Source organism: Heterocephalus glaber, unplaced genomic scaffold (assembly GCF_053883595.1).
Source record: "Heterocephalus glaber isolate CG9 unplaced genomic scaffold, H.glaber_assembly_v1.0 deba00001457, whole genome shotgun sequence".
In the NCBI taxonomy this organism is placed as follows: Eukaryota; Metazoa; Chordata; class Mammalia; order Rodentia; family Bathyergidae; genus Heterocephalus; species Heterocephalus glaber.
This window is the reverse complement of record NW_028258305.1, coordinates 21,523,473-21,665,604: the sequence shown is the minus strand read 5'-3', so window position 1 is coordinate 21,665,604 and position 142,132 is coordinate 21,523,473. Positions and strand designations below refer to the sequence as shown.

The 142,132-nt window shown below is 46.4% G+C and overlaps 2 protein-coding genes, 3 long non-coding RNA genes and 2 pseudogenes across 15 annotated transcripts in view; 4 read left to right on the top strand and 3 right to left on the bottom strand.

The window, feature by feature from the left end:
- Nucleotides 1-30,768, bottom strand: part of LOC110347972 (uncharacterized) — a 43,252-nt gene extending 12,484 nt beyond the window's left edge. Inside the window, exons 1-3 of the long non-coding RNA XR_002392926.2 lie at nt 30,511-30,768; nt 19,562-19,681; nt 11,859-11,966 (exon numbers count right to left, since the gene is read on the bottom strand). This is a non-coding gene — a long non-coding RNA (uncharacterized LOC110347972). The remainder of the gene's footprint in view (nt 1-11,858; nt 11,967-19,561; nt 19,682-30,510) is intronic.
- LOC110347973 (uncharacterized) lies at nt 19,671-29,573 on the top strand. Its single transcript, XR_002392929.2, has 4 exons — nt 19,671-19,806; nt 26,695-26,846; nt 27,836-27,867; nt 28,538-29,573. It is a non-coding gene; the product is annotated as an uncharacterized LOC110347973 (long non-coding RNA).
- Nucleotides 30,769-42,080: 11,312 nt separating the features above from the next.
- On the top strand, nt 42,081-43,696 carry LOC101716201 (nuclear receptor subfamily 5 group A member 2-like; annotated as a pseudogene).
- A 1,136-nt stretch (nt 43,697-44,832) lies between these two features.
- Nucleotides 44,833-45,774, top strand: LOC101716551 (small ribosomal subunit protein uS2 pseudogene; annotated as a pseudogene).
- Nucleotides 45,775-59,288: 13,514 nt separating this feature from the next.
- Nucleotides 59,289-82,536, bottom strand: LOC110347975 (glucokinase regulatory protein-like). Of its 4 annotated transcripts, none has more exons than XR_015453133.1 (13): nt 80,331-81,015; nt 79,601-79,669; nt 79,187-79,253; nt 78,760-78,826; nt 78,531-78,584; nt 75,847-75,997; nt 73,709-73,912; nt 68,401-68,558; nt 67,874-68,045; nt 60,934-61,095; nt 60,360-60,467; nt 60,180-60,212; nt 59,289-59,764 (listed from the first exon to the last, which is right to left on the bottom strand). XR_015453133.1 is itself a non-coding variant. In XM_087216421.1 (13 exons), exons 1-5 carry the CDS (start codon nt 81,093-81,095, stop codon nt 78,765-78,767), a joined length of 327 nt encoding a protein of 108 aa, XP_087072547.1. In that variant the 5' UTR covers nt 81,096-82,536; the 3' UTR covers nt 59,289-59,764; nt 60,180-60,212; nt 60,360-60,467; nt 60,934-61,095; nt 67,874-68,045; nt 68,401-73,912; nt 75,847-75,997; nt 78,531-78,584; nt 78,760-78,764. The 4 variants fall into 4 exon arrangements, 2 of the variants coding, with proteins under 2 accessions (XP_087072547.1, XP_087072548.1); XM_087216421.1 differs by adding an exon at nt 81,036-82,536 and having other exon boundaries at nt 68,401-73,912; nt 80,331-80,399; XR_015453134.1 differs by having other exon boundaries at nt 59,289-59,560; nt 68,401-73,912.
- Nucleotides 82,537-82,704: 168 nt separating this feature from the next.
- LOC101705088 (intraflagellar transport protein 172 homolog) lies at nt 82,705-106,040 on the top strand. Of its 8 annotated transcripts, none has more exons than XR_015453129.1 (10): nt 82,706-82,952; nt 83,194-83,453; nt 84,758-84,884; nt 85,269-85,364; nt 86,472-86,633; nt 86,980-87,033; nt 91,919-92,119; nt 92,400-104,007; nt 104,238-104,345; nt 105,841-105,928. XR_015453129.1 is itself a non-coding variant. In XM_087216420.1 (9 exons), exons 7-9 carry the CDS (start codon nt 103,916-103,918, stop codon nt 105,875-105,877), a joined length of 237 nt encoding a protein of 78 aa, XP_087072546.1. In that variant the 5' UTR covers nt 82,705-83,080; nt 83,194-83,453; nt 84,758-84,884; nt 85,269-85,364; nt 86,472-86,633; nt 86,980-87,033; nt 91,919-103,915; the 3' UTR covers nt 105,878-106,040. The 8 variants fall into 8 exon arrangements, 1 of the variants encoding a protein (XP_087072546.1); XR_015453131.1 differs by having other exon boundaries at nt 82,706-83,080; nt 92,007-92,119; XR_015453128.1 differs by having other exon boundaries at nt 82,706-83,080.
- Nucleotides 106,041-112,170: 6,130 nt separating this feature from the next.
- LOC101713284 (uncharacterized) lies at nt 112,171-126,625 on the bottom strand. The gene is made up of 6 exons (XR_015453132.1): nt 126,298-126,625; nt 119,300-119,342; nt 118,714-118,821; nt 118,502-118,556; nt 118,220-118,312; nt 112,171-117,190 (listed from the first exon to the last, which is right to left on the bottom strand). It is a non-coding gene; the product is annotated as an uncharacterized LOC101713284 (long non-coding RNA).
- Between the last annotated feature and the right edge of the window lie 15,507 nt (nt 126,626-142,132).

Genomic DNA, 142,132 nt, shown 5'->3' with positions numbered 1-142,132 from the left:
GAAAGTGGAGCTGAAACTAGGGAAGAGGCAGAAGGGCATTGCTGACTTGGGAGAGGGGAGTCACACAGTGCTCATAAAGCCTTGGAGGTAGGACAGCAAAAGGGGCCTAAGGGACAGCACAAGCAGGAAAGAGATGGAGGAGCCCCTCCCTTCCAGACACATTGCAGACGGAGCAGCTGAATATTTTATTGACGGAAAACTGGATGCAGCCATGGTGCTTGGGATGTGGGTTCTGATTTCATGGCTGGTGTACTCAGATGGCTGATGAGGCCACAGGAGAGGGGCTCCCCACCCCCATGCGTGGTTTCCTGGTCACAGGATGGCTGTGGATACCGACCTTGTTTTCCCCGCGAGGTCAACAGGTGTTCATGCTCTGGGTCTGGAAAACGAACAAACCCTCCCCAGCCAGACCCCACTGCCTCACATGTTCCAAGCCCATCTCAGTTCTGATTACTTAGTGGCCATGTTTCATCCCTATCATGTACCAACTATCATGCTCAGCACAAAAGAGACAGAGCAGTCTGCCTGGGGAGACAGCTTGGGGAAACAGACACCCAAACAGGGCTCTCATTTGGAGACCTCACAAAAGTACTATGGAGATCAGAGCCCAATTCGACTCCCTGGGCCCAAGCTCCTGGAGGAGGTGCCCTGTGCAGATGGGAGCCCTGTGCAGAGGAAGAGGAGGCTGCTCACGACATTGGGTGGGACTCCAGCCTCTTGTCCCCTGTTACAAAAGGGATAATGTGCCTCCTAATCACACAGACAAAGGCACTCCAATGGGAACATGTGCAAAAGAACTTATGTGAGAGAACTGGGGATTATGGTGGACATAGCAATTTGGAGAGGCAGGCCAGAGCCATGGAAGTACAGAAGGTGCTGCTGGGAAATGAACCTGGGGAAGTGGACCAAAGTTTTATGTGTTGAGTAGCAAATACAGACTTTACCCACTTAGCTTTGGAGAGTCTCTGAAGGATAGCGTGAAGGGCAGTGCTAAAAGTCCTCTGTTCTCCTTCTACTCTGATGGCCTTTCTGTTCCTGGCCTCCCCTCCAAATCCTAAATATCCCCCACCATCTCAGCAAGTACTGATGGTACACTCTCCCATGGGCTGGGCACTGTTCTGGGCTCTGGAGGACAAGACAGAGCCCACTCCTGTGTATCAACGAGGAGGGAATGGTTGTTACCAACAGCGGTAGGTGCTGTGCCAAAAGGAAACACAGCACTGGGGGTGGAGCTCAGCGGTAGAGCACAAATGAGTCCTTGAGTTCCATCCTCAGCATTGCAAGGCAAACAACAGAAATGGTAAAACAGCAATGGAGAAGGGGAGGCTGCTTTCCTCTGGACAACTAGGGAAGACATTGAACAGACAATGTTTGGTTTGATCGAGGACCTGCAGGCCGAGGGCAGACTGGAGAGGATGGAGAGAGAGCTGAGCAGATGGGAGACAGGGTGTTCCAGATAGAGGTATATACCTGCAAGGTCATGTAGCAGGACCTAGGTGAGTGGTTCTTGAAGCATGAAGCCCAGGTTGCCTGGAGCAGTGGCCCAGGAGGAATAGGAAGGAGAGGAAGACCTACAGGCCAAGTGGGCTTAAATTCTACTCTCCAACACTCAGCTCATGACCATCCCCACCCCCACCCCCACCCCCAAGTCCCCAGAGAAGCTTGGCCTTCGGGGAGAGTCTTGAGAAACCCTTTGGTCCACCCTTTGGTCACCACTGAGTGAAACCCACCTACTGTATCTCATCTGCCTCTCCCCCACTTCCTGTAAGCTCCTGGACCTAGGACTTCAGCCTACTCCCATTCTCTTCCTAATCTCCAAAAATGCAGTGCTACCCTGGGTCCCCAGGAAACAGAATGTATACTTGCTAACTTGAACTCAAGCCATGCAGCTGGCCTTACGGTACCACAGGGTCCAATGAGGAAAAGGAAGCAGCTATTTGTGCCCTTAGAGAATCAAAGGCACACTGGGCATGGTGGTGCAGGCCTGTAATCCCAGCACTCTGGAAAGCTGAGGCAGGAGGATTGCAAATTCAAGCCCAACCTGGGCAATTTAGCAAGAACTTGTCTCAAAATACATACATGCATTATATAAATAATTAAATAGGCTAAGGATGTAGCTCAGTGTGAAGACCCCAGAGAGACAGAGAGAGAATGGATGGCACCATCCAGGTGCCACAGTTCCCTTGCATGGGAAGACTGGGAAGCTGAGTCCTTCTTATGCTCCCTGGAATAAATGAAGCCTAGGAGGACAGTCATCATTGTTCTGAGACTTTCAACTGTTAGAGGGCTATGAAAGGACAAGAAAGCTAAGGAGAGGCAGAGAGCACAGCTTCTTTCCTGCATTCGGGAGAAAGCTTCAGGGAGCTTGGTGTCTGGACAATTTCCAGCAGAGTTCTTGCTGCACAAAGGGGTGGTTCTCTACCCTCCCATCCAGGCAGAAATGGAGATCACCCCGGGACAGAAGCACACCTCCTTTCTGGACTGGAGCTTTGGGACCTGACAACACACTTATCTATCTCCTTCTATGCCCTCTTGATCCTTTGCTTTGAATGAGGAAGCCCCTGAGCCCAGTGAAGCATATGTGCGCTTCTGAATATCATCACAGGGGCGAGAAGGACAGTCTCCCTAAGAGAGGACCCAGGGCAGCTGGAGGAAGCCTGATGTAGTTGTCAGAGCAAGACTTGCCCAGCAGATCTTGGGCATGAATATGTGGGTTATGATGAATAATTTCTTGAATTCTTGTTTCTTCTCTCTGTGGAGCTACAGCTGGTATAGGTATAGGGCATCAGGACAGGGAGTTGGGATATTTTATTTCTCCCATTTCAAACCCCTCCTTGTAAATAAGCTAGATTCTTAGAGAATCACATTCCTAGGCCTCCCCATGCTGCTCCTCTCCCACCCACCAAGGGCCCCAACTTCAGACAGCCTGTGCTGATTCTGCTGGGGACCAAGTCTGTGGGAGGCACAGGATGAGAGAACAGCCCCAGACTCCCAGAGATGGAAAGGAGAAAACCCAGAGGCCATGCCGAACAGATGATGGGTGTTTAAGAACATTGTCTGGAATGAGTTCTTTTCCATTCATGCCTGAGTCACTGCAGAGTCTCATACTCTCAGCAGCCAACAGGGTCCTGTTCCTCTGCACCAGGCCCAGTGGTGTTCCAGTGTCACCTCTTGGCCATCCTCTCACAGCAAGGAGGACACACAGGGCACCCCGGGCCTTGTGAGTTCTTGGAGAAACTAAACCAGCTTGAGTTCTCTTCCCCAGCTCACAGACACTTGAGCCCTTTCAGTATTTCTGTTTTCCCTCTCAGTGGCCAGATCAGCGCTTGTCCTGAGAGGGAGGGAGGAGTAGGAGGAGGCCAGCAGGTGGGTTTGTCACACCTGGACCATGGAGCTAGAGAAATAGCAAGGAGGGCAGAGGTAAGGACTAGAGAGAACAAGGAGTGGCCTCCTGGAGACTGAGTCAGAGCCACTGGGTTCTGGGGCAACATACCTAGAAGAGGGTGGCCAGTGGTATGTGTGGGGGCTCTGGAAGCCTACCAGATGCTGAGCTAGAGTTAGACCAGGAGCCCAGCCCCCTGACGACACCAACCCAGAGATAGAGGGAAGGCCAACTGGGGATGGGACCCAGAAGGGCTGCAGTCCAAAGTCTGCACTGGGGCCAGGGTAAAGGTCACCACAGGCTCCTAGCAGTCAGCAAGGGAGGCCATCATCTAGGGCTCATGATCAGTGCTTTCTCCTTCCAGCTGGGAGTTGTGGAAACAACTTAGGGGCCTGGAGAATAACATGGCAACCACCCACTCGCTCAGAGGATCCCTTCCACCTTTCCATCCTCCTTCGGCCATTTTCTAAAGCCCAGCCTGCTCAGAGGTGGCAAGAACGGACAGAGTTTCACCAATTTCACAGAGCAAAGCATTAATCTTAGCCAAAGCTCAAAGATCATGGAGAATCGGAGGCCATGCCTGTTAATGAGTGCAAATCCATCCTCACAGATTTTTCAGAGATTCCATCTCAGGCATCTTTGGGCTGAATAATGAGGAATTCAGTGCTCTTCCCCACCCTCCTCTCTGCCTCTCTCCACGCACACACCCTCCCCTGCACCCATTTCAGAATCTTCTCTTTTTGTGCTGCAGTCTCTGCTTCCTCCTCCTCTGCCACCTCCCTTCTCAGCAGGAGCACTCCAGGACAGGAAAATGTTACTACAGGAGCCTCCCAGCCATTGCAAACCCTGGCTCCTCAGAATGAGTAGTTAACAGTTAACACAGACCTGACCACGAAGTATTGCCACCTGGAGCCCATTTCTCAGTCTTGCTATGTCTGACACAACCCAAGAAATGATGCAGTTGCATCCAGTGGCCTCCACTCAAACTGTGCTTTGGGTCACTCTGGAGAGCTGGGGTCGCTGTTTTAGGAGAAGACTAACTCACTTTTTGTGGCTGGGGACTGCTGATAGGGTCATTTCCCAGGTTTCAGCTATCCAAAGGGGTTTGGGGAGGGTACCTGTAAAATGTGAATTCAATCTGGGAGTGGTGGTGCACATCTGTGATCCCAGCACTCAGGAAGCTGAGGCAGGAAGATTCCAAGTTCGAGCCCACCCTGAGTAATTTAGTGACTTAGTGAAATCCTATCTCAAAAAAGGGGTGGGGTCTGGAAAGACATTGAAATGGAATGCAAAGTTTATATATGCATTTTTCCTGAGGATGAGCGTTTGTTTCTTTTGTCTGGTTCTCAGAGGGGTGAGAGCCCTAAAAATGGTTATCAGTTTTGGGTGGTAGGTAAGACAAGAAATTGAAATGTTTCTCCTCTCATTTTCCTCCCCTGTGAGTTTGAGTTTTATGCAATTCTCATGTAAGGGGGAAGCCTAAGTCCATGGACATCTGGGTCAAGCATTCTGAATATGCAGTTGCTTGGATAAACACCGAGAAAAGACTGAAGCAGAAGATATGATGTCCCTTTTGAGTAGGAGACACTTCAGCTCTCTGGAGTGGAGAGGGGACAAAAGAGGAGGATCACTGGCCTTGCACCCCAAGGAGAGGCCAAAGCACCTTTCTGGGACCCAGTCCAGGCTCTGCCTTGAATGTGCATCTCCAAAAGAGGTGCTGTGCAGATTCCAAGCTGCCAAATCCTGGAGTACCTGAGGGAGAACCCAGCCCAGAGCAGTCCAAATGGTACCTGAGCATCCTGTGCCCTACCTAAGATCAGGAGCCCTAAGGCTAGAGCCACTGCAGAGCCAGAGCAAAGACAGCTCGGGGCCCCCAAGCCAGGCCTCCGCTGACTTCCTACACAGGGGAAGAGGAGAGGGGGGCCTCCACCCATCCACCCACCAGCCCCTGAGTCCCTTTAGCCCTTGGCATGGTAATTAATGGCCAGGAAGCGATGCATCAGCAGCAGCAAGCTAATGTGGCAGGAGCTCCCTCCTGACAGCAGAGCTAATAAGAAATTTGCTAATGCAATTTATCACTTTAAAAAGCCATATGTTGGTGGGGATGAGCACTTCTCTGCAGCAGCCAGTGTAATTGTCAGAGCAGAGCAGCCAGCAGCTCTCAGAAGGGGGTGAGGATGATGTCTTCACTAAATCAGTGGTGCAATGCAGCAGGCAGGTGGAGGGGTAATAGGAGGAGGGGCGGCCTGGGCCCACAGTCCCCAGCCCCCAGCCCTCCTGTTCCCAGGGAGCCACTCTGTGCTGGCCTGTTCTGAAGACCCAGATGGGCCCTGAGCTCCAGTCGCTGCTGCCTTTATGAGAACCTGCATTTAGGTTCCTGCTGCAGTATTAAAATAAACAGTGGCTCTGTCTGCAGCGACAGCCAATCTGTCTCCACCAACGGGTGTCAAAACACCAGACCCCACCTGGGCTCCTGCTGAATGTTTGCTTTTTCTCTCCTAGACCCTGCATTAACTGTGTTCAGGACAAGGTTCCTACCCCTGAGTCAGAGGCAGGGAAAGATTAGAAATCCACCAGCTCTCTTCTCCCACAGAAACAAAAGCTTCTGGCTTTGAATGTTCAGTGTTTGGCAAAAACAAAGAGTGGTTTCTGCAAAGGAAGAACACTGCTGTTGTGGATTTTTGTTTCAAACACTCCCTGCAAACCATTATCCCCCAAGGCAAATTCACAGAAGCAAATGGAGCAAGTGCCCTCTATGGGGATAGAGTCCGGGGCTGCTAGGGAGGCTGTGGGGGAGACACACATGCACAAGGCTGGATCCTCAGTTTTTTGGAATAGTCCCCACTCTCAGTTATCTGTGGGAGTAAGAAGGTCCAGGGAGAGGGATGAGGGAGAGCAAACCACACCAGTCTCCAAAGAAACATCACACCCAGTTCCACCAATTCAAGTTTCCTCTAAAGCAAATTTTGACCATAATTGTTCCCTGTTCTCTAAATTAATACTGTAGATTTTAGGAGAGACATCCAAGGAAGAAAAAGCCCAAGGACCCAGGTAATAACCAGTAGAAAGATGAAATACTGTTCTAGGCTCCTGGACATCCCAATGTGTGTACCACCCCTGGATAACCGAGAAAAGATAGTGCCATGCTACCTTCCAATATAAGATCAGCTTAGGGCCGGGGATTTAGCTCAGTGGTCTCGCTGCCTGCTGCGCAAGTTCAAGGACCTGAGTTCGATCCCCAGTACCAAAAAAAAAAAAAAAAAAGATCACATTGTGTTCATGAGGATGGACTGCCTAGGGAGGATCACAGCCTCAGGACCGACACCCCCTACCCTGTGGTGGGCAGAGCCGGGACTAGGAACATTATTTAGAACCAGATGTTTGCAGGAAGCCACACACACCCCATCCAGTAAATTCAAGCCACCTGTGTGCCACCCGAAAGATCCCAAGGACCTCCTTATATTCCTTTTACAATCACTTTACTATCTAAATTATTTATTTATTTGTTTATTAAAGTTCCTGTTTCTCCACCTATATTTATTTTTCCAAATCTATTTATTTACATTTATTTTGATGCAGTTCTGGGAAATGAGCCTCCTCAGCAGTCTGTTTTTTGAAGCTGGCTCTTATCAACTTGCCCAGACTGGTCTCAAACTTGTGATCCTTGGGGCCACTGTGCTTGTCTTCCAAATCAATCTTAATACCATTTCTGCCAAGTTCAAAGCAAAGATAATTCTGTCAATTATTTGACTGGAATTAGAGTAAAATTTTCACTTTGTAGGACAGGCAAAATTTTTACCTCTATCTTAGGGATTTCAGCTGGACCTAAGAATTTATTTTTCTTTTCTTTCTTTCTTTTTTTTTTTTTTTCCTTTTTTCTGGTACTGGGAATCAAATGTTTGGCAGGCAGGTGTGGTGCAACTGAGCTATATTCCCAGCCCTGGACCTAAGAATTTAAATTGACATAAGACAAATTAACCAGAGAAAAGCATACAGTTATTTAATACAAGTTATACGTGACACAGGAACCCTCCTAAGAAAAGATAGAGCCAAAGGACCAGTTAGCCCTGAACCCTTATACATGGAGCTGGACAAAGAATTTTACAAAGTGAAATTGTGAAAACATGACAAGGCAAGGAGCTAGGGCAGGGAAGGGATAAGTGACCACGTGAAAGTGACTAGGAATATCAGGGTTGGTTTACCAGGTTGGGGTGTGTAGACACCTTTCAGCCTTGACTCCCCATACCTGGTGATAAGGATGTTGCTTTCCTCCATCTTTAGGGAGGACATCTTTCATGTGGGTTGTTACTGCTTGCTTTCAGGAAGAAAGGGAGATATCAGAGCGCCCTTCTCATACCTGCTATTTTCCAAGTGCCTTAGCTCAAAATACAGTGGTACCTCGGTTCACAAACTTTCCATAATTCTGGTCACAAAGCGAATTGGACAAGAACCAAATCAAATTCAATGGTTAGGTTCAATGTTGACCTTATGGGAAAATTTGACTCAGTTCTTGTCCAATTCAGTTTGTGACCAGAATTGTTGAGAGAATTAAGTTTGTAAACTGAGGTGCCACTGTAATCCACACATTAAAGTGGCCTATTCTGAGTTAGCACATTCTGGCACCCTTCAACTATTACAAGTTGAAGTATACATACCATTTAAAGTTTTGTTGTCTATGTTTTTTTTTGTTTTTTGTTTTTGTTTGACACAGGGTCTCACTAAGTGGCTAATTTGCCCAGGCTGGGCTCCATTTCTTTTTTTTTTTGGTACTGGGGATCGAACTTGGATCCCTGCGCTTGCAAGGCAGGCGGCGGAACCACTGAGCTAAATCCCCGGCCCTCCATTTCTTTTTGTCCGGTACTGGGGATCGAACTCAGGACCTTGCCCTTGCAAGGCAGGCATGGTGCCATTGAGCTAAATCCCCACCCCTGGGCTCCATTTCTTGATCCTCTTCCTTCAGCCTCCCACAGTACTGGGGTTACAGATGTGCACCAGCACACCTGGCCCTGCACAAGTGCTTTTAAAAACTCCATTTTGGCTCTGAATTACTTCCCTTGAAGATTTATTGGCCAAAGAGCCTGTAGAATCTTACTTCTTCCTTAAATATCAAGTGAATTACATTTTGAGAGGGGACTATCTAGGTAACTTGAAGCAAAAGGCACTGGAACAGCCAGCTTGAGGTATGCAGGCCTTCACCTTAACCTGAACCTTAGATCCCAGGGTTTCCTTCATGTGGTTCCCACACCAGACACAGAAAGGAAGTAGAGATTCTAAGGGCAAAAAAATCCCTTCACCCTCACCTAGTCTTCCCTGAGAGCCTGTGGGCCCAGGGAGGAGAACCAGGATATCCAAAACAGGGAGCCTTGGCATAAGCAACAAGGTCACTTCTGACCTTCTGTCTTTTCTACCCTGAGGCCAAAAAAGTTCTCCCTCCCCTCCCCTAAAGGTCATCATGTGACAGGTGTCCTGCCCTAAACCCAAAGAAAGGAATGAAGACACAGAAATGCAGAAAGGAATCTGAACAAACAGGCCACACCAAGTTCTCCTCAGTTCCATACCACTACTTCAGAGCCTTTTTGTCCAATCATACCTCAGCACACTGCAACCTAAGCATAAAAACAGTTTTCTCTACATCTTTGGGTCTTCATTTCTGAAGGCTCCAATGTCACTAACACTAGTAAAATAAATTTGTTCCATCTTTCTCTTTTGAATCTGTTGTTTGTTATAGAGGTTTCAGCCATGAACTTTGTGTAGGGTGAAAAAAAAGTTGCTTTTTCTCTCCTACAAATGTTAAGTCTCTGCCTTTGAGGCACGTGGGTGGGAGTCAACTTGATGGGAGTTGCTAGTGCTGAGGAAAACCCTGTTCTGCCTCAGATTAGCCTAGGTGTAGCCACCCCCCTCCCTCACGTGACCCCTCTGCAGAGTCTGCTTTATGGGTGGGTAACTTGTGTGGTCACATAAGTCCTGGAACTCACATGGACCTTGTGCTTGGTTTAATGCTCCCCTGTCACCATCTTGGAATTCTTAATAATTTTAAACACCAGGACCCTACATTTTTATTTTATACTAGGCTCCTGAGCTATGTAGGTAGCCCTGCCCCTCTGCAGCACTTTGAGGCTCAGAGACAGTATGAAACAGCCCAAGTCACACTTGGGCCTGAGTAGAATCAGCATTCAAGCCTAAACAAGGTAGGGTGCAAAGGTAGGCCATTGGGAGCCTCTGCTGGAAGTCCCATCTCCTCTCTGCCTCCAGCAGCAAGCCAGACGCCATTCCTACCTGCAAATAGGCCTTGCTGATCAGTTTTTAAGGGAACACCTCACAGGAGACTCAGTACTCCCTCTGCCAGCTCCTCTTCCCTTCTCCTCCCTACCTGCCTTTCGGGGACTGGCCATCACTCAGCCCATGGAGTAAACCCTCAGCAACACTTCTGGCTGTGGTCTGGACTACCTCAGGTGCAGACCTGCTCAGTGTTTCCAGGGTTCAGGCCCCAGAAGTGAGTGAGTGGCCTGCATTATCTCTCCAGACTCCTGCCTCTCTCAAGGCCTCCTGAATGTCTGCACGGGCAGGAGAGAGCACTTCCAGACCATTAATTAGCACATTTGTCTCCTGGACCACAGGAAACCATCAAGCCTTGCAGTCAGGGAGGAGGGGCTGGTGGGCTCCAGCCTGAAAGCTCATTTTCTGTGAACCCTCCAATGCACCTTCCAACACCAGGTTCAGTCCCACAGGCCAGGAGGATGAAGGCAGCTTGAGCAAGAAAGGTGTCAGGATGCTGATGGGATGGGAGAAGCAAAGTGAATCCCTTGGATAGTCCTTTCTAGGATGACTTTCCTCCCAAGGTCTGCCTGCAAGGATTGCGACAGCAAGAGGACTCATCTGTAATTGCCCAATAAGAGCAGTAGAAGCAATGTGTTCAACTATTTTTTTTACACCATCCATGTACACATTCATCCCTTCACTGAGACTAGCTGAAAAATGTATGAGGTGGTCTGGCCTCCAAGAACATAGATCCTAGATGGGGTCTCCCCTGCATAAAGTCGCTGCAGCTAAGGCATAGGGATGGGGTCAGTTTGAGAGCAGTTGCTGGTTCTAAGGACAAAACCCTGCTTTGTCTGAGTCTCCTCATTATAGCCCAAGGCAGCACACACAAAACAGCAGGTAGAATAGAATATTCATATGGAATATTGTATGAGCAGTGACAGATTATGTGGGGTGGCAATTAGTGTTGAAATGCTGTCTAACAAATGGTTCCTGAGGGCACTCTTTCAATGGGTACAAAGATATATAAAACATAGTCCCTATACTGGAAATGTGCAGTTCTCTTTAGGAAGATATCCGTCAGCAGTCTTGACATGTCCAGGGCACAGTGGAAGAGGAGGGCCATTAACCAGTCAATGTGACCCCTGAGTCAGTGAGCCACACACAGACATCCTGGAAGGGTGTTGTAGGCACAGAAAACAGTATGAAAAGACCCTGGTGTGACTGGTAATTATAGCAAGGAGTTCTCAGAGATAGAGAGCAGAAAATGAAGTCAGAGAGATGACAGAGACTAGATCCTATGGAGCTCTGTTCAGGAAATAGATCTTGTCTTGGTCGATGGTGGAACCACCAAAAGTTTTCTAATAGATTATTCTCGTGGCTGGCAGGAGGATGAGCTGTTGGGAACAAGTCTGTGAGCGAGAAGACCAGTGGAAGACAACTGCTGGGTTACAGCAGTGATCCGCACCAAAAAGTGCTGAGGGCCTGGGTCAAAGCAGGGAGAGAGAGAAGAGAGGCCACACTGTTCTTGTCACCTGGAATGTATTTTTCTCCACTTTTTATCACCCAGTTCGTTCCCAGGGATCTGTTAGAGCTGTTTTTCTGACTCCCAAGTAGGCCAAGTGCTCCTGTTGTCCTATAGCATAGCTCTATTCATTCATAATTTCCCAAGGGGCAGGGATTTAGTTCAGAGGTTCCAGTGCCTGCCTCATAAGCGCAAGGTCCCGAGTTCAATCTCTGGTACCAAAAAAAAAACAAAAAAACAAAAAAACATGTTTGCATCATTCATAACTTCTCAGTTGTCATTCTAGACTTACTCCCCAGGTTATCTGATTAACATCCAAGTTCCTCATTGGGACCACATGCTCTGTGTTTGGGAACCTCACTGCACATAGTAGGCCTCCTCAGTATTTCTGGAATGAATAAATGAATGAATGAATGACAAGTTTGACAGGTATTTGGAAGCTCTGTGAGCATTCAGAGGACAACTATGAGAGCTGGTATAGACTTTGTAGTGAATATATAAACACTGGAAAAGCTAAATCACCACACAAGACAACAGTACAATAGAGATGACAAGGCACTGGGTAATAAGCGTCAAAGAAAACAGTACAGATACTGAGTGTTAAAGGAGGGAGTGTACAAGCTATGATGTTTTTGTCAGCAAGTAATGCAAACCTGAATTCACATGGGCATTAACTGGAAGGGAATTTATTACCTCTCATAGCAGAAGTTCAGTAGGATGGCAGGTTTGGGAGGTTGGATGCAGCAGCTCAAGGACTCCATTCCCTCTGCTCTGCTGTCCTTGAGTGAGTTTTGCCTCAAGCTGGAAGGCAAGACACAACAGTTCTGGATGCGAAATAGCCTACTGAAGAAGGAAAGACTCTCTTCCCATGTCTCTTTCCCAGGAGCTCCCCAGAACTAGGGGTCACATCTTACTGGCATCTTACTGGCTAGAGCTGGGTCACATGCTTGGCTTGGGTCAACCCCAGGCTGATTGCTGGCGAGGGGAGTAAGATTTCTGCAACTGGTTTAGACAAAATTATCCACTCCCAGAAGGGAGATACAGTCACTGCCTTCTGAGTTTCAAGGGAGAAGCAAATAACCCAGTAAGAAACAAGGATCTAGGGCCGGGGATTTAGTTCAGTGGTTCCACTGCCTGCCTCGCAAGCACAAGGACCCAAGTTTGATCCCTGGTACAAAAGAAAAAACAACCAGGATCTGTCAGACATGAATAAATGGGAAATGGGTGAAAATCAACAAGATCCACTACAGCCGCTCCCTTGTGTACCTAATAGCTACTCCTGCCTTAATCCACCCACGGAAAGCACTCTGTGCTGAAATTGTCTAGAAAAGGCTTGATGGCAGAAGCAGGGTATAAGTTAAGTCTTTAAAGAATGGTCAGACTCAGGCCAGGGATTTAGCTCAGTGGTGCCACCATCTGCCTTGCAAGCTCAAGGTCCTGAGTTCAATCCCTGGTACCGAGGGAAAAGAAAAGAGGGGCAGGGAATGGTGCTCAGTGGTGCAGTGTCTGCCTGGCAAGGTCTAGTCACTAAGTTCAATTCCTGGTACCAAAAAAAAAAAAAAGAATGGTCAAGAATGGTCAGATACGTTCAGTGGGGAGGACATGGTGAAGAGGATTAGCCAGGCTTGTTGCAGATCATTCCATTCCAAGAGCCACTGTTTGAACACAGACATTTCTGTGTAATTGAAAGAGCTGGACTTTGATGGCAAAAAGGCCTAGATCCATGATCTTACCCTCTTGGAATCTCAGTTTCCTCCTCAATGGAGCAGAACTGGAGGGTTTGCCTCCTTGGAATGAGATCAGGATCACACCGGGCTGTTTGGGACAGAAACATGCAGACAGAATTCTCCCAACACATGTTTGTCTCCTACTTCCTTCCTGGGAAAGGAAGGCTATTCTAGAGAACACATAGAATTGCCAACAGAAGCTCTGGTCCCACCATGAAGCAAAGGCAACAGCAGGGTGGACATGGATGCCAAGACTTGAAGCATGAGTTTTCATTTTTAGTCTTAGAGGAAAGTTGAGCCTTTTCTTATCATTTCTATTTCTAGGCCTGAAACTGCTTTTGACATAAATGTTGGCTACAAAATTCCAGGAGTAATCCCAGCACTTGGAAGGCGGAGACAGGAGGCCCACTGTGAGTTCAAGGCCACCCTGAATTACAAAGTGACACCCTGTCTTTAAAAAAAAGAACTCAAAGAGTGAGATATGAGGATGGATGGATGAGATGGATGCAAAGGTGGACAGAAGTGTCCATGCAGGTGCCCTGGCCATCTAAGGTTTCATTGAAGTGCTGGCTGCCCAAGATCAGAGCTGCCCTTTGGCATCCTTGGGCCTATCACAGAGCTCTTAAGAGACTGCAGAATGTTGTAAATCCTCCTAGAGAAGCACATGTATGATCAAAGATTATGGCCTATAAGCCTCTCCCTAGAGTGCAGAATGAGGTGAGGAGGCTGGTTTGGCATGTTCATGCCTGGTTTCTGCAGACAAATGGGAAGAGAACTGGCTTTACCTCAGCATAAAATCACTTGGTGACCTACAGCTTCAGGCAGGGATGCCTGCTGCTTGCCACTTTGTTCCTGTGCAGCAGATGTTTAAGGGAAGCTTTTGCTGAGAATGCTGGTGATGGTGACTTGAGAGAAACCAGATCTACATGTTGTGGATACAGGTTCTTTGTCCTGAAGAAAGCTTCAGAATCCAGGGACAGAGTGCAGGGAAACAGAAAGCCAGAGAGAGATGCGAATACAAAGAGATGGAATGGGACAGAGATTTGAAAAAACAACAGAAGCTGTCCCAGGACTTTCACCACTGGTAGACACGGAGGAGGAGCTGCTAATGTGACAGGGTCCAGGAAGGGGCAGTTGGAGAGACATAGGGCAGCAATCCAGAAACCTGCACAGCTCTTACATAAGAGCAAGAGAACATGGACTGTCCAGAGCAAAAAAACGGGAGGGGTGCTCGCTGCAGTTTCTGAGAAAGTGAACTCTTCCCAGCTCCCTGCCCCGGGTGCCACCTCAGCCCCAGGCTCCACAGCCCTGCATCTGCAGAGGCCCAAGGACACACACTGCCTTGCTGGGAGTGTGAGCACTGAAGACTGCAACAGCCCCCCTAATGGAGCTCCCCCGGAGCCCAGCGATCCCTGCCTGCATTATTAATACATGATGTCATCTTCCCTTGTACTTGCTCTCACTGCTGAAATTTTATAAAGCAGTATTATTAATTGAAGCAATTAGTGCTGGGGATATCAGCACAGCCACGACACAGGGCTGCAGCCGTGCAAGGCGAGGCACTCTCCTTGGCTTTCTTGGGACCCCTTTTTCCTCCCTTGCTCTGTCCCCTTCTGTGCCCTCCTCAACTCTCTGGTTTCTACCCTGCCCCCCACTTTCCCCTGTCTTTTCTTCTGGCTCTCTCTCAATATCCCCTGGTCTCTGAGAGACCCTGAGAACCCGATACCTTTGCCAGGCTGCAATCATTCACCATCTCTGACCACTCCCCAGCCTGGTGGACAGACAGACAGACAGACAGATGTAAAGACTGTGTTCCTGTGGCTGACTGCTGCCTGGAGTCATGGCCTGGCTGAATTAGGATGGAAGAGCATCGTTCATGGTTCTTAGGTTGGCTCAAAGCTCTTAGTGTGAGGGTGGAGGGTGGCAGGTAGGACAAATTGGGGCTCGCTGCCTGTCAGATCAGTTCACTCATTCATCCCTCTATGTGTGTTCACCCCTATTTTGGCACTGTGGGAGGTAAATGAGCTTCAGCCCCTTGGGACTGGCATGTTACCCTGAGAAACCAGACAGCCCTAAAATAATTAGAGCAAAATAGGGTGTAGCAAAGGACCCCAAAGGATTCTCTCCCTAGGGATTACCCAGCTTCTGGGAGGACCTCTTGTGGCACAAGTGGTGAGAAGAAAGGCCCAGGGAAGCAAAGAGGGTTGAAGGTGGCTGGGGATCCTAGCTACAGGAGGGTGGGAGGGAGCAGAGACAGCTGCAGGGGGAGGAAGGAAAGCTAAGCAGGGATGGACAGAAGAGCCAGGAGGGACTGGATGGCTCCCACTCCAAGAGCTAGAGGGTTTTAGCCCAGCCCAAGCCATCCCAGCCCCAACTGAGACCAATAATTGACGAGAATGAGGCATGGTGGCACATGCCTGTAGTCCCAGCTACTTGGGAGGCTGAGGCAGGATGATTGCCGTGAGTTTGAGGTCAGCCTGGGCTACACAGAGTTCAAGGCCAGTCTGAACTACATAGTGAGACCCTGTCTCAAAAAAAAAAAAAAAAAAAAAAAAAAAAAAAGGGCAGGGGATATAGCTCAGTGGTAAAGCATCCCTGGGTTCAATCTCCAGTACCAGAAAAAAAGAGAGAGGAAGGGAAGGAGGGAGGGAGGGAGGGATGAACTGGAACACCTGGCTAGGGGCCAGACACCTGGGCACCAGAGCCCAAGCTTCAGATCCCTTCATCAGGAATTAAAGTGACACCTGAGAGGCCACACACTCAAGTTCCCTGTACAATAAACAGATACCAGGGTGAAAACAGCCAGGATGAACAGTCACCGCTGCCCCTCCCCACACCTCACCCCCCCACCCCGTCATGAAGAAGAGGGGCACCTCCTCAGAAATCTGGGGGCCACTTAGGCACATTAGGCCCAAGTAGGAGTGTGTTTCCAATTTTTTAGCTTTATCTGTTATGAAATATTTAAATCATACACAGAGAAAAAAGAATAAAGAACCCTCATTTAACTCTAGCTGAGCCACAGAAATGATCCACTCTGTCAATCTTTTATCCATCTTCCTCCAACTGTTTAAGGGACAGGAGCATGTTCTTTCAAGGTAATATGCTTCTGTCAAGGGAAAGGTCTACTAAATTTTTTATGCTTTTTTTTATTATTAAAAACACTAACAAAGCGCAAGGACCTGAGTTCAATCCCCGGTACCAAAAAAAAAAAAAAAAACACACTTACACCCCTCTGACAGAGACACGTTTTTTTATATATGGTGCCATGTAAAGATGGAAAAGAAGTATATTTGTTAAATACTCCCAATATACTGGGGGAAGGGCAGGATATTCATCATTCACTCCTCCCACAACTGGAAAAGTAGGGATAATTTACTAGATGAGAGATAGATCACTGTTATGGTATGGAGCTACAATGTCCCCCCCCCCCGCCCCCAAACTTATGTTTTAAAGGCTTGGTGCCTAATGCAGCAATGTTCAGAGGCGGGGCCTACACAGGTGATTGGATCAAACCTAATCAGTGAGTTAATCCATTGATGAGCTCTTAGCTGAGTAAGCTATTAGGAGGCAGGGCAGTTGGCAGAAGCGGGTGGCTGAGAGGGTGTGATTCTCATGTAGCCACGATGAGGTGAGCAGATTTGCTCTCCACAGCTTCCTTGCCATGATGTTCTGCCTCACCAGCACCAATGGGCCCAAGTGACCATGGACTGGAACCTTCTTTAAGTTGCTTTGCTCAGGTATTTTGTCACAGCAATGGAAAACTGACTAATGCAGACACATGTAGTAAATTACAGAGGCCCACAGAGTCCAAGCCTCTGCTCTTACACTCTATGGCCTCCCACCTCCTTACCCTCCCACAGCACTCCTAGTGGGGCTAAGGCCAAAATGAGGAAAAGTGGTGGGTATGAATTGTGGGGAGGGTGTTGGTAGCTACCCTTGTAGTCCAACCTTGGTTTTCTAAGATGTTTGTTCCTTTCTTTTGCTCAGTGGAGCCCACTTCCTGCTCCTGCTCACTTATGCTCCCCATCCTTTCCTCATGGCCCCAGCTTCAAGGAAAGAGGCTTGAACTGGTGAGCTATAGATTTACCTACAGCTGGGCTGCCCAATAAGCTTTCTGCAGCCGTGGAAATGTGCTCTTGCTGTCCAGTATGGTAGCCATGAGCCATATATGGCTATTGAGCACTTGAAATGTGGCTTGATGCAGAAGGCCTTGAGTTGCAGGTAAAGAAAAATGCCTGTGGGTGGTAGGGAATTGTGTAAGGCGTCTGGGCAAAGGAGCATTCTGATGAGGACTGGGGAGGCTTGCAGGTTTTATTAGCCTATTGGTTTGATAGATGCTGTTAACAAAGCATGGCCTTCCAGTTGATGGACATTGACCTAAACTCATGCCCAATCTCATATTCAGTCCATGAGGTTGATGATTTACAGAGAAAGAAACTGAGGCCGTGTGATAGGAAGGGACACGGATCTAGGGAGCAGCAGAGGAATTTGAGCCCAAGTCTGTCTTACTCCAAAGCCTCTAAGTACTATGTCATGCTGGCTTTGAGAAAATTTAGTTGCTTATAAAAGGATTTGGACAGGTATGGTGGCACATGCCTATAATCCCAGCGCACAGGAGGCTGAAGCAGCTGGATCATGAGTTCAAGGCCAGCCAGAGCTACATATCAAGACTGTCTCAACAAAAAAAAAAAAGACTTGAGCGAAGAGTAGAGCGTTATGTTTCCTACGCTGATATCTAGAAACAGTGCTGGAGAGGCTAAATAAATACATCCTTGTTCATTTAAATTGAATTGAGTGAAGGTTCTAGAAAGTCCTTAATCCCAATGAGGTTGCCAAGAACAAAGTATGGCACAGGGCTCTGAGGAACCAATTTCCTGCAGATGGGCTGGGGGTCCAAAGCTCTCACGGACTCTCCACCCTTTACTGTTGACGAGAGCCGCCAACAAGCCCACCACTGGGCAGGCCCATTCCCAGGCTGTGGTGAGGCCGAGGGTCACCTGAGAGGGACATGTGTGAAGCCCTGCTGGATGGAGGTAGCATTTCTGCTGGCCCTGTCCAAGGGCTCTGCTTACCCTGGGCCCTTTCCAGTAGAATTTGGGCCAGAGGCTTTTAGGGCCCAAAACACAAAGACCCAGAGATAGAGACCTCACAGCAGTAAGATTGAGAGGCCCTGACCCCCAGAAGGTCACTTCACTGGAAATCTGTCTACTCAGCTCTTCCCCAACCCACCCTAACCAGAACTTTGGTTTGTTTCTTTTGTCCCTGCCTACAACCAGGTCCCCTTGTCAGGAAACCTGCTGACAAACTCATTCATACTGAGGTGCTGGGACACTAAGTCCAATTCATTTTGATATCCTATATCCTTTCTAGGAAATTTGCACTCCAGGCTGGAATTCTAGGCCCTCCAGGTTTGGGGGAATGGGGCTGAGCTAACATCCAACCTAAGGACAAGACCATCCCAGCTGATATCAAAGCAGTTTGGAAAGCATGTGAGAAAACTCCAGGTAGGCACATCAAATACGATGAAGGTAGTCCTTCAGCCTGCGCACATTTCCTGAACACTTCTTGAGCATCCTGATGCATGCCAGGGTGGAGGACAAAGTGCAGAGAAAGCTCCACCCTAAGAGTATGTGCCGCAGGCCAAAGAGCAGCGGGCCCAGTGACCGGCTTACACTGATGAGCTGTGTGACTTCCAGGGAAGAATTGGTTTCTCAGAACCTTTTCTCCTCTTTCTCCCTTTCTCTCCTCTCCTCCTCTCTTTCTCTCCTTCTCTTTCCTTCCTTCCTTCTTCTCCTCCTCCTCTTTCTTCTTCCTCTCTCTCTCCTTCCCCTCTCCCCTCCTTCTCTTTCTTTTTTTCATGCTAAAAAATGTAACCCAGGGCCTCACACGTGCTAAGGAAGCATTTTACCACTGAGCTACACCACCAGCTTCCACCTTTCTTCAATTTAATGGACATTCTCAGTTAAAAGCTTAAGCTTTGCCTATAATCCCAGGGCTCAGGAGGCTGAGGCAGGAGGGCTGCAAGTTTGAGGCCAACCTGTACTACATATCAGATGCTGCCTCAGAACAGACACACACGCACACACACATGCACACACAAACTCTTACTTAAGCTTTAGTAAAAACAGACCAAGGTTTGAATTCTGCTTTCATCATTCATTTGAGGGGGGTCTTGGGCAAACTCTTTGATCTCTCTGTGCCTCAGTGACTTCACCTGGAAAGTGGGAACAGCAGTCCTGCTTTTCGTGGTTGTTATGAGAATTAAATATAATAATATATGTGTAATACTTAGTATACTGCCTCAGACACTCTCAATATATCATTATTATAATAATTACATTAATCATTTGTTTCCCTAGGATTAGGTGTCAGGCGAGAAGGAAGAGAAAGTGATAGGAATGGGGATGAACTGGAGGGTGAAGGGGGACAAGGCCAAACAGGCAAAGCTGTGCAGGGTCACTGGAGCCATTGTGTCCAGGATGCTCGGCTTGGGGGCAGGCTCTGAAATTCCACCTGAACCCTACTCCCTCTGCCCAGGCATAAGGCTTCCATGGTTCTCTGGTTCCTATTGCGGCTATGCAATCTCTGTGGGTCACACATGACCTCTGCCTTGGGGATTCCTCTCTTCAGGAACCTCTGCAGATGCAGCCCCCTCGAAAGAGATCTCACCTTGGGTCCCCAACGCCACCAGGGGGGTGCTGCTCCTATAGTTGCCTTTCCAGTCCTAAGGTCCCTTTTCTGTCTTTTTCCAGATAGAACAAGGTCCATCCTGGGCCTCATTTTCTTCATCTGTAATGTGAGGAAGAAAGAAGAGAGAGGCTGAGGATGAACCTCTCTGACTTCATTGTTTCATCCTGGGAATGCTGAGTGACCAGTCCCCTTCAGCCACAAGCTATAGTCAAAGTTCCTGAGAGGTAAAGACATCACCGGGGCCAAAAGGGCCTCTTGGCTTTGCTCTGTGTGCCACAGGCTGGTCCCACCAGCTCTGGGCAGGGCCATGGCTTTTGCAGCTGTGAGCTGCCCTCTCCCTGCCCTCCCTCCGGGCCCAGCTCCTCTGACCTCTGTGGTGGTTTTTCTAGGGCCCATCTTTTTGTGAGGGTTTTATTAGCAAGTGATTGCTTCTCAAGACTCAATTATGAGTCTTTCAGGGCTGGTTTGCACCTTGAGCCTGGCAGACTCTGAAGAACCGATGCGTCCCTACAGCTTCCCACAACCAGATGAACACCAGGCCTTAGCCAGAGAGGGACTTGTGACCCCAGCCACCCAGCCAGGGGTCTAGACAAAGGGCCAGCGTCAAAATAGTATGTAAATCATAAGCAGCACAATCTAGCTGAGAGCCCTGAGGGGCAGAGGTGAAGGAGGTTGGCGAGGAGGCAGGCTCCACACCCAGGCCTCCGGCATTTGTTTTGTTAGGCTTCTCACTTAGGTCACTGACTGTCTCTCAGAGGAGCTCTCCTCAGCCCACCCAGACTCCATCCCCAGTCAGAGAGAGGGTTTTAGGCCAGGCTGTAAGCCCCGTGATAGGTTCTCTGTAGAATCCACGAGAAGGCTGGAACCCAGGCTTCAGTCTGCTGGTGAGATGCTCTGGAGCATCGGGGACCAGAGCCATGTCCATTGTTCCTTGTTCCCAACACACTCACTGCTGGGCTCCTGTAGAAGGGCCTGTACACAGCCCCAGGCAGCCTGTAACCCACCTGGGAACAAAAGACTTATGCCCTGCCCTGTTAGAGCGATATATCTTCTGGTCAGTTGAATCATTGATACCCTGAGGTTCTCAATCGCTGTCTCTTTCTAAGCAGCAGCATTTTAGGAGTCTAGTCCATTAATCCAGCCAAGGTGGGTTTTCTGGTCAGAGGGAATGGGGAAATCCCAAAGGCCCTATGCACTTGCCTGTCCTCCCTCCTCTGTCCCCATCCAGCCTAGTCTCAGGAAAAGTCACTGATCTGGTCCAACCCCTGCAAATCCCAAATTCAGAAACAGCCTCTGAGAGGTCTAATTACTCACCCAGGCTCACCCCGCCTGCACCTCTGAATTGCCAGCAGGCCTCTTTTCCCTGCTACTCTGCCATAAAGTAGTGCAGACCCTGAGTTGCTAAAAGGGGAAATTAGTGTGGGGAAGAAGGAACAGGAAGGGTTCAGTGGAGGCAGTGGAGGCAGGACACAGGGAACTTGAGCCAGGCCCTGATGGTGTGTGATGGGGCAGACATGGTCATTCAGGAAGGGGGCAGGGGTTATGTTGGTGTTAAATTCCAGAAACCCATAGATAAGCAGCATGATGCCAGTGGAAAACTGGGAATGAGCTCAGATCAGGTTTGATGTGGAGCCTAGGTGTGGGGTGCAGACAGGCTGGTGCTAGAGATGGAGGCTGCCGGGGTGTCTGTCACATGGCCGAGCAATAGGCTCACAAGCAAGGGGATGCGCTGTGGTAAGTAAGCCATGGAACAGCATCTGGGCTGCATTAAAAATAAATCAAGATAGGGCCAGGGATTTAACTCAGTGGTTCCACCCCCTGCCTCACAAGTGCAAGGTCCTGAGTTTGATCCCTGGTACCAAAAAAAAAAAAAAAAAAAATGAGGCCTTGTCTCTAACAGATGCCAGCCACAGCTGTAATGTGTTTTCACCTTTGCTCTGACTCTCTTGAGGGCCCAGCCCTGTCTGACTGCCTATAATAGTCCTACCTAACTCAGGTGTCTATAATAGTAGGGCTTAACCACTGTGGGCACTAATGGCTCAGCCATACTTGCACTTCCCGGCTCCCACCACCTCCCCATGTCCCTGAGATTTTCTATTAATTGTTTGTTCCTTTAGTTTTGTTTTTATTTTTGTTTTGGTTTCATTTTTTTGAGACAGGGTCTCACTATTTAGTTCAGACTGGACTTGAACTAGCTCTGTAGCCCAGGCTGGCTTCATATCCGAGACATATTCTTCCCTCGGCCTCCCAAGTGTTGGAAGTATAGGCGTGTGTTGCCATGCCTGGCTTTATTCTTTTAGTTTTAAGAGTCACCCCTGAGCTATGTCACTGAGAGCTTGCCCTCCCTCTGCCACCATAATGCTGCACTACTGAGCCTGCCCAGGACCCCAGGACCCCTGGGGGAAGCCACATAGGCTCCCCCTCGGGCAGAGTCTGAAGGTCCACCTCACCAAGACCAGCCACCAGACTCTGGCCCTGCTGGGGTTGGAGCCTGAGGGCAGTGACTAAATCGGATTTCCTCTCTCCAGAATTTGAATAAGCCAGCAGCTTGGCAGCCCTGGGGGATATAGTTGAAGGCAAGGAGACCCAGGAGCCAGTTTAAAGCAGTCCCATTGACCATTTGCTCCTGGTGCTCCTGCTGTTTCTGTCCTCACTGGAGTAGGGGAGGGACTTCGAGCAAGTCTCCATAGCATCCCGATGATGCACTACATCTTCCAGTGAAACAAAGCAGCCGTCATTAAAATAACTGACGTGTGGGTGGAAAATCTTGGTGCCAGGGCAGCGCAGTGTCCCCTCCTGCTCAGCTGCCCCTTCCTGACAGGCATCTGGTATCAAGGGCCAGGGATGATACACTGGGTTTTCTCTCCTCTCTCTCTCTCTCTCCTCTCTCTCCCTCCTTCCCTCCCTCCCTCTCTCCCTCTCTCCCTCTCCCTCCCCCCCCTCCCTCCACCATGTTCCTCTGTCAAAGAGAACTGGCTTCCCAGAGAAAGAGGCCATTCTTCAATTAAGGTCTGCCCATGGGTAGTGACGAACTCACACGAACTGGCCGAAACAGGAGCATGAACAAGAGAGAGAGCCTGTGAACTAGGTCATCTCCAGGACTCCTTGGTCTTTTCCTCTTGGTCACAGAGACCTGCAAGACACATCTCTTTTGGCCCATCAGACTAGATCATCCTCAAAAGCTCATATCCTATTAATTCATACAGGGAAGCCCTCCATCCTTAGCTGTTCTCTTCCTTTTGTCCCTACATAACAAGGGGTCTGAAGGGGAACCCTCAGTGGGAACAGGAGGTTGGTACAGCTCATGGGTAGACGGCTGGAGTGGGGCCCTCTCGGGACACACAGTGGGCTGGTGACACCTGCTTACACAGAAAGCTGGGTAAGGCAGCCTGGCATATGGAATTTCCCTCTGTGAAACAGAAAAAGGAAAATTTACCAAGAAAGTGACCACTTTCTAGTCCCCAGTGCCTCTGTTTGTGGTAAGGATCCTGGCCCTGTTGATGGATGGTTGGGTGGAGGAGGAAGTCAGGAGAGCATTAGGCCCTACCTGGGCCCTGGGGCACCGGAATACGGAGGCCTTTTTCCTCCAGCCTTCAGAAGTTTCCTTTTGTGGCACAGTGATGTTAAAAATATTCCTCCCTGAAGGGGCCACAGCAGCAGCAACAGAGCAGATGTCCCTGACTGAGCACTTGGGAAGGAGCTATTAAAAGGAACGTAATTAGGTTGTCATCCTGGGGCCTCCGAGCCAGATTTCCAAACGCCATCTTTCTTGAAAGTTTTCCAGACATAAAATATTTGCAGAACCAGATTTACCAAAAAGGATGTTAATACCCAGTAGGATTGGCCTGCTTGCAAACCAAAAAGGCAAAATAATACTGTAGGTCAAGGTTGGCCTCAGGCTTCATTGTCTTTACCCCATTGTGGATCCAAGCCTAGCCCCCAAGTTCCCAGTTCCCTCTTCCTCTGAGTTCTCCTCCCCTGCATCACAAGGTGTTCTTAAGAAAGCCAGCATCAATCATTTACTGCTGAGAGTGAATGAAGGCCACTGAGCACACCCCACCCCACCCAACCCCCTCTGTGGGATTCAGGCCTGAGCTCTGTGTGTACTTTAGGGAACTAAAGGCATTGTCTCCTTTTGTAAAAGCTGTCAAGCACTGGAGTGGAGGCAGGGGAGGGCCTTCCTAGTGACCCTGAAATTGCACCACAGGCAGCCACCTTCCGGGCTATGCGGAGAGAAAGGCTGCCCTGATTCCCTAGAGCTGCATTCTCCCTTGGAGGCACATCTGTGGTAATCATCCTCCTCCCTCCAGCTTGTGAAATCCTGCAGGCCCACCACCCATCCATGGGCACCAGTTGTGTGTCAGCATTTACTGAAAGTCTCCAGGAGGGCAGGAAGCTTGCTGAGTGGTAGAGACAGGGTGGGCAACATCAGCAGACCCGACTGCTGACATCATGGTAGGAGACAGCATAGATGGAAAAAGACATTCACCAGCTAATCACCAAAATCCCAGTCAAGTAACAACTGTGAGAACAAAGAGAAGGAAGTGCATGGTGCTGGGAGGATGTGTAAGACTGGAGACTAATCTGCCAGGGAAGTCAAGGAAAGTTCCCAGATACAAAGATGAGCTGGGGGAGAGAAAAAATGCGCCTGGTGCTTGGTTCCTTCCACAGCAATCATTTGTGCAAAGGCCATGGCTGAGCCTCAGAGGAACTACCAGGATTTCATGAGATCTTTCTCCTACTGGAATTTAGGAAATGTCAAGGATTATGGTTATAAAAAAAATAAAAATTCTTTTAAAAAGTAGGGGAAAAAAGAACCTGAAACCCTGAGGTAAATCTGCTGCAGATAAATCTCATATAGGAGTATTGTAGACAGCTAAACTAGTTAGAAAATATTATAAGGCAGTTAGGCAGGGCTGGGCCCTCAAGACTGAAGACAATTGTGGCCTGAGGCTCATTTACTGAAGGCCAGGGTTCAAAAAAGAATAGCTATACCCACATACTTCCCCTAGGGATGAACACCAGTGACTGATATTCTAAACAGGTATCAATCACCTTGGGTGGGGACCAAAACCTCCATAGCCCATTCCTTCTGGGAAACCCCTGTTCCGGTCCATGTATGCTTGGTATGAGACTTGCTTCCCCATTTAATCAATATTACCCAAGTGACTATACTTGTTATAATCTTATCGGTTGATCACAGTTTTGTCCCACTTCATGATTTCCCATGGGATCAATATTACCCAAGTGACTATACTTGTAATCTTATTAGCTGACTGTAGTTTTGTCCCACCCTATACACGCTTCACCTCATGCCTTTGTTCAGTAAAACACCTTTGAGAAAGGGGTGTAGGGACAACCCACTTTCCAATCCCCCTTGTCTCTCTTAGACAGAAGCTATCTTTCTCTCAATACATTCTTCCTTCTCTGGGATTTCTACAATTCGTTTTTTGATTTTTAGAGAACACGAACCCAGCATTTCAGATATGTAGCAGTTTGGGAGTTTTAATATTTTCTTTACATGCTTTAGATTATTTAGAGGTCCTATATCATACACCCTATATCAGGAGGTTGAGACTTGGCTCTAAAATAAGTCCAGGGCCTCAGATTTAGCTTAGTGGTTGTGCCGCCTGCCTTGCAAGTGCAAGGACCCAAGTTCGATCCCTGGTACCAAAAAAATAAAAAATAAAAATAAATAAAGCAAACAAGTCCAGGCCGCATTTGCTTGGGTGGCAAACCCAGAGAGAACCCAGCCTCCTCTTCTTAGCAACATAACAGTTATTTTCCCAGGAAATACTATTTCATGGAAATTGTTAATGGCTACCAGAGACTGCAGAGTAGAGAAAACCACAGTTTCACTCAATGAACCCCCTACTGTTGAACAATCAGCTTGTTTCCTTTGTTTTGCAATCTCCAGAAACTCTTCAGTAAATGCACGTTTATACATCATCTTTGTCTGTTCCTTGGACTTTTGCTTGGGGTAAATGCTGTTACACAGTCATAAATCTGAGGGCTGGCTTTATGAAACCCAAATTCTCTAATCTGTTGAACCTGCACACTCCGTCTCTAAGGCTCTGCCCACTTTGCTCGGGGATTCTGCTAGGGCAGTGGTGGTGAAACTTTGACACTTGCACTGCAGCAGACTGTCTCATTGAAAGCTCTAAAAGGTTCGCCATCACTGTGCCAGGTTCTCAGCCACCAACCAAGTCTAGAGGAAGGGATGGGAGGGGTCTGAGTGGATGAGAAGAAGCCTAAGTGGGCCATTGTTCTGGGCCGGATGGGGTTGGAAGTTGGTGGGAAGGTTGACAGAGAAGGCACAGTCACAACTGACCTGGTTTTGCATCAACACGGACTGGGTCTGTCTGCACTGGCGGAGGGCACTCAGCCTCACTTGGGTAGATGAGCTCCAAGGGTGTGAGAGACCAAGACCTCCAGCAGTGAGCTCTCCTCAGGAACTTTTTCTGGAAGACTCTCAGAGCTCCAGGGAGAAATGTGGGGCTGACCTGAATGGATGTCAAAAGAGAATCCCTGGCGGATGGAAGTCTGGACAACAGAAAACCAATCTGCAGTTACACAATACAGAGGTATTGTGTAAATCATCTAATCTCTGGGCCTCCATTTCTCCATCCACCATGTGGAATTAATCCTTCTTTATCCCTACTTTACCAAGATGGTACAAAAGAGTATATAAACATATCTGCTTAAAATGAGCTAATCAACCTGAAAGTGTATGGGAATACACAAGCAGAAAGGAAGAAACCCAGACTCAGTTAAGTCAGAGTTTAAATCCCATAAGGGCTTGGTGTTTCGTTCACTATTTTATCATCAGATGCTTAGCACTGGGCTTGGCACGCAACAGGTACTCAGTCCATGTTTGTAAAATGAATGAATAAACACATAAGCACATGTCTCAGACACCCTGCTAGGTGCTTCATAGGCATTATGTATCCCCTCAGTCCTCACAAGCAGCACTTTACCATAGGGTGGAAAATATTTCCATTTTGCAGTTATGGAAGCTCAGGTTCAGCCTGGTTATGTACCTTCCGAGCATCAGAGAGCTAATATTAGACAAGATGTAAATTTGATACCCTGCCCCCCTCCATATATTGCAGAAGCAAAGTTGCTGCGATGTGTGATGTTACCCTCCTGTAAATGACAGAATCCTGTTCAGAGGCAGCACCCCGCAGGAGTTAGCACCGCGCAGACGTGATGCAGCATTATAACGATGCCCTACTTACCAGTTCCTGTTTTTTATGACTGAATGGTAAGTACTTAAGGGCAGGGGTCATTCCTCTCCAAAGGCTGGGCACAGAGTAGTTTCCTGACACCGACTGTTTTACAGGGTTCATGAAAAGGAAGCAGAACCATTTCCTTTAAGGCAAGGCTTTGTGCTTTGTGGACAGAGCTGGTCTGACTGCGGGCATAATGGGAAGCCAGAGGAAGCCCTGACTCTCTGGTGACTGGAACCCTGGTGGTCAAGAAGGACCAGGGAGAAAACTGACACTAGGCAGAACAGCACTGCGCCAAGGGAACTCCTGGGGGACAGGGCTCTGCTAACTCCCCCGCCCCTGGGCCCTGACATCTGATAGGCTCAGTGTGTTTGGGGGGGGGGGTGTCGCGGGGCCTTGGAAAGAATTTGACCAATCCCCTGGCTCTAGAACTTGCCGACCGGCCCAGTTAGTGCTAGAAATGTCCAGTTCGGGAACAGATCTCAGAATTGGAAAACGTCCCTGTCCCACCCAGAGTCAGTACAGGAAGAGGAATCTAGGAGCCTGTCAGTCTCTGGTTTTGCCTAACTAGCGCTGAGCCTCAGTTTCTTCATCCACAGAATTGGATAATAGTTCCCTTTCCATAGGGTTATAGCAATTCAATAAAACATAACATGGAAAAGTTCTTAACAGAGGTACCTAACTCACTGCAAGTGTTATAAATAAACAGAGAGACAAATCAGTTGCCTTTAGATAAGGAATCTGCCTGACAGCAGAAATTGTATATCTCATTCCTCAAGCTTGCCTTGGAACCCAGTTAATCGTTGTCTCTTCTGACAAGCCTTGCAAGTTTGAGGCCTCTCTGAAAAACAACTAGAAGGGTTAACATATGCTCCCCCTTCCCCCTTGCAGAAGGGCCTAGAACAACATGAAGTCCTGGGCACCTGGGAAGGAAAGGGGTCTCTTTCAAAATGAGAAATTCATGATGTTACCAGGCCCTCCCTGCCTGCCTGCACATTTACTGTGGACCTTCTCTTTTCTCTAGGATGCTTGGACCTGCTTGGGGCTATATAAAGGGTAAGAAAGATAGTCGAGTCACCAGTGAGGATTTGGGAGGGGCCAAGTTGCCTTTAGGAGTGGAGAACAAATGATTAAGAGGGGCTAGAGTTGGGGCATTGAGATTAAAGTTGTTTTTTTTTTTTTTTAAGATTAGAGTTTGGAAATCAGTTGCACTTAGGATTCAGAAATAAGTTATGAATTTTTGAGGGACAGCTGGAGAGCTGATAGTGGCCAGATACAACAGAGGCTGTCAATTTGGTCTGAAATTTAGATAGCTGTGTTCCAGGTGCCTGCTTCCTTCATGCAAAGCCAGGTTCCTCTCTAACTGGCTCCTCAGCAGGCCTGGTGAACCTGCAGATGGGGCAGGTTAAGTATCTACTCAATACCCAGTGTAAAACCTAGCATACAGGGTCCCCAAAGAGTCTGGGATACAGTCCGTTATAATGCAGCTGGGGAGACCAGGTCTAGGCCCAGCCTGCCATGGCCCACTGACTGTGGGGAAACCATAAGTCGCCTAGCCTGTTTTCCCATCTGGCATATGGACCCTAAGTCTCATAGGCCTGTTTGGAAAACCTCAAATGATCACAGAAGGAAAGGACTTTATAGTGGACTTGCTGCTTGGCAGACAGAGTAAACTCTTACAAGGTGAACCACAGGCTGATGTCCTCCTTCCCTCCATGTATACCAGGTTTTCCTGCCCTTGCCACACTCAGCCTGTCTTTGCCAAGACAATTCCCAGGAGGGACTTATACCTGTGAACAGGAACTGACAAAGAAGCAACTCAGCCCAAAAGTTTCCCAGGCTCCTGGGCTGTAGTATGACCACCCTGTGACTCATTTGGATAAAGTAGGGCTCAACAGATATTTATCAAATGAACAAATGAATGAGAGGGTGGGTGAATGAGTGTTTCCATGAGTGGGCAGCCACTCCCTCCGGGAATGAGAGTGCTTCCTACTCCAGAATGTTGAGTGCTTTCGAAGGAAGTCCTCTGGGGCTTTCCTGATGAGTGCTCCATGAAGAAGCCACAGTTGTCTCCTCAATTCATTGTGGGGAGTCTTAGATTTCTTTGGAACCCTAAATGCTAAACTTCCTACTGGTATATAATAGCTGCTCAATAAATGTGTGTTGATGCATTGTTTCTCCGGTGTGAGAAACTGAAAGTGGAAATAAAGACTAAAATAAATAAATAAATACATACATACATACATAAATATGTGTTGAATTGAAGGGGGAGCTAGAAAGAGAAAGAAGACTTAGATTCTGCCTTCCAAATGTTTACAGTGTAGTAGGAGTGAAAGGCATATGTAAGTGCTGTATGACAAAGAAAAATGGGTAACCTGAACAGAAAAGGGTCGAGGGGTGTATGCTACAGGCAGTAGGGCTGGAAAAACTCACAATGGGCCAAAAAGTCAGGGGATGCTTCCCGAAAAAGTCAGATGGAATTGGGGATGGCCATGAAGGATGAGAGGATTTGGAGGCACAGAGGCATGGGAAAAGGGAAATGAGTGGCTCCCAGAAGGAAGGTCAGGTCAAGTTATATTGACTCAAGTAGATTACACATAGCCAGAGCAGAGTCAAGTAAAAGTGTGCCATGCGCTGTAAGGCAGCACAGGGAGGAAAAATAATTTTCCCTTTCCAAGTTCTTGGCCAGCACTCCCGTAAAAAGAGAGATTTTCTCCTGTAACAGGAAAAAAAAACCAGAAGTAGTTTTTTTGTTTGTAACACTGCGCATTGAACCCAAGGCCTTGCACACACTAGGCAAACACTCTACCACTGAGCTATCTCTCCGGCCCTAGAAGTTAACATTGTGCGCAGGAGACAGCAGCAACTGAGTAAATCTCAGAGGTGGCTAAGAACTCCCGCTTAGCATCTTCAATAAAGAACTGTACAATTTTAGAGAAGCAACAAGACAAAGGCTAAGGACACAGTTTCCAGGGGAAGGCAAATCAATGGGAAACTAGTGAAAGCTAAAAGCTCGGTAAAGTTCGCCATCTCCAGGCTGGTTAGGGTCTACAGTTGTCTTCTGTGATCCACGTTTGTCTTTTCTGGTAGAAGGGAGAGGGGACACCCTTTTAAATTTATGTCCTGCTTTCAGGCAAAGGGCAGAAGGTTTTTCTTGTGTTTTTCTTGTTTCTATTGCCTTCAGCTAAAAAAAAAAAAATCCTTCCAAGTGGCGTATTTGGGATGCCGTGTTCTCTCACCTCTCAGTGGGATGGGGCAAAACTGCACAGGTTTGAATTCTAGGATAAGAGATTTGGAGCAAGCCTTTGAGAGGCAGGAAGTGAAAAGGTGTGCTGTGAGGTTGGAGAGGTGGGGGAGGGAGGCAGGTAGTAAGGTGAGCAAAGCAAAGTGAGGTCGCTGGTCTGATGCAAGCCAATCACTTGCCATTTCATTCATTCATTCAAATATTCAAATACTGACGGGCCCTGTCACGTGCCGGGCCCTGCAGCAGCGCTCAGGGCAGGTGCCTGCTCTCCTTCCCTGGAGGCCCTGAGCTCTGCTCTTAGCCCTCGCCAACCTCTCAGCCCCTTGGCCCTGGGCTGAGGGTGAAATCGGCTCTGGCCTCTCACCTTCCGAGGTGAGACCATCCTCACAGCCTGGATTCCGAGCCAAGGCCTGGAGACCATACCCCACCCTGACCACCTCCTCCACCCTGCACACCTGGAGCGGAAGGAGGGAGGGAGGCCCAGGAAGGGGTGGCGCGTCCGGGGCGGGCAGAGGGCGTGGGCCTAGGGTGATCTTCGACCGACACTCCGGGGCGGCGGTTGCGGCGGGGCGGGGCCGAGGGTGGCCTTGGCCTTGGAGAGGCTTCGGCCAGGCGGCGGCAGGGCGGGCGTCGCGGACCGCGCCGTGGGATCCGGGAGGGCGGCGGTAGCTCCTCTACGCCCTCTGCCGTGCGCCGCCGGCACTGCACGTGGCACCGCCCCCAGCCCCGGAAGCCTCCGCCCGCGCCTGGGGTCGGTCAGCCCGCGCGGTCTCCAGGTTCCTCCCCGGGAGCCCGGAGGCGGGGAGGAGGAGCTGTCTGTTCAGGGATCGAGGCGTTCCTGAAAGTCGCCTTCCTGACAGGGACTTCCCCAGTGCCCGAAACTGCACTGTGATAGATTTCCTCTCTGGACGGGTGGAGAGGTGAGGTCTTCGGCGTAGTGGGTTACTGATGCTGAGGGTTTACCAGTTGTCCTGGGGGAAAGGGCCCGGAAGGAGCCTTCCTCAGCCGGGCTTTTATTAGTGCCAGGGGCATCTTGAAGGGCACTCAGAGCCAGCAGCATGGTGTCCGAGGCCAGGAGTCGCCAAACACTGGTTCTCCCGCACCGAGGTTTGCCTTTCCCGAATCCCTGGGGGGTTGAGCGTCTCTTCCAAGAGGTTACCCTGGACTTTGGATGAACATCTGCGGCTGGCGAAGCCAGTATCTCTCGGGGTGGCAGGCCAGGGTTTTGTGCTTATCTCCGTGAGTTTACGGGATCTACCCCTCTCCGAGCTGGGGATGGAACCCAGGGCCTAGCATATGCCAGGCAAGCGCTCTTAACACCGAGCTGAGCTGCGTCCCCAGCCATTTGTTTAACACGGGTTCGAATTTGCAATCCTCCTTCCTCAGCCTCCGGAGTAGCTGGGATTACAGCCTTGTACCCCAACCGGCAGCAGGGATAAGAAGAGAAGGAAACAGATTAAAGTAGACCCTCCCATTTCCTCTGCGCAGTCCTCAAGGGCCCCTGGCGTCTGGTCCCACGTTGCTGTTGACCTTTGTGAGCGCCCACGAAATCTGACCCAGGGACAGTGTGTTCTGCAGAGTATTCAGGAGGTCATCTGAGAATGCGAATGCTCTGGAATTTAAATTAGCTGGTCCCCCTCTCCTCAGACCCCTGCAGTGCCTCCCATCTCCCTTACAGTAAAAGCTGAAGTTCCTCTCAGCTCGGAAAGACCCGAAGCGCAAAGCTAGAAAGCAACCAGCCGCTGCCACCCACTTGCCATTCCCTCTACCCTTTCTTCTGTAAACACCACCTTACCGGAGGCTGGTCCTGAGCATCCCGTGTAAAACACGCCCTCCAGTCCATGTGCTGTTGGCCCCCTCATCCTTCTAGCCCAGATCACGGCCTGGCCTATTATTCACTTCTAGTTACTTGTACGCAGTTTGCCTCCCCAACAAAAAAGAGTTTTGTTTCTCCAGTGCTGTAGACTTTACCTGGGACTTTGCACGTGCTAGGCAAGCACGCTACTGAGGTGCACCTCCAGCTCTTTTTATTTATTTATTTTTATTTTGAGATAGGATCTTCTGTGTGATCCTCCTATTATAGATAGGTAAGTTAATTAGACATCTTGTTGACTGGTAGACAGGGCCTCCCTTAAGCGCCAGCCCTCCAGGAGCCAAGACAGCAAGGAACCAACAAGGAGGACAATCGAGACACATTCACTGAAGGCCAGAATTGTAAAAGGAGAGAAACTACACACCCTTGTGCTTCCCCTGGGGATAAATAGCAGCGATTGATATTCTAAATAGGTATCATTCACCTGGGTGGGGGGTCAAGGTTTTAACCCAGCCTCTCCAGGAAATATCCCTGACTCCCACCCTTACTGAAAATCCTTGTATGCTTGCTATGTGACTTGCTCCCCCATTTGACCCCCGTTTAATCAATATTCTCTGGGTGACTGTACTTGTAATCTTATTGGTTGTCATGGTTTTGTCCCACCTCATGCCTACCTTGTAAATTTCCATTCAGTCTTACAGTTTTGTCCCACTTTGTACCCGCTTCACCACGTGGCTTTGCTGTATAAAACATCTTTGAAATGTGGGGTAGGCGGGCAACCTACTTTCTGGTCCCCCTTCTGTCTCTCTTAGGCAGAAGCTTTCTCCCAATAAATTTTTCCTACTCTTAACTTCCATTGTTCCTAGAATTCATTCTTCTATTTTAGAGAACATGAACTCCCGTTTCAGATATCTAGTAGGTTTGGGAGTTGCATCTCTTCCCCCTATATCACTCCTGCCTCGGCCTCCCAAGCAGCTGAGATTATAGGAATATGCCACCACCCTTAGCAGTTTTTGTGTCCACTGCCCAGCATCTAGAAAGCAGTCTGGCACATAATATTCACAGAATTTGGGAGATGACTGAATGAATGTGCTGGACACCAAGTGAAGTACTGGGACAGGCATTGATTGAGGCTGGGGCCTTGCTCTTGAGGAACAGACTAGCAGATGGGCAAATAATTAACCAGAGTGATGAGCGTGGGGTCCAAATACGGATGTGTATGAAGTACTCATGAAGGCCCAAGGGAGAAAGCAAAGCACCCTGCCTGGAAATGAGCAGGAGGGCAAAGTCACGGGTAGAGATGAGAGGGCAAGTGCAGTACAAGCAGAGGGAACAGCACAGGCAAAGGTGGCACTAGCTGGCATGTCCAAGGAATGGCGAGTGGGCCGGCTGCACTTGGCCCAGGACACATGGCAGGGAGGGTGGTTTGGACAGATGGACTGTGGTCATATTAGGAAGCGGCTTATTGGGATGGTGAAGACTAACTCCCTAAATTTCAGATCTGTACCAGGCCATTGGAAGCATTTTGGAGTCAAGAGCCTGCTTCTCACCCCAGAAATGGTGCTTTAGGAGCAGCCCCACTGGGTGGTGTCGCAGGTGGCCAGGCTGGGTCCGCACAGCTGTGGTTGCCCTGCTTGCCTTCCTCTTGCTGATTCACAAGGTGCCCTCCACAGCGACCCTGTCCAGCTCCACCCGGCCTAGGGCAGTTTGGGGTCCCATCTCTGCTGCCTTGAGCCTGAAGAATCCAAATTTCAAAATGTCCTTATTTTTCAATCTGCCTCGAAAGGGTGGGGAGTGGAAAAATTATAGACAGCAGCCACCAAGGGACTTTGGCTTAATATAACTGGTGATCTGGGAAATGACAGAGGCAGAAAATAAATTCCATCTCGGACAAGACCTCTCACAGCTGAGTCAAAATAAAGACTTCCTTCAAGAGGAGGGAGAGTGTGCATCCACCTCCAGGACTGAGATTCTTTTTTCTCACTTCCTCTCTTCTTAGCTTGCTCCTCCTTCCCCTTCTCTCTTTCCCAACCATCTCTGCCCTCCACCCTGCCCATGTGGGCTTTTCCTTTCTTTTTTTCTCTCCTTTCCTATTTCTTCCATCCTATCCATTCCCCTATTTTTTCCTCCCTCCCTCCCCTCTCCATTCTTCAGCTTAAGCACTAGACAGACATTCTAAATTGCTGACGACTTGTTAAAAAGGGAAAAGCATAATCCTTATGCCCATGTAAAGTGAACACATGTTAACTCTTTAATGATGAGGGATCCAGGAAACTGGTACAGTCAGTTCACCGAAGAATCCCAAAATAGATACCCTGACTAATACAATATTTCCAATTTAAACTTTTGTTTTTAAACTGGACCTTGAACTCAGGGGCACACTCCCACTGAGCTACATCCTTGGGCCTTTTATATTTTTTAAGGCAGGGTCTTGCTAAGTTGCCCAGGTGGGATTTAAACTTGTGATCCTCCTGCCTCAGCTTCCCTAAGTGCTGGGATTGTAGGCAGGAGCTACCATGTGCAGCATTTTCACCATTTTTAAGGGTACAGTTCCATGGCATTAAGTATTTTGACAGTGTTATCCAATCAACACCACTGTACATCTCTAGAATTTTTTCATCCTCTTAAACTAAAACTGTACCCATAAAAACAATAACTTGACTGTGTTTGCTCTTCCATGGTGGCCCATCCTCATGCTGTAGGGTGTACTTCTTTTCCTACTTTTACTTGGCCAAAACTCGCTCTGCAGAGCCTGTTCCTTTTCCTACTTTTAATAAAACTTTGCTACCATAAAAAAAAACAAAACAGTAACTCCCCATTACTTTCTCCCCTCAGCTTCCTTGTAACCACCACTATGCTCTCTGTCTCCATGACTGCAACTACTCTAGCTACCTCATATAATAGAATCTTACAATATTTGTCCTTTTATGTCTGGCATATTTCAGTAAGCATAATGTCTTCAAGATTCATCCATGTTGTATCAGAATTTCACTCCTTTTCAAAGCTGGATAATATTCCATTGTGTGGGCATGCTAAATTTTGTTTATCCATTTATCTTTTTATGAATATTTGTATTGTTTTCTCCATTTTGCTATTGTGGATAATACTGCTGTGAACAAGAGAGTACTAATAGCTTTTCAATTTCTTGCTTTCAGGCTAGGAATATTAGCTCAACAGTAGAACATTGCCTAGCAAGTAGGAGGCCCTGGGTTCAATCTCCTGTATTGCAAACAAACATACAAACAATTGCTTGCTTTCATTTATTTTATGTGTATATCCAAAAGTGAAAGTCCTGGATTAAATAGTAATTCTATGTTTAATTTTTTGAGGAACAACCATATTGTTTTCCACAGTGACTGCATAATTTCACAATCCCATCAAGAGTGCAGAAGGGTTCCAATTATTCTAAATCCCTTCCAACACTTATTTTTTGTTTTTTAATAGTAGCCATCTTCATGGGTGTGAGGTGATATCTTGATATAATTTGCATTCACCTGATGACTAAAGTTGAGCATCTTTTTATGTGCTTTTTGGCCATATGTTTTTCACTGGGGAAATGTCTGACTAGGTGTTTTGCCTATTTTATTTATTTTTATTTTTTGATACCAGGGATTGAACTCAGGTCCTTGCACTTGCGCAGCAGGTGGTGAAACCACTAAGCTAAATCCCCGGCCTGTTTTGCTTTTTTTTTGGTACCAGGGATCGCGAACTCGGGTCCTTGTGCTTGCAAAACAGGCAACGGAACCACTGAGCTAAATCCCCGGCCCATGTTTTGCCTATTTTAAGTTGGGTTGTACTATAGTCTGGATCCTAAGTGTCCCCCAAAGGCCCAGTGAAGAAGACTTGGTCTGCAGCCCATGGCACTGCTGGGAGGTGGTGGAATCTTTGGAGGCAGAGCCTTGGGGAAGGAAGCTAGATCATCAGTGCGTGTGCCCTAGAAGGGGAATTGGGACCTATCCCCTCCTCCTTCTCTTTGTTTTTTCACAGGGCTGCCATGAGGTGAACAGGCCTCCTTGGCTATGCTCCCTCCTTGATGTACTGTGTCATCACAGGCCCAAAGCAACAGGGCCAAAGTGACCACGGACTAAATCCTCTGTAATCATGAGTCAAAATAAACCTTTCTCCTTTAAGTTGATTGTCTCAAGTATTTTGTCACAGGGATGGAAAGCACAGATTGTTTGATTTTTGTTACATTTTATGATCTCTCTATATATTCTGAATATCCAGCTTCTATCAGATATCTGATTTGCAAACATTTTCTCCTTTTACTCTGTTGGTAGTTAAAAACTTTTGATCCACAAAAGTTCCTAATTTTGATGAAGTCCAGTGTGTCTATTTTTCTTTTGTTGGTGTCACATCTGAAAAAAATCATTGCCAAATCCAATGTCATAAAGAGTTTCCTCTATATTTTCTTCTAAGAGTTTTATCATTTTATCTCCTACATTTACATTTGATCTGTTTTGAATTACTTTTGTATATTGTATTAGGTAAGAGTCCAATTTCATTTGTTTATGTGGATATTCAATTTTCCCAACATCATTTGTTAATCTTTGACTTCTAAAATGCTGATCAGCTAGGAATTTTATTCATCTTTAAGAAATAAAAACTGACTACAATAATTTAGATTTTATTATTTCACATGAAAGAAATCAGGTAGGCTATTCTCAGCTACTGTGACAGCTCCCTGGGGACCCAGTCTCATCTTCTATTCCATCCTATATGGGTGTTATACTAAGTCCACTAGGGCTGCTGGAACTCCAAGCAGCAAGAAGGAGGAGGGATAAAATAATATCACTCCCACAAACAAGCCTATGTCTTGGGGCTGGAAAGTAGCTCTGTGGTAGAGTGCCTACCTAGCATGTGTGAGGTACCATGGGTTCAAGACTCAGCGTAGAGAGATGGGGGTGGGGGGAGAGACCAAGAGAAAGAAGAGGAGAAAATGGGAGGGATTGAATAATTTGAAGCTCATTTTCTAGTTTATCTCCTTCACACGCACTGTGGCTTCTTACACACACACACACCAGTGTACACTGACTTCACATTCACTGGGGCCTCTGTGTGGGGTCCTGAGTGGGATTTAAGATTTCTACCATGGCTGAATCATTGATCTGACTAGGGCACAGGGCAAGCAAGGGGCTGCTTGGGGCTATAGTTGCTATTTGGTGAGCCAAAGGGAGCCAGAGGTCAAATTCTGAGGCAAGGTCAGACTGAAAGGTCAATTTCTAGTGAGAAGGCAGCACCAATAAGAACTATGGGAGAGGCCGGGGATTTAGCTCAGTGGTTTCGCCACCTGCTGCACAAGCGCAAGGACCCAAGTTCGATCCCCGGTACCAAAAAAAAGAACTATGGGAGAGGGCAGCACAGGGGACAGACACCAGGGCCTGGGGACCTCCCAGTGGTATTGTCAGGTGTAGGGTAGGGAGCTGCACAAGGCTGATCTCTTGTCTATGTTCTCAGACCCTGGGGGAGAGGGAGAAAAGGGCTGCAATCCATCTGGCCCTGGAGAATCCAGGCCAGGCCGAGTTACAGGCCAAGCTGTTCTGTCAGGGGTAAGCACACTCAGGTCCTCCCTCGATGGAAACATACGTGACTGCAAACAGGATTAGAGACAGCAGATTCCTGACCGACAATTGGGTGACAGGAACCTTCAAGAAGACTTGTATCCAAGGGGACCTTGTAAAGAGAACACAAGAACTTGGGAGCTCCAGTTTCCTGGCTGTTCTCTGCCATTTACAAGTTGTGGGACCTCAGATGAGTCACAGCTTGTCTCAAGGCCCCATTTCCTCATGTAAAAGAAGGGCTTTGGTTTGAGGCCTGGCAAGGACACCTCAGATAGACATCTGTGCCCAGACCATCACAGAGGAAGAGCGAGCCAAGGAACCTTCAGCAGGGGTGACTCCTAGCATATCATGGTGGCATTTAGCTTCAGCATCTGGGAAGACTTGCCACCCATTCCACTCCCCAGAATGCACAGTGTGGACAGTGCAAAGGGAGGAAGTTGTTTGGATGTTGGCCTGCCCTTGAAGATGCTCCAGTCCCAGACCTGCATCAAATCCAGAAGGTGGTGGTAGAATTATCATGAAGCTAAAAAAACTTCAAGGTCCCCCACTTGGAGAAATCCAAGCCATGTATTCACAGTCTTTTCCTTAAGGATGGTGTTCCCAGATGTATAAGCTTCAGGGCTCACAAAGCCCAGCCCAGCTGGACACCTATGGTTTGGGGCCATTGTTGTAGCAGGTTGTGGTGATGAGGGTGTAGTGTTAATCTGATTGGCTTTAGATCTGCTTGAGGGTCTGGTGGAGCACGCTTCTGGGTGTGATTGGGAGGTGGGCCATGAAGGTGTGACTTTGGGTACTATCTATGGTCCCTGGCCCATTTCCCGGCCGCACTGTTCCTTGTTATGCTTCCTGGCTGCCATGAACTAAACATCTTTGCTCCACCACACCCTTCTACCATAATGTTCCAGTCTTGGAGTCAGCTGACCATGGACTGAATCCCTTTGAAACTGTGAACCAAATTAAACCTTTCCTCTTTAAAGATGTGGGCTTTTCGGTATTGTGTCCTAGTGGTGGGAAAGCTGAGTAATATGCAGGTGGAGGACACAGATGACACCCTTTCAAATCAGAGAGTCAAACACAGCAACAGACAGCAGGCTGGCTGCATCCTTGGTGGGTTGACACATGCTTAACTATTTATATTTGATACAACTAACAATGTCTCCCACACCTATCCCATTTTCAACTTAGTTATCTTAATCAGTCCTCCCCCAGCCCTGTGAGATAGCCAGGACAGGTCTTCCCACCTCTGATTTAGAGCTGATAAAACTGAGGCTCAGAGAAGCTCAGAGGCTTGTATGGGTTTGGATGGCTGGAAACAGAAGCAGGACTGTGTTGGTCAGCTTTCTGTGGCTGTCTGCTTTGGCTCATGGTTTCAGAGGCTTCAATCCATGGTCAGGTACCTCCACTGCTTTTAGGCCTGTGGTGAGGCAAAAGCATGATGGAAGGGTCTGGTGGAGAAAAACTGCCCACCTCATGGCAGCCAGGAAGCAGAGAGACAGGAAAAGAGCCAGAGAGGAAGAGGCTGGTGACAAGATATAGTCTCCAAGGTCAGGCCTTCATGATCCATTCCCTTAAACTAGGTCCCACCTTCTAAGTCTCTGTCTCTTCCCAATTATGCCATCAAATCATGAATCTATCAGTGGATGAATCCACTGATGAGTTACAGACCTTCTATTAGTCACTTTCCTGTGACTGGAAAAAATTCCTAACACAGTTTAACAGAGGACAGGTTTATTTTGGCTTACGGTTTCAGTGGATTCAGATGGTGGTTGGCTGGCTCTAAGGCAGAAATGTCATGGCAGAACAACATGTCACAGGAAAGCTGTTCACTGCTTAGTGGCCAGGAAGCAGGGGGGTGAGGAGGAGCTGGGGATGAGAATACACCCTTCCAGGTCACATTCAGTGACCTCCTTCTAATCAGATCCCACCTCCTATCAGCAAGTCAGCTATGGACCCATCAGAGCACTAACTCATTGATGAGCATAGCACCCCCATTATCCAATCAGCTTTCACACACGTGAGGCTTTGGGGGAATATTTTAGATCCAAACCATAACAGAGACTCAAACCCAGGACTTTCTCATGACCAACCCCAGGCTCTTCAGTTTCCTGATTCAGAACCAAAGCATCATGCCAAAGCTCAGTATAAAGATCCATCCCTCTGTACCTGGAGAGAAACGAACACCTCCATCCTGGTTCTGGGGACAAGGCAGGCACAGGTGAGAATCTAGCACAGAACCTAGGCTGGAATCATAGGGTCAGAAAAAAGTCTAAGAACTCTGGAAAGGAAAGCTCTCTCTCTATTGTCTTCCTGAGCTTTGTGTTGCTGCTCCTAAGTCATTTGGGTCAGCTGTATTTATACTAAACATGAACGCAAATGTTCCACCCACAGTTGCTAAGAACTTTTCTACAAGATCCAGGCTGGGAACAACTGAAGTGTCAGGGCCCAACACACATGTAAATACAACTCCCTCTCCAGTCTCTCCAAGCCACAACTATATGCAAGAAGGAGAGTCAGCCTCCAGCATGTGAAGGAGGGAGAGCCAGGGCCAGCAAATAGCTGAGCCAGACCTTTCAGTTTGGTATCGTCTAGTGAGACAGCTCCACCCAGGAAAGCTCAGGACCAAACCTAACAACCAAAACAAGAAGGAAAACAGCTACAGGGTGAGGCCCAGAGCCCTGCTGTTGCTTTGTCCTAATGAGGCCATCAGGGAACCCAGCACAGCTAGGACCAGGTCTCACTGGAGAAACCGTGCCTGCGACACCTCCAGTGCAGGGTTCCAAACCCAGGGAGACCATCGAGGAGCAGACTGGGGGAAACACAGCAGAACTTGGGGCCCCCACTCAGGTGTCTCCCACATTTTAGTTCAGATCACTGCAGGGGACTGAGATTCACTGTGGATGGGGGGAGTTATGCTCTCATAACTTTCTGACTTTAAGAGGGGACCTCCTCTTTCTGTTCTTAAAATGGGTTCTCCTGCACCTGCTTCCTGACTGATAGACTCCAATCATGCCGCCCCCTTTTTTCTGATGGGTGAGGAATCTTCTTAGATTGTATTCTGTATAATCCTTGCTCATTTCCCTGGCTCTTCTGCAAAGTAGCATAATATGTCTCCTAGTATTTGGGATTTGTGTTTCAGGACCGAGGGGGAGTTCCAGCCAACCTCCAAGATGGCCCCACAGTGACTAAGTCACCTGAGATGTGTGCCCCTGTAAAGTCCTCTCCTACACTAAGGGGTTATATTGTGAAAATTATGGGATGTGACGTCTGAGACATTGCAGCCAGGCACAGTGGCACACGTCTATCATCCCAGCACTCTAAGAGGATGAGGCAGGAAGGTTATAAATTTGAGCTCTGCCTGGCCAACTTAGTAAGACCCTGTCTCAAAATAGAAAAATTAAAAAAGAACTGTGACTGTAATTCAGTGTGGCCCTGGGTTCAGTCCCCAGTAACAAACAGACACTCCAGCTTCTGCCTTGTGGTTTCTTGGGTCTGTGGAAGCCAGCCAACATGTTGTGAGAATAAGGAAACATCCCCATGGAGACATACACATGGTCCACATGGCCTTCTGCTAGCAACTAGCAAAGACTTGGCATCCACATGAGAGCCAAAGCCCACGGGCAGTCTCCAGACTCAGTTCTACCTCAGATGACTGTGGCCCTGACTGGCATCTTACAACAGACCCAAAGCAGAGTCCCCAGCTAAGGCACTCTCTAGTTCCTGAGCCACAGCAATTTGGGGCTGTCATTGTGTAAGGTTAGATAAATACATTAGTAACATTAGACACGAAGGCAAAAGGACAGAGCGTGAGAACTGTTCAGAACCCTGCCAAGTTATTCCAGTTCTGACCCCAGCCCCAGCCCTATACAGTCCAGAGATCGGCTCGTGACCCTACGTGGGACATTGGACTCTCCATCTCCTTGGCCCCTTTCTAATGGGATCTTCTGGAAGTCTGAGCTGAGTTTCTTTCTATTGCAAAGAAGTATCCCAAGGAAGGGTAATCACATAAACAAACATACACCGAGAAAGCAAAAAATAGAAAGATGGGCCAAGGATTTAGCTCAGTGGTTCCACCCCCTGCCTCGAAAGCACAAGGACCCGAGTTCGATCCCTGGTACCAAAAAAAAAAAAAAAAAAAAAAGCAAGAAAGATGAAAAGTTAAAATGCCCACTATTTTTGCCCAGTCAAGAAATAGAAAAGCAGAGGGTTATTCCAGTGTCATGGTGCCAAAGTGTGCACCCTGAGGACACTCTTGAGAGCTGTAGCTCCAGTTTGCTAGACTGTCTTCTGTGACTTTACTGGCTGCAGGCTGCATACAAAGAACTCTGGGAGACCCTGAAGCCACACAATGGTGCTAGGCTTTCAGACTGACACCAACTCCTTATTTCTACCTGCAGCTGCCTTGTCATGCACCCAAAGTGGAGATGGAAGCCCTGGGACTAGCTCAATCATAAGAGGAACCAGGGCAGATGCCAGAAATCATGCAAGAGTTATGAGACTTGCATTCAACTGTGGTCAGTTTAAAATGCTAATGAGAAGTTGGAATTATTTTTAAATTTAAAAATATGAAGTGCTTGCTCATTGACGTGCAAGGATGTTTTGCTTTCACTGTAAAAGTAGTTCTCTTCCGTACCACCTGGTGTCTCAATCTAAAATGGTAAATTACTCCTATTCAAGATCTTCTTTTTTTTTCTTTTTGTACTGGGGATCGAACCCAGGTCCTTGCACTTGCGCAGCAAGTGTTGAAATCACCAAGCTAAATCCCCAGCCCTATTCAAGATCTTGAAGAGCTTTGTCCTGTGTGAGGTGATAAAGTGTCTGGGTATCATTATGGGCTCCATGCCTGTGAAAGTTGCAAGGGATTTTTTAAGTGAACGATCCAAAATAATGGAAACACATGTATAGCAAACCAGAACTGCCAAATTGACAAAACACAGAGAAAATGTTGTCCTTACTGTTGATTTAAAAAATGTCTGAGTGTTGGAATGAAACTAGAAGTGGTAAAGGCTGACTGAACATCTAGAGGAAGGAACACATTTGGGCCAATGTATAAGAGAGGCAGGGCCCTGAAGCAACAGAAAAAAAAAGTCCTCATCTGAGCCAGTGAACTTAAGCTAGAAGCCATGTCTTAGGTGATCCAAGCAATGCCCTCTGGCCTGACCATCTCCTCTGTGATTCATAGCATCCTCTACCTCCCAAGGCCCATCTCTGAACCATGCTACCTTGCCTCCTACAGACTATGACAGAGTCCTTTGGTAGCATCTCTCATTAACATGACAATGCCACTTCATGGCACCTGCAAGGTTACCAAACACATGACCACTTTTCTAGCCAGGCCGTGAAGTCTGTGTACCCAGACCCATACACCAGCTTGCTCAAGTCAATCATGGGCTATTCCTTTTGTTTTGTTTTGTTTTGTTTTGGTACCTGGAATCAACTCAGAACCTTGCGCTTACAAGGCAGGCGGTGGCACCACTGAGCTAAATCCTCGGCCCAAAGGAAACCATAATCATGGGCTATTCCTATGTGGATGGTTACCAGACCAGCTCTCCAGCAAGCATCTGACATCTGATACTGGAACTTTTAAAGTGTGAGCCAGATGAGCCTCAAGTTTAAGCCAAAATCATGACCTATTTGCAGCAAAAGCAGGCTAACTGAAGCAAGCACAAAAAGCTGAGCATATTTGGGCTTATGTGCAAAATGGCAGATCAGACCATCTTCTCCATTGTTGAGTGGGCCAGGAGTTGTATATTCTTCCAAGAACTTAAGGTTGATGACCAAACAAAGCTGCTTCAGAGCTGCTGCAGTGAGCTCTTAATCCTTGACCACATTTACTGACAAGTAGATTGTGGAAAGGATGGGTCAATCTTCCTGGTTACTGGGCAACAGGTGGACTATTCTATAATAGCGTCACAACCTGGCACCACCCTCAGCAACCTTGAGGCACATACAGGAACTAGTAGCAAAAGTCTGGTCCCTGTAGTATGATCAATGAGAGCTTATGTATCTAAAGTTCTTGGTGTTCTTCAGTTTAGATGTCAAAAACCCCTAGAACTTCCAACTGATCGAAGGTGTCCGGGAACAAGTCAATGTGGCCCTGCTGAACTACACACTATCTGCAGGAAACAGAAGTTTAGGCACTTACTACATTGACTACCCGAAATTCAGGTGATTAGCACGCAGGCTAAAGAATACCTCTACTACAAGCACCCAAATGGGCATGCTCCCTCTAATAATCTCATCAAAATGTTGCATGTAAAAAGAGCATAAGTTACAAGCCCTAGGGGCCGGGGATTTGGCTCGGTGGTTTCACCTCCTGCTGCGCAAGCGCAAGGACCCGAGTTAGATCCCCTGTACCAAAAAATAAAACAAGCCCTAGGAGCACTGCTTTCAGAACAAAAAGAGATTAGGATGAGGAGGGGGAAGAACAACAGGAAGAGAAAAAAAAATTCTGAACTGCTCCAAGCAACACTAATTAAAAACTTGGTTTAAAAATATTGAATTTTTAAAAGCATAATAATTAAAGACTTAATAGCAAATAAAAGACATATCAGGGAATTTGTATTGCAAACTGTGAGTCAGAGGCTTCACATTCCCAAATGATCCACATGAAAGACGTTGTAATGAAGTGGACTGAACTCACAGATAGATTCCAACACTGTAGAATAAAAACAGAACTATATACATATATATATATATATATATATGTAATTACATATATATAATTTTTTTTTTGGTACTGGGGATCAAACTCAGGACCTTGCGTTTGTGAGGCAGGCACAGTGCTATTGAGTTAAATTCCCAGCCCAAAATAATAGTTTCTCAGCTAACACTCCCCCGCTACCTGTAATAGGGATCAAACTCAGGACCTTGAGCTTGCCAGGCAGGCACAGCGCCACTGAGCTAAATCTTCAACCCCAGTTCTTGTATATTTAAGCTGATCTCCGCTGTGAAGAAGTTTAGGAACTAATCTGTTATTAATTAGGCTTGTTTAACGGGGGGTTTGAGTTTACAGAATTCCTCCATGGTAAAGCTGAACTGAAACAGTTCTCAAGAATGTATCAGCTGTACCTGTGACAGCTCCTCCCTCTTCCTCTGAAGGTCACAAGACCTTCTGCCCTGTGACCACAGAATCTGTACTAAGGACCTATGGTCAGATACTCCCAGTAGTAGCTCCACTAAATCATGAAATTCTGAATGTCTGTGTTGTAGACCTGCAAACAGCTAATAACAACAGTCTGCAAATACACCAGCTTGCCATTTTAAATATGTTCTGGTTTGTTTTGTCACGTGTTCATGATTGAAAAAAAAAGCAGGCAGTATACCTGTTCTGTCATATGTAAGCATTAATTATTATTAAGGGATATGGCCTTTCCGAGCTGCCCAGGCATGGGTTCATACGGCATTGTTCTTGATTCCCATTGTAACTTAAAGGGAAACTTTCACAATGTCCAGAGCCCTTGATGTCCTGCAAATGAAGGAGGAGGATATCCTCAAATTCCTTGCTGCAGGAACACACTTAGGTGGCACCAACCTGGATTTCCAGATGGAACAGTATATCTACAAGAGGGAAAGTGATGGAATCTACATCATAAATCAGAAGCGGACCTGGGAAAAACTTCTGCTGGCAGCATGAGCCATAGTCCCCATTGAAAACCCTGGTGATGTCAGTGTCATATCCTTTAGGAACACCAGCCAGCAGGCTGCGCCGAAGTTTGCCACTGCCACTGGAGATACTCCTATGGCTGGCCAATTCATTCCTGGGACCTTCACTAACCAGATCCAGGTAGCCTTCCAAGAGCCAAGGCTTCTGGTGGTTATGCATCCGAGGGCTGGCCACCAGCCCCTCACAGAGGCTTCTTACGTCAATCTGCCAACCATTGCTCTGTGTAACACAGATTCTCCTCTGCGCTATGTGGACATTGCCATACAGTGCAACAACAAGGGAGCTCACTCAGTGGGTCTGATGTGGATGCTAGCCTGGGACATGCTGCACCTGCGTGGCACCATCTCCCATGAACACCTGTGGGAGGTCATGCCCCATCTCTACTTCTACAGGGATCCTGAAGATTGAAAAGGAAGAGCAGGCTGCTGCTGAAAACTCTGTGACCAAGGAGGAATTTCAGGGAGAATAGACTGCACCAGCCCCAGAGTTCACTGCTACTCAGCCTGAGGTTGCAGACTGGTCTGAGGGTGTGCAGGTGCCCTCCGTGCCCATTCAGCAGTTTCCTGAGGAACTGCTCAACCAGCCACAGAAGACGGGTCTGCAGCTTCCCACTGCTCAGGCCACTGAGCAGGTAGGAACCACCACTGAGAGGTCTTGTGCTGTTTGTTCTGCAGACACTTAAGCAAAATGGAAATGAGGTTGATGGAGAATAAAACACAAGTTCCCCCCTCAAAAAAAAATATTAAAGGATATAACTACAAATTTTTTCTTTCTTTCTTTCTTTTTTTTGGTACCGGGGATCAAACTCAGGTCCTTGTCCTTGTGCAGCAGGCAGCCAGACCCCTGAGCCAAATCCCTGGTTCTAACTACAAATTTTAAAGCAAACACCCCGTAACTAAAGCAAGTTAGATTTTATTTCTGCTACTATTGCTGAAATGTGGCTTTGGGATTGTTGAATTTCATAAGAATTTCTGGCCAAAAGGCTTACTAGGATACATCTGTCTTTTTAATCATCAAAGTTTGTATTCATTTACAAGTAAGACAGTAAATATCTTTTGGTGGGATGTCAAATAGTCACAACTGTAAATAGTTGAACATAAAAACTGAGGCATATTAATCTATGCAAAATGAAAAGAAAGGATAAGCTGATAGGGCTGGGGATGTAGCTCAGGGGCACAGCACCTGCCTGGCAAATGCAAGGCCCTGAGTTTGATTCCCAGTACCCAAAAAAGAGGATGAGCTGATAAACTGACTGATTGAAGGTACATTCTAGTTGCAAATGTGTATCTCCTAAAATTGGGGGTAGAAACAGTGATTTTTTTTTACATGTATCCTGGAAAGATATAAAAGTAATTCAAAATTTTTCCTAAGGGGAAAGGATGAGCATGATACTGATGTTTCTAAGTCATAGACCAAACTCTGCTGTAGAACAAATACTGGCAGACAAAGAATTACAGGCAAACTCTCTGAACAGCATTGTGAGTATTATGGGGGGTTTTTTGTTTGTTTGTTTTTTTGGTACCGGGGATTGAACTCGGGTCCTTGCACTTGCGTAGCAGGCTGCAAAACCACTGAGCTAAATCCCCGGCTAGCATTGGGAGTATTAACATGCAATGCTGCAGGTTTGCATCTGCCTCGGACTTGAGTCTGTGAAATGTTTAAAGGGTGACATTTCTTACTGTATCAGTGAAATATATATTGTCATGTCAGTTCTTGCCAGGAATTTCTCAGCAAAATGGAATTTTTTCAATATTTCAATAAATATTGGTATCCCTACCTTAAGTTTTTAAAAAGACCAGAAGGTTTCCCTGTGTATGGTGTATATTGATGTTGAGATCTAAATGACTTAGAGCTATTTCTTCATAATTTCTTTTTTGTTGGGAATAACTTAGTTTGAATGAATGTTAAGACCATGAGAAACACTATGATTTTTTCCAGTGGATCTTCTATTTGGCAGCATTGTTCTCTTTGTTATTCTAAAATATTACATCTTGATTCTTGAATCATTTATGGGTAATGGTCTTGTCTCTTTCACCTCAGTGCTTGTGTCACTAATTTCTGTTTATCACCTTATAACATCACATATTAATTTTTGTCTCATGTGACTGAATAATGGAGACAGTGAATATACTTATTTCTGATTGAAAAATAATACCTAAACCGTGCCTTCATTCAGGGACCCATGTGCTAGTTTTATGGTCCATGTGCTTTATCTAGTTATGAAAGTTTCATTTAATTTTTTATTCTTTAGAGGCCTTTAAGAAACAATGAATAGGGCTGGGGATTTAGCTCAGTGGTGCCACCACCTGGCTTACAAGCGCAAGGTCCAGAGTGCGATCCCTGGTACCAAAAAAAAAAAAAATTATTTATTTAAAAATTAAAAAAAATTTTTTTGATTTTTTTTGAGTCAGAGTTTCGCTATGTATTCCTGGCTGGCCTTGAACTCACTATGTAGGCCAGGCTGGCCTCGAACTTGTAGTGAGCCTCCTGCCTCAGCCTCCCAACTGCTGGGATTAGAGGTGTGTGCCACTATGCCTGGCTAAAATGTTTATTTATTTACTTATTTCAGTTCCACTGGAGATGGAACTCAGGGTCTTCCAATGAAGGTACAGTGTATATCCAGTCTTTTTTTTTTCTTTTTTTTGAGACTGTCTTACTAAGTTGCTAAATCGCCCAGGCTGGGGTTGAACATGTAATCCTCCTGCCTCAGCCTCCTAGAGTGCTGAGATTATGGGAATGTGTCATCACACTGGGCTTTGCTTATTCATTTTAACAGTCATATATACGTATATACATTATAACACACATAATTATATATAAAGTTGGGTGACACTATTAATTAAGGCTTTCAATAGTAGCTTTAAAATGTAATAAACTGAGGGAGGGCAGGGGAAAGGGAAGTAAAAAAGGTCAAGAAGCAATATGTATCTGTACTAATTTCCTAATAAAAAAGTAGAAAAAAATAAAGTTGATCTTCCTGACAGAAATCATTCTAATTAAGCAATATTAACAAAAATAAATAAAATATAATTCAACTTACATTGCAAGATAAAGGATATACTATACTGAACTTAGTTCTTTTTATTGCTGCTTAAAGAAAAGGTTAAAACCATGCCTGGTTGGGCCGGGGATTTAGCTCAGTGGTTCCGGCACCTGCCTCGAAAGTGCAAGGTTCCGAGTTCGATCCCCGGTACCAAAAAAACCAAACAAACAACTATGCTTGGTGACTCAGTATTTGTCTCTCTTCCTTGTTATATAAATTTTAATTTTCTTAAAAATAATCAAAGATTTTTCATTAATTAACTTAGTCTCAGTCTTAAAATTATTGGAGGACCTTGAAAATTATGCTTAAATTGCAACTGCAGAATAATACAGTCATTGCTGATATTAAGGTTGCCAGAGAGATGACAATTAGAAATTTTCCATGGTCACTGAAAGTGAAGTAATATAATCTGGGCAATTTGTAGCATTGTGTGAGATTCACAAGAAGTAATAATGCCTTTTCCTAGGGCTGGGGATTTAGCTCAGTGGTGCTGCTGACTGCCTCACAAGTGAAAGGTTCTGAGTTTGATCCCCGGTACAAAAAATAAGTAATAATTCATTTTTCTTTTTTTATCAACACTTTACTTATTATAATTCAATTTAGTTGCAAACACATATTTACAATTTCATAATCTTTAATATTTTGTGGGATAATGGTCTAATCCATAAAACTAGTATCAAAAACTTAGAAAGTTCATATTAATTAGGACTGCCAAACAGAACAAAACCCAATCTTACCTAAAATGTTATGTATATTTATATTACACTGCTGTGATAAAATCAAGATAAATACGTATAATTGTTTTTAAACCAAAATTATGAAATTGCTCTTTTCTATGTAAGGATTCAAATCTAATAATATTAATGAGAATGGATCCAGATGTAATTATGTATTTATTTGTCAAATACAGTATTAAAAATGTTTCATGTGCTGAGTGTGGTGGTGCATACCCTTAGTCTGAACTATTCGGGAAGCTGAGGCAGGAGAATCACTTGAGCCCAGGAGTTCTTCAAACTCTCCAATCCTAAACTTACTCAGTATATCTTCCCTGCTTTACCTACTTCTACCTGTGAAGATCCCAAGAAAGGTTATGGGCCAGACTTTACACTCCTGCCTCCTGACTCACTATACCTTCAGGAAAATACACACAAAACAAACAACGAAACAAAAACAAATCTCCCTATTGCCTTCTGGCCATGACTCTCTCCCTGTCCATTCTGGGGATGTTTCCTGGTTCTGTCACCAGCTGGGATGGGCAGTTGCCTCACATAAGATGGAAATCATACAGACAGGGGTTAATGATGATTAAATTACAGTGAAAGCTGGTCACAGGAAAGGGCTCCAGCAGGCTACCCCAGGGCAGAGAGAAGAAACGCAGGTCGCTCCCTGGACAGAGTAGCCCAGGGAAAGAACCTCGGAGCCAGCTCCTCCATAGACAGAGCAGCCCCGAATAAAGGAAGCACTCCACTTTTATGGAATCTAAAGCACTGTTATTAATTCTGGTATTTTTCAGCAAGGAGCAGGGTCTCTCTAAATGGAGTTTGAGGGTTTTCGGCCTCATCCAGCTTACTGGGTGTCTCACTTTCTTATCTCAAGGAGTACAGCAGGGTGTTTGCTTACTTAACAGCCTGACACGTTCCCCTCTCATCACCAAAAGTTGCAGGTCTGATCATTTTCTCTTAGGCTGCCAGTTAGAAGTCCTGCCGATACTCCTATCTCAATTCCATCCCTGGAGTTCCCTAACCAAAAAAAGCCTGTAGACAGACGCCTGCAGGCCCAGGTTTCTACTTTGCCTGTTGAAGCTTCCGAGGGCTTTCTGGCACAAGTAAGTGGACCACAGACCCGTACCCTGGTGGTGAACATTCAACCTCTGGCTTTGCTTCTGGGCAACACCTCTGGGACCCAGAGCAGGGCTTTCAAACTGTCCTCTGAAAGGCGAAACAAGGCCCTGCCACTGGTCAGCAGGCAGGCAGCCACGGCCCACCGAACCATATTTTTGAAAGACAAAGACACGATAGCTACACAGACAGGTATGATCCCAAATGATACGTATGAACCCAAAACTCATGAAAACTCATGCCCAAAGATGTTTATCCCAGTGTTCTTTTTGGGGGGGTACCAGGGATCAAACTTGGGACCTTGTGCTTGTGAGGCAGGCACTGCAATCACTGAGCTAAATCCCCAGTCCATATCCCAGTGTTCTTTATCACAATGAAGAACAAAAGATCAGCAAGAAAAAAAAAAAAGGAGTTTAATTGTATATGGAAGTTTACAAAAGAAATTCAACTCAAAGGGGTGTATATAATCTGGGGCTGATAGGCCATCTAAATAGGTGAGGGGGGCATTTACTGGAAAGCAATGAGTTCTGAGAGGGCAGGAGAAAGGGAGCTTATGGGAAAATGAATGACTTTTAGGAAAGTAAGTGGGTTCTTAGTGTCACTGGGCAAAGAGACTTCAAAGAGAAGATGGGGACCACATCTCACCCCTCAGAGCAGGTTCTTTTTTTTTTTTGGCACCAGGGATCAAACTCGGTGACCTTGCACTTTCAAGCCTGGTGCCAGAACCACTGAGCTAAATCCCCAGCCCTCGGAGCAGGCTCTTGATTCACTATTGCAGAAAAAGAGTCTTAGGATGTGTTAGTAAGAGGCATAAACAGGTTTACTAGGCAGAGCTGTTGCCAGGTTTTGGGGTCCTGGGGTCTCCTTCCACAGGTGGTTTCTAGGTTCTTCTTGTCTTGAACAAAGAATTGAATAAGCACAAAAGGTAGCAAGGTTACATTTATTAAAGGTAGGAAAAGAAACAGGTTCTGCAGAGTGAGTTTAGGCTGAGTAAAAGTAGGAAAAGAAGTATACTCTACAGCGTGAAAACAGACTACTGTGAAAGAGAGAACACAGTGGCACTGAGGTCACTGGTGACTGTCCCTTTGTGTCTCCCACTCCTCAGGCTGACGTCAGTCTAGACCATCCTATGGAAAACTTGTTCCAGCTCTCCCAAGAAGAGCTGGAGATAGCACTGTCTGATTAGAGCCAAATGCCGGGCTTTGGGAACGTGTTCTAGAACTTTGTAATGAACAGGTCATGCCCTCTTCCCAGCCAGTTTACCACACCCTAATCTCCTGCCTCAGAGTTAGAAAGTAGGAGAAGATAGGAAAGAGACTCCAGCTTGAGGAGCTGAAAGGAGCTCAGCTCTGATGAAGGGCACAAGGGGTTCATTAACAAAAGGAGACCAGGCTGCATGGATTAGCTGAGGTGGACTAGAGGCTGATCATTATCTTGGTTTTGGTTTTAGAAGATGGTTCCAGGAAAAGTCCTTATTGCTAGAGGGACCAATTCAGTCTCAGTGAGATGATTTTTTTCTGCTCAGGATAGTCTCAGACTTGTGAAAGCTCTACAGGAATCCAAGGTGACTGTAGGTTTAGGACAATGACAGAAGACTTCTGGGTGCTTATTTTGGTGTCTGCAAATCTATTATTTTGGTGTCTTTACACTTTTTTTTTTGGTATCGGAGATCGAACTCGGGACCTTGCACTTGCAAGGGAGGCACCGGAAACACTGAGCTAAATCCCCAGCCCTGGTGTCTTTATGCTTGAAGGGGAATGAAATCTTTCATGTGATTAGACAGACACTCCCTAAATGACTAACATGCCTATGTGTAGAGGTGAACTGGGATTTGATCCAAAGTTTTAAAGTAATAAAGGAGGCAGATTAAAACATGAAGATCAAGCTTTGTTCTACTTTTATTTATTTTATTTTTGTTTGTTTGTTTTTTGAGACAGAGTCTTACTATGTAGTTCAGGCTGGCCTTGAGCTCACTATGTAGCCCAAGCTGGCCTGGAACTCACAGTGATCTTCCTTCCTCAGCCTCCCAAATGCTGGGATCACAGGAATGCACCACCTCACTTGGTTGTTATGCTTTTAATTGCCTATTGGGCATCTATGGGGCCAAGTGAAGAATCACTGCTTTTTGTTTTGGGTTTTTGTTTTTTTTTAAAGTAAAAAGAGCTTTTAAGTCCCTGACTGCCCAACTGACAAATCATGCTTTTAATGCACAGCAGGTTAAGGGCCCAGGAGTTTGTCTTCTGTCTCTATGATGGTCACTATCTGCATCGTTAGGAGAACAGATGAGAGACTGGACAGTTTTCTGACAATGTCCACTTGGGTGTGGTGTTGACTTCTCTCCCAAGATAAAAATTGCTCTGGGGAGGGGATTTATGGCTATTGAGCTCTTTGGGGAAGCTCTGCTTTTAAATAAATAAGAAAAGGGCCGGGAGTTTAGCTCAGTGGTTCCTCCACCTGCCTCGCAAGCTCAAGGTCCTGAGTGCATCCCTGGTACCAAAATAAATAAATAAATAAATATATATATAAATAAGAAATTTCAGGAACTCAAATATTTTCTGCTCAAAATAATTTTTATGCCACAGTGGCTTATTGTGGGCCCCTCAATCTCCTCAAACCTCAGGGTCTTGAAAGTGCTCAATGATAATGACTAGGCCAGTCATGGTGGCACATGCCTGTAATCTCAGCACTCGAGGCTGAGGCAGGAGGATCCCTGCAAGTTTGAGGCCAGCCTGAGCCTCATAGCGAGACCCTGTCTCAAAAAACAAAACAAAACAACAACAACAACAACAATAATAATAATAATAATGACTGAATCACACTGTAATCCCAGAACTCCAGGAGGCTGAGGCAGGATTGTGAGTTTGAGACCAACCTGGACTACATAGTAATGAGATAGGAGATTAGGGCATGGTAAAAGCTGGCTGAGGAAGTAGGCATGACCTGTTTATTACAAGATACTGATCACATGTGCAGAACAGTTCCCAAAGCCCTGTATGTGGACCTCTCAGAGAACTTAAGCAGGTTTTCATTAGGATGCCTTAACCTGATGTTAGCCTGAGTCATGGGATCCAGCACCACCTCTCAGGACCATATGTAGAAGTTCTCCCAGGTTTCCTTGAGATTTAGACAGCATGGAAGGACACATGGAGGCCATGAAGACTTGGCTATCGTAGCTTTCCACGATAGCCCACACTATATTTCCCAGACACAGCCTGTACTTTTCTTTGCTCTTACCCTCTTTTTCTCTTTCAGCCCAAGCTCACTCTTCAAACCCAGTTTCTCTACCACTCTTCACTTTTACTTTCTCACATAGACTTTGCCACTGCTTTTTGCTGGTTTTGTTTGTTCAGAATGAGAAGAACCTGGAATCCAACTCCAGAAGGAGAAGTGAGCAACATCAAACTGGGTAACGTTTGGTTGGCCGGTCACTTTTCAGAAGCAAGCTACCTGATAAGAGTAAGACCCTGTTTCCAAATGATGCTGCCTCTGATGATTCATGCTCTTTGTCTATGATCAGGTGTTTCCAAATACATGAATATTTGGGGATGAAGGAACTGAGATTGCTCCAGATGTTGAACTGCAAACCCATGACTAATGGATCAGAGAACAGATATGCAAAGAGGCTGAAAGGGACTCAGAAGGCCAGCAGCCCTTGATGGCAACCTGATTAAAAGTATCAGCATATCTAAAGAAAGAATATGTAACTTGGGTGGAGGGCTGAGATTTCCCTCCCAACTAATTATATATCTGGTCCCCATTTGCTTGTCTCTAAAGCAGATGTTCCACAAATGTTTATGAGTTTGCATTGTTATGGACAGGAACAATATCTCCATTTGCTGAACACCAGATGCCAGACAGGGTGCTAGGATATTGAGTACATTATTGCATTTGAGACTCACAATAGCCCGAACCCAGTGTTACTAACCCATTTAACAAATGTTTAGAGAGACAAGAGTGCCACCCAAAAATAGCTATTGGGTAGCAGAGCTAAGATCAGTCCTCTGGATGCAAGCTCTTATGTGCCACATGGCTGCACTCCAGGGCCTTGCTCTAATTCCCATGACTGAGACTTGCTTATTGTGACAATGAACAAGAAAAGTGAGACATAAACCCCCACTCTCATTAGGTGGCCCATGTGTCTTAGTGACTTTTCTCTCATTGCTGAGACAAAATACTTGACACCCAAAGTTAAAGGGGAAAGGTTTATTTAGCTCACAGTTTGTACAGATTTCAGTCCATAGTCAGCTGGGTCCAAGGAGGATGGCATGGCAGACAGTCATTGCAGAGGAGAAACAGTTCACAGTGGGCAGTTAGCAAAGCAATGAGACAATGATAACTACAGCTCTTTCTATCCCTTATATCTTATCCAGGCTACTTAGGGCAGGTAGCACTCACACCCTTAATCCTAGTGCCCTTGAGCCTAGAATTGCATCACGAATCAATTCCAGTGTCACACACTCTAGATCCAGCCAGCTCTGGAAAAAGCTCCACCTATGACTGCATGAGGCTTTAGGGGGAGATCTAGACACAAGCCATAACACCATGGAACATAAGTCTTGCAGGGTCTTTATCATCCAAGATGCCTGAGACCTGGGTGGTGTCACATGTGAGCACCACTGTGTAGCAGAAGCTAGAAAGCTCCTGGCTGAAAGTTCAAAGGACCAGGTGGTTGACCCTTAAATATCCCCTTCATAGGGGAGAGGGGAGGAAGGGGCAGGCGCAGGCAAGATTAGAAGAGGAGTAAGTGATGTTTAGAGAAATGAATGAGACTAGAGATCAGACAATGGCCTGAGACGTAGTTCCTCTGGGATCCAGGTGTGGTGTTTGATTTTTACCCTTCCTCTCTGAGATGAATTTAATTTTTGTTGGTTGGTTGGTTGGTTTTTGTTTTTGTTTTTGAGACAGGATCTCACTATGTAGTTCAGGCCTTAAACTCACTGTGTAGGCCAGGTTGGCCTCAAACTCGAGGTGATCCTCCTGCCTTATAATTTTTCTTTTCTTTTTTTAATTTGGTAGGGGGATCGAACTCAGAACCTTGTGCTTGCAAGGCAGGTGCCGTGTTGCTGAGCTAAATCCCCAGCCCTAATTTTTCTTAATTAGTGAAATTTAAGTAAGAAGATTAAAGATGGTTGTGTTCCACTTTGGGTTTTAGATAGTTCTGGAAACTGGGAGAAAAAGATCAAGAGAAGGGGAATAAGGGCCAGGGATTTAGCTCAGTGGCACCTCACCTGCCTCACAAGTGCAAGGTCCTGAGTTCAATCCCCGGTACCAAAAAAAAAGAGAGAGAGAAGGGGAATGAGAGGGAAGACCAGAGAGATTTGAGGTTGTCAGAACACCATATTTTGGGGTACCGTTTTCTGAGACCCAACAAGGGGGAATTGGTAAACCTCTCTGGACTCCATTTTCTTTCTTTTTTTTTTGGTACCAGAGATCGAACTCGCAACCTTGCGCTTGTGAAGCAGGCGGCAGAACCATTGAGCTAAATCCCCAGCCCTGGACCCAATTTTCTCATTTTAAAATGAGAGCAGGGGATTTAGCTCAGTGGTGCCACCACCTGCCTCACAAGCCCAAGGTTCCGAACTCGATCCCTGGAACCAAAAAAAAAAAAACAAGACCCCTGCCATCCAGAAGCTAAGAGTCAGTGGCATGTACCCAAAGGGATTAAGGTCAGCATTGGGATACCTATGCTTATCATGGCACAATTTACAATAGCCAAGGCATAGAACCAATCTAAGTGCCCATCAACAGATGAATGGATAAAGAAAATGTGGTGTATATACATATTGGCATTATTCAGCCATAAAGAGAACAAAGTTTTGTCTTTCCAAGGATGTACCAGAGGTGGTCATGTGAAGTGAAATAAGCCAGACTCAGAAAGACAAATATTGCATGTTCTTTCTAATATGTGGAATCTAAAAAAGATGACATGAAAGTAGAAGGGAGACTATTATTAAGCAAGAGGAAGGGAATAAGGCAGAGGGAGTGGAAGGTAGAGAACTGGGAGTGCGGATTTGATCAAAAGATATTGCATGCAATGAAACCCAATATTTTGTAAAATTAATAGGCACTAATAAACAATTTTTAAATACATAAAAGAAAATATACCAAATGAATCTATGGTGTGAATACTGAAGAATAAAGTTATTCGCAATGTGAAAAAAAAGGAAGTTTACAGTTAGGCTGGGGATGTAGCTCAGCAGTAGAGCACTTGCCTAGCATGTGTAAGCCCTGGGCTCCATCCCCAGCCCGAAGAAGAGGAAGAAGAGGAGGAGGAGGAGGAAGGTGTATACAATCTATTGAGGGAGAAAATATCAATCAAAATAATCATAGGAGGGCCAGGGATTTAGCTCAGTGGTGCCACTGCCTTCCTTGCAAGTGCAAGGTCTTGAGTTCGATCGTCGGTACCAAAAACAACAAAAATAATAATCATAGGAATTTTGGTGCTATTAAAACAAATGCTAGAAAGGAAGGTCAGAGAAGGCTTCCTTAGGAAGGTGCTGCTGGACTGAGTTGTGAAGGGCAAGTTGTAGTAGATAAGTGCTGAGAAGAAAGAAGAGCATTCCTGGCAGAGGAAAGAGCAGGGGCAGAAGGTGGTGGCAGGAGGAATCGTGAAACAAAAAAGATACGAGACAGAAGAGCACAGAGACCAAGAAGTGTGGGGAGAAAAAACTTCCCCTCCATCCTCTTAGGGTTTTTTTTTCCTGGCTCTGAAAATGAACCAACCAAAGATAGCTTCTTGTTCTCTTTCCGGGATTAAAAGCTGCCCTGAAGAGGAAGTTTATGATAGCCCCGTTTCTCAGATATTTTTGCTCTTAGTCAGATAAGCAAGCTCTGCAAAGCCTTCTTCTACATCTGTTGAATACTAATAACTTCACCTTAAATAATCTTCATACCAGGCCGGGAATTTAGCTCAGTGGTTTTGCCACGTGCTGCACAAGCACAAGGACCCGAGTTCGATCCCCGGTACCAAAAAAAAAAAAAAAGACCAAGAGGAATGGAAGGATTTTAAGCAGGAGAGCTGCAGGATTATATATGTTGAACTTGGGGAGCATTTGAGAAATTTAGAAGTGGATGACAACCAGGAGCTTAGAAGCGAGCCCTACAGATCTGTGTATGAGTCATCTGTGCATAGATGGTAATTATAGACCAGAGTGTGGACGAGATTGACTAAAGAAAAATGTACAGGGACATAATGTTCCTCTCCACCCGCCTATTAATTAAAAAGCAAAAGGAAAAGAAAGAGATAAGGTGGTAAGGAAGGAAAGCTGTCTTGTAAGAAACTAGCACATTTCCGGGTTTGCTCTCTCTCCTTCTGAACATTGAGCCCATTAGAGATAAAATGACACATTAGAATCATTCCAAAGTTAGGCCGAGCAATGCTGTTTAATCAAACTTGGCCTCAAACCAACCTGAGACCCTGATTTAGGCCAGCAAGGTGTTGAGAGATTGTCTCCTCCCCTCCAGGCCATAGATGTACTAACCCTTTGAAAATGTTTGTCATTGACTAGAGTTCCTGGAACCAAAACCTTCCTCAGGCCTTGACTTGGGAATGAAATGTCAAGGGCAGTGCTGCTGGACAGACCTCCCTGCGGGCCTCTCCACCTCCGATTTTTCTAGAAAGGCTCCCAGAGCGCCCATGGTGAAAGCAAGGAATCTTTTTTAAATGCCTCTCCCTAGGGTGTTTCAAAGTCTAGGTCTCTGTGATAAAGACAGCTAGCATTTGTAGAGTACTTTCTACCCTTAGAGGCACTGCCAGCCCCACAGCTGCTGAGGGAGCTGAGGCCTGTGGCTGGTTGAACGTGGTTGGTAAATTGTAGCGTGAGAATCACATTCAGTCTTGTGAATCCCCTTAACTTTCACACATACTCTGTATTCGGCCTACATGGGCTGCTGCTGATGGAGCCTTCCCAGCCTTCACAAAAATCCCCTTTCTCCATTAAGATTTGCTTTCTGTCAAGCCTGGGGCCTCCCAGCATCTTTGCTGAGGCCTCTTCCCAGACAATTTCTGAGAACTTACTACTGCCTCCTTTGAGTTTTAAAAAACAAAAGTTTTGAAGCCAGGCATGGCGGTGCATGCACACCTATGATCCCAGCACTTGGGAGACTGAGGCAGGAGGAGCCCTGTGAATTTGAGGCCAGCCTGGACTGTGCAGTGAGACTCTGTCTTAAAAAACCAAAGGAGGAGGAAAAAAAGGAAAATCTAGAAGAGCACACGAAGAAAATTAAATTATTCCTAATTATAAAACCTTGAGAAAAAAAAAAAACCTTGAGGTTTCATGTTTTGTTTTGTCTTGTTTTGCAGTACTAGGGATTGAACTCAGGGCCTTTGCACTTAGCTACATCCTCAGCCCCTTTAAAAAAATGTATTTATTTTTACTTTAAAATGGTTAATTTTATTTTATATGAATTCCACCTCAATAAAACCAACCCACCAAACAAACAAACAAAAAAACCACTTCATGCTTCTCACTGTTTTGTAAAATTCCCCTTTTTATTTATTTTTTATCTTGAGATACTGTCTTACTAAGTCCCTAAATTACCAGGCTGGGCTCTAACTTTCATCTAACCATCCTCCTGCCTCAGCCTCCCAGAGTGCTAGGATTATAGGTGTGCTCCACCATGCCCAGTTGAGATAATCATTTTAAACAGCTTGATTTATTTCCTTCTGTGCAGCATAATTCTCAGAGCACTACTGATCCCAGGGCTCCTTCCCCTGCAGCTCCTGACTCTTGAGTATTGGTGATATTCATAGAAGAGCTCAGCTAAAGAGCCACTATCAGAAATAATGACAGAATGGGGAAAAAATAAGAACCAAGATACATCATGTACAGGTACAAACACCCAATGGTAAATGTAAATGAATTGTATACCTAAAATGTACCAATAAAAGGACTTAGAGAAAAAAAAAAAAGAAATAATGACAGGACACCCTTGCCTTCTGGAACCTTCTCCCTTCACCCTCAGTGAGGACTTTCTCAGCAAAGGGACCCTCACAACACTGGGTCCTGCTGTCTTCTGGCCTCCGGATTTTGGAAATAGTGGAGAAATTTGCAACATTGTTATATCCTTTCCTCCCTGAACTTCTTACCCTACACATAAGGATGATTTCACTCAAATATGAGCCTGGCTTGGTAAGAAGGAAGACACATCTCCCAAACTAATATGAATGACAGGAACAGCCCTGGTCACTATGGAGATCACCCAGCCCTCTGGACCGGTGCCGTCAAAAACAATATAATGTGAGCTGCATAGGCAATTTTAAATTTTGTAGTAGCCACATAAAGAACAAATGAAATTAATTTTAATAGCATTTTATTTAACCCAAAAATGAAAATATTGTATCAGCAATAATAGTTCAACTATTATCAATGTCCATTCTTTTTTCCAGTGCTAAGCCTTTGAAATCTGGTGTGTATTTTACCTCGCAGTGGAGCAGCTGCAGGTCAAGCTCGAGGTGGCCATAGGTGCTAGGCAGCCGCGTAGGACACTGCAGTTCCAGACCAATTTTAGCTTCCTTCGGTGACCTGCAGCAGCCTTCCCCACCTCATCCCCATCCTCAGGGCATCCCCCAGCTGGTCCTACAGGACCTGAAGGGATGGAGAAAGGGCTGTTTTCTACACTGGTCTGATCCTGCCCTTCAGCCCACCAGTTGCCAAGAAGCCAAAGCTGAAGGCTCCTCTGCAGATCTGCCGATGATATGCATGGTGGCTTCTCAATCATCAAGCTCAGAGGGCCTTCGAGGGAGGCAGGAGAAGCCGGTCCCCTCCTTGGGGTCCTCCAAAGGCTTCCCCCTGTGTGCAAAAGAAAGCCAGGCGCCGCGGTCTGCCTCTCAGTGTCAATCTATTTCTCACGATTTACCTCTAGGTACCTTGGCTAAAGCTGACCGACAGCGACCAGGCACCAAAGATGCGCCCGGCATTTCCCTGCTACCAGGGCCTGGGGTGCGCTTGACTCCCTCCCGGCTTGTCTGCCCTCACCTACTCCCCTCCTGCCAGTTCTCCCACCCTCTCAGCTCTTCTCTGAAGCCCACCCCTTTTTATTTTAGAGTGCCAAGCACATGCTAGACAAATGCTCCATCACAGAGCTGCACCCCCAAACCCCTGAAGCCTTCTTTAAAGAATCCTGCTTGAAGGGTCCTTGTCTTCTAACATCTAGAGCACATTGTGAGCAATAACCAGGTTGGCAGTGCTGTATTTCAGGACTTACCAAATATTTACTTTCCCCTTTTGGTGTAAATACCTGAAAGGGAAGAGTGTAAGTGTTAGTAATAATAAACAACGACTACCTTCTTACTGGGCTAAGCACTTGACATTGAATTTTCACAACTACCCCAGGAATTGTTCTCATTTTATAGGTGAGAACGCAGAGACAAAGAGAGGAGCTGACCCAGCCACTCAGCCAGCTAAGGGAGGACTCAGGCTTCAGCAGGCTGAGAGACATGGAGCCTGACCCTTGGGACCTGCTCTCCACCACTGGCTTGCTGTGATGTTCATTCTGTAATACAGAAACATGACAGGAAACATGATAGACAGTAAATACACATCCAATTAAAAAAAATACACATCCAATTATTTGACAACTACTTGGGGTTTCTCACAGAGAACCAAAGACATGTTAGACACATAATAACAATTTAGTAACTATAATAACAATTAAGTAGGTATTTTAAGAAACAAGCCCTGGGCTGGGGATTTAGCTCAGTGGTTCTGCCTCCTGCCAGGCAAGCACAAGGTCCCCAGAGTTCGATCCCCGGTACCAAAAAAAAAAATTAAAAATCAAGCCCGGAATCCACACAACCCCCCTGGGACTGGACCTTCCTAACCAGCTCATTCCCCCATGGCTCAGCCCTGGGACCACCCCCTGCTCGGTGCCCACAGCCCACAGAGGAGGACAGGCCATCGGGAGTGCTGGGTGATAGGACCTCCAAATATGATAAAAGGGAAATATTAGAACTCCCAACCTGTTAGATGTCTATAACGCCAAGTTCATGTTCTCTAAAACTGAAGGATGAATCCTAGGAACAACAGAGGTTAAGAGTAGGAAATGTTGGCCTGGGATTTAGCTCAGTGGTGCTACGCCTGCCTTGATTGAAAGTGCAAGGTCCTGAGTTTGATCCCTGGTACTGCAAAAAAAAAAAAAGAATAGGAAATGTTTATTGAGAGTATAGCTCCTGAGAGGCAGCAGGGCTCGGGAATGGGTAGCTGAGGATCCCACTTTTCGGGGGAAGTTTGATAGAGCAAAGAACACATGGGTAGGGCCAGGGATTTAGCTTAGTGGTTTCGTTGCCTGCTGTGCAAGCACAAGGACCTGAGTTCGATCCCTGGTACCAAAAAAAAAAAAAAAAAACAACACATGGGTACAATGTGGGTTAAAGCTATGAACGACCAATAAGGTTATGAGTACAGTCACTGAGGTAATAGTGATCCAATGGGGGGGGAAGCAAGTCACGTAGCAAAAGTGCATGGAAAGAACAATGAGTTTTTCTAAGAAATGATGGGTCCGAAGGTCTTGGTCACCAACCACAGTGACGGATGTCTATCTAGACTTCATTAGGCCAGGTGTTATCACTTATCTTGTCCTTAGGGGAAGTATATAGGCCTGGTCATTTTGTCTTTATCTTGAGGCCTGGTCTTTAACAGATGCATCTCTGGCCACAGTTGTACTGTATTTTCATCTTTTCTGTTGACTCTGTGGAGGGCCCAGCCCAACTGACTGCCTATAATATTCCTACCTAACTTAGCTGTCCAAAATAATGAGACAGCGGCTTTCTTCTGTCTCGGTGGACATTTGTGCATGGAGAACAGGAATCCAGACAATGGGAATAAAATCCTTCCCTTTGGGACACAAGTGAATTCCCCCTCATTTCAATCAACCTTATCTGCTTCTAAACAGGCAATTTAATCAATCCTCCCTTGTGGAACAAAAAAGCCACATACCCTCCCCAGGGAACTGGGGTAATAAGAAAGAGCAAAGTTTAGTGTTACTCTTTGATAAGAGTCTTGTTTGAACAAGATCACATAGAAAAGCTTTTCTGGTCCCCACACCCTTCTCTTCGGGGCTCCCCTCTCTCCTTTCTTCTTCCCTGGCTTGTATGATGGCAAGATTGTACAACCCAGAGGTTCCGCTGGTCTCTCACACACACTTCCCCTGAGGCCTGGGTTAATCCCTCCGTTGTTCACCCTCCCTCCTCTGCCTGGAGTCCAGCTGGAGTAGGGGTGCTGCCTGCCCCTCTTCTCCTGGGCCCTTCCCCTTGGTGCTGGCTCATTGATATTTTGAAACTAGAGCAAAGTTCAGTACTGTGTTTGGATTCAGCGACAGAAAAGTTGCTGGACCCTGATTGGAAGAAAGCAGACAATCATCACCTGAGAGAAGTTCAGCCTTGTAGGGACAAGTTTCTGGGGTAAGTCTCTGGCCACACAGAAATAAGCAAAGAGGAACAGCCATTCACACCACTCCAAGGTTTTGTGGTGGCTGGGTTTTTTGGTTTGTTTTTTTCCACTGAAGTTGTGTTTCTTGTTTTGCTGAAACCTGAGATAACAGGTGAACCCTGCTGGTTGAGGTGTGCTCTGCTCAGCTGAAAGGGCAGCTGTGGGGACAGAGTGTCCTCCCTCCTGTCACAGGCTGTCCCCTCCAGCCTTCCCTCTGAAGATCGCTCCCTGGGCAGCAAAGTGCGAGTGATACCACTGCAGCCTGGTGGGCGGTGGTAAGTGGAGGAGGCAGCAAACCACACCTGCCTGGGGTTGTTGCAGCGAGGTGGAGACTGGGCCACAGGACCCCAGGGTCATGGGCCCCGTTCAGCCTGATCTGCTGGATTCCCAGCCAGGCCCGCAGCCCTTTGCATGCAACTTCAGGCACATTCCACAGCAGCTGAAAGGGCTTTTGTCCGCACAGAGGAAGAACAAACAACAAAGGCAACTGTATGTCTCCTGGCCGCCCACACAGCAAGCTTAGAAAGAAACTTACTCTCAGAAGTCCAGCTTTCTCAGCATGGCTGCAGCCCCAGAGGTGGTGAAACGCGGCCTGGGAGGAGCATGCATCTGGGTTCTCATGCGAGTGGCATGGTGCTACTACACACACAGCACACACAGTCACACAGACACACAAACTGCCGGTGTGCGGGCCCTGGAAGGCAGCCAGGCCCGCCCTCCGGGACCATGGCTGTCCTCGGCCCTTGGGGCCAGCTTGGCACCAGCCATACTACGCTTGTCTTTCCCAGCCTCACAGCCTGGACCCATGAAGAACTATGGGCAGGATGGAACAAGATCTGCTTTCAAAAATCTGTCCCGGGTCCCTTCACACACAGGGCTCACGGCCCGTGGGCAGGGCCAGAAGTCCAGGCTGCCCATGGGAGACAAATTCCCCGGAAGGAATCATTCCAGTCAGGGAGGCTGGAGCTCCTGGTACTCTTTTCTCCCTCCCACCTTCCCTGTTCTCCTGTAATTGCCGAGATAGGAGATTGATGGTTGGGAGGGCTTTAAAATCTGTCAGAGGCAAAAGCTTTTCTTCCAAAATGAAATAATTGTGCATTATTTTATTGGACTCTGTGGAGAGAATAACCCATTCCATTTCCTCTGCAGATTTGGCCACCAGGGTGCTCGGGTACATCGTAACAGTTGTCTGACCCGGCATCTGTGTTTAGGTTTTGTGTCTTGGGTCAAGTTTAAATATTGTAGGTGAGTCAGACGGGTAATCCTAGCACTTGTGAGGCTGAGGCAGGAGGATGGAAAGTTTGAGGCCACCCTAGACCACATATTGAGTGCAGAGCCAGCCTAGACTACATAATGAGATCCTGTCTCAAAAAAACAAAAAACAAACAAACAAAAAAACAACTTATTGGGGCCAGGGATTTAGCTCAGTGGTTCTGCTGCCTGCCTTGCAAGTGGAAGGACCCGAGTTCAATTCCCAGTACCAAAAAAAAAAGACAGAAAAACAACTTATAAGGAATCTTTGTGCTGTGAGAAAAAAAAAATTGTGGAGCTGAGAGAGTTGGGAAATCTAAGTATTGTTCCAGGTTCTGCCTGACTGACCAGTTCCAGGTTGAGCATGGTGTCCTCCTTTCTCCCTAGGACGCCTTTTCCTTGTTTGTGATACCTGTTCTTGTCTCCCAAACTTACCTGTTACAGAGTCACCTGGGGTGCTGACTAAGTAAGCAGAGAACCAGGGCCCTACCCTGGGATGCAGGAGTGGGGCTGGAGTCCTTCCCCTTTCCCCCACCCTGGTACCAGGGATCAAACCAAGGCCTTCATGCTGAGCTACATCCCCAGCACTTTTTAATTTTTTTATCTTGAGACAGGGTCTTCCTAAGTCACAAAGTTGCCTAGGCTGGGCTTGAACTTTCGATCCTCCTGCCTCAGCCTCCCAGAGTGCTGGGATTGCAGATGTGGACTCCTGGCTGGAGTCCACCTTGAAATCAAACAGTCCAGTGGATTCTTATCACCCCAACACCAGGTGGTTGCTAAGGTCTTAGGCTATGCTATGGCCTGTAACTTACATACATGACCTTCTAGAAAGAAGCTGGAGTTTTGAGTGGGGCAATGGATCTTCCATTTACTGAATTATAAGCACTTGAGGGCGTACTTGGCATTGCCCTCAGGTGCTCCCTTCTCCTGTGGCTCTCTGCTGACTTTTACCAGAGTCAGGCCCTGCCTATTCCTCCTCACAGAGGTTCAGCTGCTTCCGGGGGCACAGCAAATATTTCCCCAGACACCTGCCTGACTCGCCGCTCAACACCCTCTCTGGGTGTGAACTCCAGTGTCACCTCTTCGGCAAGGCATTCCTCCCTCCAGCCTTTATTATCTTCCTCCTCCACTTCCCCTCTCTCCTTAGCATTCATCACTAATAACCTACTGAATATTTTATTTTTCTACCTTGCTTGCCATCTGTCCCTCCACTAGAATGTAATCTCAAGGACAAAGATGTTTTTCTGCTTGATCTCTACTAATAACCTCAGTGTCTGGGCTGGAACGTAATATTTGCTCAATAAATATTTGTGGACTCAGTGAATAAGATGCTTGTTGGACAAAGAAATGAATAAACTACAGGACAGGTGTTGGTGTCTAACCTGTGGGAGGTGCCCCTCTAACCCCAGGCCAGGCCCCTCCTTCCAACAAGTGTGCTCCTCCCTTCTTTGCTCTTAAATACTCTGTATTCCACTTGTAACTCATTCCTGGGGGCTGATACTGAGTCCTTTGACCCCACTTGCTCCCCTCCTCTGCCTTCTCTCCCTTCCCACCAAGATCAATCAGGTAAAAATGCCATTTGCTCCACTACACATTAATCCAATTCCCAAGCACACTCCTGAACCTTTTTCTAAAAAACAAAAGTTTATTACTAAACAGAGGGGAGGCCTGGGAGTGTAGCTTAATAGGAGAGCACTTACTTAACATGTATGAGGCACTGGGTTCAATCCTTGGCACAGTAAATTGAATTGAATTAATTAAAGGAGAAAAAAATAATTAATTAAAGGAGGGGAAATAGTAACTGGGAGCCCTCTCTCACCTAGAGAGATGAAACAGGTAGAATCACAGAGCCATGATGAAGGTGAGATTAAGCAGGGGCCTTTAATTGGGGTTTTTCACATCGGGACCTAGAGGAACTAGTTTAGGCACTTTGGCACTTCTGCCATAATTGAGCCATGTTTTAGTATAAGTGAGCATTTCTAGGGGAAAAGTGGTTATATGAGCTCACTGCCAAGAGCTTAGAATAGACCAGCAAACAAAAAGGACAGCCATAGTCAGCACACAGAATGCGCAGTAGTGCCAGATTGACTCTAAGTGGCTTTGCACTTATCAATTTATTTAATCTCACCACAGCCTGTAGAAGCAAAAATTTGCCCCAATTCCAAAGTCAATAAATAGTTCACATACCATGCTTAGGCAAAACAAAAAACAAGACACTATACCTAAGACAAACCAAAAATAGAAGGCTCAATCCTCACTGGTTGTGATATTCAGAAAAATAAAAATAAAGCTTTGACTAGTTCCTGGGAACTTAGACTCCTGAACAGAAAGTTTTATCCCTGATTTTTGCTATGCTGATATCTAAAGGTGTCATGGCCCTTGTGGATGTAATGATCACATGAGAAAGTCACTGGGTTTCCATAATGAGCAGACTAATATAAACTTGGCAGCTATGTTAGTTTTTCCTGGTTACAATAACAAATAATCAGAAACTTGGCGACTTGAAACAACAGAGATGTATATTATCTCATAGCTCTGAAGGCCAGAAGTCCAGAATAGAGGTATTGTGTGACCCTGCTCCCCTGGAGCCTCAAGGAGAGAACCCTTGCATCTTCCAGCTTCTGTGACTCCTGTGGCTTGGGGCTGCATCATGCCAGTTTCTGTCTCTCTATTCATGTGGCCTTCTCTGCCTCCCTTGTTCTCTTCCATCTCCCCTAAGACACTTGTCATTCTAACACAGTAATCCAGGATGAACTCATCTCCAGATCTTAATTACATGTTCCAAGGCCCTTTTTCCAAGTCAGGTCACATTCATTTTCCAGGGATTAGGAGTAAGAGTGTTCCAGAATCCAAGAGACAGGAGAGACCAATGGGAAACAGGAGAACTTTATTTTAGGTGAACACCAGCTCAACAGACTGATGTCCAAGGGAAGAGCCTTGAACAAAGAAAAGTTCCAGTTTTTATACATTTGGTCAAAGGGGAGTTGTCTCTTTAGTGATGTAGCAAGTGAATTTAAAGAAATAGGACAAGGACAGGCAGTTTTGTAACTTTCAAAAGAAAAAAGAGCCTTACAAATCATATGAGAACAGAATATCATAAACTTTGTTTACAGGACATAATTGTCAATTTTATCTGTACCAGAACAAGGAGTTACAGCTACAGGGGAGAGGAAGGGGTGATCTGGGGGCAGGGGGATCTGCCCAAGGCTGGAAAGAACTTATTTTTCCTTAAGTCTTGCCTCAAGGGCATGGGCATACCTTTTGAGGGCCACCATTCAACCTACAACAGTAGTCTTGGTAATTTTGCAGGTTTTATCAGTTTTCGATGCTATTATTATGCTTTTGTAATTGGAGACTCAGTCCTGAAGTCTGACTCTCTTTACTCTTTACAAGTAATTTTTTTCTTTTCATTTCTGAAAGCTTCTATTTCAGTGTTTTCCTTGACCACCCTGTGATGTGGGCTGGTGCTATTCTTATCCCTTAGAGACCAGGAGACTGTGCCAGAGTGGTTGATTACATGTCAATTACATGAATCCCCAGGCAGTCTGCCCCAGAAGCACTGGTACCCATAACTTAGCCACTCAAAAAATAAACAGCATTAGCATGCTGATCTTTTTGAACCCCTGTACTGGAGTCTGAACCCAGAGCCTTTGCACTGAGCTACATTCCAGTCCTTTTTAAAAAAAATTCTGAAATACGTTCTCCCTAAATTGCTCTAGCTGGGGTCAAACTTTTGATGCTCTTGCTTCAGCCCCAAGTGCTGAGATTACAGGTGAACACACCATGCCCAGCTCATATTGATGTTTGAATTTCCAGTCTTTTTCCTTTACAAATATTCATGTGTGTTACTTTACAGACTAAGAATCAACCTGTTCCCATTGTATGATGCATTCTTCAACCTAGTTTTCAGCAGCTGTGATCCTCTATATATGACAATGTGAGTACTCTCACAGCTTTTCATCAGCACACTCACTCGTGGCCCTTTCTGCATGCTTCTGTGCGAGAGGAGAGGTGAACAGGCCAGGATTCCTGTCCCCCGGGGTTGCCTGCCCACCCATGAGGACCATCCAAGGAGCTCAGCTGCTCTGTGCCTCAGCCCAGCGACCTCCCAACCTCCGAGCAGGGCCTGGTGTCAGTGGTTTAGAACCATTAGAAGCTGCCAGGTGATCCCAGTGGCCAGGGCAGACTGAGACCTAAGGCCCCAGTGGCACAAGTTCTCACCTGATGTGCTCTCCATCTGCTCTGTCCAAGGGCTCTTTCCAGGATCCTGTGCCCAGAGGCCAGCTGCTCCGTGGTCACCTCTGGATGGTGGACAAAACCCTGGGTCCTGCACATGTGACCTTAGGGCTTCTTGCCCATGCCCTGGCTGTTCTTCCCACTCTTTTGTCTAGGCCTTTAGGAGAGGAAAAGGGCAGGAGAGTAGGGAGTGGGTTGGGAGAGAATGGCTAGTCTGAAAATTGGAAGGCATGGGCTTTGGTCCTCTCCTGGTGCTCTTGGGGCCCCAGTCCAGACGCTCAGCCTCTGGACAATGGCTACAAACATATGAGTCAGCTCCAAGCCTCCTGGGAATTCACAGGTCGGTGAGGTGACTCCCTGACTTGCCCGAATTCACACCCCATGAGCTTTAGGCTGCAGCGGGCCCTCAGTGGCAGACCTTCAACAATGAATAGCTTGAGCAATTATTCTTGGCCCAAAAGGATCTCATCTTTAATGAAATCTAACAGGCAAAAAAAAGCACTGGTCCTTACCTTCCCCTGAACAGCAGCGAGAGTCATGAATGGGAGACTGGAGGAGCAGAAAGGAGGAAAAAGAGCTGCCTGCTGCCAAAATGCCCTCCCAAGCAATGCTGGGTCCACACAGCGCACCACCCAGCCTCACAGGGCTGAGAGCTGCTTCACCAGGTGGGCTGCGAAATGAAATGAAAATGAACCAGAACCCTTGGGGCTGCAGGTTTTAAGGGTGACAGGAGCCTTCTGAGCATTGATGCAGCTGGGTGCTTCTGTCCCCACTCTGCCCCCACCCCATCCTTTGTGCCACTTGACTCTCTTTCCTGCCCAGCACCCTGACCTCCGCTTCCTGTCACTATCCCAGCTCCCCTCTCCAGCCGCCCTGAGCAGCAGGAGGACCACGCACTGAATCAGACGGATCTGGATTTGATTCCCAGCTCTGTGAGTCTGGGCCAAACTCTCTTTGAGACTCACCTTCCTGTCTAGCAGATGGGGATGAAGATACACAGCTGACACAATGACACAGCTGGCAGAGGTGCTGTGGTCATTATTGAAATTAAACAAAAATATACATAGAGTACCAGGCACAGAGAAGTATGCAATAAATGGAGTTTCTACTATTTTCTCTTTGGAAAGGTCTTACTCTCATATAAATCTCAGCCCTAGTACAAATTTGAATCATATCTCCTTTTTCTCATGTGTCTGAGTGAGGATACTTTTTATTAAATAAACGTTTAATATGACAAGAGGTTGGGGGTAAATCCATAGCTGAACACAGGACTGTTTTTAAAATAAAATGTTCTCTCTCCCTTTCTCTCTCTCTCTCTCTCTCTCTCTCTCACATTAGTGCTGGAGATTGAGCCCAGGCCCTCGTGTATACTAGGTAAATACTCTACCGCTGAGCTACACCTTCAGTCCTTTTTACTTGATTCTGAGGCAGAATCTCACTAAGTTCCCCATGTTGGCCTTAAACTTGAAATTCTCCTGCCTCAGCCTCCTGAGTAGCTGGGATTACAGGCCTGCATCACCATACCTGGTCATGAATTTAGTTTAATTATTTGCTCTTAGACCTGTCTTCCTAGTTTTCCTAATGCTAATGTTATTTCTTATACTTCTGTGAGATATAGGGTAAAATAATACTTTTGGAAGAATGTTTAATAGAAAACTAAGGGCCGGGGATTTAGCTCAGTGGCACCGTGCCTGCCTTGCAAGTGCAAGGTCCTGAGTTCAAACCCTGGTACCAAAAAAAAAAAAAAAGACACTATGTAATCATTATCTAACAGATGATTAAACAAAGTCTCAGAGAGGTTAGGTGTCCTCCTCAAGGTCACTTAGCCAAAAAGAAGCAGAGTGGGATCTGGACTCCTAGGGTTTACTCCCTGTTAAGGAACTTTCAGAGAGCAGCAAAGGTATTTGGAAACTGGAAATCTCTTGGCAGGCCCCCAAAGTCTCAAGCTTGCAGCAGCCTCACCCTCAGGACCCCCTGCCTGCTGGGCCACCCTCACACACACACACACACACACACCCTTGTCTGCCCCTAAGCCTCAGGTGCTGGCAGTTTCCCATCTCTACTGCTGGAGGTAGCAGTGTATTTGCATGCTGTGGGCCATGAATGGAGCCTGGATCTCAAGGCCACCATGACAAGAGCCCTTGGTCTCACCCTAGAACTACCTGGGGATTGGCCTTGAGCAGGTCCCTTGAGAGTCTCCTTTTTTTTTGGTACAAGGGATTGAACCCAGGGCCTTCACACTGAGCTACATCCTCAGCTTTTTTGATTTATTTTGAGACAGGATCTCATTAAGCCAGTGAGTTGCCCATGCCGGGGCCAAACTTGAGATCCTCCTGCCTCAGCCTCAAAGAGTGCTGGGATTACAGGCATGTGCCACCACGCCCAGCTGAGAGCCCCAGCTCTTATAGGAATAACAGCAATGCCTTTTCCTGTAGCTTTGAAGGAGATAAAGTACACAAGACCTCCCTGATAGTCTGAATGTCATAATGTAGAATGTGTTACTTAGCTAAGTGCAAAGATAACCTGTACATAACATGCTCAGAATGTTTAAAGAGCATCTGATGACTTTAGATTTTGAGAACATGTGCAGGGAGACCAACCAGTACCCAAGGTGCTTTAGTCATGGGCCAGGAATAGGTAAATGCATAAGATTAGAGAATTTACCTGATATGCAAACCCAGAGCAAGCAGTGGCAGTAGATGGGGGAGCTGGAAGTGGAGGGTGACAGAGACAGGGCTGGAGCCAGGCCAGTCCAGGCAGCGAGTGGGACCCCCACATCTTATCTGACCCTTCCTAGAGGCTGAGTTCTAGATCCTAGTCCTCTGGTTTGGAGAGTTTCCGGGGCTGGGGAGACACCTCATAGATTTTGCATACAGGTCATTTACATCTCTTTGAATGTCAGAAGCAAAGAACTAGGAGGAGACAGTGGGCCAAGGCTGCTCAGAGGGGTCAAACCACAGGAGTAGGTCCTTCTGATCCTGTGTCTGGGCACGGCTGCCCACCAGACCAGAGCCCTCCAACCCAGCCCCTCCCTGGGTGGTCCCAGACTTGCTGGTCTCGGCCCTGTGGTGTGAAACAGCCGTGCTGCACCCGAAAGGAGAAAGCACCTCACAGTCTTCCCCTGGGCTGCAACAGGCTCCTGACACAATGCTGTCTCTGTTTCAGATGACAGTGGCCTGAGGTGACCTGTGCACACCTGCTGCTCCTCAGCTGACCAGTTAATATTCCTAGAGATTCCAGGAAAGACACAGTGCTGAGTTGGACCAATGGAGACACCCAGAAGATGGCAGGCTTGTCCCTGCCCTCAAGGAGTTCAGCATGTAGGAGCTTAGGAAGGGCTTGGTCACCTCAGGGCTCACCGAGAGCACAGGGGAAAGGCAGCTCGGGAAGTGCCTTCCTCCCCACTCACTCAAGCACCCCAAGTGCCTCTGCTGGCATTTGCTGGCATGCCAGCATGCCTACCCGGTGCCTGCCCAGGAACTGCACCTTGTGGAGAGTGACTGCCACCCAGCACTGCCTTTGCAGGTGGTACTGGACTTTCCAGGGGCCGAGGAAGGGAAGCTGAGGGACACAGCTAGGAGCCCTTGCTGCAGGCCAGCATGGTGTCAAGAGCCATTGCTCGGATCAAAAGACTGGGTGCTGGGCACTGGGGCTGGGAGGTGTTTGCTAGCAGTGGGGACACAGGGAGTTGGGAAGGAGGGCCCAGCTCAGAGTTGCCTCACCAGTCCAAAGCCCCCATGACCCACCGCTCCAGGTGGCCCCACGGCTTCCTGGTGTCATGCAAGCTAAGGAGTGGTGTTTCCCCTGGAAGCCACAGAAGCCATTGAAGAAGAGCGGTGACAGCCATCTGTGTGACAGCTCCTTGCAGCTGGAGGGCTGGGCCGGGCCACAGGATGAGACAGAAGAGGAGCAGATTTCTGTCCTCCTCGCTCCCCAAACAAACAGAATACTGACCTCTGGACTCAACTCTGGCAGTTTAATACTCATCTTTAAATTTTAGGCCCAAGACAGTGGCCCTTATTTTAATATGGGTAATCAGCAACTGGATACAGCAGGGTGTGGTGGTGCATGACTCTAATCCCATCTGTGTGGGAGGCTGAGACAAGAAGATTGTAAGTTTGAGGCCAGCCTGTGCAACTTGGTGAAACTGTCTCAAAATTTTGTATGAACTTGGGCTGGGGATTTAGCTCAGTGGTTCCGGTGCCTGCCTCGCAAGCGCAAGGTCCCAAGTTCGATCCCCAGTACCAAAAAAAAAAAAAAATTGTATGAACTGGGTATGGTGGTGCATACCTGTGATCCCAGCACTTGGGAGGCTGAGGCGGGAGGATTGTGGTGAATTCAAGGCCAGCCTGGGGTTCACAGTGAGTTCAAGGCCTGCCTGAACTGCATATTGAGAAGTTGTCTCAAAAAAAGATATTTGTTTGTATGAAACTTCCTTGTTTTACTTTAAGGACTACATAGTGTCCATAGTATGCACCATAATTTACTTTCCATCTCTCTATTGTTGGGCATTTTATTTCCATTTTCTTTATCTTACCAGAATATGCTTGAGATATATGATAAATACATTCATCACAGGGAACCCATACATATTCCTATAGTATCTTTGTCCTTTTCACTTCCCCTTCTCCTCCCAGCCCTCCCATCTCCCTCCACTCCCAGATTCCTTTCTCATCTCCACAAAGTCAAAATAAAAATGTTTCAAGGGCTGGGGCTGTAGCCCAGTGGGAGTTTCCCTAACATCTATGAGGCCCTGGGTTCAAGCCCCATACCGAATGGGGGAAGGAAAGCGGGAACTGTTGATTCAGGTGAGTGAGGAAGGCTGTGCTGCGGGCACAGCCCAGCAGGTGGCTGCTAGGACCAGCTCCTAAACTCAGCCTTGGAGATGGGAGCGAGCCGGGAGAAGCCAGGGGCTGGGGTCAGGCCGACCTGAGTCTGGATTGGGGCTGGGCCGCTTACTAGGAAAGGGACACTAAGAGTTTCATTCAATCTCTCGATCCTCTTTCCTTACCTTTAAAACAGGGTTCATCATCCATCTCTTGCACGATTGTGGAATCACAGAATGAATTCAAAGTGACTCTCGCATTTGGCACTCAAGAAACCCTAGCTGGTGCTTTCTTCCTTGTGGAGCAACACTGCCCCTCAGTGGTCAAACTGGGAATAACAGGTGTGCAGGACTCTCCTTGCCCTGCTTCTGCCCAGGGGAGGAAGAGCAGATAGCCCGGCTTACGCTTCTCACGGAGGCCTGAGCTCTGCTCCGGTCAGCAGGTAACGACTCCCTGGTCCTCAGTACCAGAGAACTACAAGCCCAGTCTGAACCTTGGGCTGGGAAGAAAACACAACCTCGAGTAATCCGAGATCGGCTCTTTAGAGGTGGCTGTGACCTCCAGTTCCCCTTCCCCGCCGCTAAGAACAAAGAGCGGAAAGCAGGAAGACGACCACGAGCACGGTACCACGGTACCAGGCAGCCCTTGACAAAACAGGAAGGAAAGGCACTCAACAAACACACAGCGAGCACCTGCCACGCCTCTGATACTGTGCCTGGCTGAGATAGCCAGCAAAAATACAGCTGTCTACGCCAGGCTTGGCGGTACAGGCCTGTAAACCGAGCAGTCCTTGAGGCTGAGGCAGGATTGCAAGTTTGAGATCTTCATGGGCAATTTAATGACTTAGGGAGATCCTGCCTCAAAATAAAAAATTGAGAAAGGGCTGGGATGTAGCACAGTTCAATGCCCAGTACTGGGGCAGAGGCAATTACCCAGATACAGAATTGCAGGCTATGACAAAGATGTGAAGGAAAGGCTCCAGGTCTGACCCTACCTGGGACAGGACAAGGTGTGCTCCTTGGTGCTCCCGAGGGCCTCATGAGCATCTACTGCCCCAGGTGCTGGGCCACGAACCTGTGCACAGGGCAGTTTTGAGTGCCCACTGCTTTGGGATGTGGGCAGATGTGTCTCTGAGCTGTCCACTCCTCCAGCTGGCAGACTCGAGTCAGGGAACTCACCAAAGAGTAGATAGGTGTTCCTAGGAGCAGAAACACCATGTTCAAAGGTCCTGAGGTGGTGTCTTTGAGCAAGCGCAGCCGGTGCTCAGAAATCACCAGAGCAGTAGCAAGGGCAAAGCCAGCAGGCACTAGAGCCCTCACAGCCAGGAGGGTGCCTGGTCCCGATCCTGACAAGGGTGGGAACCCCAACCAGGCTCCTGCCTCCTGGCCACCCTCCCCTCCCCTCCAGAGATAAGTCTCCTGCTGGCTGCCTCTCTCACTGCACAGAGCGCATCCCCCCCAAATCTTCCCTGGATTTTATTCCTTCCTCCTCTCCTCCCAGTAGCACGCTATCAAGTTGGTGTCAAGTTTCCTTCCTGACTTAATTCCACAGGAAAATCCTGCTAAATAAAAACTGACATTACAAACCACACTCTCTCTTGCAGGCTTCAAAAATTCCTTGCCAGGCCTGGGTACCTATCCCTGTGCTAGATCAGCCTGAAGCTGAATGAGAAAACACTGTGGCCTCAAGGGCTTCCCATCCTGCCCTGAACCCTCGCAGCCAAGCCAGCTGCCCCATGAGGCTGGCAGCCTGCTGCATGGATGTTACACTTGTTTTCTCTCTCGCTGGCTCTGAACATCCGGGTCCTTGCCCAAGAACCAATCAGGTGGCTACCTGTCCATCCTGAAGACAGTTTGAGGTCCATCAAAAAAGACTGCTGGACCTGAGGTCTGAATTGGGTTTGGAACCTGGCCCTGCCAGTCTTAAAGCTGTGTGTCCTTAGGCAAGGTTCTCGACTTCCATGAGCCTGAGTTCCTTCCTAAATGGAGCAGGGGTAAACAAGACTCCCTGTGTACCTTGCAAAGTGTTGGTGTGGATCGAGTGAGGTACTGGGGCTGGGGCGTGGCTCGGTGGTAGAGCACTTGACCAGCATGTGTGAGGCCCTGGGGTCCATTCCCAGCACCATCAAAAAAGGGGAAAAACGAGGTACCACTGTGTTCCCCAGATGGGGGTCCTTAAACAGGTGCCACCGTGAGGAGATTTTTATCAGCCCACTGACCTATGAGGAAAATAAGGGCAATGGAAAGAGGCTCTTACCAAGGGAGGGCCACCCAATTTACAGGACTGACCTGTGACAGCACATCCTTCTCGGACTTATTTGCACTGAAATTACACCAACTGTGAAATGATGGTGATGTTCAAAGACTTAAATTTTTTTTAACATTTAAAAAGCGTAGCTGGGCATAGTGGTGCACGCCTGCAATCCTGAGCCTCCCTCACTCAGGAGGCTGAGGCAGGAGGATCACTGTGAGTTCAAGCCCAGCCTGGATTACACAACAAGAAAAACCCTGTTTTTCTGTTTCAAAAAACCCCTAAGTAAAATAAATAAAGCTTTGGGCCGGGGTTTAGCTTAGTGGTTCCACCGCCTGCCTTGCAAGTGCAAGGTCTGGAGTTTGATCCCTGGTACCAAAAAAAATAAACAAATAAATAAAATAAATAAAGCTTTTACTTGACAAGTACCCAACTTGAAGGGAACTCAGTGGTCTATAAATCCTCAAAACATCTGGAGTAGGGGAAGCAGGAAGCCTCTGCCACCTGATATGCCATCTGCCCTTACTGCCCTTGCTCTTGCTAGAGCTGGCATCCTTGTCAGGGTTCTGAGGTCAGGGCCAGGCTCTTTGATCCTGTGTTTAACAGCATGGACGGGTAGTCCCAGCTGCTCAGCAGGGTGAGACGGGAGGATCACTTGGGCCCAGGAGTTCGAGGTCTGCCTGGGCAGCAAAGTGAGACCCCGTCTCTAGTGGGGAAAGGAAAAAACTAGGGGAAAAAGGAAAAGCACAGATGCTGGACTGGGCTTAAGCACCAGTGTTGGCACTTTCTAGCTCTGCGTGACCTTCAGTGGGTTTCCTTGCCCCCCATGTTCATGGAAGTGCCCAGTGGTGCGGATCAGATGTGCACACTGTGGGTACTCACTGGATGTTAGCCATGGTTGTCTCACTTTCCCTGTCAGCCTAAGCTCACCAGGTCACAGCTGCCTGTGCCAAGTCAGAAGCCACTGCACCCTCTCTGCTTCTCTTTTCCATCTTCAAGGACTGTCCAGATCTGCTTGGGGGCCAGGAAGTCACTGGGAAATAAATGTATAGGTCTATTCTAAGCAGAGGAAGAAGAAGAGGAGGTGCGTGTGTGTGTGCGTGTGTGTGTGTGTGTGTGTGTGTATGTGTGTGTGTTACTGGGGAATGAGCCCAGCTTTTCCACTGAGCAGCATCCCCATCCCTTTTTATTTTTTATTTTGAGACAGGGTCTCCCTAAATCACTAAGGTGCCCAGGCAGAGCTTGAACTTGCAATCCTCCTGCCTCAGCCTCCCGGGAGTATGCAGGTATAGTAGTAAGCCTGTCTAAAAAGGAGTTTTAAAACTATACTTTTCTTTTAATCTAAAAATCTACCCTTTGACTGGCAAATGAGGAATTGCTTCCAGAGTCTCAGCCACCATGTGCCAAAGCAAAGCCAGGAAAATAGGGGACCTGGAGAAGCACCTGCTGGGCAGAGGCCAGGTGTTTGTAGAAAAACTTTCTCTAGGACACACCCCACAAGACCATCTGCTCATGTCAGTTGGGTGTGCTCTCAGCCATTCACTAGCAGGACCTTGTCCCTCTGTGATGACAGAATGGCAGGACACTGGAAGGTTCCCATAAGAAAAAACACGGCTTGGCTCCTGGGCTGGGCCATTCTGAGGTAAGATTTTTTAAAAATAATGAAAATAGAAAGGAGACAAGTAAAACTATAGCATTGAAATTGTACTTTCTTGGGCCAGGGATTTAGCTCAGTGGTTTCGCCACCTGCCTTGCAAGTGCAAGATCCCGAGTTCAATCCCCGGTACCAAAAAAAAAAAAAGAAAGAAAGAAAGAAAGAAATTGTACTTTCTTGTGTGTTGTGGGGTTTTTTTTGGTACCAGGGATCAAATTCAGGACCTTGCGCTTGCGAGGCAGGCGCCGGAACCACTGAGCTAAATCCCAGGCACAGAAATTGTACTTTCTTTAAAAACAAAAAACAAAAATCAAAAACTGTAGCTTCAGGACACAAAAGTTATTCAAGTTTTTTTTCCCTTCCAGGGGAAAAAATAGGGAAAAAAACCTTCTAAGAGTCTGAAAGACAATCAGCCAGTACACTGGGCTCTGGGCCTAAGCCACTTGTAAATTGCATTCCCTCCTACCAACCCCCTCCTTAGGAAGCCATCCCAGAGAGGACAGCAGATCTCAGCTTCAAACACAGGTAAATTGTTTGCATTTTAGCATAGACCACCAAAAGGGCAAACTGCACAGACAGCAGAATGCACATCCTAGATAATTCACCTTAGGGGAACCGAGTCCCCATGACTACACCAAGCTCAGCTTGAGACCACAGGGGCCTCTCTCCCTCTACCCTGTTCTTGTAAAATTCTGTTTACTAAATCTCTTTATGTTTCTTACTGATGGATCCTGAAAATTCTTTTTCTGTGATAAAGTTCAGCCAACCTGCAACCTGCCCTGTTGATGGGGTGAGTGTAGGTTCCCTGTCTCCAACTTGGGGACCTCCTCAGACCTGTCCAGTGACAATCCCACCCAGAATTTAGCCAAGGAGACATGATGCAGAGTCCTGGACTTCTAGAACAAGCTGAGAATGCTAGCTAGTTTCCAGCTCCACACTGCTGAGGGTCAGCAACTGATTCCCTCTGTTATAGATGGCCAGAGGGGGCACATTTTGCTTTCGCCTGTAGCTTTGGGGTATCTGGATATTGTAAACTGGAAGTTTGTAAGCAAAGACATTTCTTTCTTTCTTCCCTCCTTCCTTCTTTCCTCCATTCCCCCCCCTCCCCCGCTTCTCTGTGGTAGTGGGATTGAACCCAACTTTCACACTTTTTAACAAGTACCCCAAGAGAGCTACACTTGTATCAAGCACCAGCAAGGTAGTCTCCTCCAGGATACAGTTTGGAAATTGCTGAACTGAATTGTTCAGCACGCTGCTCTCCTTGTGTGTATTCAACTCCTACCGCTGGGATTTGGGTTTCTGCTCACTCAATTCTTAGAATCAGAAACTTACAGGGTTGACAGGAAACTCAGGGTCACCTAACCTAGTGCTGCTCAAAACAAACACCTGGGAATCTTCTTAAAATTCAGATTCGGATTCAGTGGATCTGGGGTGGGGTCTGAGATCCTGCATTTTCTAACAAGTCCCATGTGATGCTGGTGCTGCTGGTGCAGGGATCATTGTTACGTAGCAAAGGGCTAGTCTGGAGGACAGGCTTTTCTGTTAAGGGCCAGAGAATGATAGGTTTTGTGGGTTCTCTGATCTCTGTCCAACTATCAATCCTAGAGTTGTGGCACAAAAGAGGCCATAGACTATATATGTAAACACAAACAATTCCATGTTGGTAAAACTTTATTTACAAAAGCAGGCAGCCAGCATAGTTTGCTGACCCCTGCACTGGTCCGTCTATCTTGGTTATTAATAGATTGCTGCACAATTATTATGAGAACGGATCCCTTCTCCCTATGCTCACATTCATACAATTAGATCCGAATGAGCTAAAATGAAAATTCCTTCCACAAGTGTTCTGCCAGTCCTTTCCCACTCCTTCTTCCCTATAAAATTGATCCACTCCACCTATCTTCGTACTTACAGAGAGGCCTGCCGAGATGCCAATGACAATGACCCTCTTCTTCCCAGCAGCCACCTAGGAGAAGAGAACGGACAAAGTAGCACAACTGGGAGGACTCCAGGGTACAAACCTATTGTGTGGAGGCGTCAGGGCCAGGACCCAGGTGAGGGGACAGGGTTTGGCCAAGTGTGGGGGCCTTTTATGTCCCCATCAGACATGTGGTTGAACATTAGTGGAAGAAAGCACAAACCTTCTTCAGCTCCTCAATTCTGTGCAGGGTGCTGTCTTCCTTCCCCTCCCTGGAGGCCACCACAGACCTAAGAAGGCAGATTCCAAGTCAAGGACATTCATTGGGAAGCAGAAGCCTATGGTTTATTGGGGAAGGGAAGGCCACACTGAGGGAAGGGAATGAAGGAAACTGTCCCGGAATGAGAACCCACTGTTTTGATGGGTGTCATGATAGATGCTGGCTCCATAGAGTCAAAAAGCTCAAATACCGACAAGGGCCAGTTGGGCACCCTAAGTAGGTGCAGTGTGTCAAATGGAGGGCAGTAAGGAGTGAGGGGGCTGAGGCGTTTTGGACAAGATACTTGTCTAGAGTCATTCCAATTCAGTTTCCGAAAGATACATATTCAGCCCAAACCAAACAGCTCAGGCCAAGGTAACTTATCTGTCACCTCCTGCAATGAGGTAGGTGTAAAGAGGTTTTTGTCCTAGACCTGTCATCAGCTGGTTAAAGGAGACCTGTGTCAAGGGGAAAGGAGGTAAAGAAGTAATGATACTGAACAAACAACTTGGATTTTCAACTCCTAGCAGAAAGAAGCTACCGAATGATTCTCTTAGGGTAGTGCTTAACCCAGTCCTACTTGGAATCTGCGCTGCAGATGCTATGTGGAGATGGTTAATTAGGGATGTGTGGGGTGTAGGGACATTAGCAACAGACTGGCGGAGTCTCAGTGGGCTCAGGAGAAATGAGATCCATGGTGGGAAGAGAAAGAGAGAGCCCACCTAGAAATTAACTATGATGAGCTTCATGGTCTTAGGGCTCATCCCCAGAGGGAGACTGACGAAAATCGGACCAGGGTACTCACCGACATGAGGAATGTCATCCATCCAGAGGTGCCCCCTCCACTCAGCACCGCCAGCCCCCCATCTGGCTCCTGAGGAAGGAAAGATGCCTAGGTCACCATGGCCCAGCTAGGCCAAGGGAAATATGTTCTTTTCTTTGTTAGTAATGGAAGAGAAGTTAAAGGGCCTCCTTTATCCTTCCTCTCATCACAAAGTTGAATAAAATACAGGCCCTGAGGGGCAGCAGAAAGAACACTGGATTGGAGAAAGAAACTGGAATATGACTCCCATCTCTGGTTTAACTGCTTATCAATCCCTTATTTATTCTGGAAGGGACTGACAACAACATAGTCACCCAAATAAAAATTTTACAGTAAAAGTGGCATTATCCAACAATTATTAGCTGGGTGCATTTCAGCAAGCTATTGTGATTTTCCTCAGTCTTTGTTTTCCCTCGTGTGTGTGTGTGTGTGTGTGTGTGTGTGTGTGTGTCTGTATATATAAAGAAACCTAGAGACAATTACATCAACTTCGCACGTTTGTGTGAGGGTAATAAGTGTGGAAGTGCACTGTCAATTCTAATTTAGCTAATGTTATTATAATTGTTACTGATTAATAAGATGACAATAAGGATCCAAAAGGAAGGACTGGGAGGATGGAGAAGTAAGATCTACAGAAGTGAAGGATGGTGATCAAAACAGAGAAAGTAGAGGGAAATAGGAGTTTAGGCAGAGAACAAGTGGGGGTCAGTACCTTCAGCACTTCCTGCACTTTCCCGGCCACTTGCAGCATGGTGGTCAGAACTGATTCGATGTACAGTCGCTGCAGGGAGCAGGTGGAAATCAGAAGCCAAGAAAGGAGGGTGTAAATTGCAGTGGAAGGAGAAAGGGCTCTCAGAGTTTCCAAACCAGGAGAAATGGTCTGGGAGGGCAGAGGCTGAGGCGGAGATGGGGAAGGCATCTTTCTTCTCGGTGTCCAGGGGATGAGCCTGGGTTAACTGGTAGGCAGGCATGCCTTGCCCCTTCTCCTGGAAGATCTCAGCATCACACTGCCCCAGCAACTAAACGATTTTCCCAGCATCTGCTTTGTCCAAGTCCCAGGTCAGTGGATTTGACTTCTCTGTGATCGGCATAGCTGCCTCATACCCAGACAGCTACAAAAAAGTGGGGACAAACATAGGGACAAGAAGCCAAAGCTTCATTTGTGCCTGCTGAGCTGGGGTGGGAGTGGCAGCGGGCACGGTGTTCAGACTCTCTTTTATACACAGACACACACCACACCACACCAGGCACTTAGCCTGCACTTGGTGCTCTGGGCTATTAGGGAAGGAAGATCAGGGGGAGGTGGGAGGGAAAGGGAGGTGTGTGTGGGAGCAGAAACCCAGGGAGAAGGGAAGTCCAGGTAAAAAGAACAGTTCTAGGAATCAGTGCAAAAGACCAAAACCAAGAGGGGTCTCACCTCCCACTCGCCAGGCTCGGGGGTCTCAATCACATGTTGAAACCGTTTTGTGCTTGGCATGGTCCCCTGCTGTGGTCACACTGTCCTGTCTGCCTCTTTAGCCACACAAACCCCTCTGGTCACAGTGACTCTGCTTCCAGCTGGCAGAGGCTTATCTGAGCCACAGAGATGATTACCCTAGGAGCACTGGCCTCTCGGAGCACCATCCCCTGCATTTCTTCCTGGACCATCCTGTCCTGGTCACCAGGCCCCCAGCCATCCGGGGAGCCCCTGGTCCTCTTTGCCTGCACCTCAACTTGCCAACCTCTGTTTGCCCCCCGAAGAGACGGACTGGAGGCTCATTGTGTTTTCCCTCTGGGCACAGTGCCCTCACCTCTGGAAAGCCTAGAGCCTGGGCCGGCAGGACAACACCCAGGCCAGTGAGAATCCCTGGGCAAGAGTGCTCTGGGACCAGGGTGCCCCGGGAGGCCAGAGGTCAGGGTCCTGGGGTCAGCAGAAGTCAGATGACCCGGGCCATGGCTTGATCACAAACTCAGCACACACTGTCCTTCCCTGCCCCCCTGGCCCATTTTACCCTCTCTTCTCAGAAGCAAACAGAAGCTTCAGAGCCCAGGTGTGCAAGCACTAAACTGGGTATCACAGGAGAAAAAAATGCCACAGAAATAAAAATGCTGCAATGAGCATGAGAACCAAGGAACCTGCCCTAAATACAGTGTTAGCCATTGTTTATTTACACTGAGCCTTGCACTTTTCATCCACCTGTACCTCACCGGCCACATCAACACTCGGAAGTCAATATCAACAGCCCCATTTTACAGGCAATGAAACGACTCAGAGCAGTGAAGTCATTGCTCAAGATCATACAGCTGGCTCAACTAAGACACTCAAATTCTCCAGGTATCATACTCAGCCAAAGCATGAAATAACTTAAAACATTTATGTGCTTATTGAATGAATGAAGCAACTAACAAGTCAGAGTCAACCAATAATAATCACTGACTCACACAGTACTGTAAGATTTAGAAAGGTCTTTCCCCAAATTGTCTCATTCGATCCTCTCCACAACCCTGCGAGGCTTCATTCATAAGCTGTGCTTTACAGGTGGGAGACTTGAGGTGCAGATAAACCAATTTTCCTAAACCACACGGGGGGGGGGGGGGCGCGGAACACGTGTCTCCAGCTTTGGTCTCCAATTTTCCCTGTAAGCCCAGCACTAATAGTCAGTCGCCTTGTCTCCAGCTTTTAACCTAATGCCAGACATACAGGGGCTGCTCACTAAATTTGGCTGAATAAATGCAACAATGAATGAGAAAATGAACAGAACCAAATCAGATTATGAATGGGAAAGAGACTTAAACTGACGCAGTCTACAAGTATGAGATGGGTAAAACAATGATGTCGACCACTCCGATTCCTCTCCGGTCAGCCCCTTCCCACACCCAAGAAGGAATTCCTCCTCTGAACTCCTCTAACGCCATCCCGGAAAAGGGGGCGCCGCCAGGTGCCGAGACCCCGCACCCGCCCGCCCGCGCGCGGGTGCGCGCCCCGCTAGTCCCTCCGGCTGGAGAGCGGAGAGAGCGCCGGGGCCGAGCCGCCACTTGGGGGGGTCGTGGGCGGAGCCCCGGAGCCGGGTGTGGGGCGGGGTTAACGGCGGCGAGAACCCCTGCGCGAGGGGCGGAGCGCGCGGAGCCGGCTCTGCGGAAGGCTGCATCATCCCGCGCCGGGACGGTTACGTCCCGCTGCGGGGCCGACCAGGCAGCCGCACTGCCCTCCGCACTGGGGACCGAGGCCAGCGGCCAGGGCCCGGACGCCTGCGCTCGGGGGCCCCGCAGACCCGCGGCCCGCACGCACCCAGCTCTGCCCCCGGCCCGCGCCTCTGGCCGCGCCTCCCGCCTCTCCCGCCCGCTCCGGGATGGGGTAGGGACGGCGCCTCTGAGCGGGGCGATGGGCCGCCCTCTGGGCTCCGAGCAGCCCCCCAGGCCTGACCTGCCCGAAGGCCGGTGGAGGTGGATGTGCGCCTGGGGAGCTCGCACTGGGGGCGCCAGGTTCTGAGGGTTGGGGCCGGCGGGGGGAAACGGGGCTGCCCTGGGCCGCGGGGAGCCCGGGAGAGCTGCTGCCCAGCGAGGCAGCCCCTGACCCCCATACTCGCCCCCTCCAGGAGCTCCGCCTGGATGTGAAGCGCATGCCCCAGTGCCCCCCAGCGGACTCGGTGGGACCATGGCTTCCCTGATGCCCCTCTCGTCATCTCTCCTCATATCTGAGCCCCAGATATGAGCTGCTGGTCAGCTGTGACCTGGGCTTCCTGTGAGCAGTGAGTGAGAGGAATGTGAGGTCACTCACCCCCAAGCCAACTCGGCCACTGTGTCCTTGGACGTCCCAGAAGGCAGCATCTTCATTGGCTACTCCGTTTCCCAGCAAGTATGAAGCATCCACCCTTCTGCTTCCCAACCTGTGTCCTTGGTGTCTGGATGAGGAATTTCTGGGTTGGAGCCCTAAAAGTATGACTGAAACCCTTTCCTTCTGTCTGAAGGGAAGCTGGTTAACCACCCATGCCCACCCTATGCCTTGGCTTGGGCAACCAGTAGCATTGTGGCTGCTGGCTGTGACCGGAAGACTGTGGCCTGTGGAAAGGAAGGGCACATGCTGCAGACTTTTGATTACAGCCAGGACCCGCAGGAGCGGGAGTTCACCAAGGCTGCAGCGAGTCCTGGGGGCCAGTCTGTTGTCCTGAGAAGTTATGACAGTGGGTACCCTTTCCCTGTAAACTCTCTGCCTGACCAAATTACTCTCAGCAGGAATAGAAGCCTGGACAAAATGAAGTGTATGTTTCAGGGATTCTCAGATTGTAATTCATGCCTTTTCTTCTTCCTACTCCCACCATCCATTGGCAGGGGCCAGCAGTTGTAAATGCATCGTGCTAGCCGTTTTGTCTCTGTACTTCTCCAAGGATTCCAAGGCAGAATTCATCACCATTGTCTGTGTGTTCCCATTGCCTCTTTCAGATCACTGGCTTGGAGTTTATCACAATACATTATCATGCCTTGCTTGTACATATCTGGCTATATTAAAGAGTCCTTGAGAACAGGGCTTATTATTTCTCTTTTTATCCCTGGTGCCTAGATTAGCATCTAGTGCATAGTATGTAGTCAGTGTTTGAGTGAATGAATGAATGGAAAGCAGGTAAACAGTGAGGGTCTGAGTCCCATCAGTTTTTTGGGTTTTGTTTTGTTTTGTTTTTGAGACATTCTTGCTCTGTAATTCAGGCTGGCCTTGAACTCACTAGGTAACCCAGGTTGGCCTCAAACTCACAGCAATTCCCCTGCCTCAGCCTCCTGAGTCCCATCAGTTCTTTGAAGGATGCTTTACCCCAACTTTGTCAGTCCTGTCTTTCTGTCCCCTGCACTCTTATGTTTCATGTTTCTTTCTTCTCTAACTCCTACCATTTCTCTTTTCTTTTCCCATATTTCTCTACTATGACAGTTGGTTTGTCTCACTTGCCCTGATCTTTTGTTTTCTCCACTCCTGTTACTTATTTCATTTAATTTTGCCTTTATTTTCCAGCTTCCTTTGCCCCTTTTGTTCTCTCTGCTAAACTGCCCAGCTTATTCACTTTCTTGTATTCCCTTTCTTCTCTGATATAGCCAATCTAATTTCTGTCAGAAGCTTATTTTCATGCTTTTGCTGAGCCTCTATCTCTTCTAAAAACCTCTACCTTATTTCAGACTGCGGTGATCAACTGGAGTCCTCGAAGAAGCATCTGGGTAGAGGCGAAGCCCAAGGAGATTGCCAACTTACACACCGTCACTGCCTTGGCCTGAAAGCGGGCGGGATGCCTCAGGACTCTGCACAGTACGTCACTCGCAGTCCCTTTCGCCACTGGTGGCTTAGGGGAAATCCTGCCTCTCTGAAAACACACCCACCTGGCAATAGGGAATCCTGCCTTTCCTTTTGATTCCAAATTGACAATGGAGTGAGTGTTAAATGGAAATTTATACTCAGTTGGAGGCCACACACGAGACAGCTGTACAGGCAGGGCTGACTTCTCCCTCATTCTCCCATCCACATGTGATGCCCTGGAGTCCTGTGACTGCCACCTCTTTCCTTTCAGTTCTTTCAGAAATGCCCGCTCTTCTTTAAATTCTAGAGCCTAGAATTTGAAGATGTCACTAGATAACTCTCTTCATGCCAGAGTACAGTATATGTTCCCTTTTATGCTGTCATTTTTCCTTCCAGGGCACACTCTGTGGTGCAGTGGAACAGTCTGACTGCTGCCTCCGAAGGAGCATTTACAGGAATAAGTTTGAGCTGACCTGTGTGGGACCCAGGCAGGTGAGCCACCCCCAGCCTGTTGCACTGAGACCTTGCAGTCCGTTCGTCCTTGTAGCACTTTCCCACCTACTGGCTGCAGCCACGGTGTTGAATTTAACCTTCATCGCTCTCGCTCTCCAGTAGCTGTTCTGAGGAACAGAATGTGTTGTGTCGGGGAAACACCCTGGTAGCTTTCCTGCTGTTGTCCTTCCAGCCCCTCAGAAGAAGTCTCAGCACTAGGCTTAAGGGCTACGGAGATTCCTGCTTATGTCTCCCTAGTTTAAAACTTCACCACGCATCATCCACCATCAAGTTGATTGTCGATCTCACATGAACTCTGTTCTTTTCGGACCTCAGAACTCAGTGTGCATGATGTTGCAAGCTAATTTCTCAGTTCTTGAGCCCATGTTTTTTCTTTACCTCTATCCTTTTTTCTTTATTGCTTGGTTCCTCTATTTGCCCCCCTCATTTTATTCTTTTTAGAAACATTTTTCTTTCTCTACTATGTGTAAGCACTGTTAGGCATCATGAATACAAAGCTAATTATCTGTAAGACATTGTCCCCAATCAATAAAATCATCCTAGCAAAGGACACAGCATGTTAAAAATAGCACCAGACTCCATCATAACTGGTGCAAAGTTTTGTACAAAGAGCCAGAGGAACATAGAGTTATTGGTTTCACCCCATTGAACTTGTGGAACAATGGTGTTGAACCTAGGGCACACAATGTGGTTTTTTTCTTTTTAGGGCAAAAGATTTTAATGTAGAGTTGTTTTTTTCTAAAGTAAAACTTCTGTTTTCGGGTTTACTTGCAGTGTTGGCACTTGGCAATAAATACATGGGTTTTGGTTGCGGTTTGGGCACGCGTCCCTAAAAAGGGTGGCCATCACTGTTCTAGAATCACATGTATTCTGAGCAGCAAATACATGAATGCATGTAACACATAAGCAAATACATAACACATGAAAATCTTTCACATGGAGTAAAGCCCTGTGTCAGTGTAAAGTGTCCCCGCCGCGGAGCAGAAACAAGGTGCTGTGCTGAGCGCTGTGGAAGTGGGCAGAGGCACAGCATGCATACTCTTCTTTTGCCTGGGGGCCTCAGTCTCAGACTTGTCCCTTACGAAGGTGATTGTGAAGAACCTGGCATCAGGGACCCACGTGGTGCTCAAGTCTCACCATGGCTATGAGGTGGAAGAGGTGAAAATCCTGGGAAAGGAGCATTATTTGGTGGTGCACATAGCAGATATGCTGCTGCTGGGAGACCTGAACACAAATCGCCTTAGTGAGGTAGGAGCCAGGGACAGAGGGGTGGGGAAGGGCCCCTTTGGCTTGCTGCTTCCAGGGACGAAGGGTCTTGGGTAAGATACCCACAGGAAGCTCTGACTTTCTCATGTCTGGGTCCTGGTTTCCAGGAATGAGAAGTTTAGAATCCTGCAGGGTGATTCACCTTCACCGTAGTTGGACTATTTCTGTGCCATCTCGGAAACATAGGGACCAAGGCCAAAATCTGACACAGTGCCTCCTGTACGATGCCAAAACCCCCCTAAACTTGATCTGTCTGCCTCCTACCTATAATTCTTTCAGCTTTGTCTTGGGTAATTATCCACATTGTTTCCTTCTCTTCCTTTTACAGGTAGCCTGGCAGGGGTCTGGCGGCAATGAAAAGTATTTCTTTAAAAATGAGAATGTGAGTAGAGCTTACCTCACCATCACCATCTTGATTAGCCCCCAGAAGCTTGTGTGTCAGGAGGGCAAGTTGCAAAAGATAAGGAGGGGCAGATAAAGGGGAGAAATAGCCAGGAGAAAAGTAGGCGTCATCTTGAATGGCAGCCCACCTCCCTGTACCGTTTTTCTTCATGCCTCCTGTATGACCTTCAATGCCGGAGAGCTGACCCTGGTGGAATATGGGAGCAATGACACCTTGGGCTCCGTGCGTACTGAATTCATGAACCCTCACCTCCTCAGGTAACCTCACAAGGTTCTCTGAATGAAATCTTGGAACTCAAAACAGTTCCTTTTGACCTCCAAATTCTGTGTCCTTCAGTTAATCTAAAAACTTCATCCCATGTGGCACTTCAGAGCCCTCAGTGAAATCCCAGGCTAGCCCCATGTGCTTTACCTTACCCTTCATGTTTCAGCATCCGTATTAATGAGCGCCATCAGCAAGGAATGGAAGATAATAAGAAATTGGTTTATCTTGTTGATATTTAGACGATTGCTGTAGGTAAGATTCTCTCAGAGTTTTAATAACAAAATAAGGCCAGGGATTTAGCTCAGTGGTTTCGCCGCCTGCCTAGCAAGCACAAGGACTCCAGTTTGATCCCCAGTACCATACAAGAAAAAAAAGACATAACAAAACAGATGCTTGTATTGCATTTCCATAGTATAAGTTTGTGTTCAGTGGGGAATCCAGGAACTGGAGAGGCACCAGGTAGATGTACAACCCCATTCTTTTTTTTTTTTTTTTTTTTTTTTTGGTACTGGGGATCAAACTCGGATCCTTACGCTTGTACAGTAGCCGATGAAACCACTGAGCTAAATCTCCGGCCCTATAACCCCATTCTTACAGGGGATGTATAAAATGTCTCAGTCCATACATGTGTGTCTAAATGTTAATGTGTGATATAGATACATAGGTGTATATTAGAGAGGCCTGTCCATATACTTACCATGTTCTCTAAGCACGTATCTTAGTGCTGGCAAATGGTGAATAGTGGTAAAGAATTATGAGCAAATTTACGAAGTTTTCTACTTAGACTTTATAGAACCATAAGCTTTTGTGTTTTGCTTTGCTTTGCTTTGCTTTGTTGTTTGTTTGTTTGTTTGGTACCAGGGATCAAACTCAGGACCTTGCGCGTGTGAGGCAGGTGCAATGGCACTGAGCTAAATCCCCAGCCCCCTGTTTTGTTTTTTGAGACAGGGACCCACTATGTAGTTTCTCATGGTGATCTTCCTGAGTGCTAGGATTACAGGTGTGCACCATCATGCCTGGCTGACATATTAATTTTTATCATAAAAAAATTTCAAGCATAGAAAAAAACAGAATAGCATAGATCCCTAAAAAATCATACCAAACAATATATAGTGTACCTGTCAAGACTGGGGCTGTGTGTGAGCTGAAATAAACTTTTCCTCAATAAAGAGAAAAAAAAAAAGAATGGGGCTGGAAATTAAACCATCCTCCTCCTTTACTTGTAACCTGCGTGATCTTACCAGAGTTCCCTAATGCTTCTGTTCCTCCATTTCCTCATCCACATAATGGGGGCAAAAACAGTACCTGTGTCATATGACAAGCACCTAGACCAGTGCCTGGTACAAAGTAAGCACTTATAAATGCTAGCTATTAACAGCAATGCTCTTATTGCTTACTTACTCATACTTCGGTCTGCCAGAACCTAACATTGTGTTATATTTACATTGGATCTTTTATCTCTTCTCTTATTGATGGACATTTAAATTGTTTAGTTTTTGCTATTATAGTGATTCATTTCTCTGAAGTCAGTACCCAGGCTGGAATCGTTAAATCATAGTAAAGATATATTTTCAACTTCGATAAATATTTCCAAATTGCCCTCTGAAGAGGTTACACCAATTCACACCCGACCCCTCGCAGTTAGGTTTCCCATTGCTCAACACCATCTCCAGTACTGAAGTTACCTGACCTCACACTTTGGCTCACTGACAGATGTGAAATGTTACTTCATTAATTTTATTTATTTATTGACCACTTGGATTTCCTCTTCTGTGAATTGCCAGTTCCTTATCCCTTACCCATTTTTAAAGTCAGGTTGTCCCCATAATGATTTGAGGTTCTTTGTATCTGCATATATAGCCTTTGGTGGTCAGGTGCATTGCAGATATTTTGCCTCAGCCTGTCTTGTTTTCTCTCTCTCTGTCTCTTTTTTCTCCTCCTTTGGGCATCTTTTAGCATTCAGACACTTTCAATGTAGTCCTTTTTTTTGTACCAGGATTGAACTCAGGACTTTATGCTTACAAGGCAGCAGCAGCACCACTGAGCTAAATCCAAGGCCTGAATGTAGTCCATTTTATCACTTTAAAAAAAATTCTTCATGATTTTCAGAGGTCTTACTTAAGAAATCCTTCCCTATTCTTTCCTTATTTTAACATTTTTAACTTTGTTTTCCGGGGCCAGGGATTTAGCTCAGTGGTTCTGCCTCCTGCCTTGCAAGCGCAAGGTCCCGACTTCAATCCCTGGTACCCAAAAACAACAAAAAAAAACAAACAAAAAACCCAAAGCCACAACAACAACAAAAAACTTTGTTTTCCACGTGGAATTTATTTTTATGTATAATGTAGATAGGGATTTAATTTTATTTTTCCATCTGTTCAACTATTTATTGAAATCCCATTCTTCACTCACCAATTTGCAGTGCCATCTCTGATATAAATCAAGTATCCAAATACATGTGGGCCTATTCTTGGGATATATGTGTGTGTGTGTGTGTATGTGTGTATATATATTTTTTGGTGGTTTTTTTTTTTTGGTACCAGGGATCAAACTCAGGGCCTTGCACCAGCAAGGCAGGTGCGGTGTCACTGAGCTAAATCTCTGGCCCTTCTTAGGATAATTTTACATTTTGTGAATACTATATTTCACAACAGGGTGCTGAGCTCAGATATGTAAGTGGCTATAATGAGAATGGTAATAGATTGAGGCCTGAGATTCTAGTGGCAATAATGAGCTAGGAGACTTGAACAATTCCATTCACTCTGTAGATCTCTCTCTCTCTCTCTCTCTCTCTCTCTCTCTCTCTCTCTCTCTCTTCCCTTTTTTGTGGTACTACGGATTAAAGCCAGAGCCTTCACACTGAGCTACATCCCCACCCCTTTTCATATTTTATTTAATTTAATTTAATTTTATTTTATTTTATTTATTTATTTATTTATCTTTGGTACCGGGGATTGAGCTCGGGTCCTTGCGCTTTCGGGGCAGGCAGTGGAACCACTGAGCTAAATCCCCGGCCCTCATATTTTATTTTGAGACAAAGTCTCATCCAGGCTGAGCTTGAACTTGCAGTCCTTATGCCTCAGCCTCCTAGAGTGCTGGGATAACAGGTGTGTGCCACCTCACCTTCTCTTTCAATATATATAAAATGGTGAGAGGTCTTCTGTCAACCTTTATGGGTCACCAACCCCTCTGAGGATATCGTGAAAAATCACAAACCTTATCCCAGGAAGATATAAATATGCATATAATTTTTATATAATTTCAGGGTTCACAGTGGTAAGGATCTTGTAGCTCTAGCATTCTATGATTCTACTTATAATTGGGGCATTAAAAAAGCTTGATCATTTTTATTTTTAATTAAAAGAAAATTCCTTTTTAAATGTATCTTGGCAAACTAGGCATTAGCTGTCATTTGATCTTTTTGTATAACAAAAGTAGGCACCTTACTCCTGAATAACATGTGTCAATAAGAGTTCCGAATCTCCAGACATGGTGAAACACACCTGTAATCCTAGCACTTGGGAGACTGACACAGGGGATTGCTGTGAGTTTGACGCCAGGCTGAACTACAAGGCAAAACCTTGTCTCAAAACAAAGACAAATAAACAAAAAAGACTTGTGAATGAGCTTGATCAGAAGACTCCCTGAAAGCATCCCACTCAACTGTGAGTGGCCTGCTTTCAATGTGGTCATTTTTCTTTTTCTTTTTTGTTTTGTTTTGAGGTACTGGGCTTTGAACCCAGGGCCTTTGCACTAAACTGCATCTGCAGCCCTTTTTAAATTAATTAATTTATTTTATTTTATTTTTATTTATTTATTTTGGAACAGGGGATCGAACTCGGGTCCTTGCGCTTGCAAGGCAGGCAGCAGAAGCACTAAGCTAAATCTCCGGCTATTTTTATTTTTTATTTTGAGACAGGGTCTTGGTTGCCTCAGGTTGGTCTTCCACTTGGATTCTCCTGCCTCGGCCTCCCAGAGTGCTGGGATTACAGGTGTGCACCACCACACCCAAGTCATTTCTTACATTGTCTACAAGATTCAGATAAAACTCAAATGTTTATCCTGTGCACTGACCAGAGTAACTTCAGTTAGAGGCTTCTGCTATTTTGTCAGGCTCTCCCTACTTGACACCCTTCAGCTGTTCTTTTGCCATAGGCACCCAAATGTACAGCTAACTCCTTAGAACAGATGTGATCAAGATCATCTCGTTCATCATCTTCTCTCACCAGTGTGCTGCAGCAACCTCCTCCCTGATGTGCTCAGTAGGAGCTACTTGCATCGTAGCTCTGATCTTTGAGGCAGATGCAACAGTCTTAGAGAGTCACGTTCCCTGATGGATCTGGCCAAAGTTAAACAAAACCATCTACAATTCTGGATAAGACCCATTTTCTTAAGCATCCCGGAAAAGTTGTGCTGTGTTGGTCATATGCATTTCCTAGTGATGCACTCTGGACTCGTGCAATGTTCTTAGAGTACAATGTATGATTGTATGATCACTTTTACAGACTACTTGAGGCCTTTATATGAAGGTGGAATCTCTTGTCTTAACCCTGTCTCCTTTTCTTTTTTTTTTTTTTTTTTTTAACTTTATTTATTTATTTAGGTACCGGGGATCGAACTCAGGACCTTGTGATTGCATTGCGGCAGAACCACTGAGCTAAATCCCCAGCCCTGTCTCCTTTTCTTGACAGTGGATCTGATTGGTGGCTACAACATTGGTACCATAAGTCATGAGAGCCGTCTGGATTGGCTGGACCTTAATGAGACTGGGCACAAACTCCTCTTCAGGAACCGGAAACTTCGTGTGAGGATTACTAGGGTCTTAGGCCTTGGCTGGCCCACAGAGGGTGTGACACAAGCTTGTAGGGGGCTCTACAGAGTATAATTTCATTGTATAGGCCAGTGATGGTGAAACTTTTAGAGCTTTCGATGATACAAACAGCCTGCTGTGGCATGTGTGCCCTAGTTACCTGAAGTCATAGGAGTTGGCGTGAGGAGTTTCCCCCTTACCCCTTTGTTGGGAGCAATGCTACATAATTCTAGGGAAAAATCATTTGTTTAGGCCTAGTTCTTTCTGCCTACAGGCCAGCTCTGGCATACTGAGACCTAATTCCATTTTGGCCTTGGGTCACAACTGAGACCTTAGTGATCCTGTGATGCTCCAGGGCAAGACCACACCTGCGGGAGACACCCTGGGAGGAACCAAATCTTCTTCTGCACAGTTCCTCATTGTTCTTGGATTGCCACCGCCGCCCCCCCCCTCTTTTGTTACACCTTGTTTATCCCAAAGTGAAGTACTGAAATCTACATATTCATTTGTTACATTTGTTTCTCCTCAGTACTGAATAAAAGCTGCTGCAAGCTAGGGGTCTTTGTCTTTGCCATCCAGAACAGCACTGATCAGCCCCAAAGCTCAGCTTCTTCTCAGTCTCATTTTTCTACCTTTCCTGTAATTCACCTTGTACTGCTGTGGCTCACAGGAGACTAGGACTTACTGAAGAGGTTCTGGTAACATCTCCTTCCCCTGTTCCCTACACCCCTTCTCGATTATCATCTCAGTATGCTTTCACCAAAAAGTTCAGCCTTGGGATCAGAGAGACAATCTGATGATTGTTCATGTCAGTGAAAGCCATGCCACAAATTTCCACATCGTCTAATTTGTGTGTTGGCCTCAATTTTATAATCCAAGCTGGTAAATCTGGCCTAGAGTCATTCTAACAATGACAGGCTGACACGAGTCTTTGTTGTTTTGGTCATCTCTTATTTGACCAGAGTTAGGCTCTATCAACTCTGCATAAACTTCAAGGGCTTTGGGTCAGTAAGCTTCGAAATTCACCAGGTACTGGCTAGTGGGTCTTTTTACCATTGGAGAAATGATCAAATGAGAAGACACTCTCTCACCCTCGTCTAATTGTACTGTGTGCCTCCTCCTTTTTCAGTTGCATCTGTATGATATCCGAAAGCTGCTCTAAGACAATGATCCTCAACTTCTGCTCCTACATGCAGTGGGTTCCTGGAAGTGATGTCCTGGTAGCTCAGAATGTGGGACCAAAATGACTCCATTTTGGAGCCGTCTCCTTTGTTCTCTCAAATTTGTGCTTAAACTAGGAATTCACCACTTGAAATTCCTGAGTTTATTACCCAACCACCTGTGTACCCGGGGAGAGAGCGTTCCAGGCACACTATCTGTAGGATAAGCAGTTAATGAGCTGACTGTCCACACAAGATAGATGCGGCCATTAGTGGGTCTGCTAACGATCAGTATGTAACAACCGGCCGTTAATCTTTGCCCCTTTTCTCCCTCACAAAAACCAATACGTAATCCCCTTCGACCCCCAAAGCCTAGCCAACCAAAACCCTACACTTCATATGTATTGAGTATTAACCAATCACCTGGCTACTAATAACCAAAGCTTGTTGTATTCTCAATAAAAACCCTGCTAGTTAGGGACTCAGGGCTCTCAATCTCGATCCGCTGTGTCGGTGACAGTTGAGAGTCCCTGCTTAAGCTTGAATAAACGACCCTTGTGTGCTTACATCGGAAACGGCCTCCTGGTGGTCTCTGGGACTTCACAATCTGGGCACAACATTTGGGGGCTCGTCCGGGATCCCAAGACCTTCAGGACTCCCGTACCGGAGGGTCAATGCCGGCTGGTGAGTGTTTTTTGTGTTTGTAAAGTCTGGGCCTATTTTCTGGGAAGGTCGGCAGACGGTCTAGGCGGACGCGCTGCAAGGGCCGCCGACCCGGGATCCTGGAAGACGTTCCGGATTCCGCTGGTGGGGACGGAGTGCCCCAAGAGTATGAGTCAGTGAGACTCCTGGAGGGACGGTGCGGGTCGCTCCCGCGGCACGGCAGGAGGCCGTCGTCCCATTTGCATTGCCTCCGATCAGGCGGAGGACGATTTTGTCTCGCGTGTTTTTCTGTTGTGTTTGTCTGTGTGTTGTACTGACTTGGACTGAGACGATGGGACAGACTGTGACTACCCCTCTTTCCCTCATGAAAGATCATTTCAAGGAAGTTAGGGAGAGCGCTCGTAACCTAAGTTTAAAAATTAAAAAGGCTAAGTTCATCACCCTCTGTAGCTCGGAGCGGCCCACCCTTGGGGTAGGATGGCCCCCCGAGGGAACTTTTGATTTGCAAATTATATGCAGAGTTCGTAAAGCCATCCTTCATCCCGACCAGGTACCCTACATTGCCATTTGGGAATTTCTGATCTCTAGCCCACCCCCGTGGGTTAAGCCTTTTTTGCCTTCACAGCAACAGCAGCCAGAGTTAATCCTGACAGCCAGTAAGAAGACTCCTAGAGGGCGCGATGACGAGAAGCAGACCGAAACCAAGCCGACCGCGCCACTCTACCCTGTCCTCCAGGGAGGGACCGAAGAAGATCTTATTTTCCCTCCCCCTTACTCTCTCCCCTCTCTTCCGCAACAGCAGGCTGAAAGAAATGACCCAGTCCCAGCCGGGGCTAGGGAGGAAGAGCCCGCCCCGGGTGCTGGCAACCGTAATGGTCCCGCCCAAAATACTCGTCACCGGCGCGCCGCCTCGCCGGCAGGACCAGCAGACTCTACTGTTTGTCCGCTGCGAGCGATAGGGCCCCCTGATGAGCATGGGAACCAGCCTCACCATTACTGGCCCTTTGCTACAAGTGATCTTTATAATTGGCGCCGACAACATGCCAATTTCTCTGATAACCCTAGAGATTTGATTAACCTGTTAGAAACTGTTTTGTTTACCCATCAGCCCACTTGGGATGACTGTCAATAGCTTCTGCAGGTCCTGTTCACCACTGAGGAACGAGAGAGGATCCAGAATGAGGCCAGGAAATTGGTTCCTGGTGACAATGGTCAACCCACCACCAATGCTGACACTATCAACACTTCTTTTCCTCTGTCCCGACCCAACTGGGACTTCAACACGGCGGAAGGTAAGGAGAGGCTTCGGGTCTATCGCCAGGCTCTATTAAAAGGTCTGAAAGCAGCAGCGAGGAAGCCTACAAATTTGGCTAAGGTAGGGGATGTACAACAAAAGTTAGATGAAAGCCCTGCTGCTTTCCTAGAAAGAATTCAGGAAGCTTTTCGTAGGTACACTCCTATGGACCCAGAAGCAATTGAGACAAAGGCAGCTGTAATAATACATTTTGTCAACCAGGTGGCGCCAGACATTAAGAGAAAGTTACAGAAAGTAGATAGGTTAGGAGAGAAGAGTATTCAGGACTTAGTGGCAGTGGCAGAGAAAGTGTATAACAATAGAGAAACCGCAGAGGAGAAACGAGAAAAAGCTGATGACCGCCAGACCCGAAACTTAGCTCGGATCCTTCTGGCTGCCACTGCGGGAGAACAGAAGGAACGTGAACGTAGACTAAGAAAGATTGCGGTGGAAGGAGAAAACAAAGAGAGACGCAGAGAGCGCCCCCAGTTGGGGAAAAATCAATGTGCTCATTGCAAAGAGTATGGACACTGGGCCAGAGACTGTCCCAAAAAGAAACAACAGGAAGGACGCCCCAAGGCCCCTATCCTGGCTATGGATGAATTAAATGATTAGGGGGGACGGGGTTCGGCACTCCTCCCCGAGCCCAGGGTAACCCTAAAAGTGGAGGGGAGACCTATCGAGTTCCTAGTGGATACAGGGGCTCAACATTCGGTCCTACTTAAACCATGTGGCCATGTTTCTGATAAGACCTCCTGGGTTCAAGGAGCTACAGGCATGAAAAAGTATTCATGGACAACCCAAAGAACAGTAGACTTGGGAGTGGGCCAAGTAACCCACTCATTTATATTATACCAGACTGCCCCTACCCCTTCTTGGGAAGAGACTTACTGACTAAATTAGGGGCTCAAATTCATTTCCAACCCGGGGGCACAAAAGTCCTTAATCAAGAGGGAAGGCCCATTCAGGTACTAACCATAAACCTAGAAGATAAATATCTGCTACATCAGAAGAGGGCCCCTCCTGATCCTGACATGGAACAATGGCTCATCATGTTCCCACAAGCATGGGCAGAGACTGGAGGCATGGGGTTAGCTGCACACAGAGCACCAGTGTTTGTAGAAATAAAACCTGGGGCAGATCCTGTACAAGTTCGCCAATATCCTATGGCCCTAGAGGCCCAGAAGGGAATAACTCCACACATCAGGAGGTTGCTTGCTCAGGGGATTCTTAGGCCTTGTCAATCAGCCTGGAACACCCCCTTGTTGCCAGTTCGAAAACCTCATTCTAATGACTATCGGCCAGTGCAGGATCTCCGGGAAGTGAACAAGAGGGTTATGGACATCCACCCCACAGTGCCTAATCCATACACCCTTTTGAGTTCACTTCCCCCGAGCCATCGATGGTACACAGTCTTGGATCTCAAAGATGCTTTTTTTAGCCTTCCGCTAGCACCCAAAAGCCAACACATCTTTACATTTGAATGGAGTGACCCAGAACAAGGCCTCAACGGACAGCTGACATGGACCCGATTACCCCAAGGATTCAAAAACTCTCCCACCATCTTCGACGAGGCCCTACATGAAGACCTGGGTGAGTTTTGCCTCCAGAACCCCCAACTAACTCTGTTACAATATGTAGATGACCTCCTCATAGCAGCTGAAACGCGGGAAGACTGCCTAAGTGGAACCAAGAGACTCTTGATAGTCATAGGAGAACTGGGGTACCGGGCGTCCGCCAAAAAGGCCCAGATCTGCAAACCCGAGGTAAGCTACTTGGGGTACATGCTTAGGGAAGGGCAGAGATGGCTGTCGGATGCTAGAAAAGAGACAGTTCTTAAGATACCCACACCAGATTCTCCTCGGAAAGTCAGAGAGTTCTTGGGATCGGCGGGCTTCTGCCGCCTATGGATACCGGGGTTCGCAGAGCTCGCAAGGCCCCTTTATGAGGCAACCAAAGACAATCAGGCTTTTCAATGGACAGAAAAGCTACAAAAATCTTTCGATCAAATTAAAACAGCCTTGCTGACGGCACCAGCCTTGGGCTTGCCCGATATTACTAAGCCATTCCACCTTTACATTGATGAAAACAAAGGAGTCGCTAAGGGCGTCCTGGTCCAGCATCTAGGGCCATGGCGCCGCCCAGTGGCGTACCTATCAAAGAGACTTGATCCAGTTGCATCAGGATGGCCCCCGTGTCTAAGAATGATTGCAGCAGTGGCTCTAATGGTCAAAGATGCTGACAAGTTGACATTAGGCCAAGAACTGTGCGTGACCACCCCTCACGCTATTGAGGGAGTCCTAAAACAGCCTCCGGATCGATGGCTCAGTAATGCTCGCCTGACCCACTACCAGAGCTTACTCCTAAATCCAACCCGAGTTGTCTTTCAGGCCCCGGCTGCTTTAAACCCAGCCACACTGTTGCCAGACCCGAACTTGGAGGCTCCGCTTCACGACTGCACAGACATCCTAGCCCAGGTACATGGAATTCGAGCAGATCTGAGCGACCAACCATGGCCAGATGCAGATGATACCTGGTACACTGATGGGAACAGCTTTGTTCGTGATGGCCGCAGGTATGCAGGAACAGCAGTGGTGACAGAGACTGAGGTCATTTGGGCAGAACCATTGCCCACCGGGACCTCAGCACAACGGGCGGAGCTCATAGCTCTGACCAAGACATTGACTCTAGGACGGGGCCAAAAGTTAAATATATACACAGATAGCCGGTATGCCTTTGCCACTGCACACGTCCATGGGGCCATCTACAAAGAAAGGAGACTCCTGACAGCTGAAGAAAAGACTATTAAAAACAAAGAGGAGATCCTTGCCCTCTTAACAGCCCTCTGGCTACCTAAAAAATTAGCCATTATCCATTGCCCAGGACACCAAAAAGGCGACACTCCAATTGCCAGAGGAAATAATTTAGCTGACCAGACAGCCCGACAAATAGCCTTAAAGATTAATCTGACACTGGCCACTCAGCTGCCCGATCCGGGAAGTGCAGCCCTACCAGAAAAACCCCAGTACACTGAAGAAGATTTAAATTGGATAAAACAATTACCTATGCCTCAGTGCCTCAACGGGTGGTGGAAATCTTCTGATTGTAAAGTCATCTTGCCTAAAGCGCTGGGAGAACAAGTTCTCTCCAAGATGCACCGGACCACCCACATGGGCACTCGAAAAATGCAAGATCTCCTGAGACATGCTGAAATTAAGATCCGTGATGCTAATTCTAAAATTGAACATATTGTTGCTACCTGCAAAGCCTGTCAATTGACAAATGCCACCCACAATAGGGCCAACCCAGGAAATAGGCTGAGGGGAAGCCGACCTGGAGCCTATTGGGAATTGGACTTCACCAAGGTAAAACCTGGAAGGTATGGTTATAAATACTTGTTAGTTTTTGTAGACACTTTTTCAGGATGGACAGAAGCGTTTCCTACCAAACATGAAACAGCGTGAAGTGTGACTAAGAAACTGCTAGAAGACATCCTGCCAAGGTATGGTTTTCCAGTAATGCTAGGATCAGATAATGGACCCGCCTTTATTTCCAAGGTGAGTCAAACCCTAGCACAGATATTGGGGACGGATTGGAAATTACATTGTGCATACAGACCCCAAAGTTCAGGACAGGTAGAGAGGATGAATAGAACATTAAAAGAGACCTTAACTAAATTAACCTTAGAGACTGGCGGTGACTGGGTGACTCTCCTTCCCTTCGCCCTCTATAGGGTATGCAATTCACCCTATAAGATGGGATTAACTCCCTTTAAAATCATGTTTGAAATTCCCCCTCCCATTATTCCCAACCTTCAATCAAATGTGCTTGTTGAATTTGATGACCAAAAGTTGTTACTTTCTTTAAAAAGCCTCCAAAGTGTGCACGAGGATATCTGGCCTAAATTAAAAGCCTTATATCAAACTGGACCGCCTCCCGAGCCCCATCGCTATCGACCAGGAGACTGGGTCTTCGTCCAGAGACACCGACAAAGGGACCTTGAGCCCCGTTGAAAAGGACCCTACGTCACAGTCCTGACCACGCCCACCGCTCTCAAGGTCGAGATCCTCACGCTGTCCTAGAAGACTTCGTTCCATCATGGCAGGTGTCCAAAGACCAAGACAATCCCCTCAAACTCAAGCTGCGTCGTCGAAGGTCATGATTGTGGTAACTGTACTTTTGACACCGATTTTAGGAGGACAGAACCCACATGCTCCCCTAAATTTAACCTGGATGATCATCAGTACCGCCACAGGTGACATTATTAACAGCTCGTCCAAAGTGAGCCCACCATTAACCTGGTGGCCTGCTCTAGAGTTTGATCTCTGTCGGCTAGCCACTGGCAGCTGGGATATCGGACACTGGAGCCTAGAGTCACGGGGAAGGCCTGAATGTGGGGAAACAAAAAAGGGGTGTACCCTCCCCCCGGTCGATTCACGAACACCGGGCTGCAACCATGTAATTCGCAGGGCAATATTACGAGACACCCCCTTCTACAGGGAGGACTCTGCGTTGCCTTAGGTAAAGAATGTTGCTTCTATGTAGATCATTCAGGAGTGGTCAAAGAGTCCATGGCTAAAGTTAGGGAGGGCATCGCCAAACGTAAGCGAGAAAGAGAACTATCTCAAAACTGGTTCGAATCTTGGTTTAATTCTTCCCCTTGGCTAACTACCCTAATCTCTACCCTGCTAGGCCCCTTGCTTATCGTGTTACTACTGTTGACCTTTGGACCTTGTATGCTCAATAGACTAGTTTCGTTCATCAAAAAACGAATTAACGCTGTTCAGTTAATGGTGCTCAGGTCCCAATACCAGCCAATTCCTACCGACTTGATAGAATTAACCCCCAGAGGCCCATGATTGGCCCTCTATAGCATCATGAGAAGGGGGGAATGTGGGACCAAAATGACTCCATTTTGGAGCCGTCTCCTTTGTTCTCTCAAATTTGTGCTTAAACTAGGAATTCACCACTTGAAATTCCTGAGTTTATTACCCAACCACCTGTGTACCCGGGGAGAGAGCGTTCCAGGCACACTATCTGTAGGATAAGCAGTTAATGAGCTGACTGTCCACACAAGATAGATGCGGCCATTAGTGGGTCTGCTAACGATCAGTATGTAACAACCAGCCGTTAATCTTTGCCCCTTTTCTCCCTCACAAAAACCAATACGTAATCCCCTTCGACCCCCAAAGCCTAGCCAACCAAAACCCTACACTTCATATGTATTGAGTATTAACCAATCACCTGGCTACTAATAACCAAAGCTTGTTGTATTCTCAATAAAAACCCTGCTAGTTAGGGACTCAGGGCTCTCAATCTCGATCCGCTGTGTCGGTGACAGTTGAGAGTCCCTGCTTAAGCTTGAATAAACGACCCTTGTGTGCTTACATCGGAAACGGCCTCCTGGTGGTCTCTGGGACTTCACAATCTGGGCACAACAAGAACAGAAACAACTTGTGTGTGTGGTACAATATTGAGGCGCCTGAGAGGGTCACCGTGTTCTCCATCAGGGTACGTTGACAACAGAGGACTTCCAACATGGCTCAAGCTAATGAATTTGAGCCCCAAGGAGACTGAAGTTTGCATGGTTTTCTCTGCCCACCACCCATAATCTTTGTGATGGAGTTGGCAAGGGAAGCCTCGACCCCTTCCCCATGGGAGACTGGTCTCCACAACCATCCTTGTTCAGATTCCTGACATTGTATTAGATCACTGGAGGATTGGACTCCATTGCAGTGGCCCTGGGACTTCACCAAGTCATAAAGTGCCATTCTTTCTGTGCTAGAAGGCAGATCCTGATAGTAATCTTCTAAAATCTGGGAGGAGTCTATGAGAGCAGAGAAGAGATGTGGGCCCTGTATTAGGCTAGTGATGGGCGTGTGTGTGTGTGTGTGTGTGTGTGTGTGTGTGTTGCTAGGACTTGAGCCCAGGGCTTCATGCATGCTAGGCAAGTACTCGTGCACTGAACCATTCCCTCAGCCCTGGTGTTTTTTTAAATGTTTTTAATACTCTTCTTGTTTCTCCTTTCTTGCTTCATTTTAGACTGAGGTCTAAACTTTGTTTTAAAAATACCCTTTTCCACTTTTCAAAAATACCCTTTTCCACATTTAGAGGTTATACTATACATCCTATTTCTGAGGAGGTTACCTTGGGAAGTTTAACGGGTACTTAAAGTTTCAAAAAAATCAGCATTTTACTTTGTCTTCCCTGAAAATGATACAAAGACAAACCTTAAACTTTGCTCAACTCCCTTTGCCATTGTTGTGCTTCTTTCTCTCTCTCTTTCTTTCTTTCTTTCTTTCTTTCTTTGTCTTTCTTTCTGTCTTTCTTTCTTTCTTGTTTTTTTCTGAGACAGGGCCTCACTGTGTAGCCCAGGCTGGCCTTGAACTCACAGTGATCCTACCTCAGCCTACTGAGAGAGCTAACCTTTTTAAGTCCCTAAGTTGGACATTATTATTTTATACAAACATCGTTTAGACTTACCTATTTCTTTTTTCACCTTTTCTTTCTGCAGTGCTAGTCTCACCTCTGGAATTATTTTTCTTTGGTTTGAAGAATAACTCTTAGAAATTTCTTTATTGAAAGTCTCTGTATCTGGACCCAGGGGCACATGCCTATAATCTCAGCTGCTTGGGAGCTGACACAGCAGGATCATAAGTTTGAGGCCAGCCTGGGCAACTTGCCAAGACCTTGTATCAAAAAATAAAACAAAATAGGGCTGAGACATGTAGCTCAGTGGTGGAGCATTCGCTTAGCATGGACAAGGCCCTGGGTTCAATCCTTAGTACCACAAAGGGAAAGAAAGGTCTCTTCAGTGGAAGATGGTAAGCTCTCTTTTTAATTATCTGAAAACATTTTTATTAAGCTTTTGGACTCAATACCCAATTCTAGATTGACAGTTAATTTTTCTCAGCCTTTTTGTAAATGTTATCCCAGGAATTGACTTTCATTTTTATTCTGAGCAATTTATTAGCATCCTTTGATCTCTCTTTTTTCTTTGGTTGCTTTAAAAAAATCTTTTTTTTTTGAGACAGTCTCATTATGTAGCCCAGGGTGGCCCTGAACACATGGAGATTGTTCTGCCTCAGCCTCCAGAGTGCTGGAACACCATACCCAGTTCTTAAATGTTTTGAAGTTTTATTACAGTGTCTCTAAGATACAAATCTCTGTCTGTCTGTCTCTGTCTCTGTGACTTTTTGTCTCTCTGTGTGTGTCTCTCTTTGTGTCTGTGTGTCTCTCTCTCTCTGAGATTTTGCTATGCTGCCCCGGCTGGCCTCAAACTCCTGGGCTCAAGTCATCCTCCCACCTTTTCCTCCCAAGTAGTTAGGACCACAGACACATGCCACCATACCGGCCTGTCTGTGTGTGTTTATAGATACATTATGCGGGGCAGTGCTAGGGCTCAAACCCAGGGCCCTGCGGATGCTAGGCATGGACTCTACCACTGAGCTACACTCCTGGCCCTTCTTTTTCATCTTTTAGGTCTTTAAGTATTTCATACATGATTATGTTATATCACATAATGATTATTTTTAAAATTCCAAAGCATTAATCATAACTTATTATAAATTTTTCTTTACTTTTCTTTTCTTTTTTTTTTTTTTTTTGTGGTACCAGGGATCGAACTTGTAACTTATTATTTCTGAAATTCTTGAAGGTCTGAAACTGTTTTTATAGTTACTATTTACTCTTTCATGAAGTGGTTTGTTAAGTTTTGTTTTTTGTTGCTGTGAGTGCATGTGGTTTTTTTTGTTGTTCTTTTTTTTTTTTTCCAGTACTGGGGATCGAACTCAGGACTTTGTGCTTGCCAGGCAGGCATGGCACCATTGAGCTACATTCCTGACCCAGGCTCATGTTATTTTGAATGTAATATTTTGAAATCTTGAAAACCTAAAACAGATGTGTTTTCCACCACAGATATTTGTTTACTTCTGCAGGAACCAGGCGTGTTAAGGATCTGTACCACTTGCTTCTATTCTCTTCTCTGAAAAATGGACCTCAGGTTTAATTAGAGAGTCTCAGATTCAGCCTCGCCATCCTGCTGAAAGCTTAAGGTTTCTTCTGTACTGTGTTTGCCTTCAGAGCAGCTGTACCTCTCCCACTTGTCCATTGCCATTTTTCCTGCTCAGATTTTAGCTTACTGAGTTTCTTTCTATCCGATCTTTTTCTGAGAAGGATGGGTTGGAAACACTGGCAGTGTTTTCAGGTGAGCTCAGCTCAGGTTCAAGTTGTTTTTAACAGAAGAACCCTTAAGAATACCCAGTTTGGGGCCAGGGATTTAGCTCAGTGGTTTCACCACCTGCTACACAAGTGCAAGGACCCGAGTTCGATCCCCGGTACAAAAAAAAATACCCAGTTTGTGGTACTGCTGGAAGGAGTAGATGCCACACTTTGTCAACATACCTCAGCCACCCGTGCCATCCTGAGTGTACTTTAAGGATAGGATGTTGCCATAGATACGATGCACTTCTTTGCTGGAGAAGAATGAAAATGTTAGGAAATCATGGGCTGCTCTACTTGCCTCAGAGTGTGAGCACTGCAGCTGAGTGAGGGTGAGTCTGTTCTGCAGCTGACTCGGTGGACACATTAACCTGGAATTGGGGCGGGGTGGGGAAGGAACTGTTACAGGATGACATCATAGGTCTGGAGCGTGGCAGGGGAAAGACCCAGGTGATGGTGACAGAAGGTGTGACCATAGCTGCCTACACGCTGGATGAGGGCCTTATTGAGTCTGGACCAGCCATCAATGACGGCAACTACACCCGGTGAGAGGCTGCTGTTAACTGGTGAGGCAGTGGGAGGCCAGGCCTGAGAAGGGCAGCTGGAATGGCTGTAAAACTGGCCACATCTAATCAGGGCCTAGTGCTGCAGGGAGGAGACTAAACAAAGTGGGCAAATAATTGCCCAGCCCCTCCCATCCACTGCCCCAGTACAGATTAACCTGTGTGTTCTGGTTCCTGCCCTCATTCTATGCTTTGCCTTCTTCCCTCTCCAGAGCAACAGCCTTCTTGGAGACCCTAGAGATGACCCCCGAAACAGAGGCCATGTGGAAAACCTTGAGTAAACTGGCACTGGAGGCAAGGCAGCTCCACATTGCTGAGAGGTGAGGCAGATGCATACCTGAGGTGCTTGGCAGCTGGCAGGGCTGCCCCAGGCCGGCTCACTGTGGGCTGCTCCTGCCCAGTGTTTGGGGGCTGCTTCCCTTCAACTGCCAACAAGTGTGAGAGCCCTTCCCTGGTGTCCTTGTCCCAGATAAAGATCCATCCCAGATTATGGTGTCTCGCATTATTTTTGTTTCCCCTTCTTGCACCTAGGTGCGTGCCCCTTAAGAGTTTATAACCTCATAGCCCTCAGTCCATACACCAGCGAGTCTCTTCTGGGTGTGGAGCAAGAGTAGAGTTAGTAGCACGAAGCTAGGACTCCAGATACCTTGACTTCAGACCTTAGTTCCCATCGCAAACCTGGATGACCTTAGAGCGCTTAGAGCCCATTCCAAAGCTGGGCCTCGTGCTTTTGCACATCCAGGGCAGATAATAATGGTATTGATTCATAGGATGGTAGAGAAGAGTGGCAATGGTAGCGGTAGTGAAGACAAGTTAGAGAATCTGTGCCAAGAGCATGTGACTTTCCAGCACTGAGGAAGTGGGCGCTGCTGCTGTCTGGCGAGGAGGAGCTGTCCCTGAGCTCTTTTTTCCCTAGCCGCTCACACAGACTCCCAGCAGGTCCCTGGGACTCAGTCTTCTAGCGTATCCCACATCTCACCCCTGTCCCACCCCAGCGTCTCCCCCTTAGCGTGGATCATGCCGTCTGCTCCCTGCACTGTTGTGAAGCCTCTTAATTAGGCCCACTGTTCCAGTCTTGTCTTGTGTTTTTACGGTGCTGGGCATGGAACCCATAGCCTGGCACACACCAGGCAGATGCTCCACCACCAAGCTCCATCCCCAGCCTTGGTACCAGTCTTGTACTCCTGCAGTCCATCCACACCATGGCAGATAAGGTCATTTTTTAGAAACACAGCTTGTGTCACGTTTATGCTCAGAACCTTCTAGTAGCTTACTGTTATACTTAGTAAAAGCCCAGACTCCTTGGGGTGGCCTGTGTCCTCTGCCACCTTCCCATGCCAGTTACCCACCTGCCCATAGTCTCCAACCACAGGGGCGTCCTCTTGGCCCTTTGAGCACACCAGGCTTATTCTTACTGTGTGCCTTGAGCCTTGCCCCTCCTGGAAGGACTCCTGCCTCATCGCATCACCACTGGCTCTTTGTCATGGTCAGGCCTCAGCTCAAACATTGGTGCCTCAAAGAGGCCTTCTCCAACTCCAACTCAAATGGATCCCTCCGTTACTGATGAGCGTCACCCTGCTGTATCTCACTTTGGTTCTCCCAAGTCATCTTTATTAATTTGTTTACTATTAGTTTGTCTCCACTGGGATGGAAGTCCCCTGAGGGCAAGACTTGCATCTTCCTTATTCCCTGTTGGGCCTCCAGTGACGAGAACAATACTTGGCATCTAACAGTGCACAGTGTATGTTTGCTGAATCAGTGACTTAATGATGGGCTTGTAATAATACTTTTGATATCATTCCCTCCATGCTATAGGTGCTTTTCTGCTTTGGGCCATGTGGCAAAAGCTTGATTCCTGCATGAGACCAATGAGATCGCAGATCAGGTGTCCCGGGACTATGCAAGTATCATTTTGGTTCATTCGGTCTCCCCCAAGCTAAGATATTTCTTAGTATTTTGTAAGGAGTAAAAATACCTATGTTAGTACGTTTGCAGTACACAGCATTTACGTTCATCATGGGGAGTTGGTACATGCACATAACACATCTGTTTTTTATAGCAGAACATGTATGGGTGCATTTTTGGCATACATAATGGTAACACTCATCACAGGGAATCTGGTCCTCTACCTGATATATCCCTGCTCTTCCCCTCCCCCCTCCCCTCTAGCCTCCCCCCTCCCTATGTACAAAAGCTTTATTTTCATTTTTCCTTCTATTTTCCCTTTTTTTCTTATCCCTTCCTTCCTTTCTCCCTCCCCGCTCCCTTGTTCCCATTCCCATTTGAACATTTTCTTCCCATTTCCCAATATCTAGTATATACATTTTAGTCCTCATTTCCACTTTCATTTTCTCATACCAGAGAAATAATGTGGTATTTAAACGTGTGTGTCTGATTTATTTCACTTGAGAGTATGGTCTCAAGGTCCATCCATTTAGCTATAAATGTCTGAAGCTCATCCTTCTTTATGGCAGAGTAGGACTCCATTGTCTATAAAACCCCACATCTTCTTTATCCATTAGAGAGCATAACATATTTTAAGTCTTTTTTTCTTAGTATTCAGCCCCATGATTCCTAGCTTTCCAGGCATTCCTAGTTTCTTCTACACTCCCCACCCCTCCTCTACCCTCAAGTTGGACCATTTTGGCATTGCTTGTGAATCCTCAGGCCTCTAAGCCCCTGGATGGTTTTCAGCTTTTCCAGTCTGTGAGCTGTCCCTGCCCTTCTGGCCTTCCCATCCCAACTCACATAGACCAGAACCTCATTTTTCCCTGCAGGGTGGAGAAGGAACAGACTTCTCTCAGGTCCGAGCATGTCTGGCCATGCTGGAGAAGAACTGCACACTGGCTGAAAGGATCTTCTTGGAACAGGTAAAAGGGAAACAGAGAGACAGGATAGAATAGAGGATCTGATGAGGAGAGGGAGGCAAACTCAGGAGGAAAGAGCTCAGTCCGCTGGACTTCCGTAAGCTTCAGGGAGAACTTCTGGAAAGGTTTAGAGTTAGCTTAACTCCTTCCTTAATTTCCTCTTCTTGTGTTAGTCTTTAGGTAAGACTTCCCCTTTGGGCTTTAATATCTTCTTCCTTTCTTTTGGAGACAGTCTTACCATGTAGTTCAGGCTGGCCTTGAACTCACTGTGTAGCCCAGGCTGGCCTCAAAGTCACAGCAATCCCCCACCTCAGCACCCTGAGTTTTGGGGTTACAGGCACACACGATCACTCCTGGCCCTTGTTTTTGTAATTCTTGCACACGAGGTCTGTCCATATTGTGGGTGAATAGGAGGAAAGGGCCTACTGCCCTGGTTTCATCCCTGCATGACACAAACACCCCAACTGCAGATTATAGCGTGATCTCTAGCTGTCTTCCTGTGCCAGCTCCAGTGATTCTTCATGGATGACTCTTATCATAACTTCCGTGTAGAATTGCCTTGTCATGCAAAAATACGAGGGCCTTAAAAATTCTGTCGTATTGCCCTATGCTGCTTTGAGCTGGTCTTTGCTATAAACAGTATAGGTGTTATTCACCGATACCCATCTCTTCCTCCCAGGCTCTCCACCATCCCAGCTGGGGTTTGTTCCTCCTGCAAGCTGCTGTAATTCTGTTGCTCTGACCCTTTGTGTCTCCCTCTCCTCAACTCCAGATTGCCGAGGAGCTCTACATTAAGGGAGACTGGACCAAAGATGCTATAGACATGTACGCCCAGGCTGGCCACTGGGAGCAAGCGCACAAGGTAGCAAGCGCACAAGGTAGCAAATGGATGGAGTCCTTACTGCCAAGCTCTGCCTTATTCCTCGGCCTCTGACCTCCCTCCTTCACTGACTTCCCTGAAAGCTGCCAAAGTACCAAAACAGGCCAGGGATACAGCTCAGTGGCACTGTACCTCCCTGGCAAGCGTAAGGTCCTGAGTTTGATTCCCGGTAACTGATCCCTCACCACAGGGAAAGATGAGATGAGGAAAGGCCCCTGTCCCTGAGCCTTTAAGTCTGAAGAGGGCAGATGAGTTTGGGGGCTGAGCAATCTGAACTACCATTCCCAAGCTTCTGGTTACTTGGTAACTTTGTTCTCACCACTCCACTCCCGAGTGCAGGGAGTGTAGCAGGAGCATGGTAATGGGTGTGCCTGCCCCAAGCACAAGGCCTCACATGACCTCCTGCCTTAGCATACTGTGTTCTGCCTGTGGTCCTTCTGGATTTGTAATTCCCTGATCTGACAAGTAGAGTGGCAGTAAGCAGTGTCCCATGACTTGTGGGTGAGTTGCAGTTCCTGAACAGACAGGTTCCCCTGATGCCCTGCCTCCCCTTTGAAATGGTACCTCATGTGTCTGCACAGCTGGCAATGGAATGCGTGCGACTAGAAGATGTGTTGGTGCTGTACATCACTCAGGCCCAGGAAATGGAGAGGCAGGGCAAGCACCTCGAGGCTGAAAGGTTAGCTGTGGCCTCAGAGGAGGCATGAAGGGAGGTGAGGCATCAGAGCTGGGAGGAAGGGTGGGGTCAGAAGATGTATTCCCCCTGCCCAGATGCCGTGGCAGCAGGGCTCTAGTTGTAGGAAGCCCCAGGTCTGTCTCCCATCCCCAGGCTCTATGTGACAGTGGAAGAGCCTGATCTTGCCATCACCATGTTCAAAAAGCACAAGTTGTATGATGACATGATCCTGCTGGTAGGAAAGCACCACCCAGATCTACACAGTGACATGCACCTCCACCTGGACAAGGTGAGCCCCTCCCGGCCCTGCCCATTCTTCTCCCACCAGGCTTCCTCTCCCCATCTCCATCTAGACCCCCTTCCTGCAGGATCTGGAGGCTGAACGCCGTCCGACTGCAGGAGGTCGAGTGAATATCATTACCTCGAGGCCGGCCTGGGAGTGGAAGGAATGCGACCTCTCCTTTGCGAGGGCCTGCATACCCTCCTCTCTGAGGAACTACAAACTCTCCTCTCTGAGGTACTGCATACTCTCCTCTCCCAGGGATTGTGACCTCTCCTCTGTGAGGGACTAAGAACTCTTCTCTCTGAGGAACTGTGACCTCTCCTCTCCCAGGTACTGCAACATATCCTCTCTGAGCAACATCAACCTCTCCCCTTTGAGGGACTGGGACCTCTCCTCTGTGAGGGACTGAGAACTCTCCTCTGCTAGGGACTGTGACCCCTCCTCTCTGAGGACCTGCAGCATCTCCTCTCTAAGAGACTGCAGACTCTCCTCTCCAAGGGACTGCGACCTCTCCTCTCCGAGGTACTGTGGCATCTCCTCTCAGAGCCACTGTGAACAAGCCTCTCCCAGGGACTGCTACCACTCCTCTCTGAGGGTCTGTGAACTCTTCTCCTAGGGACTGTAAACTCTCCTCTCCCAGGGACTGTGACCTCTCCTCTCCGAGCAACTTTGAACTGTCCTGTCTGAGCCACTTTGAAGTCTCCTCTGCGAGGGACTGAGAACTCTCCTCTCCCAGGGACTGCGTCCTCTCCTCTCTGAGATACTGTGCCACCTCCTCTCAGAGCCACTGCAAACTAGCTTCTCCTAGGGACTGTGACCTATCCGAGGGCCTGCGAACTCCTCCCCCAGCGACTGCATACTCTCCTCTCCAAGGGACTGTGACCTCCCCTCTGTGAGGGACTGTGAACTCTCCTCCTAGGGAGAGCAAACTCTCTTCTCTGTGGGACTGGTACCTCTCCTCTATGAGGGACTGAGGACTCTACTCTCCTAGGGATTGTGACCTCTCCTCACTGAGGGCCTACGGCATCTCCTCTCTGAATGACTGAGAACAAGCCTCTCCAAGGGCCTGTGAACTCTCCTCTGTGAGCGACTTCGAACTCGCCTCTCCGAGGGACTGGGGTCTCTCCTCTGTGAGGGACTGAGAACTCTCCTCTCCTAGGGACTGTGACCTCTCCTCTCTGAGGGCCTGCATGATCTCCTCTCTGAGTGACTGGGAACTACCCTCTCTGAGGGCCTGTGAACTCTCCTCTCCTATGGAATTTGAACTCTCCTCTGTGAGGGACTGCAACCTTGCCTCTCTGAGGTACTGCAAACTCTCCTATCAGAGAAACTGCAAACTCTCCTCTCTGGGGTACTGTGAACTCTCCTCGGAGAGACTGCATACCCTCCTCTCCGAGGGACTGTGACCTATCCTCTCCCAGCAACTTCAAACTCCCTTCTAGGAGGGACTGGGACCTCTCCTCTGTGTGGGGCTGAGAACTCACCTCTTCTATGGACTGTGACCTCTCCTCTCTGAAGGCCTGCGGCATCTCCTCTCCCAGAAACTTCTAACAAGCCTCTCTGAGGGACTGCGAACACTTCTCTCCAAGGGCCTGCGAACTCTCCCCTCTGTTAGGGACTGCGAAGTCTCCTCTCTGTGGGACTCTAAACTATCCTCTCCATGTGACTGTAAACTCTCCTCTCCCAGGGACTGCGACCTCTCCTCTCCAAGCCACTTTGAACTCTCCTCTGAGAGGGACTGCGACCTCTCCTCTCCGAGGTACTGCGGCATCTCCTCTCAGAGCCACTGCAAACTAGCCTCTCCAAGGGACTGCGACCTCTCTGAGGGCCTGCGAACTCTCCTCACTGACCGACTGTGAACTCTCCTCTTTGAGGGACTGCAACCTCTCTTCTCCCAGGTACTGCACACTCTCCTCTCCTAGCGACTGCATACTCTCCTCTCCAAGGGATTGTGACCTCTCCTCTGTGAGGGACTGCGAACTCTACTCTCCGAGGGATGGCAAACTCTCCTCTCCAAGGGACTGGGACCTCTCCTCTGTGAGGGACTGAGAACTGTCCTAGGGACTGTGAATTCTCCTCTCCCAGCACCTGCAGCATCTCTCTGAGCGACTGTGAACAAACCTCTCAAAGGGCCTGTGACCTCTCCTCTCCCAGGGACTTTGACCTCTCCTCTCTGAGGCTCTGCAAACTCTCCTAAAGGAAGAGGTGGTGGATGGAGACACCTATGGAGAACCTGGGCCCTGTGTCCCTCCTTTCACCCACCCCGCAGGTGGTCTTGTAGATGCACAGGGAGATCAATTATTCCCCCTTTATTTGACTTTTTTTTTGGTACCAGGGATTGAACTCGGATCCTCGTGTTTGTGAGGCAGGCGGCAGAACCACTGAGCTAAATCCCTGGCCCTAATTATTCCCCCTTTATTAATCTTAGAGAAATTGCTCGCTCCCCTCCCCACAGGTAAAGAGGTGTCAAAGTTCTTTCACTGCCCAGGAGGTGGGAATTGAAGGCAGTGGCTGTGGAGGAAAAAAGCCAGGAAAGGGGAGCTAGATAAGCGGTGAAGGGAGACATCTATAATCTGCCCTACTTTTGAATTTTTTTAGTGGTGTCCCTAGGAGACACGTTTGAGTAACTTGAGATCTTTAGGCAGACTATGTCTGGGCCTCTCCTTAGGGGAACTGTCCTTGAGCCTCTCTTCAGGGGGGTTGTGATGAGTTTTCTCAGCACAACTGCATTGTCTCCCCTCCCAGTGGCTGTGATAGATTCTCTCAGCTGTACTGGGATGCGTTCTCTCTGAGTGACTGCCACAGTTCCTCACAGGGGGACTGTGATGGGTTGTCCCAGAACTATGGCCTTTCCTCTCAGATGGATGGTGAGTGATGGTTGTCCCAGAGGAGCCAGGGCTCCTCCCTGAGGCACTGCAATGGCTCCTCTCTGAGGGACTGTGACCTCTCCTCTCCAAGAGCCTGTGGCATCTCCTCTCCAAGTGACTATGGACTACCTCTCTGAAGGAATGTGACCTCTCCTCTGCAAGGGCCTACGTACTCTCCTCTCCTAGGAACTGTGACCTCTCTGAGGTGCTACGAACTCTCTTCTCCAAGGGACTGCAAACTCTCCTCTCTGAGGGACTGTGACCTCTCCTCTCTGAGTGACTTCGAAGTCTTCTCTGTGAGGGACTGAGAACTCTTCTCTCTGAGGAACTGTGACCTCTCCTCTCCCAGGTACTGCAACATATCCTATCTGAGCAACTTCAAACTCTCCTCTCCGAGGGACTGGGACCTCTCCTCTGTGAGGGAATGTGACCTTGCCTCTCTGAGGCACTGCAGACTCTTCTCTCTGAGTGACTTTGACCTCTCCTCCCCGAGGTACTGTGAACTCTCCCCTCCAAGGGATTGTGACCGCTCCTCTGTGAGGGACTGTGAACTCTCCTCTCCTATGGATGGCAAACTCTCCTCTCCCACGGACTGGGACCTCTCCTCTCCTAGGGACTGTGAACTCTCCTCTCTATTGGACTGTTAACTATCCTCTGTGAGGGACTGTGACCTTGCCTTTCCCAGGTACTGCAAACTCTCCTCTCTGAGGAACTGCAAACTCTTCTCTCTGCGGGACTCTAAACTCTGCTCTCCGAGGGACTGTGGCATCTCCTCTCTGAGCCACTGTGAACTAATCTCCACAGACTCTGTGGCTTGATATTGTTGCCTTGGGGTCATTCCTAGTGGTTCTGTGATACATGGATATGATTCCATTAATCATTTTTAGAATCCATGACTTGAAGCAATGCTGCAGGAGTTATCTTCACATTATCTATGACTTTATTTAGTCTTCAGGCCATCCTGTTTGGTTCTACAGCTTCTTGCTGAATCTTGGGGGGTCACTTCCACTGATTCGGTTATTTGATTTGTGGTTTAGGAGTTACATGCAGTGTTTCCATGACTTCCATTGGCTTTACAGCTTGATTTGGTGCCTGTGGAACAGATTTTGTCACTTCTGAATGTGATTCTGGGATCATCCCCATTGAAGCCATGACCTGAAGTAATGCCAGTGGAGTTATCTTTATGTTGCCTTTGACTTTATAAGGAAAAGAAGCCTTGGGGTCAGCTTCATATTAGTCACTTGTGTACTAGGCTGCTGAATTCTTTTTTCTACAACACTTTGCTCTGTACTAAGCTATTTTACGATTGCCCATGATTTCTGCACAGGCACTGTTTCTTTCTGTGAACTTGAAACATTCCAAGACCTATGTCTTTCTTTCTAGCTCCCATCTAGTCAAAGGAGAGAGCTGGGCCAGGGCCCACCCTGGAAGTAGTGGCCTTTCATTGAAAACAGAATTTGGTGGTGGTACGTGTGAAAGCACTTCCAAATTCTGAAGGTGTTCCAGTTCCTCATGTTGGGCCTAAATCCCCGACAGCGCTAATCACCCGAGTCACAACATGATGTTAAGTCTGCAGAGAACTTTATTTCCAGCCAGGACCAAATCTCTTGCAAGGAGACTGGCCCCGAACTGAACTTTTGGTCAGTTTTTATAAAGAAAACCCTTTCCTCCACTGCCCTCCCTAGCCCTGCAGTAAGCCTATCTACAGAAGCAAGAAAGAATGCATGGTTAGCACCTCTGGGTTATCAGATACATAATGTAAAACCAGCCCTTACAAAATGTAAACACACATCCCTGTTATTTATGAAGGGTGGGTTCCATATGCGCCCTTGTGGTTGTTTGTCTGAACCCTTTCTATGTGTGTACTTTCTATTGTGTTTTGTGATCTAAATCCCTTTGTGATTCTTTTCATTGGATCTTTTGAATCAGAGGTCTCTTGTGTTCTCACTTTAGCGTGTTTCTCCTTGTGATTGCTTGCAGAATCACTCTCTGACAGGGAGTGAACTTTAGGGAGCTCATGGTACTCAGACACTCCAATTTCTGTCTTGCTGACTGATTCAAAGCTCCACTGTTTCCTCCTGATGTGGACTTGGGAAGGAACAGGAGTGTGGGAAGATCCAGACTGGAAATCTATTGTGGGACCAACACTCTTGGAAGCTGGAGGATAGATTTTAGCCTTCTATGGTGATATAGGACTTCTTGGTATGGTGTGTCTGTCTCTTCCTTGATATGTTGAGACTTGAGGTCTTTTCCCAGTTTGCAACCTAAAGCCAAGATGCACCTGAACCTTACCATGGCCTTCAGGAGTGCTCACAAGCTGGAGCTGTGGATAGATAAGAAGAAAAGATGCAGGAGTAGTCTGCAATTTATGATTGCAAGTAAATCCTGAACATCGGCCACACTGTAGGCAGAAGGGATATTTCAGGACAAGATCTGATGCTAGAGGTGAAGGCACATTAGGAGGTATTTGACTTCTTATGAGTTTCACTGCAACTTTTTGCTTGAGATCTTCTAGTAGGCAGGACTGTTCTGAGGAGTCATTCTTGGCCTGACAATGATAACTTGGTTTTTGGAAGTGTAGGGGCCCAAAAGTCACTGCCTCTGAATCAGAAAGTGATTCATCTTCCTTGTTGTGAAATATCCCATGGGAAGTTTCTGAGTCTGCACCAGAAAGTAATGATTGGCTGCTCATCTCCTCACACTTAACATCTTTAAGTATTCGATCTGGTAAAACTGCAACAGATTTCACACCATTTAATGGAGACCCTAAAGTGAATACAGGTTGTACAACTTGCTGCTTCCACTGAAGCTGGCTCTCCCAAAATTGGACCCCTTGAAACTTTGTCCCTGGAGTTAACTCAGAAGATTTCATATCTTGCAAGTGTGGTTCAGAGTTGACCATTGTAAATGTATTGCTTTGAATTTTTGTACTTGAATTCAGCTTACAAGATTTCAATTCTTGAAGTTTTGAAGCTGCAGTTACTCCAGAAGGTTTCACATCCTGCAAATGTGGCCCAGGGTTGCACCCAGTAGAATTTACACACTGAGGTTTTGGACCTGGAGTGCATGCAGAAGAATTCACACCTTGTAAATGTGGTCCAGGGTTGCACCCAGTAGAATTCATACACTGAAGTTTTGGCCCTGGAATGGGTTTGAACCCATGAAGCTGATATTCCTGGAGTGGTGCCAGAGATTGTATACATTGGCACTTTGACCTTGGAGGCAATTCAGATGTCTTCACATCTCTCAGTTGTTCTGAAGGTTTCAACTCTACAGCTGTGACACCTTGAGATTGTGGCACGGATTTTATAACTTGGTCCTGGTATCCACTCAATAGTCTTCATACTTCCAAGCTGTGGCCCTGGGTAGACCTCTGCAGACTTCCTTTCTTGAAGCTGTGGCTCTGAGGTTGACCCAAATTTTTTCCCTTTTTGTAGCTTGGACCCTAGGAACAACTTGGGGATTTTCCCACACTGTTCCTGTGGCCCAAGGTCAAATCTCATAGATTTTTTACATTGATTTTTTGGGCCTAGAGTCAATTCAGATGACTTCACACTTCCCAGCTGTATGAAAGATTTCAACCCTGTAGGTTTGACACACTGAGATTGTGTCTTCACATTTAATGCTGTAGATTTCACACCTTGGAACTCAAGTCCTGGTATCCACTGCAGAGATTTCCTGTTTCCAAGCTGTGGCTCTTTGTTTAATTCCACAGTTTCCACACCTGCAAGCTGTGGCTCTGAGGTTGATGCAAAAGTTTTCCTGTTTTGTAGCCACTGTCCTGGGAGCGATTCAGGGGTTTTCACACACTCTAACTGTGGTTTAGGATTGCACTCTGTAGATTTTGCTCCTGGAAGTTTAGGTCCTAAAGTCAATTCAGATGACTTCACATCTCCCGACTGTATACCTTGAGATTTTGATCCAACATTTGGCCCTACAGACGTCACTCCTTGGAACTCAGCCCTTGACATCCACTGAATAGTTTTCGTACTTCTGATGTGTGGCTCTTTGTTTAATTTCACAGTTTTCATATCTTGAAGCTGTGGTCCTGGGGTCAACTTGGGAGATTTCCTACTTTGCAACTGTGGTTCATATTTGAATGCTTTAGCTCTTATATCTTGAATATCTGGTCCTGGAGCCAATTCAAATGGTTTCATAGTTTTCAACTGTATTTTGGAATTGAGTTGTGTAGATTGTGTATCTTTTGATTTGGGCTCTGGAACGAACTCTGAAGACATTGTACTGTCTGACTTGAATCCTTTCTTCAGTTGGTCTATATTCACATGTTTCCATCCTGGCAAGTTTACAAATACCTGGCCATCCTGTCCAGGATCAAGAGTTAAACTCACTGGTATCACCCCTTGAAAGTGTTGCTTTGGGTCTAAATCCACAGATTTTACTTCTTGAAACCCTTGTCTTCTGGTTACATTCTCAGATTTTGCCTCCTGCCTCTTAAGCCTTGGGGCCAACTTCACAGATTTTTCACATTGCACCTCTGAATCTGGAGTATCCTTTATGGATTTTAAATTTTGCAGCTCAATTAATGGAGTCACAAGTTTCATATCTTGCATTTGTGGCTCTGAAATCAGTTCCTCAGGTTTCACACTCTGCAGTTCAGACCTTTGAAGAACCTCCTTGGATTTAACAACTTGAACCAATGGATCTGGTGGAAAAGCCACAGAATCCCCACCTTGCATCTTTGGCCCAAGTTTCAGTTCCGTAACTTTCGTATCTTGCATATTTGTACCCCAGACTAACTCATCAGTTTTCAGATCTTGAATTCTTGAACCTGGAGTCACCTCCACAGATTTGAAACCTTGTAGCTGGGGACTTGAGGTTAACTCCATAGATTTCATACCTTGTAGACATGGTCCTGCAGTTAAGACCACAGATTTTTTTATCTTTCGACTGTGATCCTAAAGGTATCAACTGAGATTGTAAACTTTGAGGCCCTGAACCTGGGGCCAGGTCCCCAGCTTTTATGCCTCTTGTCTGTGGCCCTAGACTTAACACCATAGATTTGACTTCTCCTGGCTCTGGCTTTGGTGTTAACTTCATTGATTTCTTACCTCCCAAATGTGTCCTTGGGGGTAGCTCCACAGATGTCATATCTTCTGGCTGTGGTTCTGAGATCAGCTTCTCAGACTTTAAACCTGGAAGCCTTGAGACTGGGATATGCTCCTCAGGTTTTATATCTTCCAGCTGTGGAAGTTCAAACATAGGGTCAACAAAAGAGTTAGGTGGTGGTAAATGTGAAAGAGCTTCCGAATAGTGAAGTTGTTCTGCTTCTTCAGACCCTGACAGCTGAAAAGGTGGCAGTGATGTGCCTTGGTTCCTGAACACAGATGGTTGCTTTCTGTGGGAAACAGGCAATCGCTCCGAAATTGCCAAGTTGTCCCTTCAGAGGAGGCAGGAAGGTTAGACAGGCTGGAGCTCTTCCTTGCTGAGCCAGAGGAGGTGCTGTGATCAGTGGAATATTTTGCCTGCTCACAGACACAACAAGGTGCAACAGCCTCCTGAGCCTCAAGAAGAGAGGTGGTAGAGGAAGTCACATCCTTTGATTCTTGCGAATCTATTTGGATAAGATGTAATCTAAGAAATAAAGAGAAAAAGGTTTTATTTGCTTTGGAGTCAGAAAAGGGGCAGGGAGGAAATGCAAAGGGAGTGTCCTTTTCAAATGCAAAATATTTTTGGCCTGTGGGAGAGTTGGAAAAGAAAAAAAAAGTTACTTCCCCCAACCTCAAATAATAGTGCAGGGGCTGGGGATTTGGCTCTGTGGCTCCACACCTGACTCCCAAGCGCAAGGTCCTGAGTTTGATCCTGGGTTCCCAGGAGGTAGTGAGGGGTCCCAAAAATTCCTCCACTGGGCAAAGGTAGGCAACTATTCCTGAAATAATACTTCAACGAAGTTGAACACAGGACTTTCCCTGCTGCTACCTTTAGCTGGGAGTGGTGGCCCACACCTGTAATGGAAGCACTCTGGGAAGCTGAGGCCAGAAAATTCCAAGTTCCCGCTTAGCTTTGGGCAATGTAGTGATTTAATGAGATCCTGCTTCAAAATAACAACCTTAGAGCTGGGGTGAGGTAGGCCTGTTATCTCAGCACTTAGAGGGCTGAGGCAGGAGGATTGTCTCAAGTTCCAGGCCAGCCCAGGCTCCACAGTGAGTTCAAGGCCAGCCTGAACTACATAGTGGGATCCTGTCTCAAAAGACAGAAACAAAAACAAAACCAAACCAAACAAAAAAAGTAATTAATTAAAAATTTTAGGGGGCAGGGATGTAGCTCTGGATGCAGTGCCTGCCTGGCAAGTGCAAGGCCCTGAGTTTGATTTCCGGTACCAAAAAAAGAAAAAACAAATTTTTTTTTTTTGGTACCGAGCATCGAACTCAGGGACCTTGTGCTTGTGAAGTGCATGGCAGCACCATTGAGCTAAATCCCCAGCCCTAGAAAAACAGTGTTTAAAGGCTGGGGATGTGCCCTAGTGCAAAGGTTCTCAGTTCAATCCCCAGTACCAGAAAAAAAATTATCTTTTCCCCCTTTGCTTCCCTCTTTTACTCTCCCCTTTCTCCCTCTTAAATGCTCTACAACCTTGTCCTCCACCCAGAAACGATGTTCTCTGACCTTGCACTCTCCAGGTTTTGGAAGATCTGTTGACTCCTGCCCATTGACCGGAGCATATATTCCTGGGTCCAGCCCGCAGGGAGTTCTAAAATACTGGATGCAACAGAATGTGTCAGTGTAATTTAAGTGATATCAGAGTATCAGTAAGCAAACCATAAGGAGAGAGATTTAACTTGGAAAAGAGACCATGTTATAAGGAGAGAAGAGGACCAAGTATTTTACTCCTAACTTTTACAGTTAGGATGGTTTACGTAGGACAGGCTGAAGACAGACTTTACTGACCGTGACAGGTTATCTTCACTGTATTCCATCCTGAAGTTTTCTTCTGACTCTGAAACTGGGAATTGGGATGAAGAATCTATTAGCATTGACCACTGGGCTCATCCAGCACAGCCTTCTAACTTTGCACATGAGGAAACAACAATGAAATCATGAAGCTAATTAGTGGTAGAGCTCAGGTCTCAAGTTTAAAAAAATAATTAATACTATGCTACCTTCAGCATGTAGTAGATGGCAGCCTTGTGTAGAGCAGGAATGATCATGGAAATAAGGAGTTGGAGTGGGGAAAACAGAGGTCCTGATCCTTCTTTTCCTTCTGACATCTATGGTAGGGGAGAAAAGACACTGAAGCTTCCCTTAACGAATTCTTAGTAGTTAATCTTTGTTTTCCTATCTCGCCATAATTCTTTCCTTTACTTTGATCTTTGCATAAAAATTGAGAAAAAAAGCATGAGTAAAAGAACCATGGAAACATCTCTTTGGAAGTACAGATGCTAGAAAGAATAGGCACGCTGGGCATAGTGGTACATGCCTGTGGTCCCAGCACTCGGGAGGCTGAGGCAGGAGGATTGCCTCAAGTTCAAAGCCAGCCTGGACTACATAGTGAGTTCAAGCCTAGCCTGGGCTACATAGCAAGATCGTGTCTCAAAAACAAAACAAAGAATAGGCATATTTCTTCCATTTACACCCTCTTTTTCAACCTCCCTCCACCTGCTGTTTAAGGCTAGAATTTTAAAGCAGATGGACAGCTGATCAGCCATTGGCCTTGAGCTGCAGAGTTAAGGATAAGATTGTTCTGACCTGTGCGTTTCTGAATCTTTTTCAGCTTCTGTTGCTTTGAAGTCTAGAGAAGCACAAAAAGAAAAAATAAAATCAGGTTATTGTATTAGTCAGCTTTATATTGCAGCGACAAACTATTCGATTCACACAACTTAAAGGAGGAGTTTCGTTTGGCTCACAGTTTCAGAGTCAGTCCATGATGGCTGAACTGGGGGCAGAAACGTCATGGCACAAGGGCCAAGGAAGCTCCTCACCTCGAGGCAGCCAGGAAGCAGATCAAGCAAGGAAGAGCCAAGGAGGGCCAGGGGCCAGAAAAGTCCCCAAGGCCACATCGCACGACCACCAGACACAGGCACCAGTGCATTTTCCTAACCTAGGCATCTCTCAAGCCAGTCAAGGTGATGATCACAATTAACCATCAGAGTTATGTTCTAGATTAGCGACTTATTAACAGCACACCTCATAGAGAACAGAGAGTGACACAGCTGGCATCTATAACCATGGCATTAATTACCACACATTTGTTAATTTATGAATCATTTCTTGAGTGCTAAATTCTAGGTATTTTGTGGGGTGCTGAGACTAAAAAGATTAGTGTGATCCCTGTACTATAGGAACTTACACTAGTAAGGGACAGTTATCTAAACAGGTTAAGTTAAATTACCACGTGGTAAAAGCCATAACAGAAAGCAGGGCATGGTGGTGCATGCCTGTGATCCTAGCACTTGGGAGCCTGAGGCAGGAGGATGGCTGTGAGTTTGAGGCCAGCCACTGATACACAGTGAGTTCAATGCCAGCCTGAACTACATAGTGAGACTTTGTCTCAAAAAAAACACAAAGTACTGGCCAGCCTAGGCTATATAGGAAGTTCAAGACCAGCCAGGGCTACATAGTAAAACCTTTGTCTAAAATTTTTTTTTTCTTTTGGTACCAGGGATTGAACTCAGGACCTTGTGCTTGCAAGGCAGGTGCCAGAACCACTGAGCTAAATCCCCAGCCCAAAAGGTTTTTTTGGGGGGGTATCAGGGATCAAACTCAGATCCTTGTGCTTGCTAGGCAGGCATTGGCACCACTGAGCTAAATCTCTGGCCCAAGAGGGGTAGCTTCAGCTTCCTCTTTAGAGGCTGCGATAACCTTGATTCTGAAATCTGGTAAAGACATTGCCAGAAAGGAAAATAACAGGTACGTCTCTTTCATGGTCACAGATGCAAAATCCCAAATAAAATAGCAAACTAAATTCAGTGACATATATATTTTAAAAATCATGAACATCATGAGTATGTTATATTTATTCTAGGAATTCACAGTTAGTTTATTATTTTTAAATCTCAGTATAATTCTGCATATTGATAGAACAAACAAGGAAAACCATATGACCACCTCAATAGAGGCAGGAAAAACAGTAAAGTTAATAAACTTTAATGCCAATATAAAAAGAGATATAACTTAAAAATTGAAAAAGGAAGAAAAAGCAAAGTGAAAAATCAAATATCCATACATGCTAAAATTCTTAGCAAAATAGAAAGTAACTTCCTCAATGTAATAAAGAATGTTTTAAAAACCACATATGTAGCAAACATTATACATAATGGTGAATTATTTAAAAATTCAAGTACATAGAAAAAATGATAGGGATCTCCACTATACCACTTCTGTTGAACATGGTACTGGAAGTCTTAGCCATGCAATGAGGCAAGGAACAGAAAAGACAAGGTATCAACCAGATGTGGTGCAACACACCTGTAGTCCTAGCACTTGGGAGGCTGAGGCAGGAGGACTGCCTCAAGTTGGAGGCCAGCCTGAACTACATATCAAGACATTGTTCCATAAAAACAAAATATTTTTTAAAATTTAATTTTACTGGTACAATTTAAATGTCCGTAACGATCACATTCACCTGTACGTGATATATCTTGATTTCTCTCTCTCTTTTTTTTTTTTTTTTTTTGGTACTGGGGATCGAACTCCAGAACTTGTGCTTGAGGGGCAGGCAGCAGAACCATTGAGCTAAATCCCCAGCTTGATTTCTCTTTTATCCCAATCACCTCCCTTCTCCTCAGACCACCCCCCCTTTACTTACAAAAACTGTTTCCATTTGTTCCCTTTTTTTCTCATTTTTCTCTCCCACCCCCACAGTTTCTCTTTCCTTTTGAACAGTTTCTTCCTATTTCATAATATCTATTATACATTTTTGTCCTGATTTACCCTTTCAGTTTCCCACACCAGAGAGACAATGTGATATTTACACACCTATGTCCGGTTTATTTCACTAAAGAGAATAGTCTCAAGTTCCATCCATTTAGCTATAAATGTCTCAAGTTTGTCTTTCTTTATGGCTGAGACAAACAAATATTAAAAATGAAAGAAAGAAGGAAGGTCTTAGGATGTAGCTCAGTGGTGCTATGCCTGCCTGGCAAACACAAGATCCTGAGTTCGATTGCCGGTACCAAAAAAAAAGGAAAAGGCATAAAGATTAGAAAAAGAAAAATTAAATTATTATTTACAAATAATACAATTACATAGAATATTTTTTAAACCTACTGATAAATCAGAATTGATAAGCAAATTTAGCATGGTCTTTAGGTACAAGATCGATTTTAAAAACTCTCACATTCCCAACTTTCAGAATTATTTTTAAGTGCCATTTAAAACACTATTCCAAACCAGATATTATGTGCCTCCTGATGATTATGAAATACTGCCTCCCTCCTTCCCCAAAACTAAGACAGATGAGGGCTGGGGATTTAGCTCAGTGGTTCTCCTGCCTGCTCCACAAGCCCAAGGACCCGAGTTCGATCACCGGTGCCAAATTAAAAAAAAAAAAAAACGATACAAAACTAAGACTGATGAGTCTTAGATGAGTCCAACTTCCCCTTTGCCTTAGTTCAGTGAGTCCAAGGGCACAGTGTCAGTATCTCAGTTTCTGAAGAGGTCCTCAGACAGCTTCAATTCATGGCAGAAAGCAGAGGGCAAGTGAGTGTTACAGAAGAGAAAAAAGGGCCCCTCTTCTGTGATAGCAAATCCCGTCCTGAGAGACTCAGAACTCACACCTCTGAGGATTTAGCCAGTTTAGCAAGAAAAATATTAACCCCCTTTAGCCAGGCATGGAGGTGCATGCCTGTAATCCCAGCATTCAGGAGGCTGAGGCAGGAGGATCTCGGTTAGTTCGAGGCCAGCCTGGGCTACACAGCCAGAACCTGTCTCAACCCCCTCCCAAAAAGACAAGACATTAAACCCATCTAAAGTCCCCACCTCCCAAAGCTGCTACCTTGGCAACCAGATTTCAACATGAATTTGAGGATACAACCATCAAAACCTTAGCTTAGCACTCACAGGAAATACACAAAGACAACAGGGCACCTCAACTAACAACATGGGTATTTGACCACCAAAATGTTGACTAAAAAAATGCGAAGGAGGGCTAAGGATTTAGCTCAGTGGTTTCACCGCCTGCTGTGAAAGCGCAAAGACCAGAGTTCGATCCCGGGTACCAGAAAACAAACAAACAAACAAAAAAATGCGAAGGACAAATGACCCATTTCCTCAACACATAAATGGAAAAAAATGAAAGAAATAAAGGTGGGGGACCTGTGGATTAGAAAAGACTTTTAAGAAGGGCCAGGGATTTAGTTCAGTGGTTCTGCCACTTGCCTCACAAGCGCAAAGTCCCCAGTTGGATCCCCAGTACCAAAAAAAAGACTTAAAGAGACACACCCATATGTGACCCTGAGTCAAACACTGCAAATAATACCTCGTCATTTATGAAACAATTGGAATTTGAAAACTCATTGGTATTTTATGAGGAAATATTGTTAAATTTCTAGATGTAATAATGGTATTGTGTTGCCAGGTATGGTGGCACATGCCTGTAATTCCAGCACTTGGGAGGCTGAGGCAGGAGGATCACTATGAGTTTGAATAATGAGTTCAAGGCCAGCCTGAACTACAGAGTGAGACCCTGTTGAAAAATCCATAACAAAACAAAACAAAAACCAACAACAACAGCAACAATGGTATTGGGATAAGGCATCTTGCTTGTTTTGAGACAGTCTTGCTATATGTTGCCCAGGCTGGCTTTTAAACCCTGGACTCCAGCAATCCTCCTGCCTCAGCCTCCTAAGTAGTTGGGACTACAGGTGTGTGCCACTACACTCACCTGATTTTTAAAGAGTCCTTATCTTTTAGGTATAATTTCTAAAACATTTACAAATTAACTTATATTATCTAAGATTTGCTTCAAAATAATGTGGTGAGAGTTGAAGCAAGGTGACAGGCCCATTTAGATTCATTATACATTTCTATGTACTTGTGATTTGTTTGAAATTCTCCTTAATAAAAAATTTTAAAATTACTACATAACTATTTTTTGGGGTACTGGGAATCAAACTTGGGACCTTGTGCTTGTGAGGCAGGCGGCAGAACCACTGAGCTAAATCCCTGGCCCTACTATACAACTTTTTAAAACCCTGTATATTGCAAGCTAAATATTATTGAGAGAAATAAGGAGGTTTAAATAAATAAATGAGAAAAAAATTCATGGATCAGACGACATTTTTAGGATGTCAATTATTACCAATCTAAACTACAAGTTCAATGTCATCCCAATCAACACCCTGCATGCTTCTGTGTGACAATTAACGGGATGATTCAAAAATTACACAAAAATGCCAAAGATCTAGAAGAGTGGCAGTGAAGCTATGGCAGGCGTGCCGCAGCAGGCACACAGAGCCCCTCCAGCCACGTTGCCCCAGCAGCTGAGCATCGGATGAAGTCGGTTTTTCTAAACTAAAACCTCAGTACTCAGGCTTAATTGCAATGTTGCCACTTTGAGATAAATCAAGTGGGTTTGGGGGTGCAGTTTGGGCCCTCGTCTCTAAAAGGTTTGCCATCCCTGATATAAAATAACACAATTGTAAGATCATCTAAATCAGAAGCCTTATACATTAGCAAATTTCAAGACACTACAAAGCTACATCATTAAAGACAGTGAGGTTTTGGCTTCAGCCCAGATGAATGTGAAAAACATCGAGTCTTGAAATAGACCAGGGATAACATTTATCTGACTTAGGACAGGGTCACCAGTGCGATCCAGTGAGGAAAGCCTTCCGTAAACAGTGTGGGAGGAAGGGACTGTGGTCACTGAGGTGCTGAGAGCCCTGCAAGTGCAGATCAGATTTAAAATTTTGATATTTTTTCCTTCAGAAATTTTTCCATTAACTGATTTATCAGGAATACTGAAGTAAGCCACGTGTGGTGCACACCTATCGTGCCAGACTCTGGAGGCTGAGGCAAGAGAATCACTGTGAGTTGAGGGCCACCCTGAGCTACATAGGGAGACAGTGTCTCAAACAGGAAAGCAAAAATAAGTAAATAAAAATTAAAATAAATAAAAAGCAAGAACTTCTGTTAAGATGAAAGGGAAGGCACAGAGTGGGAGGATTTATATTTAAATGTCAGAGGACCCATGTTCATAATATTTAGTTATTTATTTAGGGTTTTTTCGTGTGTGTGACAGGGTTTGCTATGTATTCCAGGCTGGATTGAACTCTCTATGTAGCCCAGCCTGGCCTTGAACTCTCAGTGATCCTCCTTCCACAGACTCCAGAATGCTGGGATTACAGATGTGTGCCACCATGCCCAGCTACTTGTTCATCATATTTAAAGAATTCTCGGAGCCAGGGAGGTAGATCAGTGGCACCGAACCTTCCTGGGAAATGCAAGGTCCTGAGTTTGATCCCAGGTAGCAGAGAAAAAAAGAAAGACAAAAGATTTGAACAGGCAGTTCACCAAAGAGAATTTCCAGGGGCCGGGGATTTAGCTCAGTGGTTTTGCTACCTGCTGCACAAGCGCAAGGACCCAAGTTCAATCCCCAGTACCAAAAAAAAAATATTTCCTGCTGAGTGTGGTGGCACACCCCTGTAGTCCCAGCACTCTGGAGGCTGAGGCAGGAGGACCGCCGTGAGTCAGTGGCCACCCTGGGATACATAGTAAGTTGAAGGCCAGCCAGGACTATAGGGAGACCCTATCTGGGGAGAGGGAGGGAGGGAGAGAGGGGGAGAGAGAGAGAGAGAGAGAGAGAGAGAGAGAGAGAGAGAGAGAGAATGAATGAATTTCCAAATGGTCAATAAACATGAGAAAATGCTCAATATTATTAGTCAGAAACACACATAAAACCAAAGTGCAATACCACATACCAGTGACTAAAGTGAAACTGATTGGCAAGATGGTAAGAATGGAGTACAAATACTACTCACGGGAGTGTTAATTAGTGTAATCACTTCAGAAAACTGGCATCATCAAATAAAATCAAACATAGATACCAAGTGGCCAGGCAATTCTTCTCCTATTGGAAATAAGGATTCCACCAACAATGTGTTGTTTTCAGTTAACATCCTGAAATCTTCTTTGTCACGTGGGTATGAATTTTAAATTATAAAACAGTAAAAAAGTGCTCTTTTGGAATTCAATATGCAAGAATTCCAGGCATTGGGCCATGGTGGTGCACCCCTGTGGTCTCAGCAGTTGGGTGGCTGAGGCAGGAGGACCCCTGTAAGTTTGAGGCCAGTCTGCACTACACAGTGAGTTTGAGGCCGGCCTGAAGTATATGAGACCCTATCTCAAAAAAAAAAACCCAAACCCCCCAAACACCGAGCTCTCTCAGAGGCCTTTTAGAGCCCACCTGGGTCAGACTGCTCGCCCGCCGCCCCCTTCCCCGCCCGCCCCTCAGTATTGGCGCCTTGGACTCCTCTATCACTTGCTCTTCCCTGGGGTTCCCTAAGCACCTGTCTGCGGGGTCTCTCCCACCTCTGCCGGAAGCGCTTTATTCACTCTCAGTCTCTGGCAACCCAACAGGCCCTCGAGCTTGTGGAAGTAAAGTGCAGGGAAAGGGCTCACAGGGACGCGTGGGAGGCCACCCGGGCGTGCCCGGCAATGGCCACCCGGGTCCTCCCATAAGCCAAAGCGCGGGCATCTCTGGGTGTAGCGACCCGAGCGGTTTTCAAGGGAGTTTTGTCCCCTACCTCCGAGTCTGTCTTGGCGGCCGGCCGGTTCCTGCCATGACACCTAGCAAACCGCACACAAACCCCACAAACAAGGAGACCGAATGAGACTAGAAATTTGAGATGTGGCAGCAGGGGGATAAGAGGCTCCCAAATGAGCGCCATCACCCAAGCCCTTTCTGGGGCCTTCTGAGCCACAGGCCTGTCTGGCTCAAGGCTGTGGCCCCTGTGAGATCACAATAAGCCTTATGAGATGAGCCTAGCTCAGCAGCCCAGCCTTGTGCCTGCTCGGATACCACCATCTGCCCTCACCCTCAGCTCAAGAAAGCCTGGAGCAGCACACCCCTGTGATCCCAGTTTCTCAGGAGGCTGAGGCAGCACGATCCCAAGTTTGAGCACAGCCTGGGCAACTTAATGAGGCCTTCTTCAAAATTTAAAAAACTAGAAAAAAAAAAAACAACAACAACAGTCCCCTCTACCATAAAAACAAGCTCAGGAAGAGCTCACTTACGATTTTTCTAGGATGAGGCTGGACAGCCTGTCATGAAGTGGGGAGTAAGAAGGCAAAGTTTCACAGGGTCAGGTCTTCCAAGTACTTTGTCCTGCCCAGTGGACATTTTCTCTGGAGGCAGTCACTCCTTAGAGGCCCAGTTATGGGGTCATACGTTCCAAACCATAAACCAGAACACAGGGTCCAACATGCTGGGTGGGGAGTGGTGGTGCACACCTGTAATTCCAGCAGTTGGGAGGCTGAGGCAGGAGGATCACCACTAAGTCAAGGCCTGCCTGGGCTATGTAGTGAGTTTGAGGCCAAAAATTATAAGGAATCATTTATGCTATATCAAATTTAATACAATACTCCAGCATTCTTTTTTTTCTAATAGGAAGATTAATGTAGCAAATCAATCCAGAGGACTACTGAATAGACAGATGTGGTAGATGGACATGATGATGCGTGCCTGTTATCCCAGCTACTCAAGGCTGAGGCAGAAGGATCACAAGCTAAAGCCTATCTTGGGCAATTTAGCAAGACTTTGTCCTAAAATAAGATAAAATAAAGGGCTAGGATATACCCTAGTAGGAGGTGCTTGCTGGGCATGAGCAAGGCCCGGGGTGTGATCCCAAGGTAGCCTAAATCAGGTTCTTGAAAGCCAGGCATGGTGGCACATACCTATAATCCCAGCACTTGGGAGGCTGAGGCAGGAAGATTGTGTCAAATCCCAAGCCAGCCTGGGCTACATAGTGAGTTCAAGGCCAGCCTGAATTACAGAGAGACCCGGACTCAAAACACCAAAAAACAAAACAAAACAAAAGTTTCTTGAAGAGACCATCAGGAAGGAAGCAGTTAAACAAATAGGATATGTCCATGTTAGGAAATACTCTACAGTTACTACCAGGATTATAATCATAAAGAATGAGATCTGTTATATAAACTGGGCACACGTCATGTGGCATGTACTAGTTATATGCCAGCGTGGAGTTCTTAGAACTGAATATCCTTCACATCAAGACTGAAGGTATGTATAGTTTGGGGTTCTTAGAACACGTATGTGCAGTTCAGCCAGGTGCAGTGACCCACACCTATAATCTCCGCTCCTCAGTAGGCCGAGACAGAAGGATCGCAAGTTCGAGGCCAGCCTGCACAAATTAGCAAGACCCAGTCTCAAAATAAAATATAGCTTGTGGGCAGAGTGGGTTCAGATTCTCATTTTGCAGTAGTCTTTCTTTTTGGTACCGGGGGGATCAAACTCAGGACCTAGTGCTTGTAAGGCAGGTGCCAGAACCACTGAGCTAAATCCCCAGCTGGAGGCTCACTTTGTTTCCTTGAATATTTGGGGGGAGGGTATCCTGGCCAAAAACTCGGTCCTCTTTCTGTGTACCATGTTTTGCCTAACTCGTTTGCAGGTGGTGAGAGAAAGAGAAAGAGGATAAAGAAAATGTGTGCATTTTGTAGAATGGCCAGAACTTTGTGTGACAGTATTAGCACTGCCTCAGTTAAAGGTTTAATTTTTGTTGAAACCTAGACATGCAACAACAATTTTACCACAGTCTGCACTTGCAGAAGAAAAATAACTTCAACCAACATTATTTTTTGCTCCCTCATCGTGTCTAATGCTCTTAGAAGTGATTGCATTTATGTTTTGGGGAAACTAATTTTTTTTTTTGGTACTGGGGATCGAACTCGGGACCTTGTGCTTTCAAGGCAGGCCCCAGAACCACTGAGCTAAATCCCTGGGCCCAGGGAAACTAATATTTAATTTAACCTTCATACCAAAACTATTGGATTGAAATTTGACTGTTACTTTGTCACAAGTCTAAGCAGGCACAAGAAAAACTGTCCTTGAAGGTGGGAAATGGGCTTGTGGCTGACACACCTTCATTTTTTAGGCTTAATTTTCACCAGTTTACTAACAGTGGTTGCTGGGCAAGCATCGCCTACAGTAACACACTGAGATCTCATTTTGTCAGTTGGAGATTTGGTAGCAGAGAAGGGGTATGCTAGCTACTTTTCTTTCATTGCTGAGACAAAATACCTGACACCCAAAGTGAAAGGGGAGAGGTTTATTTGGCTCACAGTTCGTAGGGGTTTTAGTCCATAATCAGCTGGCTCCCAGGCAGGGTGGCAGAGGGGCCACAGTTCATAGTGGCAGCAAAAGCAACAAGAGACCTTAACAGCAACTTTCTGCCCCTTTCATCTCATTCAGACTACGGGGATTAGGGTGGGGTAGTGGTTTAGTAACCACATGCCCTTAATCCCAGTGTCACACTCTCTAGATTCAGCCATCTCCAAAACAGCCTCACCGCATTTCCATGAGGATTTGGGGTCACATCTAAACACATCAGAATAGTCACAGAAACTGTTCATTGTTACGGGGACCTCTGCTGAAAGTGCAGTGTATTAAAACTCTTTTAAGAATGTAGCTAATTCTATTTATTCATGAAGATAGCATCTTCCTGGGTCTTAAGTGTAATATCGAATCCCTGGCTTTTCTTGTTTCCTCACTTCCTGTTTTTTTAAACTAATTTTACCTTATGACTATGTTTGTGACATTTGAAGTAAGTGTCTCGAGTTATTAAAAACTGACAACAAAACAAAAATATAAAAAGGGATGGATATGTAGCTCATCGGTGAAGCATCCCTGTGTTCAGTCCTCAGCACCCGAAAAAAACTAAATGAGACAAAAACAGCCATTTGAACAGAGCCTTTGTCTCCAGGTGAGAGGGTCTAATGTGGCTCCAGCATCTCCCAAGGATTCATACATGGAACTGAATGAATCCCCACTGTGACCCATTAGGAGAATGAAACTCAATCCAACTGTGGGGTTGAAAAGTGGGGCTTTGGGAGGTGATTAGGATTATGAAAGGTTTTCAGGGGAAAGGCCCGGGATTGAGGACTGGTGGCTTTAGAAGAGGAGGGAGGGTGACCGAGATAGACACACACCCTCGCCTCTTGCCCCGTGTGGCCCTGCACCTCCTCAGGACTCTGCCAGCGTGAAGGCTGTCTGAAGACACAGTCCCTTGGTCTTGGACCAGAACTGTGAAAAACAAATCTCCTTTCTTGCCTGCATCCAACATTTTTTGATAGTAACACAAAATGGACTAATATAACATGCATAGAAAATACATTCTCTGGGTCATAAATATGTATTCACCATGCTAGGGAGGAGGCTCCATGGTAGAGCAAAGCCATCGACTTGATCCTCAGTGTCACTAAAAGAATACAAAATTTAAAGAAATACAAATTCTACACATGCTTAAAAATAAGTTGTATAGGGCCAAGGATTTAGTTCAGTGGTTCCAGCACCTGCCTTGGAACCGCAAGGTCCAGAGTTCGATCCCCGGTACCAAAAAAAAAAAAACCAAACAAAAAATAAGTTGTATCCTGCAGGTGATAGAAAAGAGTCTGCATGTGTCCATCTGGCCAATTTTGCTCATCTTAATGTTCAAGTTTATATTTTTCCTAAGCTTTTGTTCCACCAGTGATTCCTAAGGCAAGTATGTAGAATCTTCAGTTGTGTGGATTTATTTCTCCTTTGAGATACCTGCCACTTGCCTTTGCAGTGAGCTACATCCCAGCCCCTGCTCCCTTCTCTTTTTGAGACACGGTCTTGCTGTGCAGTTCTGGTCAGCCTTGAACTCACTATGTAGCCCGGGCTGGCCTTGAACATGCAGTGATCCTCCTGCCTCAGCCTCCCAAGTGCTGGGATTACAGTTGTGCACCACCACGCCCGGCCTCCTTTTGTTTTAATATTGGACATGAACAAAATGAAAATATATGCTATTTGCAAGAGACATGCTGGAACAAAAAAATTTAAGTGGGGCATGTAACCCGTTTACCCTTAATGTCATTACTGAAGAACATTTGAAGTACTGTGCATGTTGACATTGTTTATAGGCTCAAAGGGTGCTCTGTCCTCGGGCTCTAGAAAGCTACACACCTTGTCTGATGACTCTGCTAGTGACGTCAAGGTGAGAGGTGGATTTACCCAGTGAAGACACACAGGAGAGGGAATGGGATAGGAGACCGCCTCTGCAGCCTCCTCGCCTAACTGCAGCCACCTGGTGCTGTGGAGTTAGGAAGAAGTGTTCATGCCAGATGAAAGACAAAGGTGCGACCCTCAGAAGGCACTGTGAGAGCAGTGCTGGGGAGAGGGAAGTTGGTTAAGGTCTAAGCCAATGTAAAGAACAGGAAAATGGCTCAGAGAGAAGCTGGAGGCCCACAGATGTATGGAGGGGCCTATGACTGCCTTTCAAAGATTGATTACCCTTATAAAACTGAAATGTGGTTCCTTAGCCATCACCATCCTGCCCAGAAATTCCAGTGACCTTCTTATGGGGAGGCTTTATCCCAAGTGTTTTGGGGCGTCCACGAGCTGGATATTTCTCTGCCACAAGGGGGCGTCAGCTCTCTACTACTGGAGCCACACATCTCAGGCACTGAAGAGCGGGCAGGACTCTGGGATTGAAGAGGGCGCCCTCTATCTGTCAAAACGTGACAGCGGAAGACCAAAACGCAGTCTGAGGCTTCTATCCTTCCTTGGGCCTCACCACCAAAGGTGTTCGGCGCCCCTTCTGCTACTCTAACAAACCGGGGGCAGAGGACGCAAGCCTCCTTTCACGTCTCATGTGCGGATGGATTCCAGGTCCTGTTGCGTCTAATCAGGTCCGCTTTCTGAGTGGCTTACACTGTATTAGGGGCACGACCTCTCCCCCTTTCCCTGGAATTATCTACAAGGTCCCCTCACGCGCTCACGCCCGTGTGTGTGTGTGTGTCTGTGTCTGTGTGTCTGTGTGTGTGTGTCCATTTGGGACTAGAAGGTGCGTGGGTTTGCACGTATGCGTGTACCTGTGCGGCAGATGAGAATAGGGTTTGGACAATGGGCCAGGGCAAATGAACAAAGACAGACAGGAATCTGCTGTTGGGACCAACCCAGCCCCCTGTGCTGTCCTACCTCTGACCTACGTACTGAGTCTCACTGACCTTGCAAGGTTAACTTTCCAGAACAAGATGCTTCGCTTTATTTCTAAGCTCAGGATAACCTAGCAAAAGTGGAAACCACTGTCTCAAGAGCAAGAAGTGTCCCGAGTTCGATCTCCGGTATCAAAAAAAAAAAAAAAATGATGAAAGGAGACACTTTGTAACTTTTTCATAATAAGTATTGAAATCTGGTATATATTTTACAACTACAGTACATCGCAGTTTGGGTGTTCAATTTGCAATGTTAAAAACTGAAATGCAAACCTATCAAAATAATAAAATTGTATTTAATGAGAAACATTACATTGCTTCAGTTTTCACATACAATTACAAATTCAGCTGGATATAGTGGTGCACACCTGTAACCTCAGCTACTCAGGAGGCTGAAGCAAGAGGATCACAGATTCAAATCCAGCCTGGGCAACTTAGCAAGACCCTGTCTCAAAATTAAAAATTAAATGGGGCCAGGGATTTAGTTCAGTGGTGCCGTCGCCTGCCTCACAAGCACAAGGTTCCGAGTTTGATCCCCAGTACCAAAAAAAAAAATTAAAAATGAAATAATGGGGCAGGGATTTTGCTCAGTAGAAGAGTATCCCTGGCTTTGATCCCCCATACTGCAAAATAAATAAGTAAATAAATACAATGAAAATTCAGTTCCTAATCTAGCTACATTTCAAGTGCTCAAAAGCCACACACAGTTGATGGCCATCGTCTTAAACAACACAGCTCCAGCTATATCTGGCAAGTCCAAACTCTGGTCTGGTTTTAACCTTTCACAACCCCTCTCCTTCAAAATCCCTCACTACTCTGTGAAATGACTCCACTCTGTCAGACCTGCCTCCCCTACACATTATGCCTCGACTCCCTTCTGGGCCTTGGCTAAGGCTCTACCAGGAATCCTCTTCTGCCCTGCATCTACCCAAGTCCTAACCACCAAGCCTAGCTCAAATAGCCCCTCTCCTGGGAAGCCTTCTCTTTATTATTCTACCCCACCTTCTTTGTAGTTCTACTGGACTACAGGTAAGTTCCATAGGTTGTTTTAGGAACCTGGTGAGTGCTCACTAAATGTGCATAGATCAATTATTTTTGCATATGGCTGCCAGATTTAGTAAACAGAAATACAGGACATGTAGTTAGAACTGAATTTCAGATAAATAATGAAAAAAATTCATATATGTCCCAATTATTGCATGGGACATACATATACTTTAAAAGCATTTATCTGAAATTCAAATGTAACTGGATGTAATGGTTTTTTATTTGGTTGGTTGCTTTGCTAAAACTGGCAACCTTAAGATCAAGGATGGCAACATTCAAGGCCATCCCTTGTGCTATCTGCTCAGCAACTCCTCCTCCTTCTGGTACTAGCACTTGGATTTTCTTCTCAGGAAATATTGTTCCCCATGCTCAGGGCACAAGGTCTAACTGAAGCTCACCTATGGCCCCTTCCTCTGTCACCATCTTGAAGAAAAAAAAAATGCCCCTTCCCCTGGAGGACAGTGATTGGTTCAGAGGTGCTCATGTGACCCCACACAAGCCAATGAGAGCCCTTCCCCCAAGCAATTCTGGGAATCACAAGGACAGAATGCTCTCCTTCCACCAGATTCACTAAATTGACAGAATGTCAGGTTGGCACTTCGTGACCACTATGCCTTCCAGTGGAGAAAATCTATCAGAGAATGACAACAACACAGAGGAAAACAGAGCTAAGGGCTAAAGGTTCTAGATTCTATCATTAGGACATCTGGCTGCCCTATGATTGCTCAGTTACATGAGCAATCATTTGCCTTTTTTTGTGCTTAAATCTGTGTGAGGTGGGTTTCTGTTATATGCTTGTAACTTGAAATCTCTTGGCTAAAAGTTACAGCTCAACTCATGTGCCTATGTGTACACATACCCAGGAGAGGATGTTCCTGATAAACACAGGAGGAGAAAATTCTGGTCTTACCCCTACATATCCCCTGCCTCTGCAAAATGCCCTCCTATGGCAGCCAGGTCTTGGAGCTGCGCCCATTACTTTCCTACCTGCAGCAGGGCCAGTGCCCGCCAGAAGAGCTTGGAGTTACCAATATGGAGGTCCAGCATGTGGTTTTGTAGGATCTTCCCCAGAAGCACATGGGCCCCTGTACTCACTGTATTCAGCACCCACTTGGTGCTCAACTCATGCTGGAACTTCTAAAACAGATGGACATATGAGGCTATCAAAAATTAGAGGATGGGAGAGCAGCAGCAGCAGGATAGACAAGAAACCAAGGGCGGAAAACCAGGGGCCAAAATGTAGAGAATGTTTGTTGAACAGCCCAGGGTTTACATCTTAGGGCATTGGGAATAAACCAGGAATGTCCAGGCAAACCTAGCAGCTTCACCCACTTGTGCTTCTGACTACTGGGTAGACAAAAATCTTCTCTGACTCCTTCTATAGTAGGGTTTTGCTCTTGCCAAAATGTCCCCTTTGTTCCTTGGTACCAGACAAGAAGTGGAAGTCCTGAAACTCATCCACTAAATGACAGCTTCTGGAGGGAAAGATGGTGTCTAATACTGCCCCAGAGCCCCAGTCCTTTGGGCAATGGCTGATGTATGGATGCTGATCAATGGATGGATGTTGAAAAATGAATTCCACTTGGGCCAGGGATTTAGCTCAGTGGCACCTTGTCTGCCTCACAAGTGCAAGGTCCTGAGTTTGATCCCCAGTACCACAAAAAAAAGAATTCCACTTAAGTCATATAGCACCCCTATGAAATAGGTGTTTCTATCTTCATTTGTATGTATGAGGAAATGAAAGATTAGATATGAATTAACTTGAATAAGTTCTTTTTTTTTTTTGGTACCGGGGATCAAACTCGGGTCCTTGTGCTTGCCCAGCAAGCAGCAAAATCCCCAGCCCTTGAATAAGTTCATATGATAGTGAGACACAGAATTAGAACTTAAATCAATGAGAGAATGCAAGAAAGCATGTTGAAAATGAAAAGGTACACACATGGGTACTGTGACTCTGCCTGCCCTTGGCCCACACACCTCACCCACTTTGTGGCACCTATAACATCTATTACTGCACTTGCAAGGCAATAAGGATATTAAAGCAAAGGTATTAAAGGGATTCACATGGTCCCAGCAGGCTAAGAAAACAGGCTGCTACTACTTTTATCTCTTGATTCTGGAGCCCCTGAAATAGCTGGCCATTCAAATCCCTGGAAGAGGGTATTGGAAAACATTTAATAAGTACATGCTAGAAATCTGACGATGAGGCTGGCTAGTGTATGTACTGACCCTATAAGCTGTATGTCATGCTGTCCCTAGGAGAGAGTACAATTAAATTCAAGTTATATCATTATACAACTAACCATTTTTGCCATTAACTATCAGTAACACAAACTTTTTAAAGTTAACACAATTTGGAGCTAGACATGTACATTTGAAAGTTCATATGGGAAAATAAACCTGCAATTATAGCCAAGAAAATCCTTAAAGAGTAATGATGGAAGGACTAATCCTAAGGGGTCTTCAACATACCATAAAACACCTATAATTAAACATAAGGTAGCAGCACCTAATAGAAAGACTAGAGGAATTGAATAGAAAGTCCAGAAATGACATAATGCACAGGAAACTGAGTGTGTGATACAGATAGCATCCCAAATCACTCAGGAAAAATGTACTTTATAAGTTATATTGGGACATGGGGCCAGGAATGTAGCTCTGTGGTGCCACATCTGCCTGGCAAGTGCAAGGTCATGAGTTCGATTCCTGATACCAAAAAAATGTGATACTGGGACAATTTCACAGTTACATGGAAAAATATAGAATTGAAATTCGGGCCAGTGATTTAGCTCAGTGGTTCCACCACCTGTCTCGTAACAACAAGGTCCCGAGTTTGATCCCCAGTACAAAAAAAAAAAAAAAAACGAAAATAGAACTGAAATTCATGCTTGTCCCATTACACAAGAACAAACTAAATAATTAAACTCATAAACCTATTTTTTAAAAATTTTTACAAGAAAATGTGGGTGAAACTCTTTTACAGCCTGAGTATAGAGAAAAGCTTTCTGTGTCTCAAGATCCAAATTCAGTAAAAGAGCAAACTTTTTTTTTTTTTTGGTACCAGTGATCAAACTTGGGTCCTTGTGGTTGCAAGGCAGGCGACAGAACCACTGAGCTAAATCCCTGGCCCAAATTCAGTAAAAGAAAGATTGCTAAAGTCACATCAGAAAAATTAATGCAGACTGTTGCATGGTTAAAATGAAGAGAAAATATTTACAACATATATCAAAAATAAAAGCCTAATGTATTTATACAGAAATCAAAATCAAAGAATCAGAAAGATGAAAAGCCCACTCACTAGAAAAAGAAGACAGACACACAAACTCTTCACAAAGGAAAGAAAAGATTTACTAAAGTCCTTTAAGCAGGTGAAAGATGCTCAGCTTCACATATAATAAAAGAAATACAAGTGAAGGCTACATGGAAATGGCACTGCTCATCTATTAGGTCCACTGACTAAATCCAAATGTTGGACAGTGCTCTGAGAGGCCACCGGAAGTGGTATCTCATACACTGCTGATGTGAAAAGTCAATGGTACAACCCTTATGGAGGAAAACTTTACCACGTTTAACAGTATTCCACATGTATTTGCCCATTGACTCAGCTCTAATACTTCTAGAATTTATCCCAAAGAGACACTTCTAAGATTACAAAAATATATGCACACTCACTGCATTATTGGGAATAGCAAAATGTTGGAAACAGACTAAATGCCCTACATACGGGATGGAGTAGGTGAGCTTGTACACACACACACACACACACACACACACACACACACACGCCCAAGAGGAAGGGATCTTCGATGAGTTTCAGAATATCTTGTCAAGCAAAACATGCAAAAGGAAAATAAGGTACGCTACCTTTTGCCTAAGAAAAAATGTTTTGTTTTTCAAAATGAAACACAGCAGTGTTCAAATATGGATGTGAATATTTCACAGGGAGCCTACCTGAATAAGCTCTCACCTTGAGTATTACAATGAAACAAGCAAGCTAGGTACAGTGGCACATCCCTGTAATTCCAGAATCCTGAGAGACTGACGCAGGAGGACCCCAAGTTTGAGCCCAACCTGTGCAACTGCATTTTCCTGGATAATAAGACCTAACCAAAAAATAATCAGCCTTGAAAACTAGAGATCAAAAATGGCAGCCAGGGCTGGGGATTTAGCTCAGTGTTTCCGGCGCCTGCCTCGCAAGCGCAAGGTCCCAAGTTCGATCCCCGGTACCAAAAAAAAAAAAAAAAAAGGCAGCCACAGTTACCTTACCTTACCTGCCATTACAGGGCAGCCACCGAGCAAGAGAACAGTAGGTGTAATCTTCTTCATGACACTGGCCATCACCATGGTAACAGCCAGCGCTTATTTTCCAGCTAGGTCTTATTTTGGGGAAAACACAGAATTTAGCAACTTAATGAGGTTCTGACTCAAAATTTCAAAATTAAAAAGGGCAGAAGAGGTAGCTCAGTGCAAAAGCCCTGGGTTCAAACACCAGTACAGGGGCTGGGGTTTAGCTCAGTGATTTCAGCGCCTGCCTCGCAAGCGCAAGGATCTGAGTTCGATCCCTGGTACCAAAAAAAAAAAAAACACCCCAACCACCAGTACAATTAAAACACATTAACAACAAGAAAAAATTCATACTGAGTCCAGAATGACACTAACCAAACACAGATGGAGAAAAAGAGAGTAAGAGGATGCTTTTCTTTGCAGAAGAATGTCAACTAATGACATAGATAGAAGGAGGCCAGGGATTTAGCTCAGTGGTTCTGCCGCCTGCCTCTCAAGTACAAGGTCCCGAGTTCAATCCCTGGTACCAAAAAAACCCACAATGACATAGATAGAAGGGATATAAATAGAAACCACCATCGTAATAACTGATTCAAGCAAGAGTCACCAATGGATGCTCACACCATGGGTGAAAGACTGCTGAGCAATAGGATGAGAGGGATCTCAGAGTCATCACCTTCACCAAGTGGCCAAATGCAACCTCATCGATAAAAGGGGAAGCTGACATTGGCTGCCTCCTAATGTAGCTCGCTGGAAGGACACAACTTCTACTATGCAGCACTCTTGCCAAGGAATTTAACCTGAATATAATGAAGAAACAATTGGGCCGGGGATTTAGCTCAGTGGTGCTGGTGCCTGCCTGGCAAGTTCAAGGTCCTGAGTTTGATCCCTGGTACCAGAAAAAAAAAATCAACCAATCCAAAGTGAGGCGTATTCTTAAAAACAATTTTCCTAGACTTCTAAAACATCAATGTCAGACAAATAAAAAGAAAAAGCACTGAGAAATATTAATTAAGGCAAAAAGACTTGATAGCTAAATGTAATGCATCATCTTTGATTGGATCTTGGAGGCTAAAAATAAAAACAATCCAGGGAGATTATTAGGGAAATCTGAATATGGATTGGATATAATGGTACTATACTAATTGTCTTTTTTTTTTCTTTTACTAATTGTCTTTTTCTTGAGTGGATAATTATTCTGTAGTCATATAAGCAAATGTCCTTGTTCCTAGGGCACACATTCCAAAGTAATTGGTGTGCAGGGCTATGGTATCTCCAGTTTTCTCCCAAATGATTCAGAGAAAAGAGAAATATAGCAAAGGCGGAAAATGGTTGGTGACTCTAGGGAAAAGTGTATGGGTGTTCACTGTACTATTCCTACAATTTTTAGGTTTGAAAATTAAAAAAATAAAAGTGTGGGGACAGTTGATGTCAAAATATTTCTACAAGCTGGGTATGGTGGCACATGCCTGTGATCCCAGCACTCTGGGAGGCTGAGGCAGGAAGACCACAAGTTTGAGCCCAGTGTGGGCAACTTAGTGACATACCGAGAACCTGAACCTGTCTCAAAAAAGAAAAAGGGCCAAGGATGTAGCTCAGGGCTAAGGGCCTCGGTTCAACCCCCAGTAACACACACACACACACACACACACACACACACACAGAACCTACAACTAAGGATTTATAAGCCCTAATGGAAGCCACCTTCTTTCTGACAATATTAATTCATTTAGAAAGATAAGAGCAGCATCACATGAAAGATAAAAACCACCAAGGAGGGCCAGGGATTTAGCTCAGTGGTTCTGCCGCCTGCCTCACAAATGCAAGGACCCAAGTTCAAACCCCGGTACCAAAGAAAAAAAAACAAAACAAAAAAACCCCAGCAAGGAAAAGACTGATAGAGTTAAGTGACTAAAAGTCTCTATATCAAAAATATATAAAAAAGGAAAATAATAAACTAGCTAAAATATAAAACAGAGAGGGCTACTTTTCTTGCTCTACATATCTCTTACAAATCAGAAAGAAAATAAATCCCCTCCAAAAAGAATGGGTGATGCCCTCCACTCTTGAGTGCGTCCTGTGTCTTCCTCTAGTAAATCCTTCTCATGCTTCTTTTTTGAAAAGTGAGTGTGGGCTGGGGATTTAGCTCAGTGGTTCCACTGCCTACCTCCCAAGCACAAGATCCCGAGTTCGATCCCCAGTACCCCCCCAAAAAAATAATAAAAATAAAAATAAATTTAAAAAGACATGAAGAAAAAGTAGATGAAAGGAAAAATCAAATGGCTGATACACATCTGTGGTCAGTAAACATCCATAGTAATTAAGCAACTACAAATTAAATAGCACAGAAGGAAAGGTTTTCTGTTCTGGTTCGTGGCTTTGGTGATTCGGAAAGGGTAATGAACTGAGGATTAGCGAAGACCTGCGTTTATGATGGTGTGGCAGAACAAGAGGTCTCACACTTTGTTGTAAACCTCTTTGGTGGTCCTTAGTGAAACTGTCAAATGCCCCAGAGGTGTGTGTATCAAGATTATCTGCAGAGCATTCTGAGAAAAATAATATATATATTTTTGGTACCGGGGATCAAACTCAGGACCTTGTGCTTGTGAGGCAGGCAGTGGAACCACTGAGCTACATCCCCAGCCCAAAAATAATATTTTAACTGACTCCATGTCTGCCAGTTAGGGTTAAACACATGGTGATGCATCCACACAGTGATAAGCTATGTTGACATTAAAAATGATGTCATGGGTCTATTAGTAAAGATATGCATAATTTTTAAATGAAGAAAAGCAATGTAAAATTAGCACGTCAAGTACAGTCCTATATTTTTCTTTCCTCTTTCCTTCTTTTTTCTTTCCTTCTCTCTCTCTCTCTCTTTCTTTTTCTTTCCTTCTTTCTTTATCGAGATTGGCTCTTGCTATATATTTCAGGCTGGCCTGAAACTCACTATGTATCCCAGGCTGGCCTTGAACTCATGGTGATCCTCCTGTCTCAGCCTCATGAGTGCTGGGATTACAGACGTGCACTACTACACCTGGCTTGCATTTCTTTATTTTTAAAAGTTTTTACAACAAAGATATATTGCTATTTTAATAACATTTTTCCTTAAAAGAGGATTAAAAGATCATAGATTACCATTCCCTACTATATATCCCTTGTCCCTGGTCCAGTATCTGACTTGTGATAGATGCTTAATATTTCTTTTTCCCCCCACCCCAGTGCTTAGGATCAAACTCAGGACCTTGCACTTGCAAGGCAGGTGCAGCGCCACTGAGCTAAATCCCCAGCCGATGCTTAATATTTCTTGAATGAATGAATAAAAGAGTCTATCTTAAATCTTAGATGTGGATGAAATTTATTTTGTATAGCAAAATAAACCATATACTTCGATTCACAAAACCTGAGTTTAAGTCCTGATTCATTTTTAAGCTGTATGTCCATGATTACAATCCCTCAATCTCTTAATTTTAGCTGTGAAATTGTTAAATGAAATACATTCCTTAGGAGACTGGGAACTGAGATAACATCCACAAGATGTTAAGGAGCAAGGGGTTATGGCATCATAGGTGTTATGACACTATAGGGGAGCCTACAGTTGCAGCGAGGTGTATAACATGAGGAGGTTTTTAGAAGTCAGTGTATATGAGGAGCGTGCCAAGAAGGAGGGTTGTGACAATGAACACCATTTGGAAGGGAAGACAGAGATGTGCATTGGAAGGACAGTGGATCTCCTGCTTGGCCAAGAGAAGTTTCCATAAGAATTCTGAGTCCATTGAGGCAGCCTGTGAGCTGCTGTGTCGAGTCAGGAACCTTCCTGAGGACCCGAATGAATGACGGATGAGAGGCCACATCACCCCCCAGGGAACCCTTCGGGGCCTGGTTCTGCCCCACAGGCAGGTGGCATGTGAGAAAAGCAAAGCTCAAAGATAGAAGATTTCTTTTTTCCTGGGCCACACAGCAGAGTGGCCCAAAACCCAAACTTTCTGATTCCTGATCCAAACTAAACTGCAAAGTGCACACAAACTGATTGTGATTTCTACGATTATTACCAGTGCTTGTCTTGGATTATAATTTCATGGTCAAGCAGGGAATATCTATCAGTGAATTCAGCATAGTGCAACTTGCCAAAAAATGTGTCTTACAACTTTTAGGATGGGCTGGGGATTTAGCTCAATGGTTCCACCACCTGCCTTGGAAGCACAAGGTCCCGAGTTTGATCCCTGGTACCAAAAAATATATATATATATAGACAAGTTTTAGGATAGTAAGGAGGACTATACAATCAACAACTAACTTGTCCCAAAGGACAAATGGATGTCTGATAAGTGACTGGAGGCCCATCTCGACCTTCCACATATTCTTAGAGCAAGCTGAACCCAGCAGTCCATGGCCTTGGAAACTGCCTAGTGACTCGCTAACTCAAGAATCTACTGGCTTGGTGGGGGGCAGACAAACCTTCAAGCTTTCTCCCCTCCAGCATTGGGTTTTCTAATTTCTGAGGTCTCCCCCACTCTTAGCCCCTCACTGCAAATATTACTCTCTCACCCTCCATACCTGGACGAAGTTCCCTTCGTACTCGAAGAAAAGCAGTGATGATGGAGGGAAAGAGCTTCTTCAGAGGGGCCTGAAGAGAAACAGGACCCAGAGCGACATGTGCAGGCAGGCCAGCCTGTGACTGCCACCCAGGCCCCTTTCAAGGCTGGACCCTCACCGGCAGGGACTGCCCCACAGTGCTGTGCGCCAGGGCCTGGATATTGCTGGCCTTCTCTTTCACCTGCTCCACCAGTGTCTGCACTTCCACAAGGTTATCTGAGGGACAGGTGGAGTGGAAAGGTGGGCTGGGCAGATGTCCTTCCTGCCACCCTGGATCAATACTCTCACCTGTGCCTCCCTCTGACCCCCTGTCCCAAGACCCAGAAAAATGGCAGCTTTTCTGAGTGGCTCTACTGCTTCCGGCTCCCCACACCACCCCTTCCCATCTTCCCTCTCACCATCCAGGGTGAAAATGAAGATAACAGTGTCAGTTTCCATGAGGGAGGGCAGGATGGAAGT

Excerpts from the sequence above, each read along its gene's own strand:
- LOC101705088 (XM_087216420.1), top strand. The coding sequence starts at position 103,916 with ATGGTGACAGAAGGTGTGACCATAGCTGCCTACACGCTGGATGAGGGC. Across the intron at positions 104,008-104,237 it reads AATGACGGCAACTACACCCG|AGCAACAGCCTTCTTGGAGA; the intron begins GTGAGAGGCTGC and ends TTCCCTCTCCAG. Across the intron at positions 104,346-105,840 it reads CAGCTCCACATTGCTGAGAG|GTGCTTTTCTGCTTTGGGCC; the intron begins GTGAGGCAGATG and ends TCCATGCTATAG.
- LOC110347975 (XM_087216421.1), bottom strand. The coding sequence starts at position 81,095 with ATGCCAAGCACAAAACGGTTTCAACATGTGATTGAGACCCCCGAGCCT. Across the intron at positions 79,670-80,330 it reads AAGTGCAGGAAGTGCTGAAG|GAGCCAGATGGGGGGCTGGC; the intron begins GTACTGACCCCC and ends TTCCTTCCTCAG. Across the intron at positions 79,254-79,600 it reads GGATGACATTCCTCATGTCG|GTCTCCTTTAACCAGCTGAT; the intron begins GTGAGTACCCTG and ends CCCTTGACACAG.